The sequence below is a fragment of the Hemiscyllium ocellatum genome, chromosome 6, assembly GCF_020745735.1.
Source record: "Hemiscyllium ocellatum isolate sHemOce1 chromosome 6, sHemOce1.pat.X.cur, whole genome shotgun sequence".
Taxonomy (NCBI): Eukaryota; Metazoa; Chordata; class Chondrichthyes; order Orectolobiformes; family Hemiscylliidae; genus Hemiscyllium; species Hemiscyllium ocellatum.
This window is the reverse complement of record NC_083406.1, coordinates 58,536,854-58,681,032: the sequence shown is the minus strand read 5'-3', so window position 1 is coordinate 58,681,032 and position 144,179 is coordinate 58,536,854. Positions and strand designations below refer to the sequence as shown.

The window sequence follows — 144,179 nt, the reverse complement described above, 5'->3', positions numbered from 1 at the left end:
ATAATCACAGAGATAGATTTCAATATAATCACAGATGCACATATACAGAGAAACCTTGATTATCCAAATGACATCCATTTTGTATTTTGTTCGGATAATCAAATGCCAGATAACGCAGTTTAAAAAGCATCGGGACCTTGCCATCTTGTTCGGATAATCGAAATTAGGATAACTGAATGCTGGATCATCGAAGTTCCTCTGTATAACCCACATACAATGATCATTACAACCTATTAGCTAGAGTGCTAACAGTAGTGATAGCTATAAAACTTTATGTATCTCTAACTTTATGATGGAAGTTAATACTGTGAATCTTATAGCAGAACCAATTGTCTTTTGTAATTCATATATATTTAGGACATTGGGAAAATATGAGGAGTAACAGAATTTGATAGAGGTACCATATGAATACAATAAGCAACAGAATTCATGCAGTCCTTCGAGATAAGCAAGACTGGGATGTGTCTAAATGAGTACAGCCATTAACTTTGGAATGCAAATTAATAGGATTCACAGAAAGATCCCAAGGCTTAGAGATTACAATGTCTGTTAAACACCATGAGATCATGGGAATCTAGGGCTGTCCACAGGACTGTTCATCAGTGATTAGGTGTTTCACCGGATTAGATATCTAGAATAAAGAGTAGATCAGTGATCACATTGTATGTGATTAATGTAACAAACATGTAAAGAAATATTGTATTTCACTCTAAAAACCAAAGCATTATTAACATCTCTTCTGAACTGAGCCAAAGATTAAGAGGATAACTAAGTCCTTATGTTGAGACCATATTCAGGAGAAGTCTTCGTCTTTGGCCCGCTCCCTGCATGATCCAATGACTGCTTGAATATTAACAATAAAGACTGCCTTATGCCTGAATTCTGTTTGCCTTCTGAGTCTTTCTCTTCGGTAGAGTGTTTCGCTCCTACACATCTGCACCACAAAATGTCCAATGATCATCTCTAAAAAGAGACAGAGACAATCTAACCACCACTCCTTAACATTTAACAGTGTTGCCATCACTGAATTCTCCACTATCACCATCTTTGGAGTTACCATTGCCCGGAAACTGAACTGGACTCACCATATAAACACAGTGGCCACAAGAGCAATTTAGAGGATAGGAATACTATGGGAGAAAATAAGGACTGTAGATACTGGAGATCAGAGCTGAAAATGTGTTGCTGGAAAAGCGCAGCAGGTCAGGCAGCATCCAAGGAGCAGAAGAGTCAATGTTTCAGGCATGAGCCCTTCTTCAGGAATAAGGAAAGTGTGTCCAGCAGGCTAAGATAAAAGGTAGGGAGGAAGGACTTGGGGGAGGAGCATTGGAAATGCGATAGGTGGAAGGAGGTCAAGGTGAGGGTGATAGGCCAGAGTGGGGGTGAGGGCGGAGTGGTCAGGAAGAAGATTGCAGGTTAGGAAGGTGGTGCTGAGTTCGAGGGATTTGACTGAGACAAGGTGGGGGGAGGGGAAATGAGGAAACTGGAGAAATCTAGGTCCATCCCTTGTGGTTGGAGGGTTTTGAGGCAGAAGATGAGGCGCTCTTCTTCCAGCCATCATGTTGCTATGGCCTGGCAATGGAGGAGTTCAAGGACCTCTCCACCCCTCTCACCCACTCCAACCTCTCCTCTATATTGGGGAGACAGGCCACCTACTTGCAGAATGTTTCAGGGAACACCTCTGGGACACCCGGACCAACCAACCCAACCACCCCGTGGCTAAACACTTCAACTCCCCCTCCCACTCCACCAAGGACATGCAGGTCCTTGGACTCCTCCATCGCCAGCCCATAGCAACACGACGGCTGGAGGAAGAGCACCTCATCTTCCACCTAGGAACCCTCCAACCACAAGGGATGAACCTAGATTTCTCCAATTTTCTAATTTCCCCTCCCCCCACCTTGTCTCAGTCAAATCCCTCGAACTCAGCACCGCCTTCCTAACCTGCAATCTTCTTCCTGTCCTCTCCGCCTCCACCCCCACACTTGCCTATCACCCTCACCTTGACCTCCTTCCACCTATCGCATTTCCAACGCCCCTCCCCCAAGTCCCTCCTCCCTACCTTTTATCTCAGCCTGCTGGACACACTTTCCTCATTCCTGATGAAGGGCTCATGCCCGAAACATCGAATTTCCTGTTCCTTGGATGCTGCCTGACCTGCTGCGCTTTTCCAGCAACACATTTTCAGATAGGAATACTATGGTGAGCAATTTGCCTTCTGACTCTCCAGGGCCTGTCTGTCTTGTACAAGGTACAAGTCAGGAATGTGATAGAATATTACCCACTGCCATGGATGGCTATAGTACCAACAACATTCAAGAAGCTTGGTACCATCTAGCACAAAACAGCCCATTTGATTGGCAGCATATCAATAAACATCTACTCCCTTCACCACTGATTCAGAGTGCTTACTATCTGAAAGATGCACTTTCCAGCACCGCACTTTTCAACTCTGGTCTCCAGCATCTGCAGTCCTCACTTTCTCCTAAGAAACCTACTTAAGAGCCTAGTATGCAACACTTTAGTGCATGCAGATCAATACAATTGTGTTTCTAAATTAAAATACTTAATTATGTTTATCTTACAAGGTCAGAGTTCAAAATGTAAAACTTAAGGAATGGTATTCCATTCTGGATGTTTTGTTAGAGTTGGATAACTATTGTTATCCTAAAAGCTAAAAGCTAGAAGTTTAAAGCGGATGCTAAATCTCTATTAAAGATATAAATTTTTCCTGTCAGTCACAGAATCAAAACGTTGTGCTTAAGATAAGAATGACTGATTCATTTACATTCCATTTTGGAACATTCCAAACATAGTACCTTACCATGGAGGTGGACTGTTGGAATGATGGTGTTCCTTCATTTTGTTTTGGGGTGGGGGTTGGGGGAGGTGGTGGATGGTGGTTATTTTCTCACAGAGAGCAATTGCATTTTTGCCCTTGTTTAATTTGAACTTTATTGATTCAGGGAGTAAATGAAGATAAATATTACTCAGCTTCCATCTAAATCAGAGAATAATAGCTTTCTTGTTCACCGCTTGGAATATGGGTAGGGATTTGAATTCACTTTGGAATTAATGTAGGGCAAAGAAGCAGGAACATTTGCTGAGCTTGAAACTCTGTTAGCCTTGTAACAGAAAGCAGTCTATTTGAACGATTGGCTTGGAAAAAGCTGGACAGAATCTATGGTAGAAAACCATACAAAGCCATGTCAATGTGTTGAGCTGACCACAGTCATGAGATCTTTTAAAAATAAAATTGGTTTGCTTAGCCAAATACTAATTGAAGCAGCCTAGAAAATAGCTGGAACATTGTGGAGAAAAAGAATTTTGGAGGGCTGTGGCATATTTTTGCAAAGGTTCCAGGAAAAATGAATTAATCTTTTATTATTTTTTGAGATAAGGCAATTGTTGAAAGGAAGTTAAAAGTAGAATTAAGTTTGTAGCGTAAACTTTTATAAATAATAACATCAATTTAGTGGAATTTTTAAAAAATTAAGGTTAATTTTATTAGAAAGCACAACATTTGATGGTGCATTTTCTTTAGTTCATTGCTGGTTTTGAATTTCTTTTTAAATATTAACCATCCTTACCAAGTGCATAAACACAACTGTAAACTCAAATCAATCCATTCAGAAGGGAAGTATTTCCGGAAAGAAAAATAACATGATGATCAAGTGACGAGATCTCTGAACACTTTCACAAAGATTTGATGGAGGGGCGGGGTTCAAGGGCGGAAGTTCAGGAAGTGGAGGAGATGCGGTGGAGAGCATCGTCGACCACGTCAGAGGGGAAATTGCAGTCTTTGAAGAAGGAAGCTATTTCGGTAGTTCGGTAGTGGAATTGGTCCTCCTGGGAGCAGATGTGAGGAGAAAGTGAGGACTACAGATGCTGGAGACCAGAGTTGAAAAGTGTGGTGTTGGAAAAGCTCCTCCAATTGCCACCAGGATAGAACACAACTGGTCCTCACCTTCCACCCCACCAACCTCCAGGTACATCATATCATCCTCCGTCATTTCTGCCACCCCCAACAGACCCCACTACCAAGGATATATTTCCCACCCCTCCCCTATCAGTGTTCCGAAGAGACCACTTCCTCCGCGACTCCCTCGTCAGGTTCACACCCCCCATCAACCCAATTTCTACTCCCGGCACCTTCCCACGCAACCGCAGGAAGTGTAAAACTTGCGCCCACACCTCCCCCCTCACCTCCCTCCAAGGCCCCAAGGGATCCTTCCATATCCGTCGCACACTCACCTGCCCCTCCACACACATCATTTACTGTATCCACTGCACCCGATGTGGTCTCTTCTACATTGGGGAGACAGGCCGCCTACTTGCGGAACATTTCAGGGAACACCTCTGGGACACCCGCACCAACCAACCCAACTGCCCCATGGCTGAACACTTTTACTCCCCCTCCCACTCTGCCAAGGACATGCAGGTCCTTGGCCTCCTCCATCGCCAGACCCTGGCCACACGACACCTGGAGGAAGAGCACCTCATCTTCCGCCAAGCAAACCTCCTACCACACAGGATGAATGTAGATTTCTCCAGCTTCCTCATTTCCCCTCCCCCCACCTTATCTCAGTCCCAACCCCCGAATTCGGCACTGCCCTCGTGACCTGCAATCTTCTTACCAACCTCTCCGCACCCATCCCCACTTTGGCCTATCACCCTCACCCTCACCTCCTTCCACCTATCGTATTCCCAGCGCCCCTCACCCAAACTCCCCCCCACCACCTCCTTTTATCTCAGCCGGCTTTGCACACCAACCTCATTCCTGAAGAAGGGCTTATGCCTGAAACATCGGTTCTCTTGCTCCTCAGATGCTGCCTGGCCTGCTGCGCTTTTCCAGCACCACGCGCTTCAAGTCTTAAGTAGGTTTTCATTTTAACTTGAGCTGAAAATGTGTTGCTGGTTAAAGCGCAGCAGGTCAGGCAGCATCCAAGGAACAGGAAATTCGACGTTTCGGGCATGAGCACTTCATCAGGAATGAGGAAAGTGTGTCCAGCAGGCTAAGATAAAAGGTAGGGAGGAGGGACTTGGGGGAGGGGCGATGGAGATGTGATAGGTGGAAAGAGGTCAAGGTGAGGGTGATAGGCCGGAGTGGGGTGGGGGCGGAGAGGTCAGGAAGAAAATTGCAGGTTAGGAGGGCGGTGCTGAGTTCAAGGGAATCGACTGAGACAAAGTGGGGGGAGGGGAAATGAGGAAACTGGAGAAATCTAGGTTCATCCCTTGTGGTTGGAGGGTTCCCAGGCGGAAGATGAGGCGCTCTTCCTTCAACCGTCGTGTTGTTATGTTCTGGCGACGGAGGAGTCCAAGGACCTGCATGTCCTTGGTGGAGTGGGAGGGAGAGTTAAAGTGTTGAGCCACGGGGTGGTTGGGTTGGTTGGTCCGGGCGTCCCAGAGGTGTTCCCTGAAGCGTTCCGCAAGTAGGCGACCCGTCTCCCCAATATAGAGGAGGCTACATCGGATGCAGCGGATGCAATAGATGAGGTGTGTGGAGGTGCAATTGAATTTGCGGTGGATATGGAAGGATCCCTTGGGGCCTTGGAGAGAGGTAAGGGAGGAGGTGTGGGCGCAAGTTTTGCATTTCCTGTGGTTGCAGGGGAAGGTGCTGGGATTAGAGGTTGGGTTGGTGGGGGGTGTGGACCTGAGGAGGGAGTCACGAAGGGACTGGTCTTTGCGGAACGCTGATAGGGGAGGGGAGGGAAATATATCCCTGGTGGTGGGGTCTGTTTGGAGTTGGCGGAAATGACGGCGGATGATACGCTGTATACGGAGGTTGGTGGGGTGGTAGGTGAGAACCAGTGGGGTTCTGTCCTGGTGGCGGTTGGGGGGGCGGGGCTCAAGGGTGGAGGAGTGGGAAGTGGAGGAGATGCGGTGGAGGGCATCGTCGATCACGTCTGGGGGGAATCTGCGGTCTTTGAAGAAGGAGGCCATCTGGGCTGTACGGTATTGGAGCTGGTCCTCCTGGAGCAGATCCGGCGGAGACAAAGGAATTGGGAATATGGGATGGTGTTTTTACAGGGGGCAAGGTGGGAGGAGGTGTAGTCCAGGTAGCTGTGGGAGTCAGTCGGTTTATAGTAGATGTCTGTGTTGATTCGGTCAAGATAGAAATGGAAAGGTCTAGGAAGGGGAGGGAGGAGTCTGAGACAGTTCAGTTGAATTTGAGGTCGGGATGGAAGGTGTTGGTAAAGTTGATGAACTGTTCAACCTCCTCATGGGAGCACAAGGGAGCGCAGATACAGTCATCGATGTAGCGGAGGAAAAGGTGGGGGGTGGTGCCAGTGTAGTTGCAGAAGATGGACTGTTCCACATATCCTACAAAGAGACAGGCATAGCTGGGGCCCATGCGGGTGCCCATGGCAACTCCTTTAGTTTGGAAGAAGTGGGAGGATTGGAAAGAGAAGTTGTTCAGGGTGAGGTGGAGGAAGTGGGAGGATTGGAACTTACATTTTAACTTACATTTAATGGTTCCACTCAAAATGATTATATTAAAAAATGTAATAATTCTGATCCAGATATTTACAATAATGTTCTCATTGGTGGATATTCAGAAACCTTACTGAAGATAGACAACTGCCATGGACATCAAAACGTTAAAAAAATTAGTAATACCAAATCTACAGATTTCAACTAGAAATGATCTTCCAAAACTTCGATGAATGCGCCACATCTACATGGTCCATGGTCAACATGCAATAGTACGATCTTTGAAATCAGCTACAAGCCAGATGCTAGGATGATTATGGCCGACACACTAAGCTCCCATTACCCAGCTCACACAAAGACCAAGCTGTCCCTCTTAGTTCACATGTTGATGCTCTAGACTATGACGTTGAAGACTTCTCAAAGTTGATTAGTCACTCATTTGCCAGAGTCAGTTTGAACAGTTATGATAGACAACTCCTGAAGATGAACAACTACATTAGCTGCAAGAGACCATTATTCAAGGGTGACCTCATAGGATAAAAAAGATTCTTGAGAACGTTTGTTTCTTCTGGCCAAACAAAGACCACCTTCAGATATCAAATTAAGTCATTTTCAAACTTTAATATCAAAAACATACCGCCACGATATTTTAACTATGTTACACTGGGGACACAGGCTTTGAATGCACAAGATGTCTGGTATGTGAACAATGCACTGGCCAGGGATGAATTAGGAATTCAATGATTTGTAAACACATGTGATATGCCAAACATACAAACCCCAACAGTGACAAAGCATGTATGTTCATGTAATTTTCCATCCCCTACTTGGGTGGAAATAGCAACAGAGCTATTCAGAATGCAGGAAGTTTACATCTTTATGATGGATTACATGATCATCAACTATCAAGCAAAAAAAACCAAAATTTCTGCATTGTTTTGCTACATTTTTGTTAAACACCAGTGGATAAAGTACTACCGTTCCAAGCACAACTTATACTCAGAGGTCAAATGCAAATGACCTTATTGAGCAATCAATTGCCAGCCATTCTGAGACAAAGGTCATTCTTCCTCAGAAACAGTGCAAGATGAAAGAGATTTATTACCATCTAGCAGGTAGAATATTCTATCAACTATGCACTGGACCGAGAGTGAAAGTCAGATATCAAAATTCATAAACTACTACACCAGCAAAAGGTTTCTAGAATATGCCATCAATTCCGGGCAGAAAGAAAGACTTCTGGTCATAGCATTGCATTGTGGAGGAATAGAAGCTAGCTCCGACCAATGTATGACGTGCCAAACATGTACAAAGGAATTCAGGAGGGAAAATTTGATACCAATGATTGTGCAGTGACAATAGGTAACAGCAATCAGCAGCCAGATAACCAAGAGCTACATAGGCGTGCATACAATCACCAGATCAGACGAGTTGTCAAATCTCCAAAGTGCTTTACATTAAAGTTTTCAGGTTAACCTTGTAAATTCTGTCCCTTCTGCTGTCAATTCAATCATTTTACAATATATCTCTTTATACAGCCATGTATACTTATTTGGAGATGTTTATTTTTTAAAAAAAATTCTGTTGTGTATCAAAGTTAGTATGCACTCGAACTTTAAAAGACATGCTCATGATATCATTATTATGTCACAGTATGTGACCTGAGAGCATAAATATCTCAGAGTCCATCTTAACTGGGGCTACATTAAACGTGACATCTTAGTGAAAGTATGCTACTGCTTGTTGCAGAATAGCTTAATTTTAGCCCAGACACTGAAGTGCCTGTAATGTAATATTTGTGATACACCTGGAACTATAATAAACATCTGTTGAATCTTTTAATACCATCATGCTCACACTTAGCTTAGAAAGCAACAAACTCAGCCCGGTCAACCCTGCAAAGTTATCCTTGCTAATATCGAGGGTGTCACATCAAATTAGGGAGCTGTCTCATAAACAACAGCCAAGCAACAGCCTGGCAACATCTTTCACATGGACTTGGACTTGAAAATATCCAAGACAATATTTTCATTATCCCTGTGTATGCTTTGTACATTAGCAGATTTGAGGGTACAATGGCATTTGGTCAGAAGGGAGTGACCCTGGGAATCCTTCATATTGACTCTGGGTCCAATGAAATATCAAGTCAAATATGCACAAAGAAACCTCCTACTGATTACTACATATACCACCACTGTTCCCACGTCTATTCACCTTCCACTACTACCCCCACTTCAGTTGATGAGTAAGTACTCCTCCTTATGATTGCAACTATCAGAGTAGGAGATAAAAAAAACACTTTCAAATTCCAGATTAATGTCAAGTAAGGCTGTGTGACTGATGCCAAACTATTATAATTACCTTGACAGTGGTTAGTCACCTTAAGAAAGGTCAAATACGATCTGGTGTCAGTATTAAGAACTTCATGCCTCCATGCCAAAGCCATCTGACACTATAGAAATACATGGTCTATAGTTTGCAGGTGATCACTGCGTTGTTGCCATTCCCCAATTCATCAATATTACATATACGGGACTTGTCTCAATCAGGAGTTGTGAGCATTACTGACTGAATCGTTTACCCATACCCCATTGCCCAGAGAGCAGTTAATAGTCAAGCACAGGACTGTGGGTTTGGAGTTAGTGAGCAAAATTAGGGCGCATGATATTGGGGGCAAAGTACTGACTTGGACTGAAAATTGGTTGGCTGACAAAAAACAAAGAGTAGTGATAAATGGCTCCATTTCGGAATGGCAGGAGGTGACCAGTGGGGTACCGCAGGGATCAGTGCTGGGACTACAGCTTTTTACAATATATATTGATGATATAGAAGATGGTATTAATAGTAAGATTAGAAAATTTGTTGATGATACAAAGCTGGGAGGCAGGGTGAAATTTGAGGAGGATGTTAAGAGATTACAGGGTGACCTGGACAGGTTAGGTGAGTGGACAGATGCATGACCTGTGCAGTTTAATGTGGATAAATGTATGGTTATCCACTTTGGTGGCAAGAACAGGAAGGCAGATTACTACCTAAATGGAGTCAAGTTAGGCAAAGGGGTAGTACAAAGAGATCTGGGTGTTCTTGTACACCAGTCAATGAAGGCAAGCATACAGGTACAGCAGGTAGTGAAGAAAGCTAATAGCATGCTGGCCTTCATTACAAGAGGGATTGAGTATAGAAGCAAAGAGGTTCTTCTGCAGCTGTACAGGGCTCTGGTGAGACCGCACCTGGAATACTCTGTGCAGTTCTGGTCTCCAAATTTGAGGAAAGACATTCTGGCTTTTGAGGGAGTGCAGCGTAGGTTTGCGAGGTCAATTCCTGGAATGGTGGGACTATCTTATGTTGAAAGATTGGAGCGACTGGCCTTGTATACCCTTGAGTTTAGAAAACTGAGAGGGGATCTGATTGAGACGTATACAATTATTAAAGGATTGGACATTCTGGAGGCAGGAAACATGTTTCCGCTGATGGGTGGGTCCTGAACCAGAGGACACAGCTTAAAAATAAGGGGTAGGCCATTTAGGACAGAGATGAGGAGAAGCTTCTTCACCCAGAGAGTGGTGGGTGTGTGGAATACTCTGCCCCAGAAGGCAGTGGAGCCCCAGTCTCTGGATTCGTTTAAGAAAGAGTTGGATAGAGCTCTCAAGGATAATGGAATCAAGAGTTATGGAGATAAGGCAGGAATAGGATACTGATTGAGGATGATCAGCCATGATCATAATGAATGGTGGTACAGGCTCGAAGGGCAGAATGGCCTACCCCTGCACCTATTGTCTATTGTCTATTGAGTTTCATGTTGGTCAGATTGATTGATTGATTAATTGAATGATTTCCATGTCCACAAAGTACAGTGAAAAACTTTGTTTACTATTTGTACAGGCAGATAATAGGAAGCAAGGATGCACAGATCAGAGGTTAAAAAGACTTGAACAGAGACATAAAGGTTATATTGCACAGGCCATGCACTGGATAAGATCAACATTAACAAGATCAACATTATTTGAGCCAAGAGAGTCCATTCATCAGTCTAATGATGATTGGGAAGAAATTGTTCCTGAACCTACTGGTGTGTGTTCAGGCTTCTGTATCTTCTGCCTGATGGAAAAGGTTTTAGGAGATCATTAAGTTACATTATCTAACTAAAGTTGATTGACAGCTTTTTTAAGCAGAAAAAAGAACTAGCCAACAGCACAGAGGTAGCACTGCTGCCCCACAGTACCAGGGACCTAGGTTCAATTCCAGCCTCGGGTGACTGTGTGGAGTTTGCACATTCTCTCAGTGTCTGTGTGGGTTTCCTCCTGGTGCTCTGGTTTCCTTCCACAGACCAAAGATGTGCAGGTTAGTTGATTTGGCCATGCTAAACTGCCCATAGAATTCTGTGATGAGTAACTTAGGTGCATTAGTCAGGGGACACGTAGAGTAATAGGATAGGGAAATGGGTCTGAGTGGGATACTGCTGTGGACATATTGGGCTAGATGGCCTTTTCCCACATTGTAGGGATCAAGGGGTGCGATGAGTTTTTGATGCTGTTGGCTGCCGTTCTGCAGCAACAAACCATAGAAATGGAGTCCATGAATGGAAGGTTGGCTTCTGTAATGGTCTCAGCTGTGCACCCAACCTAAGGTTGTGGGCAGATTGGTTGCCCATGTCAAGCTGTTATGCACCTGGACAGTATGCATTCAATGTGCATCTGTAGAAGTTGGTGAAGATCCTTACGGACATGCCAAATTTCCTGAGCCACCTGAGGAGGAAGAGGCATTGCTGTCCCTGCTTGACTGTCGCATCTATGTGGGAAGTCCAGGACAAATTGTTGATTATCGTCACGTCAAGGAACTTGATGCTCTCCACTCTCTCAACCTCACTTTCATTGATGGCGATGGGAGCATGTTCTTCTCCTTTCTTTCTGAAGTCAATGATCAGTTCTTTTGTTTTGCTGATGTTGAGAGAGAGGTTGTTGTCATTGCACCACATCCTCAAGCCTTCTATCTCCCTTCTGTATATTGACTCGTCGTTGTTAGATATCTGTCCTTCTATGGTAGTGTCATCAGCGAACTTGTAGATGGCATTCTTTCAGAATTTGGCAACACCTTCGTGGGTGTACAAGGAGTACAGTAGGGGGTTGAGGACACATGCTTGGGGGGCTCCAGTGTTGAGTGTTATTGTGGAGGAAGTGCAGTTATCTATCTTCACTGATTGCGGTTTGTGGGTCAGAAAGCTGAGGATCCAGTTGCAGGGATCAGAACTGAGACCAAGGTCATGGAGTTTTGAGATCAGTCTGGAGGGAATAATGGTGTTGAAGGTGGTGTTTTAGTCAATGAGCAGGAGTCTGATGTAGGTATTCTTAGACCAAGCAAGGAGTGCAGATTTCCCTCCCTAATGGACATTTGTGAATCAAATTGAATTTTGCAATAATTGACATAAGTTATGCCATTCAGCCAGCTTTTTACATTTTTTTATTGGACTCAAATTTTACCAGCTATCACAGTGGGATTCAATCCTAGGTCCCCAGAACTAAAACCTGGGGATATGAATGATTGGTCAGTAACATTACCACAACTCCATTGGTGCTTATACTATTATAACATACACTTCTCACAAATACTATGTCATAAATTACCTCATTTCAGTAATTTAAAAAAAATGCTCTGTCAATGGATTTGTGGTCTGTGTAATTTTACTTATCAGTTAGAAATATATTCATAGAATAAGATGGAACTGCTTTAGGTCCAGTGGGAAGACCAATGCAAGTAGAGATTTTATGGGGCAAGTTATCTGATATCCTCAATGAAATCACCTTTAAGAATTGTTGAACCATCTACTGAGAATTTTAAACCTGGAGAATTTCTGTTTGGTTGATTTAATTACATACTCTTTTTCCATAAGAATTGCTTACATTTTAAAGATTAAACTGCATGTAGACAAAGACAAAGTTTAGCTATTCTCAGTTGTAGTCAAGTTTAAGCAGCCCAAATATAACCTCATTGAGTGGACTTCCCACCTCTAAGTTTGTCACCTCCACAAGCACAAACATCTGTGCCATGTTTCATGGAGTGAATTTCAAAAAAATTTTGCATTAAGCCTTCGCTTCACCCAAGATGATCTCAATAGCCAAACAACACAGGAGGCAGGAATGTACAAAGGCATTTCTATAATCATTTTCAAAAAACGTTTTTGTTGCAAATGAAGGATGAAATATTACTTTGAGTTGTCATATCACTTACGTACTTAAATAACATCAGTGGCTCAAAGACCTTTCCAATGGTTAGATGTCAACTGTCTTTTGTTATTTAGTGCCAGTGTTTACTACATCACTTCTTACAAGGGTATCTTATGACATAATGCAAAATGACAGCGGGCTCAGTATCATTATCTTGTAAAATCTAATAGCTCAAAACTGAACCTTTAGACAGAGATCCTAAAAGATAAATGTCATCTGTGCTTAGATGAGGCATATTTAGGGTCCTTCAGAGCATATTAGATGATGGAACAGATACTCTAAATTATTACCGAACCTTTGAAGCTGGGATACTCACATTAAACTTCAGGAAACCTTGCAAACTAGTAGCATCTTGATGATTGAGTGAGTTTCTGTGCAAAAGGTGAACTGTACCGTTGGTGCAAGAAGCATGGAAACGTGGAAAAATATTGCATTTCTGGGTCTCTGCAGACCCTTTGACAAACTTATATTAAATAATTGGGAGCACCTTCATGGAAACTTACACACCATATCCTTTAGAAGAGAACCATCCATGCAGGAAGAGTGAATGAAATAGGTCAATTACCTTCTGAAAAGCTGATTTGGACTTAATATAAACGTGTTGTTCAGATTTTTGTCAGGTTAGAGAGACTTCCAGCTGTGGTGAAAATGGCCATACAGGTTGGAAACAACAAATTCCACCTCACACATGATATCCGCCATATCATGAGTATTGGTGGGTAGGATTCATCAGGGTGTCAGTTAAATCATTAGCTGCTTCCTGTATGATTTTATGAAGTACACATCTGAAATGCACAGATAGAACAGATAAGTTGTGAATTCATTTAAATAACAAAATTACATTTTGTAAATGTAATATGTCCCATTGGATATGGTCCCAGAATACCTCTGGGGGAGGTAAGCCACCCTTTGCTGGAGGTTATGCATTATCTTGAAGATGTAGAATAACTCTTCAGGAGAAATCAGATGTGTTTTGGGATTACTACAATAAGATACGTTTAAATTTGTTGGAACTGATAAGCTGGCAAAGAGCTGTCAGAGCTATCCAAGATATCAAAGTACTGTCAAAGATATCAAGCTGTAAAAGAGACAGTGGTGACAAATCAAAATGATGTCTCAAGGCAGTCAAAGTGTTTAAGCACAAACTCACCTCAAGTTCAAATATGACACTGAGGTGGTAAATAGACTACTTCAGCTGCAGTGTCCAGGAACAGGGATTGAATCATTGGCTAAGGAATAGAATATGTAGCAGTGATGCAAGACAAGGATTTGGACACCCCCCCAAAAAACTTAATTGGAGGAAATTTCTGGTATCTAGTCCTGGATATTGGATAGTTGGGCCAATATGTTAGCAGCAGGGAGAAGCTGAGAGAAGTGATAAGGTGTATGTGAGCAGTGTCAGCATACAGGTCAAAACTAAAAAACAATTTGAATAATGTTGCCAGGAAAAATGAGTAATCCTGTACTAGATGAATTATGCACTGATTCTAATATATCATGCTCTAATGTAAAGTGTGTGATTGATATACACTTTAAATTTTATTTATTTTGGAGTTTGGATATTAAATAGTGACATGTTAGTTTGGTCTGTGTCCCTATGAAATAGCTAGTGGTTAACTAAGATTTCTGTAGCCATGATGATTTTTAAAAAATAATAGCACAAGAAAGATAGTTCTTGGAGGCTAATGAAAATATGTTCACATTGGGAGAGATTTAGGAGCAAACAAAGTAAATAGTATGGTGCTTAAACTTTCAGTTAGAGGGTTCTAAAACTGTTTTCTTTGACTTAGAGGAAGTAAATCACATCGTTTAAAGAAAATCTTCTTGTTTCAACTTTGTTGAGGTTTTGACTGAAACTGGATATGTAAAACAGGTGCTTCTGAAGTAAGCGGATAAATTTAGAATTGTTGAGACATTGGAAACTTGAAGATGACTTTGAATGTTGAAAATTTTCAGGAAGTGGAAGATATAGCTGAGGTTTATTTGAAATCTTTAACTAAAAGTTTATCTTGAAAGCAAATTTTCAGTTGAGGCAACTGAAGATAAGTTAATGGTAGAAGTAAAAGCAGGATCTCAAAGGATAGGATGGTTTAAATGCTTAGCTAATATTTAGATTGGAAGGAAAGAAAACTGAAGTTTGTATCAGCAGGAGATAATTAAAATGCAGTTAGAATGTTAAAAAAAAACTGACAGAGGGAGCAAGAGAGAAATGAAAAGTTTAGAGTTAGGAGAAAAACAGAGTATTAGAAACTGAGGAAAGAAAAACATTGAAAAAGAGGAAAGATGAAGAGAAAGGAAAGCATACAGTAATAGAAAGGGATATAGAGCATAGAGTTAAGAAAGGAATGGAGGTGGTGTGAAAGAAAATCAAAATGGGATGGAATTAAAAATCTTGAATTCCAAAGTAATAGAGAACTTAGAAATAAGTGATGAAATAATTGCACAGACACTGGTATCCTGTCACCAAATCATCCTTTATTTACTTGTACACAATACACTGGCCATGGCCAGTCGGCTCAGAGTCAGTCCCCTGAACTGAAGACCTGGCTATATTCTCTTTTACTCAAAATTCACGTAAAGTTACAGTGTCACACACACAAGACATAGTATCAATCACTATACAACAAAACAAACCACCAAAAAGCAGAGGTGTTAACATCGCACATCCTTTAGAAAGGCATTTCAGTCTACATAAGGTTACAGTGTCTCACACACAACATATATCAAAGTCACTATACATTCAAGGCAATTTGCAAAAGAGCAGAGATGTTGGCATACAGCATCATACATAAACACATCTCATTTCAAAAAGTAGTCCAAAATACCACAGACAATCATATATCCCCCAGAGCTATTGGAAGGCCTACACCAAGGCTGGGTGGGGTTGTTATTTTTTTATTTAAAAAACACAAAGGCCCAGTTGGGGTCCCACATACTGAAACAATGGCACAGAGGCCAGGTCCCATAACCCAGTCACCTTTTACATTAACAATTACAACAGTACCACTGGCTGTGGCACAGCCAACTCAGAGTTAATTGCCTGAACTGAGAGATTCTAATCTCCTGGTTACATTAGTCAGCAAAGGTTTTAATTGCTTGGTGTTCTTAACCTGGGCCAATTACCTCGTAGTCAACCAGGTCAATCTGGTTCCAGCCACTACATTCCTCCCCCTCAAGTGTGTGGATGCAGGGCTGGTATTTGGCTTGTAGCTTTTCCTGCGACATTTTCACTCCAGGTCCAGTTCTTCTGATTCAGACTCTGACATGGATGGTGTGTATTGGACCATAATCCACCTCTTGTGTCCATCTTAGACTCAGTTTTGCTAAACACTAGACAGAGAGGGTGAGCCTATAGTTTCTGACATGACGTCTGGCTGTTTTGAGGAGCCAGGTATGTTTTGCTCCTGCCCCGTTTCGAGGTAACAGTTTTCAGGTGCTTAGCTAATATTTAGAATTGGAAAGAAAGAAAACTGTACCACCTAACTGAGTTTTGTAAGAGATGGGACTAGACCTCATGTCAACCTCACCTCAAACTCATACAGTGGCATTTCCATTGTTCCAGCACTAAATTTAGTCCCTTAAATTAAAATGTGTCTCTCACTTGGAGGAGGCATGTAGCCAGCATTGGCTTTGCTGCTGCAATTTCACCCTCTCGTCTGGGAATATCAGGTTTAACCTGGTGCAAAGTCTTCTCCCCATCAACAGCTCTGCTGGAGCTATCACATGTAGGGTGGTCCGATAATTGAACAGGAACAAAGATAATTTTGGTATCAATTGACATTATAGGCTGCTTCTTTAAGTCTGCCTTCAATGTTTGGAGCACTCTTTCCGCTAGACCATTGGACAATGGATGAATGAAGTTGTCCTTACATGCTAAATGCCACTTGACTTTAGGAAACGTTCAAATTCCCTGCTGGTGAATGACGTCCCTTTGTCAGTGACCAATACTTCTGGGAGTCTATTTATCATGAACGATGCTTGCAGCTTCTCAATCATCATCCCATGATTTGCCAAACAAACTTTTTTACATGCCCAACCACTTTGAATGGGTGCCCACAATGACCAGGAACTTTAAGCCCAGGAACAGACTGGCATAGTTGACGTGTAACTGTGTCCAATGTCTTGCTGGCTATTCCCACAAATTTAGGGTCACTGCTGGTGGCAGTATGTCATTGTTAGCACTCTGGGTACTATCCCACAGATGCAATTATGTCAGCATCCAACCCCAGAAACCAGACTTAGCTTCTTGCTAATATCTTCCCCTTGAAAACCCCTGGATGACCCTGGTGGGTTTCAGCCAGTATCTAGTGGCAACTTTGACTTGAGACAATTACCCCTGCTCTCCATATGTCATCCTTGATGGTGATCTGCTCTCACTGGGTCCAGAAAGGTTTCTGTCTGAGTTGCAATGACCCTTCTGTTTCCCCCATTAACAGTAACAGTTTTGCTTTCACTAGGACTAAATCTTTTTGTGTCAACAGTCAGATGTTGTCAGTGGTGACTGGAAGGGTGTCCAGGAAGTTCAAAACCAAAACAGACTCTTCCAGGGCAAGTATCACCGGTGGAGGATCTGCCAGTGAGAATGGGCTCAAGGCATCTGCATTGGCCACTTGGCTTCCTGGATGGGGTTCTAACTTACACTTGCACATACTGAGAATAAGAGCCCACCACTGAATTCTACCAGAAATTGTGGACGGCAACATCTGGTCTTCCTTCAGTAGCCCTAGTAGGGGTTATGATTAGTAACTATGATAAATTCCAATCTGAAAAGGGACTGGCGGAACTTCCTCACACCAAAGATGACCAAATTTTCCTTCTCTATCAGGGCAAAAGTCTGTGAAGCACTTTCTAATAGACTTTCCTCTCCATTGGGCCACCAGTGAGCCAAACCTACCCTGATACCGTACAGGGAGGCGTCGCATGTCAGCACTACCTCTTGCTTTGTAGATGACGATAGCTGTTTTCTCACGTCCCAAAAGGCTGCTTCTTGGCTACACAGACATTTCTAAGGCTGACCCTTTTTCAATAGCAGATATAAGGGTGCCAAGATGGAGACCATATTATTTATGTATTTTCTGTAATAATTCACTAACTCAAGTAAAGCTCTGGTACAAATGTGGGAGTCAGGCTCCTTTGATCACCCTCACTTTCTCTTCCAATGGGCATAACCCAGTTTTGTCACCTCTGTAACTCAAGTAGGTCACTTAGGGTGCCTGGAACACACATTTTTCTCCACCCAGGGCATACACTCACCTGGGAAAAAAATTTAAAACACAATGCGCAAGGTCTTTAAGTGCTCTTTAGTGGTTTTCCCTGTTGTTAGTACATCATCCAGATAAATGGCAACCTGGGGTAGTCCTTGTAAAATGTTCTCCATGATCATCTGGAAAAGGGTACAGGTGGATGATACCCTGAAAGATAGTCTTCTACATTGATATAAACCATTATGGGTGTTAACTGTGGCATAATTATGGGACTCCTCATGCACGGCTGCAAATGTGTTGCTGGTCAAAGCACAGCAGGTTAGGCAGCATCTCAGGAATAGAGAATTCGACGTTTCGAGCATAAGCCCTTCATCAGGAATAAGAGAGAGAGAGCCAAGCAGGCTGAGATAAAAGGTAGGGAGGAGGGACTAGGGGGAGGGGCGATGGAGGTGGGATAGGTGGAAGGAGGTCAAGGTGAGGGTGATAGGCCGGAGTGGGGTGGGGGCGGAGAGGTCAGGAAGAGGATTGCAGGTTAGGAGGGCGGTGCTGAGTTGAGGGAACCGACTGAGACAAGGTGGGGGGAGGGGAAATGAGGAAGCTGGAGAAATCTGAATTCATACCTTGTGGTTGGAGGGTTCCCAGGCGGAAGATGAGGCGCTCCTCCTCCAGCCGTCGTGTAGTTGTGTTCTGCCGGTGGAGGAGTCCAAGGACCTGCATGTCCTCGGTGGAGTGGGAGGGGGAGTTAAAGTGTTGAGCCACGGGGTGATTGGGTTGGTTGGTTCGGGCGGCCCAGAGGTGTTCTCTGAAGCGTTCCGCAAGTAAGCGGCCTGTCTCACCAATATAGAGGAGGCCACATCGGGTGCAGCGGATGCAATAGATGATGTGTGTGGAGGTACAGGTGAACTTGTGGCGGATATGGAAGGATCCCTTGGGGCCTTGGAGGGAAGTGAGTGTGGAGGTGTGGGCGCAAGTTTTACATTTCCTGCGGTTGCAGGGGAAGGTGCCGGGGGTGGAGGTTGGGTTGGTGGGGGGTGTGGATCTGACAAGGGAGTCACAAAGGGAGTGGTCCTTGCGGAACGCTGATAGGGGAGGGGAGGGAAATATATCCTTGGTGGTGGGGTCCGTTTGGAGGTGGCGGAAATGGCGGCGGATAATACGTTGTATGCGCAGGTTGGTGGGGTGGTAGGTGAGAACCAGTGGGGTTCTGTCTTGGTGGCGGTTGGAGGAGCGGGGCTCAAGGGCGGAGGAGCGGGAAGTGGAGGAGATGCGGTGGAGGGCATCGTCGATCACGTCTGGGGGGAATCTGCGGTCCTTGAAGAAGGAGGCCATCTGGGCTGTGCGGTGTTGGAATTGGTTCTCCTGGGAGCAGATGCGGCGGAGACGAAGGAATTGGGAATATGGGATGGCGTTTTTACAGGGGGCAGGGTGGGAGGAGGTGTAGTCCAGGTAGCTGTGGGAGTCAGTCGGTTTATAATAGATGTCTGTGTTGAGTCGGTCGCCCGAGATAGAAATGGAAAGGTCTAGGAAGGGGAGGGAGGAGTCTGAGACAGTCCAGGTGAATTTCAGGTCGGGATGGAAGGTGTTAGTAAAGTTGATGAACTGTTCAACCTCCTCGTGGGAGCACGAGGCAGCGCCGATACAGTCATCGATGTAGTGGAGGAAAAGGTGGGGGGTGGTGCCAGTGTAGTTGCGGAAGATGGACTGTTCCACATATCCTACGAAGAGGCAGGCATAGCTGGGGCCCATGCGGGTGCCCATGGCAACTCCTTTAGTTTGGAGGAAGTGGGAGGATTGAAAAGAGAAGTTATATGCAGTCAATTGCAGGTAGACGTGACTTGTATCCAGCTTCATAAAGGATAGCCTCCCTGCCAATTTGGCGTATAAGTCCTCCATGTGATGGATTGGGTATTTATTCAACTGCAAAAATCTGTTTACCATTTGCTTAAAATCCCCACAAAGGTGAACTGAGCTATCAGCTTTCACAATTGGTACAACTGATACTGTCTATTCTGCAAGCTGTCCTTCACTCTTCAGCCTCCTAATTTCTGCCTCTACTTTTGCCTGCAAGGCAACTGGCACCGGGCGTGCCTTGTAAAATTGAAGAATTGTTTCTTGGTCTAAATGTAAAGTGGCTGTGGCCTCTTTGATAGTCCCAGGCCCTTCCTGAAAAACTCCTGGGTATTTCATGAGGACTTCATTGAGGCAGCTATTTTCTAATCTAAAAAAATGTTGAGCTAATCTGGGTGAACCTTTCTCAACCAATTCCACCCAATAGGCTTGGGCCCAAGCCTTTTACTATCAGTGGTAACTGCACCAACCACTTCTCATAGGAGATCAGAACCGAAGTCATACCCTTTACCTGCAACAGTTTCCCAGTGTATGTTCTCAGTTTGGCTGAGGCTTTGTGCAAACGTAAGGGTTGGAGAATCTGGTTAAAGAAAGATCTGCAACCACAGATACACCTGCGCCAGTATCGACTTCCATAGAAACTGGGTGACCATTTAATCAAACATTAAATTTTAATTGGTTCTAATTTGGATTAATTGTTAATTAATTGTTCTAACCCACATGTACCCAGGGTGTGCAGTCTCCTGGGTACCAGCCTATGATTTTTCTTATTCAGCTCAGGCTTTATAGGACACATTTACTGTCTCAATTTTGTATACCAGGAGGAACAACAATAGCTTACTGGCCCAGATCCTGATGAACGTTTTAGCCACTTGGCCACGGCTCGGCTTTGTTATGAGGTTCTGCTGTGGACTCACCTAAGGACCTTCTGTTCAGGATATGCCCTGTGTGAGGCTCTGTGATTGCCTGCACTCAAGTGGTGTTTCTCAAGCTCAGTCAGAGAGAGATGAGGGAGTCCACTTCCATTGGGATGCTCTGTAGTTTCCATGCTCCACTTGCTGCATTTTCTAATGACAAAGCCAGTTTTGCAATGCCTGTTTGAAGTCCAGTTGGGCTTCAGCTAGTAGGTGCTTCGACTTGGTTACATCATTAATCCCACCTATCAAACGGTCTCTCAGTATATTATTCAGTGTTAACCCAAAATCACATGCCTCTGCCAATCATCCGAACCTCATCAAAAAAATCCCAATACAAATTCTCAAACAGCCAAATAAAACCGATAGCGTCTCAGAATTGGAGGAAATTTGGGTCGGAATTTCTTTAACCAGTTCCATTAAATCTTGGAAGGTTTTAGTGTCTGGTGCCTCCGGGAAAGTTAATCCCATTCTAACAGGTCCATAAGCAGCCAGAAGGATTACTTGTCGCTTTTCATCTGTCCCAGCGTCATTTGCCCAGGAAAATATTCTTTCCACATACTGGGCCCAGTCTTTGACAACAGGATCAATTGAGTCAAGCTTCCCAAATAAAGGCATAATGCCAGAAATGCTTACCCCAACTCCAAGGTGATTATAGCAAGCTAATGTTCTCTAGTCACATCCTGTTTTCTCTCATCACCTCTGAAATAACTCCAGAAAGGCCAGTATCCCATTATTATGTCACCATTTATTTACTAATGCACAGTACACTGGCCTCCTACCCGCCCTCGACCTCTTTATAGCCAACTGCCGCCGTGACATCAACCGACTCAACCTGTCCACCCCTCTCACCCACTCCAACCTCTCACCCTCAGAACGTGCAGCCCTCCACTCCCTCCGCTCCAATCCCAACCTCACCATCAAACCCGCAGACAAGGGAGGCGCGGTGGTAGTTTGGCGCACTGACCTGTACACCGCTGAAGCCAAACGCCAGCTCGCGGACGCCTCCTCTTATCGCCCCCTTGACCACGACCCCACCTCCCACCACCAAACCATCATCTCCCAGACCATCCAGGACCTCATCACCTCAGGGGATCTCCCATCCACCGCCTCCAACCTCATAGTCCCACAACCCCGCACCACCCGTTTCTACCTCCTGCCCAAATTCCACAAACCTGCCTGCCCCGGCCGACCCATTGTCTCAGCCTGCTCCTGCCCCACCGAACTCATCTCCCAATACCTCGACACGGTCCTGTCCCCTTTAGTCCAAGAACTCCCCACCTACGTTCGGGACACCACCCACGCCCTCCACCTCCTCCAGGATTTTCGCTTCCCCGGTCCCCAACGCCTTATTTTCACTATGGACATCCAGTCCCTGTACACCTCCATCCCCCATCACGAAGGACTCAAAGCCCTCCGCTTCTTCCTTTCCCGCCGCACCAACCAGTACCCTTCCACTGACACCCTCCTTCGACTGACTGAACTGGTCCTCACCCTGAATAACTTCTCTTTTCAATCCTCCCACTTCCTCCAAACTAAAGGAGTTGCCATGGGCACCCGCATGGGCCCCAGCTATGCCTGCCTCTTCGTAGGATATGTGGAACAGTCCATCTTCCGCAACTACACTGGCACCACCCCCCACCTTTTCCTCCGCTACATCGATGACTGTATCGGCGCTGCCTCGTGCTCCCACGAGGAGGTTGAACAGTTCATCAACTTTACTAACACCTTCCATCCCGACCTGAAATTCACCTGGACTGTCTCAGACTCCTCCCTCCCCTTCCTAGACCTTTCCATTTCTATCTCGGGCGACCGACTTAACACAGACATCTATTATAAACCGACTGACTCCCACAGCTACCTGGACTACACCTCCTCCCACCCTGCCCCCTGTAAAAACGCCATCCCATATTCCCAATTCCTTCGTCTCCGCCGCATCTGCTCCCAGGAGAACCAATTCCAACACCGCACAGCCCAGATGGCCTCCTTCTTCAAGGACCGCAGATTCCCCCCAGACGTGATCGACGATGCCCTCCACCGCATCTCCTCCACTTCCCGCTCCTCCGCCCTTGAGCCCCGCTCCTCCAACCGCCACCAAGACAGAACCCCACTGGTTCTCACCTACCACCCCACCAACCTGCGCATACAACGTATTATCCGCCGCCATTTCCGCCACCTCCAAACGGACCCCACCACCAAGGATATATTTCCCTCCCCTCCCCTATCAGCGTTCTGCAAGGACCACTCCCTTCGTGACTCCCTTGTCAGATCCACACCCCCCACCAACCCAACCTCCACCCCCGGCACCTTCCCCTGCAACCGCAGGAAATGTAAAACTTGCGCCCACACCTCCACACTCACTTCCCTCCAAGGCCCCAAGGGATCCTTCCATATCCGCCACAAGTTCACCTGTACCTCCACACACATCATCTATTGCATCCGCTGCACCCGATGTGGCCTCCTCTATATTGGTGAGACAGGCCGCTTACTTGCGGAACGCTTCAGAGAACACCTCTGGGCCGCCCGAACCAACCAACCCAATCACCCCGTGGCTCAACACTTTAACTCCCCCTCCCACTCCACCGAGGACATGCAGGTCCTTGGACTCCTCCACCGGCAGAACACAACTACACGACGGCTGGAGGAGGAGCGCCTCATCTTCCGCCTGGGAACCCTCCAACCACAAGGTATGAATTCAGATTTCTCCAGCTTCCTCATTTCCCCTCCCCCCACCTTGTCTCAGTCGGTTCCCTCAACTCAGCACCGCCCTCCTAACCTGCAATCCTCTTCCTGACCTCTCCGCCCCCACCCCACTCCGGCCTATCACCCTCACCTTGACCTCCTTCCACCTATCCCACCTCCATCGCCCCTCCCCCTAGTCCCTCCTCCCTACCTTTTATCTCAGCCTGCTTGGCTCTCTCTCTTATTCCTGATGAAGGGCTTATGCTCGAAACGTCGAATTCTCTATTCCTGAGATGCTGCCTAACCTGCTGTGCTTTGACCAGCAACACATTTGCAGCTGTGATCTCCAGCATCTGCAGACCTCATTTTTTACACTGGATGTGGTCAGCTAGCTCAGAGTCAGTCACCTTTTTTTTCTTTATTTTTTGAAACCCTCACACTACCACCTAACTGCAGTAGTGCTTATATTTTCCCCATCACCCATGCTATGTGTGTGCAGGTGTGAGACTCAGTGAGAGACAACAGGTGTACAAATCTTTATTCAATTTCCACCACCAGGAAGAAAGGAAACATCCGAGTGGCCAGTGACAAGCAGTACCCTTCACATCAAAGGGCAAAGCTGTGTGATCAAATAGTGAAGGGGAGGGAAGGGATCAAATCAAAATAGAGTTGGAGGGGAAGGTCACCTATTAATCAGTCAGGGCTTTCCTGATTGGTCCAGGTTAACAACCCGAATCAATCACATCAAGGTGAATGACGTTACCTGGTTTTAATAACTATACATGAATTGGCCCAAGACAAGCTTAAAGTGAAGACAGAAGAAGGTGGGCAGATTGTAGATGAGGATTTGGATTCCACTAAGGGATTTCATTTGTCTAAGAATCTATACTTAATGCTCAGATTTACTGAGGATGAAGCCAAAAAGTATTTTTATTCATTTGTGCAGATAGGAGGACAGATGCAGTAGCGGAAAGAGGTTTGGATGTTAATGATACAGTATTTTGACAGGTACAGCTATGACTTATATATCAGTTTGTCAGAGGACCTTCAAAGAATGAAGCAGTCAAAAAGGCAATATTCAGTACTTATGACCTTATCCACGAAGCTTGTTAATTAAAATTTATGACTACAAGAAAGAAACTTTATCCTTTTTGTGATTTAATTCACTCAAACTAGAGAAAAAGAGAGAAAGTAAGGAGAATTCAGATCATGGAAGAATTCAGAAATAATATTCTTATAAATTAATGAAAACGCTTACTTGGATGAACATCAAGTATTCAAAATCAATGAAGTAGTAGGTCAGGAAGATACTTAGATATTCTCAGAGACAATTACAGGTGGGAAAATAGTTATATGGAAATACAAATGGGAACTGGAGATATAAGAAGTCTGTGAAAGGAAAGGGCATTAGTTTTAGTGGACAGATGGAATCGAGCTAAAGTAATAAAGGAGAAAGGTTACAACCAAAATGTGACCTAAAGAAATTAACATTTCCATTCTAATAAATTTGCACAATCCAAAGCCTTTACTGGAAATTAAATGTGAGACTGATTACTGTGATAAGAATTTCTAAGGAGCGTTCAGAAACTTGGGCATCAAGAAAAGATTTAGGTATTATGATTATGGTGGTAGTACAAAGAGACCACGTTGCCTTAGAATTTACTAAGAAGGGATAGATGACTCAGTATAGTCATACAAACTCTGTTTCTTATATTGACAATGAAAATCAGACTGTGGGAGATTATGTCCAAAGGCATTACATTTCCTTTTGCTTCAAATCAAGGAAGTAAGCCAATAAAGATATTAAAAGATATCTTTAGAACAAGTCAGAAATGTTAATGAAAGAGAAAATATTAGAGGTATACATAGTGGGTACAAATTGTACAGAATTGGGTCAAAGTATGAGTTGGTAAATGTAAATGGTTGCACTGGGTGTAGTGAAACAATTTCCTGTGGAAGAAATTACTCTATTTGGGGAAATGGCCTTGTAGGTTCAAGACTTTTGAGCTCACCAAGGCCAGTAGAACAACCAGAGGAGGTTAAAAAGATGCTGAAATGTTGCAAGAAGAACAACCTGACTGCTTCCTGACTGTGTTGTGACTAGGTCTCAGACCCACAGAATTAGACAGGAAGAAAAGGAATCTATGAAACAGCGAGATAATTTGAAGATGTTGCTTTCAGACACAATTTCTGAAAATTTAATTACAAAGGATGGAGACGAGCACAAAGTAATATAAATGCAGCACGCAAATTTTGAACTGAAAGAATATCCCAATAGCCTGCAGAGAAATTAGATCAGAATCAATACCAAAGTGTTTTACTTTGTCATAATAAGGAACTGAAGACTGCCCCCAATACCAGCCACTGAGGAATGGACAGTGATCTATCAGATGGTAGCTCCAGCCAAGTATCGTAACTATATTTTATGAGTAGGTTACAAAATTCCTGTGTTAGGTCACTCCATTATTTGGAAAGTATAGGTTAAAATAGTAAAAAACATTTTATTGGCCAGGACACCAGAGGTGTCATCAAATTTTGCCAGACATACCAAATATGACAAAACAGAAAGAGGAAATATATCCACTTCTACAAACTAAAGGAAACTTGGGACTTCAGAAAAGGCTCATTAAAAAATATCACGAGGTGGAGAAATCAACGTTTCGGGTGTAACCCTTCTTCAGGACTGAAGGGTTACACCTGAAATGTTGACTTCGCCACTTCCTGATGTGCCTGGCTTGCTGTGTTCTTCCAGCCTCCTGCTTATCTACCTGGAATTCCAGCATCTGCAGTTTTTTTTTGTCTGTAACCTCATTAAAAAATATAGCAGGAATGATATCCCAGAGAACTGACATAAGCCTTTAACTTGCCCACTTTGACATTTAGCTGATCACGTGGCTGCCTCTAATCTGCATCTGGTAACAGTAGACACAAATCCATCATGCGTTCACTGTACTCCTGGATCAAAAATGTGCCTTTTAATCATAGTGCTGGTTTTTCACTTAGGCATCAAGGATTGGGAATCGGAGCTGATTCCGAGTCCCAACACCACACAACATACCCATTGTACTTTTTAAAGCTTCAAACAAATAATATCCAAGGGTGACTTATTATCTTGTCAGGAAAGGTAGCTAGGTTCCTGATGCTGGCAGGTCAGTGCCAGTTAGGTTAGGGGCTGTCAAACTGAACAAGGGAAGTGTGAGAGATGTGTTAAGGTGCAGTATTCTTACTTTCTAAAGAAACTACAGGATAATGCAGAAGGGGCGACCTCTCCAGAAAATGGCCAGTGGCCATTATTGTGGTCTAATGGCCATTATGGGTGTTTGGAAGAGGGAAAGAAAGTCTCTGGATGGGTTTTCATTACTCCACTCCCATCAACACCATCATGAGACCACCATTTTAGGGCAGCATAGAGCATAGAATATTACAGCGCAGTACAAGCCCTGTTAACACTGCTGTCTCACAGCACCAGGGACCTAGGTTCAATTGCACCCACAAGAGTCTGTGTAAAGTTTGCACATCCCCCTGTGTCTGCATGGGGTTCCTTTTGGTGATCCGGTTACCTCCAGTTATAGTCCAAAGATGTGCAGGTTAGATGGTTTGGCTACACTAAACTGCCCCTCCGTGTCTAGGGATGTGCAAGCTAAGTGAATCAGCCTTGGAAAATGCAGGGTCACAGGGATAGGATGGTGGGGGTCTAGTTGGAATGCTCTTTGGAGGGTCAGTGTGGTTTCAATGGGCAAATTGGCCTGCTTCCAAGCTGCAGGGATTCTATGATTGCTCCTAATGTCATCTAGATTAACGTGTTCTGTCTTCTGCATTGCCAACTGGAAATTCCAATTGGCGTAGGAGTGGAATTTAAAATAATTTGGCATCATTGTCTGCCTGCCTCTTGCATTGAGGCTGGAAACAATAAATTGCATTTCTACTGATCTCTGATTCCCACCTCAATGAATTACTGAACTCAGTTCAGGATGTCCATGCTTGTCATGTTTTGGTGAACATAATGGTACACTGATATTATGATTCTAGTAATCATGTGACCTGAGCTAATGTTCAGTGGAAATCATTTCAAACTCCACTATAACAGCTGGTGAAATTCTAGTCCAGTTGATAAATCTGGAAGTGAAGTCTGGTCATAATTTTGATAATTAAACCAGTTTGATATTAATACTTAACTTGTTCGCTAATGTACATGAGGGAAGGAAATCTTCCATCCTAACCCAGTCTGGCCAACATGTGACTCCAGACCAGAGCAATGTGGTTGACTCTTAATTGCCATCTGAAATGACCATGCAATTAATAATCAAGAGCAATTGGTCCACAAGTACTGGCATTAACAGCAAAGCGTGTGTACATGAAAGGACAAAAAGAAAAAAAAAATTCTGTGGAAAATTGAGTTTGCCTAAAACAATGACTGAATTATGCACTCTTGGTCTGGAATTTACTTTCTCTGTCTAGGCAATAGCTGTGAAGGGTTAAATCAATTCTCTCCAACATGAAATTCCGCTTTGCCCTTAACAAATAAATTTAATTTCTTTCTCATCTTTAGTCTCTTCCTGGGTAAACAGGATACATAAATCCACTTGATAGATGTTGAGATTAGGGTTTAACAAGTTAACCAAATACTTATGCTGTTGGAAAATCAATCAGACCATGTAACAACTTTGGAATCATGGTTACAGCACAGAAAGAAGCCAATCAAGCTGTCATGTCTCTCTGTCAGAGCTGTTCAGCTCGTCCCACTTCACTGCTTTTTCCCTGCAGGCTTACTTTTTTTCTCTCCAGATAATTATCTAATTCCCTTTCGAATGTCACAACTGAAAGTTGCTGTGTCAAAATTCTGGAACTCCCTTCTAACAGCACTACGGGTTTACTTGTATTAAATGGACAGCTACAGTTCAAGAAGGCAGCTCACCACTAACTTCTCGAGAGTAATTAGGGATTAACAATAAATGCTGATTCAGTAAGCAAAGCCCACATCCTCTGAATGAATTTTTATAATTGATCCATCTCAAACACACTCTGAAGTAGTGCATTCCGTATCATAACCTTTTCTGCATCAACATAAATTTTCTTCACATTATTTCTGGTATTTTTGCTGATCACTATCATTACATTTTTCTTCTCTGATTTGTGTACCTTCTACCAATGGAAGTAGTTTTTTTCCTGTCTGTCCTAGTTAGACTCCTCAATTTTGGGTACATCTATCACATCTCCTGTCAACCGTTTCTTCTCAAAAGAAATTAGTCCCAGTCCACCAATCTATTCATATAAGTGAAATTTCTCAGCCACAGGATTATTTTCATCAATTTTTCCCACATCTTCTCCATTGTCTTCACATCTTTCATAAAGTGTAGTGCCCAGAATTTGACACATTACTCTAGTTAGTGCTGAGCTAGTGCAATATAAATGTGCACCTTAACTTCCCTGTTTTTGTACTCTATGCCTCAATTCTAAAATTTAGGATCCACTCTGCCAGCTTAACTTGTTTACTGTAATGTATAGTTATTTGCTTAAGTATACCCTCAACGTGGTACCTCTGTTCCACTGCTCCCTTTTGGAGTTATGTTGTATACTGTATTGCATTTCATAGTGCTCCCTAACAAAATATATCAATTCATACTTCTCTGCATTAAGTGTCATCTTCCATTTGTATAATCATGTTTGGAATTTTGCTTGAAAGATATCAAAAATCCAAGTCAGTATTTCACGTGGTCTTTACATTAGAGCAGTATGCGTGTATTGGTGTGCGTGTATTTGTGTGTGTGTTGTAAAACAGAAAACACACATGGAGAATGAGTTCCTATTTCCTAGTGAAGAAACAGAATAAATACAATTTGGGCATTTTCACCATACATTTGAGACATAACCAAGTCTGTAAATACACGTAGGATATGTTCCAGAACTGCACTCATGGAAACATAAATGTTTTGAAATCCAGTTCTGTGATGTGCAATTAGAACTCCTACAGAAGGAATTAATATCCTTCTCTTTCACATCATTTATACGCATTTCATTTTCTCAATGTGGGCAGAGTGGTACACTGGAGAATTGCAGCCTTCAGAAACATCTTTATTTGTCAGTAGATGGTTTCTGCCTCCCCTCCCCACTATATTTTTGCCTTTAACATTGAAAACAGCATGGATTCCATCCCAAAGCGAGAACACCAATGTTTAAGAATCAAGAAAATAGCTTCCTTATTCCCAACGTTATAACTGTTTTATTCTCTTTTTATATTCCAATTCAGCAGAGAGATTGGAATTTAATTTGGAGAACATTCCAAAATGGGCTCTGCAAGTCTGATTTATGAATAATCTGCACCCATTCACTGCATTGCAGGCAGTATGTCAAATTTTGTGCTGCCTGCTGATTTAAATGATTTCTCTGCGCTGCCAGCTAGTGAATTACATGTTGTTCACTGACTGCACATATCATCAGGAGGCCCAATACTGCAAGTGGCTAATACTGCTTAAAGGTGGCCTGCATTCCTTAAAGGGGAGAAGCACAATGGTTAGGAAATTTTTCATAAGTGAACTTATCCTTTGAAAGAATGATGAATAGCTGACCATGGTAAATAGAATAAATCAAAGATTTTCTGATAATGCATTAGATATCTTAGTGGAATAGAGGTAGATGTCAGTATTTGAAGAGTAGCAGGAGATCCATCCTTGATATATGCTAAGAGGTAATGATAAGAAAGAACAGAAGACATCAATGTCAAGAAAACAGATTCTCAAATATGAAGTTGGGAAGGAAGAAGTTTAACAAACTCACAAGTGTTATCAAGGTGAATGTACCACAAGCTACATTTACTGAATAATTCATGACACAGGCATCACTTACCTATCATAATCTCTACAAATCAGTACTCAACCTTTCAATTCATACACTCACTCTCATACGTCACTCCCAGATGTTTAGCACTTTTGTATGTTTCACATCTCACACACACACACACACCTGACAGACAAATTACCAAAACATTTTGCAATCATCTCATATTTTCTTTCTTCCAGGAGAAAGGGTTGCACAACAGGAGGCAGCCTTAAAGAATTAGAAAGGAATAGCCTCCTTGTAAATTAACAGTTCTCTGAAAAGACAATGCTGACTATCTTGGGATGGGCATCAATAATTCCATAGCTACTGGTGGTGCTGAAGTGATTGACAAAGAGATTTCATAATTTTAATCTTCTGTCCTATGTGCAAATTAGGCAGCTCTGAACTTGCATATCTGTCATGCAATATCTTTGTTCACTCTTGTTCTCTGAAATATGTGTCCTATATTTCTGAGAAATTGGATAAGTAATGGCTTGGCAAGGTTGTCCTACTTTTCCTTTGAGATATAATCTGTGCTGCTAATGGTAAGCCGATGAGTGGTGGATGTTGCTCTTAGGTGTGCCACAGCAATATCAAAATCTTGTTTTGTTCCCTGCACTTTATGATGAGTTGTTTGAAAGTGTAACCCTATCATTCAGCAAGACTATTGATCTGGGATAATGTGGTGACCTTGTCACAAGGTTTCTGCCCCATTTTGTCACACATGTCCCTAAAAGGTCTGCCTGCATATGCTGGCCCATCGCCCATTGAGGTGTAATGAACAGCCCAAGCATTGCACTTACTGTACCTGCCACATGCACATTTGAAATCTGACAGTTGTAAGTTTAGAAAAGTGAAGGTTCCCAGGAGAAATCTATCGCTGCATGTAGTAAACAAATCTGTACTTAATTTGGACCAAAGCCTGATGGAATTTCATGAAGGCTTAGAGTTTGGCTGTGTTACTGTAGGTGGTTACTCTGACATGCCTCACGCGTGGTGACTGTTGTGTCAGTTTTGATCCCGGACTAAGACACAATATCCCATACCAGTGCTTTTGTTCACTTTATGTTCATGATCTGCCTATAACAAGGCTTCGTAAAGAATCACTTAGTTCCCTTTATAAATTGTGGATTTTGAGATATTCACTTCATCTTTGCATGGCTAAATGCATTAGAAAGTGTTTGGCCCTTCTTTTATTGTGAAAAGGTGAGGACTGCAGATGCTGAAGAGTCAGATCAAAAATTGGGGCGCTGGAAAAGAACAACTGGTCAGGCAGCATCCAAGGAGCAGGAGAGTCAACATTTCAGGCATAAGCTCTTCATCAGGAATGCCTTCATTTATTGTGTCAATCTATCCTTTTAGGATAACTTCCTATGGCACCTGCAGTTGTGCATCATTGGCTGTTTCTTCCTGAAGTTGGTGTTGACTAAAATTCATCGGATCATCCTTAATCACTCCTTCCACCTTGAATCATAGTCATACAGTCATACAACACAGAAGCAGACCCTTCAGTCCAACCAGTCCATATTGACTATATTTCCAAACTAAACTAGTCGATTCTGTATTCACTTGGCCCATATTCCTCCAAACTTTTCCTATTCATGAACATATCCAAATGCCTTTTAAATATATACCTTATCCGCCACTTCCTCTGGTAGTTCATTTCACACACGACCAACTCTCTGTGTAAAAATGTTGCCCCTTGTGTCCTTTTGAAAAATCTTTCTCCATTCATCTTAAAAATATGACCCCTGGTTCTGTATCCCTTACCCCAGAAAAAAGACCCTTGTCATGTCCCTTACATATAGAACCTAGAACATAGAAAAATACAGCGCAGTACAGGCCCTTTGGCCCTCGATGTTGCGCCGACCCAAGCCCTCCTAACCTACACTAGCCCACTATCCTCCATATGCCTATCCAATGCCCGTTTAAATGCCCATAAAGAGGGAGAGTCCACCACTGTTACTGGCAGGGCATTCCATGAACTCACGACTCGCTGAGTAAAGAATCTACCCCTAACATCTGTCCTATACCTACCTCCCCTTAATTTAAAGCTATGCCCCCTCGTAATAGCTGACTCCACAGTGGAAAAAAGTTCTCATTGTCAACCCTATCTAAACCCCTAATCATCTTGTACACCTCTATCAAGTCACCCCAAACCTTCTTTTCTCCAATGAAAACAGCCCCAAGTGCCTTGGCCTTTCCTCATACGATCTTCCTACTATACCAGGCAACATCCTGGTAAACCTCCTCTGCACCCGTTCCAGTGCCTCCACATCCTTCCTATAGTATGGTGACCAAAACTGCACACAATACTCCAGATGCGGCCGCACCAGATCTTATACAACTGCAACATGACCTCAGGACTCCGGAAATCAATTCCTCTACCAATAAAAGCCAGTACGCCATATGCCTTCTTCACAGCACTATTTACCTGGGTGGCAACTTTCAGAGATCTGTGTACATGGACACCAAGATCCCTCTGCTCATCCACACTAACAAGTATCCAACCATTAGCCCAGTACCCCATCTTCTTGTTACTCTTACCAAAGTGAATCACTTCCCACTTACTGACATTGAACTCCATTTGCCACCTTTCTGCCCAACTCTGCAGCTTATCTATATCCTGCTGTAACCTGCCACATCCTTCCTCACTGTCAACAACACCACCGACTTTCGTATCATCCGCAAACTTGCTCACCCAACCTTCTAGCCCCTCCTCCAGGTCATTTATAAAAATGACAAACAGCAATGGTCCCAAAACAGATCCTTGCGGAACACCACTAGTAACTGCACTCCAAGATGAACCTTTACCATCAACTACTACCCTCTGTCTTCCTCCAGCCAGCCAATTCTTAATCCAAGCCTCTAACGCACCCTCAATGCCATACCTCTGTATTTTTTGCAGTAGCCTATCATGGGGAACCTTATCAAACGCCTTACTAAAATCCATATACACCACATCTACCGCTTTACCCTTGTCCACCTCCTTAGTCACCTTCTCGAAGAATTCAATAAGGTTTGTGAGGCACGACCTGCCCTTCACAAAACCATGCTATGCTTGATTCCTATCCAGATGTTCATAAATCCTATCCCTTACAATTCTCTCTAAAACTTTGCCCACAACAGAAGTGAGACTCACCTGCCTATAGTTACTAGGGTTATCCCTACTCCCCTTCTTGAACAAGGGAACCACCTTTGCTTTCCTCCAGTCTTCTGGCACTATTCCTGTAGACAACGAGGACATAAAAATCAAGGCCAATGGCTCTGCAACCTCCTCCCTTGCTTCCCAGAGAATCCTAGGATAAATGCCATCAGGCCCAGGGGACTTATCTATTTTCACCCTTTCCAGAATTTCCAATACCTCTTCCCTAAATACCTCAAATCCATCCATTCTAATTAATTGTGACTCAATATTCACATCGGCAACAATGTCCTGTTCCTGAGTGAATACTGACGAAAAGTATTCATTCAGTATCTCCCCAATCTCTTCAGCCTCCATGCACAACTTCCCACTACTATCCTTGACTGGACCTATTCCTACCCTAGTCATTCTTTTATTCCTGACATACCTATAGAAAGCCTTTGGGTTTTCCCTTATCCTACCAACCAAGGACTTTTCATGTCCCCTCCTTGCTGCTCTTAGCTCTCTCTTTAGATCCTTCCTGGCTACCTTATAACTCTCAATCACCCTAATTGAACCTTCACGCCTCATCTTTACATAGGCCGCCCTCTTCCCTTTAACAAGGGATTCCAATTCCTAATAAACCATGGCTCCCTCACACGACCTTTCCTCCCTGCCTGACAGGTACATACTTATAAGGACACTCAATCGTTGCTCGTTGAACAAGCTCCACATATCGATTGTGCCCTTCCCTCAAAGCCTACTTTTCCAAGCCACACATTCTAAGTCATGCCTGACCACATCATAATTTCCCCGCCCCAAGCTATAACTCTTGCCCTGCAGTGCACACTTATCCCTCTCCATCACTAGAGTAAAAGTCACCGAATTGTGATCACTGTCCCCAAAGTGCTCACCTACCTCCAGTTCTAACACCTGGCCTGGTTCGTTACCCGGAACCAAATCCAGTATGGCATCACCTCTTGTTGGCCTGTCTACATATTGTGTCAGGAAACCCTCCTGCCCACATTTGACAAACACCGACCCAGATAACGTACTCGAGCTATGGCTTTCCCAGTCAATATCTGGAAAGTTAAAGTCCCCCATAACAACCACCATATTACTTTCACTCTTCTCCTGAATCATCCTCGCAATCCTTTCCTCTACATCTCTAGGACTATTAGGAGGCCTGTAGAAAGCTCCTAACAGGGTGACCTCACCTTTCCTATTTCTAACCTCAGCCCAAACTACCTCAGATGGCGAGTCTTCATCCATCGTCCTTTCCACCGCTGTAATACTATCTTTGACAAGCAATGCCACACCTCCCCCTCTTTTACCCCCACCTCTGACCCTACTAAAACATTTAAACCCTGGAACCTGCAACAGCCATTCCTGTCCCTGCTCTACCCATGTCTCCGTAATAGCCACAACCTCGAAATCCCAGGTACCAATGCACACTGCAAGTTCACCTACCTTATTTTGTATACTTCTCGCATTGAAGTACACACACTTCAAGCCACCTTCCTGTTTACAGGCACCCTCCTTCGAGATTGATGCCATGTTCCTAACCTCCCTATACTCAAGGTCCTGCACCCTAAAGCTACAGTCTGGGTTCCCATGACCCTGCAGAGTTAGTTTAAACCCCCCCAAAGAGCACTAGCAAACCTCCCCCCAAGGATACAGATGCCCCACAGGTTCAGGTGTAGACCATCATGTTTATAGAGGTCCCACCTTCCCCAGAAAGAACCCCAGTTATCCAGATACCGGAATCCCTCCCTCCTGCACCATCCCTGTAGCCATGCATTTAACTGTTCTCTCTCCCTATTCCTCGACTCTTTATCACGTGGCACGGGTAACAAACCAGAGACAACAACTCTGTTTGTTCTAACTCTGAGCGTCCAACCTAGCTCCCTGAAAGCCTGCCTAACATCCTCATCCTTCTTCCTACCTATATGGCCCTCATGATTTTATAAACCTCAATGAGGTCACCCCTCAATCTCCTCTGCTCCAGCCTTTTCCTGCAACATCCTGGTATATTTTTTCTGAACACTCTCCAGTTTAATAATATGGTCCTTAAAACAGGGTGACCAGCACTGTACATAATACTCCAGAAGAGTACTCCATAGCACCCCTCACCAACATCCTATACAACATCAACATGACATTTCAATTCCTGTACTCAATGGTCTGAGCAATAAAGGCAAGCTTACTGAACACCTTCTTAACCACTCTGTTTACCTGGGATGCAAATTTCCAAGAATTATTTCCCTGAACTAATGGAATTTCTGCATTCCAATTTGTTTTACTATGTCTGAGATAACCATTTTTGTCGCAGATTTGTAGCAGGTGTTAAAGTTGTATCCCTGTAACTTTACAAAATTCATTGTGGTCTAGGCTTCGCACTTGCTACTGGTCTGTTGCCAGCCTGCAGCACGCACTTTTTGTGCCTTATTGAAGCTTCTGGCATGCAAGCGCAGTTCATCCTGGGTCTAAAGGAGCGTTCTGAGGCTTGTCAATATGCTAGGAGTATGGGAGTATTCATTTGGTTAAGAAGCCACTTTCAGAGCTACGTTCTAACTGAGAGTTACAGCCTGTCTCTCAGAACCCAACCAAACATTTAGCAGCTTGGCAGCCTTTGCAATATTACTGATAGATGACAGATAATAATTTTATTACAGTCAGATGATCATGCCAAGGTTGGTAAAAAGTTATTATTTATATTGACAAAATGTAAAAAGGCATAAATTAACTAGTTAATGGAATTACTTTACTGACTGTTTCTGGTTTGTCAGTGACCGAGTCACTGCTGTTCCATTTTTGAGAAGATCCTGTGGTGACAAACAGGACATTGGACTTCTGTCTTGTCACTTGCAGAGAAAGTAGCGTATGAGAGAAATCTAGCTAGTAATATAAAACAGATTGTAAGACTTTCTACAAGTATGTAAGTAGGGAAAGAGTAACTAATCCCCATGTTGATCATCTAGGGAACAAATCAGGAAAGTTGACATTGCAAAACAAGGAAATTGTAGAGGTGTTGCACAGGTATATTGTGACTATCTTCAATGCAGAAGACTAAGACAACTTCCCAACTGTACTTGAAAATCAAGAGGTGAATGAGAGAAAGGAAGCTAAGACAATTAACATGGCAAAAAGTGCTGGAAAAGCTATTAAACCTAAAGGCTAATAAATCCTTACAACTAGATAGTCAGCATTAGAATGTTAAAAGAATTTGCTGCATACATAATAGATGTACTGGTTATAATCTTCCAAAAGTCCTTTGATTTTGGAAATGTCACAGCAGCTTATAAAATATTCAGAAATCAAGAAAAGAGGGAAGCAGGAAACATGAATCAAAGGACAATTAACCTAATATTCAGGGAAGCTGCTAACATCCATTATTTTTAAAAAAGCTTGTAGCATGTGATTATAGGATCATCAGACTTTTATAACTTTGTGAAGGTGAATCCTGTTGGGCTCCATCATTCAGTAAGATTTGATTTGATCTGATCTCAGTTTCAAGTATACTTTCCTGCCCGGTCCCCTAAGCCTACAACTTGCTTATATTTCAAAAGTCTGTCTATCTTAGTCTTGCACATTGTCAATTTCTCAGTCTCCATTACTTTCTGAGATAAAGAGTTCCAAAGATTCAAAACCATTATAGATGACACATCTCAACATTTTTATTAGAAATGGCTGGTTTATTCTGAAACTATTCCCTTTAGTTCAAGATACTGTCATAAATGAAAACATTGCTTTATTTTGTTAAGTCTCCTCAGAACCGTTTACATTTTATAGGAGGAAATGTTAAAAGATTTAGCATACTTCGAAGTAGATAAATCACCAGGTCCAGAACTCCAAGTGACTAACGGAGAAAATAATAGAGGCTCTGAGCATTATTGGTAATTGTCTCTAATTATACACATTGATGCTGGAGGACTGTAAACATTTTACTGCCGCTTATAATAGCAGAAATGAACTGACTGAATAATTAAACATAGTCAGGCTATGTTCAGTTTGGGGAAATTATTAAGTCAAAAAACATTATTAAGAAAGGCACAGATTAATCAAAAACAGTCAGCATGGTTTAAAGAAGGGACTGACTGACATGATTTAATTTCTTGAGGAGGTTAATAAGAATATCAATGAATATTGCACATTTGATGTAGCCAGCATGGTTCATAGTTTGGACCAAGATGTGTAGTTCTGATCGTCACAGTACAGGAAGGCCGTGGAGACTTTGGAGAGGGTGCAAAAGATGTTTACCAGGGTGTTACCCAGATTGGAGTAAATTAGCTATAAGGAGAGATCAGACAAATTTGGATTGTTTTTGCTAGAGTGTTAGAGGCTGAGGGGCGACCTGACAGATGAATATAAAATTAGGAGAGGCATGGATAAGGTGAATAATCATAGTCTTTTTTTCCCAGGGTGGAAATATCAAATACTACTAAGTTTGCAGATGACGCCAAAATTGGTGGCATGGTAAACAGTGAAGAATGTTTTCTAATATAACAAAGGGATCTTGATCAAATGGGCCAACAGGTTGAAAAATGGCAGATTGAGTTCAATCTGGATAAATGTAAGGCATTGCATTTTGGTAAAACAAACAAGAGTTGGGCTTATACAATTAATGGTGGAACCTTAGGTAGTGTAGTTGAACAGAGGAACCTAGGGGTGCAGACACATAATTCTTTGAAATTTGCATCACATATAGACAAGGTAGTTAAAAAGGCATTTAGCACACTTGCCTTCATTGCTCAGTCCTTTGAGGAGAGGCATTGGGAAGGCATGTTGAAGTTGTACAGGGCATTGGTCAGGCTTCTTCAGGAGTACTGTGACAAGTTCTGGTCACCCAGTTATAGGAAGAATATTATTAAGCCGGAGAGAGTTCAGAAGAGATTGAGAAGTATGTTGCCCAATATGGAAGGTTTGAGTTATGAAGAAGGACTGGATAGGCTGGGACCTTTTTTTACTGGAACATGTCAGAGTTCGATGTGACCGGATAGGATAATGAGGGGTATAGATGGAGCTAATGGTAATTGTCTTTTCCTGAGGATGGGGGATTTCAAGACTATGGGCACATTTTTAAGATGAGAGATTTAAAAAAGACATGAGAGGCAATTCTTTTACACAGAGGGTGGTTCGCCTGTGGCATGAAATTCCTGAAGAAGTGGTGGATGTGGGTATAATTACAATGTTTAAAAGACATTTGGATAAGTACATGAGTAGAAAAGGTTTGTGGGGTACGGGCCAGAAGCAGGCAGGTGGGACTAGTTTAATTTGAGATTATGTATGGCATGAACTAGTTGGACATTGCTGTATGACTCTATGACTCTGTGACTAGGGGGCACAGGTTTAACAAGAGGAGGGAAAAGTTTAAAGAAGATGTGCAAGAAAAGATTTTTACACAAAGGTGCTTGGAATACACTGCCAGGGGAGATAGTAGAAGCAAATACATGAGCAAAGTTTAAGAAGTACTAAGGCAGATACACAGAAGATGGGGAATAGAAGAATATGGACCATGTGCAGGCAGATGGGATTAGTTTCAAATGGTATCATGGTCAGCACAGATATGGTGAGCTGAATGGCCTGTTCCTGTGCTGTACTGTTCTACATTCTATGTCCCACATGACAAACTGGCCAGTAAATTGAAAATCTGTGGAATTCAAAGGTATGTGCTTCAGTGACAGGAAAAAAAATACATATAATTTGAAGGCTGTTTCTAGTGGATTTCTCAGGTCCCTTCCTTTTTGTTACAGAGGGCAATGAGTCTGACTTAAACATAAGGGACATGATTAGGAAGCTTGTAGATGTTAACAAAATTTACTGTCTGACTGAGAATGAAGAAGAAATCTGTAGGTAACAGCAGAATATTAATGGATTGCTTCGTGGGCAGCAAAGTAGCAAATGGAATTCAGTCTAGAGCACATATGAGCATGACACTCTTGCCCTATGAGTCAGTTTCACTATTCACTAAGAAAATGGCTTATTTAATTTCTCCACGTTCCCATCTATTCCCAATAAGGTTTCACTCCTTTGCTTATCAAGAATCTATCTACCTCTGCATTGTCTTTTGAGGTAGAACATTACAAAGTCTTATAACCCTCTGTGAGAATAAAACTCTCATTTGGTTGAAGCAGGTCTCTCCTGATTTTTAAACAGTTGCCCCTAGTTCTCAATACTCTGACAAGAAAATGCATCCTGTACTGAATGACCCACCAGAGAGATATTAGATTAGTTACAGTGTGGAAACAGGCCCTTCGGCCCAACAAGTCCACACCGACCCGCAACCCACCCAGACCCATTCTCCTACATTTACCCCTTCACCTAACACTATGGGCAATTTAGCATGGCCAATTCATCTAATCTGCACATTTTTGGACTGTGGGAGGAAACCTACACAGACACGGGGAGAATGTGCGAACTCCACACAGTCAGTCACCTGCGGCGGGAATTGAACCCGGGTCTCTGCTGCTGTGAGGCAGCAGTGCTAACCACCGTGCCACCCATAATATGTGCATTGAAGATTTATCATCTGTTCTGTGATGATCTTGGTGAAAAAGTGACTTTGTTGTACCTGAGTTCTGCAGTAGTCAGTTCCAAAAGAAGTTATCAACCATATACGAAAAAGATAGCTCTGTGAATACACCTTAGATTGAGATTTAACAATGCCCTTGACTGACTGTGGTGGTACCTTACAACTGAATGTAATCCCCCATCACTTCTAGACTTTCAGACATGGTCAGCTGTTTGAAGCACATGCAGTGTGTTTGCTGTGTAAGCTGTTGGCACATGCTGGAGGTGTGACATTGACATAGCAGGATGTCCATCCCCTTGTCTGTTTAGTGCTACCATGACAAGTTGTCTGACTTTCTGTCTGTGCTGAGAAAGCAAGTCAAACCAGAGATGTCATGAACCTGTGAGCTCTCATTGTGTGGTCATGTGTGAAAATTTACACGTGGGGGCACCACCACCATGTGCACAGCGGGTACTCATGTGACTCAACCAACATTGTCTATCTCATACCCAGCAAACTGTCCAGCCTTCAGAACACCATCAACCACAACACCACATAATCCTGTTGTGGCAACCATTGCAAGACGTGTCAAGAGTGAAACATGATACTGCCATTACACATGGGGACACTACCCACCACGTGTGCAGCAGGTACTCAAGTGACTTGTCCAATGTTGTCTACCTCATACATTGCAGGCAAGGCCACTCCTAGGCATGCTACATTGGTGAGACCAAGCAGACGCTACCACACCGGATGAATGGACAACATGCAACAATGGCCAGTCGGGGATGTTCCCTCCCAGTTGGAGAACACTTCAGTAGTCAAGGACATTTGGTGTTGGATCTTCAGGTGACTGTCCTCCAAGGCAGACTTCAGGATATACAACAACACAAGAGTCACCGTGCAGAGGCCAATAGCCAAGTTTGGTACCCGTGATGCTGGTCTCAATCAGGGTCTTGGGTCCATGTCACACTACAGGTCACCCCACTATTCTATACACTTCACACATAGACTCAGACACAAGCACACATACACACACTCTCTTACACTCTTACACACTCACACACACCCTCTCTTAAATATACACTCTCTCTCAGACACACAACACATTCCCACACTCAGTCACACATACACCCACTCCCACATACACATACACATACACATACACTCTCCTCTCTCCCACACAGAGGCATACACATTCTCTCGCACTCTCTCTCCCTCACGCACACATATAAACCTATAGGATGAATTTGCATTTGCAGATTTGTATTTGCAGGTCTATTTTATTCTGTTCAAAAAGCACACAATCTGTAAGCAGTCAGTCCATGTGACATTTTACCAATTCCTACTTTGGAAATAGAACCAGTCTGACCCAAGGTTGGAATACAGACAGACTCTAACCTCACAGATTTAATGCATTGTCTGAGTTGAGACGTTGGCTGAAAATGTGTTGCTGGAAAAGCGCAGGTCAGGTAGCATCCAAGGAGCAGGAGAATCGATGTTTCAGGCATGAAGAAGAAGCTCTCTTCCTCCCTCTACAAGGAAGAGGCTCTCTTCCTCCCTCTACAACCTGATCTCCAGCGTCTGCAGACCTCACTTTCTCCTGAGCTGAGATGTATCCTTTTTATTTATACAACCTAAAGTTACGTCGCGAAGGTGACTTGAAAGAAGTTCTGTGATTTACATATTAATGAATTGAAATGTGCAACTTTATTCTTAGTTATTAAACACTTAGCCACAATCTAGGTTTGTTAAATACATCGCATCAGTTGCATGACACTTTTATCATAAATTCTGCATCCTATGATCCTGCCCCACCAGCTACCTGACGAAGGAGCAGCACTCCGAAAGCTTGTACTTGATGTTATGTGATTTTTAACTATGTGTGAAAAGGCAAGGCAAGCCAGAGATTAAAATGCAAAATAAGTGCTAAGAAATCAAGCTAAGATTCATGAAATGTGTTCTGTACAAATGCATAACATAAGTGTATGTTCCTGCATGGAGAATAAAGTGATAAAAGCATTGCAATGTAAGGTGCCTATGAACTCCAAAGTGTAGTAGTGAAGTGCTGAAGTGCATTCTGTATTATGAGCTAGTCCAAGACTGGCCATGATGATTTGCTGAGGCTGGTGTTTTGCTGATGTTGACTTTAATGGATGAAAAGTGGACATGCTTACTGCCCATGGAGCATGCAATGAATGGACCTTAATGGAGGCCCAGAGAACTAATTGGCGATCTATGTCTGCTAGATAGTTGTTCTAATTTCAAGTTGGAAATTGGTGCCATCTAGTTTCTCAGCAGTGTAGGAGAGGATTACAAATTGCATATAAATGGAATAAAGTTAGCAAATAATAATAAGTAGTTACATGGAAATAAGTTAGTTGCCACTTATTAGTAAGATTCAGAAATCCCCATTTAAGGGGAAAATCAGATCATCTTTTTCAATTTTGAGAATCAGCTCCTTTTCCTTCACTCTATACTTTCCCACATTTCTTTTCATTGCCTTTGCTGCTAAAGTCTTAAGGTGAAAATTCAGCTCATTGCTTTTATACAGCATCTTCAGGACTCAGTTATAACCTTTCAGTCTCTTAGCTGGTATTGCTTTTCAGCCCAGGAGAGGCAGGCAGCTTGTCAATTTTCAAAGAACTGAATCGCCAAAAGGGTGGACATGTTGCTGTGCATCACTGTGCTACATTAATCACACACTTGCAGCTGTACCAACAGTTCATGCTGCAACCAAAGGGGGCAATTCCTAATAGGCTGAAGGGAGTCTGCAATCAATTGAGAGATACCAGCACTCTCAGGCAAAGGTTCATCTAATTCCTGTCCAGGGAGCGCTCTACTAGAGTCTGGTGATCCATGTCCATACTGTCTGAAAATTCGGAAACACGTAGAAGAATCATAGAAGTGTCTTGGCACGAAGGCCCATTCCATTCTGTACTAGCTTTCTCAGCATTTAAATTATGCCAATACTTTGGCATAGATCTTTTCTCTGTGCACACTGCATATTATTTCTATTTAGATAATCATCAAATTGTATCTTGAATGCCTCAATTGAAACTGCCTCCATTATACTTCTTGGAGAGGCAATCCATACCTTAACTACTTGCTATGTGGTAAGTTATCTTCTCACCACACATTTGCTATCCTACAGATCAAGTGCAAGTGGGGCTCCTTTTGATATATCAGTTCACAGTATAGGCCAACTTTGTTACAAAATGAAATTCAGTATGATGGAAGAGCAATTACTGGCAATACATGGAGAGTAATAAATTGTCCCCACTGATCGAGCAGAAGGCACAAAGGCCAGACAGAATTAGTAGCTTTGTGGATGAGGTGAGTTAAAACACTTGAAAGGATATGATGTTTGCAGTTCTGTGGTTCATGTGCCTTGGTCAGTTGCCCAATTGAAGAATAAGACAAGAGCCATTGGCATCTTGGATGCCATGAATCTTACTCGACAAAATATTTCAAGTACAAATGGGAGAAATCCCCCCCTAAGTTTTTATATTATTTTAAAAATGTATAGGTTTGGAGGTCCCTATCTATAATCTTCAATGTTTTATTATTAAGGAATCAGAGCTTTGTAAGGCCTTGGCTCTGCTAAGGTAACTCTTTCAAAATTATTCAATCCACAAGCCAATTGCTGCTGTGCAGAGGGACCTGGGTGAATGAATCACAAATATTTGTTTGCTGGTGCAGCAGGTAATTAAGAAAGCAAATGGTAATTAAGAAAGCAAATGGAATATTGCCCTTCATTGCTAGAGGGATGGAGTTTAGAAATAAGGAGATTATGCTGTAGCTGTATAGGGTGCTGGTGAGGCCACACCTGGAATACTGTGTGCAATTTTAGTCTTGAGAAAGGATGTACTGGCACTGGAGGAGGTACAGAGCGGGTTCACTAGGTTGATTCCAGAATTGAGAGGATTGCCCTATGATGAGAGATTGAGTAGACTGGGACTATTTTCCTTAGAATTCAGAAGAATGAGGGGCGATCTTACAGAAACATATAGAATTCTGAAGGGAATAGATAACATAGAAGCAGGTTGTTTCCACTAGCAGGTAAAAACAGAACTGGGGACATAGCCTCAAAATAATGGGGAGGAGATTTCAGACTGAGTTGAGGAGGAACTTCTTCACCCAAAGGGTTGTTGTAGTTATTGAGACAGGTGGACTGTGTTGATTATAAGGTTCTTGATTGAGTTTGTCAACCTGGGCTAATCAGGATAGCCTTGGCTGACCAATATAGCCAGGAGCCTAGAATCTTCTGAGTTGAGGACTGACTCCTAGCTGGCTGGCCACGGTCACTGTATTGCAGACTAGTAAATAAACAGTGACTTGGTGATGGAACCTGGCCTCTGTGCAGTTATTTTGGTTGTGAATCTGTGGAACTTCCTACACAGTGAAACAGTTGAGGCTGCCTCTTTGAATATTTTTAAGGCAAAGACAGATAGATTTTTGAACAGTAAAGAAATTAAGGTTATGGTGAGCAGGCGGGTGAGTGGAGCTGAGGCCATGAAAAGATCAGCCATGATCTTATTGAATGGTGGAGCAGACTTGACCAGCCAGATGGCCTACTCCTGTTCCAATTTCTTATGTTCTTATGACTCCCCCCAAAATAAAAGTTCTGGTAATTTGAGGAACTAAACGTTTCCAAATCTGCACTAAAGGATCACAAATCCAGAGCAGAGTGATTTAGTTTTAGATTCATCTGTCTTTGCATATCAAAAGAGAATAAAGTTGAGATTGCTCCCTATTCTTCTATTGCCGTTATGTGGGTCAGTGATTACTGCTAGAAGCAACAGTCAAAGTGGTGCAGAAAGAAATAAAAAAGGTTCAAATCAAAGGCACAAAACTCTATTTATTTTTGGTTGCTAGTTGCATTGCTTGAAAATTCATCTTGCAGTATCATAAATATTTATACAGCCAGGGAAGGTTAGGAACCCTATTATCAGTCAGTTGCATTTTGAGAAGACATGCTACAGAATACATTGTAGCAAACCAGCAAATACATCTCTCAAAACTTGCTTGATATTTCAGGTTTCACAGCATTGACACCAAGGAAAAGACAATTCTCAACTTATTCACCAAACAACCTGAGGTTCAGAAACAGAAATCAATAATTGTCATTTCTATTCGAAAAAGTAATGATTTCAGCTTATTCATCCACACTTCAAAATTTAACATCATCAGCTAGTATTTGAAGCTTGACATTCATTGAAAGATTGAACAACCCACTACCCTGCACGTTAACTTCTCTAAGTGAGAAAATGGTAGGGACGGATCACGTAGAAGAGATCAAGATTAAAAGGGCCTTGAGAGAGAATATACTGACAGTGTGTGAAGTGAGTTGCAAAGGTGATCAGACAAAAGGAATAGTCTAAGGAATCCAGTACAAGCAAGTTTAATCAATAATTTTTTCAGTTTCAAATGACTGTTGCAATTGTTTTAGCCATTTTACTCTCATAATACTGAAATCAACTGCATAAGGTATAAGATGCTGTAAATAAAACAGCACATAGATTATAGGGACTGTGTGTTTTATAAAATGTTTACAAAGTAGACTAATAGGTTTCACCTTAATATTTGCTATATGCCTTTAATGCAATTGTACCTTTGTTTTTGCTATCAACCCAACTGCAGTTCAGTCCTTGATATATTTCTCAAATTCTATGTACCTGTGTTAATATTCTGACCAGGATTTGGATGTTTTAACAGATGAGAACTGAAAATCATTCTTGGGAAATATAAGGAAGATGTGTTAACTACTCACACAGACATAATTTGGAGATGCCGGTGTTAGACTGGGGTGAACAAAGTTAAAAATCACACAACACCAGGTTATCGTCCAACAGGTTTAATTGGAAGCACACTAGTTTTCGGAGCAAAGCTCCTTCATCAGATGATAGATTAGATTAGATTACTTACAGTGTGGAAACAGGCCCTTCGGCCCAACAAGTCCACACCGACCCACCAAAGCGCAATCCACTCATATCCCTACATATACCCCTTACCTAACACTACGGGCAATTTAGCATGGCCAATTCACCTGACCCGCACATCTTTGGACTGTGGGAGGAAACTGGAGCACCCGGAGGAAACCCACGCAGACACAGGGAGAACGTGCAAACTCCACACAGTCAGTCACCTGAGGCGGGAATTGAACCCAGGTCCCTGGCGCTGTGAGGCAGCAGTGCTAACCACTGGAGGGCTCGATTGTAACACAGAATTTATAGCAAATGTTGGACTATAACCTGGTGTTGTGTGATTTTTAACTTTGCACACAGACATAGTTCAGGATCAGAGCTGAAAATGTGTTGCTGGTTAAAGCGCAGCAGGTCAGGCAGCTTCCAAGGAACAGGAAATTCGACGTTTCGGGCAAAAGCCCTTCTTCAGGAATGAGGAAAGTGTGTCCAGCAGGCTAAGATAAAAGGTAGGGAGGAGGGACTTGGGGGAGGGGTGATGGAGATGTGATAGGTGGGAGGAGGTCAAGGTGAGGGTGATAGGTCGGAGTGGGGTGGGGGCGGAGAGGTCAGGAAGAAGATTGCAGGTTAGGAAGGCGGTGCTGAGTTCGAGGGATTTGACTGAGACAAGGTGGGGTGAGGGGAAATGAGGAAACTGGAGAAATCTGAGTTCATCCCTTGTGGTTGGAGGTTCCTAGGCGGAAGATGAGGCGCTCTTCCTCCAACCATCGTGTTGTTATGGTCTGGCGATGGAGGAGTCCAAGGACCTGCATGTCCTTGGTGGAGTGGGAGGGGGAGTTAAAGTGTTAGGCCACGGGGTGGTTGGGTTGGTTGGTCCGGGCGTCCCAGAGGTGTTCCCTGAAGCGTTCTGCAAGTAGGCGGCCCGTCTCCCCAATATAAAGGAGGCCACATCGGGTACTTCGGATGCAATAGATGATGTGTGTGGAGGTGCAGGTGAATTTGTGGCGGATATGGAAGGATCCCTTGGGGCCTTGGAGAGAGGTAAGGGAGGAGGTGTGGGCGCAAGTTTTGCATTTCCTGCGGTTGCAGGGGAAGGTGCCGGGAGTGGAGGTTGGGTTGGTGGGAGGTGTGGACCTGACGAGGGAGTCACGGAGGGAGTGGTCTTTGCGGAACGCTGATAGGGGAGGGGAGGGAAATATATCCCTGGTGGTGGGGTCCGTTTGGAGGTGGCGGAAATGACGGCGGATGATACGCTGTATACGGAGGTTGGTGGGGTGTTAGGTAAGAACCAGTGGGGTTCTGTCCTGGTGGCGGTTGGGGGGTGGGGCTTAAGGACGGAGGAGCGGGAAGTGGAGGAGATGCGGTGGAGGGCATCGTCGATCACGTCTGGGGGGAATCTGCGGTCTTTGAAGAAGGAGGCCTTCTGGGCTGTATGGTATTGGAACTGGTCCTCCTGGGAGCAGATGCGGCAGAGACGAAGGAATTGGGAATATGGGATGGCGTTTTTACAGGGGGCAAGGTGGGAGGAGGTGTAGTCCAGGTAGCTGTGGGAGTCAGTCGGTTTATAGTAGATGTCTGTGTTGATTCGGTCGCCCGAGATAGAAATGGAAAGGTCTAGGAAGGGGAGGGAGGAGTCTGAGACAGTTCAGGTGAATTTGAGGTCGGGATGGAAGGTGTTGGTAAAGTTGATGAACTGTTCAACCTCCTCGTGGGAGCACGAGGCAGCGCCGATACAGTGATGAACCGTTCAACCTCCTCGTAGTTCAGGATCACTCTATCAGAATCTTCTTTCCTTATGTCCCAGCTCCAAATGACCTGACATCATTGATGGTGCTTCCTAGCTATTAACATACCAGCTATTAACCCCTTCTGCTACAAAATCCTTCACATTTATTAGGTATCTTGGACCTGAAAATCCACAAATAGTTTGATGGTGTTTTATTATAAAATGATGGGACTGATTTATACTAGATCCTGGATACATTGACAGGCTCTCAAGGCCTTTGTTTGAGTGGAATATTCATCTACTCCAAGACAAAGAGTATTTATTTAGAATCATAGAATCCCTACGGTGTGGGAGCAGTTCATTCAGTCCATCAAGTCCACACCAAACCTCCAAAAAGCATCCCATCCAAGTCCACCCTCCTACCATATGCAGATGACCCTGCATTTCCTATTACTAACCTGTCCTGCACATACCTTGACATCATGAACAATTTAGCATGGCCAATCCACCTAATCTGGACATCTTTGAACGGCAGAAGGAAACCTGAGCACCTTGGAGGAAATCCATGCCGACACAAGGAGAATGTGAAAACTTCACACAGAAAATTGCCGGAGGGTGGAATCGAACCTTGTCGCTGTTGCTGTGAGGCAGCAGTGCTAACTACTAAGTCATTGGGCTGAGAATGTAATATGTGATATGAGAAAATAGTGAGAATGTATGAAGCTGTAAATTGAGGAAATACCTTTTAATCAATCCACTTAGTTTAGCTTGCTCTCTGGATGTCTACAAGCAATGTGGCAAACAATGAGATATTGGCTGGATCTTGAAAACTGATGGAAGAAAGCCAAGGTAATAACATGTAAATAATTCAAAAGTAGTGAGTTGAAGTAACAACTCCATATTTAGACAAACATTTGCAAAGAAATCTGTTCCAAATATCAGTGTCATTTTTAAAAATTGAAGAGGGACAATAGAACAGTTAGTACTTTCCAGTCAGTAGAAAGAGAAAGGTGCTACAATGTGCTACTTCAGGCTATTTCTAACTTTTGAGTTTACAGAGACAACTGAAGGATAGTGTGAATTACATTTCATGCCTATCTTACCTGAGCTAAGGTATATCCTTTGCAAATCGTGTTAAAAGCAACTTGCAGTGTCAGATCAGCAAGGTTGCATTAATTATGGTTGGGGAGTGTGGAAGACTACATTAAATGTGTGGGTGATGATGTCAACAAATTAATGGGACAACTACTACCTATTCTTGTTTCCTTGTCCCTGCCTGACAAACATTAGGCAGGTTATCTCCAGTGTCACATTGTGTATAGAGTTAAAAATCACACAACACCAGGTTATAATCCAACCAGATTATTTGAAAGTACAAGCTTTTGGAGCACTACTCCTTCATCAGGTAGTTGGTGGGGCCAAATCACAGGACTTGGAACTTATAGTAAAAAATCAAGTTTTCATACAACTGATGTGCTGTATTGAACAAACCTAGATTGCTGTTATTGTTCAATAAACATTTACATTGACATTCTTAAGCAGAAGAGAACAGCCCAATGCAGCAAAACAGTTGCTCAATAGAATTGATTTCCTTTGAATTTTCTTGCCTCAATCATAGTTCTGTGAGATGAAGCAAAAACAATTCAATTAATCTTCGACTGCAAATTTTTTTAAAAAATGGAGTTTTATATTTACTGTTATAAACATTTCAGTCACTCTCTTGAAACTTTTCCATCTCTGTGTTAACATCATATCTTGAACTAAAAACAGAAACGAGAGGAGAGATCAGAAGATTGTTTAATGTTTAATTTATGAGATGCATTCAGAATTAAATAAGCAACTCTGTTCTCAAGGTGCTAATTTGCCTGTTTTCTCAAAACATGAATCTTTCTCTTTCAGGCATATAGCTTTTCATCACCATGGTGACCTGTAGTCAAGAACAAAATACTGTAAATACCAACAGATTTATTACCCAGTGAAATATAAATGCAGTCAGCAAACTGAAAACGCTTAAAATTGCAGCTGGCTATTTCACAAACAAAATATTATCATTAAACTGCTGAAAACTTAGACCGTGCTCAGGGTTAAAGAACTGTTGAAGACCTGAAGTAATTCCTGCTTTGTAAATGCACAAAAATATAAATTTGCAACAATATGGCTCATATGGATGTAAACGCAAATTAGCTGATTTATGAGAAAGCATTTGTCAATTTATTTACTGGTTTAACATTTATTTTCCTGAAAACATTTTGGACTTTTCACATTTTTTGGATATCTTGACTAATATATAAACTGTTATATGTGTATTTAAAATTCATTCTTTGGTCATTGTATTTGACCAGAAATTTGGCTGGCATCTTAACTCAGTTCATTATTAGCATTAGTACATAAATGACTACAAGGAGATCTCACAAGTAGACAGGAATTCATTAGAGTGGTGCTGAAAATGCACAGCAGGTCAAGCAGCATCTGAGGAACTAGAAAATTGACATTTCAGGCAGGAGCCCTTCATCAGGAATGAGGCATGGAAGCCTCGGAAGAAGGCAGCTGGGAGTGTAATAGGTGAATGGAGAAAGGGGTAAAGGTGATAGGTCGGAGGGGAGGGTGGAATGGATAGGTGGGATGATTGACAAGTGGGACAGGTCATGGAGATGGAGTTGAGCAGGAAGTTTGGAACTGGGGTAAGGTGGGGGAAGAAGATATGAGGAAATCCTTCACCAGTTTCCTCATTTCCTCATTTCCCTCCATCCCACCTATCTGCTCCACTCTCCCCTCTGACCTATCATCTTTATCCTTTCCTCCATTCACCTATTGCACTCCCAGCTCCATCTCCCATCCCCACCCCCTCCCATTTATCTCTCCGCCAAGGAGGCTTCCAGCCTCACTCCTAATGAAGGACTCCTGCCAGAAATGTTGATTTTCCTGCTCCTCGGATGCTGCCTGACCTGCTGTGCATTTCCACCACCACTCTAATCTTGACTCTCCAGCATCTGCAGTCCTCACTTCCATCTAGGAATTCATTAGACTCTACTCCTCCACCCCACCCCACCTCCCCAGTAGCCTAATCAACAATCACTACCCTTTAATGTAATATGGTCTTAGCCCCTTTTCAGTCCCTCTCTCTCAAGGAAATCTCTGTACACTGATTAGTATCACCTATTGCTGCCCCAGACTAGATGTCTGTACACTGCAACTTAAGCTGTTTTGGTCCTTCTCTCTCTTGAAGAGATATCTGTACACTGACTGTGTGATCTTTCTGACTGAGCTAACCCTGTCTTATGAAATGTGCTTTGTTCAGGGCATGGGGATATTTGTGATTCTTGACACACAAGACTCTTAATCAATCATTCTGTAAAAAGAGGCAATACCTATGGTGGTTTGAATATTCAGTTTAAAAAAAGATATTTCAAATAGAAGTCTGACACTGTTGACCATAAGAGCTGTCAGGTTGTCATAAAACTGAAATTATTTATTAATATTCTTTCACAAGGAATACCTGATTTTTTTCAGGTCTAATATGTGAGTTTATTAACTAACTTATGTGGTTAGTTGTTACTACCACTGATCTTACAAAACATTGAGTACAATCACATTGTTAGAAAGTAGGCCAACTACCATCTGCTCAAGAATAGTTTTGTGCTTGGTTGAAAAACATGACAATCAGCTTGCCCTCAGCCAGATCTTACAAACAACAAATATAATAAATAAATAACTTATCTTTGTGGTCAAATATGTATTGGTCAGAACTTCAGAACTGTCTGCCAGTGAGGGAAGTGGAATAATGTTAATGTTATTGCAATGCATAACCTCCTTATTGGAGGTGTGCTAGGCATTGCATATGATTCCCAGTTCAGATTTGAAACTTTAGTCCAATGACTGTTAAAATAAGCATAGTTAAATTTCCATCCTTCTTGCACTGTAATTTGCTTTGAAGTGCAAAACTGGTGATAAGAAGAGTTGTGCTTTTGATTCCAAAAAAGGAACTGTTACATATTTAGATTAGTTTGAGTTACTTACTTTGCCACTGAAGTTTCTATTGTGAGCTATTATATTGTGTAAAGAATTTGGAAACTCAATGGTCTATCTACATAGACTATCTGGTTAAGCAAATAACTTCTTTTCTCACAAAATATGTCAACAGTTCTCAATGATTGAATACTGTGTCAAAGTTACTCCAAAGAAAAATGATGTGTATGACTAAAGAAAATCTACCAAAGACAAGTAAAACAAAAAAAGTTTATTTTTCTACATTTGGAAAAAAAATTCTCCATTTAACACAATTGGTCAAAATTTGTAGATGGATCTACACAAAGAACATTGTTTTAGCATGTATTAATAGGACCAACAGAAGCTGGACTTGAATCTGAACCAGGCAATCAGGTTGTGGATAACTTTTACATATCGCTCAACACTTTTTACAGCTAGTCAGTAGCAATTGTGGAGAGAGAAACTAACATAACATTTCAGGTCGTTATGTCTTAATGAAACACTTTTGGGCTTTTTTGTTGTTGCTACTTTCACAATACCCATACCACAAAATCCTACATCTAACTATATTTTGATACTGTCCAGCAAGCCATTCTTCAGCACAAATGTATGAAGAACACTGGGACAGATATAGCATTATCCCTCACAATAATGGTGCTTGAAGAGGTATATTCCCAGGTACCATTTCACATAGTTAGCATGTTATCTACCTAAACCGTTAACATAGTTTCTTTCTCTACAATTTTACCTGACATGAGTCTTTCCAACATTTCTGTCTGGATTTCAGATTTCAAGTATCCAATGTTATTTTTGTAAAGGTACCAAAGAATTCTTGAAACAATGTGGTGAGAGATTCATTTCCGGTGATCTGCACAAACACCTGACATGAGAATGTGCAAATATTTATTTGCTTGTACTTGCAAGTCTCATTTGTTTATCAACACACAAAAAAAGTGTTCAGTGAACGAAGTCATTTCAAAAACTCTTTTAATCTCAGTCCAGTGATCTGTCATAGTTTGTGAACAGAAATACAGAAAATTATAAAAAGTACACAACACTTTGAAATGGTGCATGCCACAAATTATGCTTGTTAATCTCTTTATCCTTTAATATTTTTATCTTTGAAAGAGTAGTTAAGAAAAATATAATGGATGTTTGAATCTTTATTTCAAAGTCTGAAAAACCAGCCTCCTGGGAAGTAGAGGTAATCCTGTATAACTGCATATGATTAATTTTGACTAATTGAATTGGGTAGGGAAAAAAGGCCAGAAATTTATTTCACATGGATTATTATGTATTCATAATATAGTTTAAATGATAAATTCACAGAACTTCATTTGTACATGAAGGGTTTTATTTTTTAAAAGAATTAATCAGCACACACACTATTGCAAGTTATCTAAGTTTTTAAATTAAGTTTACATGTTACAGTAAAAAATTGTTAACTTTCAAAATTGCATCTCTTCCACTCCATTAATCATTTGAATACCAATTTGTTTTGGGTTGGATCTTGGATCATAATCTGAGCATTTCACCATAAAAAGTAATTTGCATCATGCTTACTTTTTTGAAGCCTGGTTAGTTTTAAGAGCATTCTTCTCCCTCCTGCTTCTTAAATGTAAGAGGGTTCAAAACAAAATGATTATTAAAAAGTAAAATGATGCCCAAAAAGCAGCAGATGTTTTCATTAGCTTTGCCAGTCATTGTGATTGGAGTAATCCACAAACAAATTGTAGATAAATCCACAAATTGTAGATATGTGTGGATACATCTTTTCAAACACCAATAACTGGGAGGACAAATGCCATATCCGCTCAACTGCTCTTGTGCTGAAGCATTGGCATGGCAACATTATGGATTTTTCCATTCTTCAGGCATCAAATGAGGATTGTGAGGAGTTGCAACAACTAAGACATCCCCAAAATCCTTCATCAAGGTAAAATAAACTGAAGAACCAAAGAATATATAAGCTGGATAGAAGAATGTGTAATGGAAAAGCAGAGCCGGTCAGATCACATCCGAGCAGCAGGAGAATCGATGTTTCACGCGTAAACTCTTCATGAGGAATTATTGATGTTTTGAGTATAAGCCCTTGATCAGGAAAGCCACATTCTGAGGCAGACTCGTTACCACAGCCACATCTTCCTCAGTGCCTGCCTAAGAACCAATTGATCCTGCATGGACTCCAGACTACATTCACACTGTCACAGTTTGGAACAGGTCATCTCCTCTGCCCTGAAGCACTTCAGCCACATCCTGAAGCAGTACCACTACCACAGCCACATCTCCTTCCTCAGCGCCTGCCTATGGAACTGACTGTTCCCGCATCCAGAATGGACTGCAAATTCCATTCAGACCAACACAATTTGAACCTCACCAGGACGATCATAACTATAACAAATCCAAACCCTCCAAATCCTCTGCTTCATGCTTGAAGCCATGGCTACCACCTACTCTCTCTGCATTCAGCCATGCTCCAGCTCAGGGCGACACTCTCCCAGACCTGCAAAGGACCTCTGCTGTTCCTCATCCTTCTAAGAATCAACTTGGATTCTGCCTGACTGGCTGATCTTTTCCAGCACCACACTTTTTGACTGATCTCCTGCATCTTCAGTCCTCACTTTCTCCCAGTATATTAGCTGGGGTAATTATCGTTTATTCAGAAATGTGGATTTTCAAGGTGGTCTGAAGGAAATGGATGTAAATGGTGAATTTAACTATTAAGGAAGGAAATTTCAGAATGCAAAATCTAGACATCAAAGGTATAACCAGAAACGTTGGTGAAAGACTAGGTCAGGAATATACAAATAGCTGGAAGGTGTTGAAGCAGGTTTTTATAATAATGATGGATGTTGTAGATAGCATTTACCGAGGTTATACAAGTATTTAATCACAAGGTTAAAAATGTTGAACATGCGACATTAGGAAGCCAGTGACCAGTGTAGTTCACTTAGAACAAAAGTGAGGGATGTTTGGCATGGGGTATGATGTAGCGCAATTATGAATGAGTGAAAGTGTAAGGGAGGCAAACTAGGAGAACATTGAAAAGTCAAATCAGGAATTTTAAAAAATAGATGAATAACAGTTTCAGTAACAGATGGGCTGAGGGAGAGGTTGTTATGGAAGTGATCTTTATGATAGAAAGGATTTGGGTTAAAAAGCTCAGCTCAGGTTTGAATAAAAAACTGAGGTTGAAAATAGTCTGCTTCAGTACCACACCATGATCATGAGGGAGATTGGACCTCTGAAAACACAGGTCAACTGTGCTTATCTTAACTTGAATTAAATGTTTAACTGGCAGAGGTTGCAGCTCATACAAGGCTAGTTGTAGAGCAAGCAGTCTGACAACACAGAGCATGGAGGCATCAAAAGCATAAATGAAGACGTAGAACCATCAGATTGAACCTAGTTTACCAGCAGACAGGATCTTCCAGAGGGTCCACGCCCCAAGTAGAGATGGATTAGTTCCAAAGCATTCATGTTAAAAGGCTCTCTACTATTCCCAAAAAAATCTCTATATTTGTTTCTTATACCAAATGGCAAAAAGAAATTAGTTTCCTCTGGTGCCTGGCATCTTTAAGTGGTAACTTTTATTAATTATTTATTTGAATAATCAAATCGCTTATTTGGATTTGTTTTTAAGAAATTGATGTTAAAAGTTGCAACAAATCTTATCTTTCTGAAATCGGCTCACCATCCTGAGTTTACTAAAATTTAAAATGCCCCCATTCAGAACTGCTCTATTTTTCATTCATTATGAGCCTCCAACAGCTTCCTACACCCCATCCATTTCGATTCATGTCCGCTATGTATTCTGTGGCCCCTTAGAGCCCTAAATGCCAACTTAAGACCAACATATTGCAACTCATGCCAACCCACCAGTATCTTTTGCCCTTATACCTTGCCAATATCTAATGGTCAGAGCCTGAGTCATGTAATGAAATAAAGTTCTACATGTTTATTATAGTTTTCACTACAATAAAATAACGTCCAATTTTCAAGAACCCATTCAAAACATTTAAATTCCTTTAAGTACTTCATTCCTTATAAAACAAAAATTAATAAGATCACATAATCCTTTAATAATCTTTAAATAATCAAACAGTGAACACAGTCTTCCAGATGAAATTATTATAGATTGTGGAAAGAAAACAAATATTAATAATGACATGTTGACAGCTCTTAAAGGAACATCAACAATTATTGTAATTGCTGGACCAGAATTATTTTTAAAAATATAACACAGGCAGCGTAATTTTGTTATTTATGAAGGGCTGAAAAATTAAATAACTTCACAACTTGACACATCTGCAAACCTTCTCTAGCCTTTAACAGCGATTACAGCTACTCCAAAAAATTGTGACTCCTGCTTTGCAGGTTAAGGCCCGTGTTGTAACAAAAATGGACTCTGTTTCATCTCAGCACTGATTAAAATGAGCTATCTGAGTTTAGATTTACTTCATTAATACTCTCTACCCTTTCCCTGACTGGAAAAAAGATCAGTCTGAAATATGGGAAATCCGTCTACATCTGGGTCCTGCTGCCATTTTGGAAGTTTCATAGGTTCACTGTGACTCTGCAAACATCTGAGCCTTGAAAATAACCAAGTCTTGGAAGCCCACACATTGCCCTAATTTTTAATCAGTCCTACCTTCAATTAGTCTTGATTCATATTTAAAAACTAAATACATTGACTGCATGGCTAAATTTAGAAGAAATCCATGAAGAGAGAAAAGGGATAACATTTAAGATCACAAAATGGTGTTTGAGCCAGAGTGTCCTTTATTCTTAACATATCAAGAAAATACAAAGTTTTCTTAAATAGGAACAAATCTTATGACGGCTCTACAACAGCAGTGAATACGCATTTGCCAGGTTTGTACTTTACATACAATTTAAATTGTGGAGTGAAAGTGTAACTTACTAATTAAAAGGTATTTGTCAATGAAAATTACAATGTACTTAAATTTGCCATTACTGAAAGTTTTGGATAAAGATAAATTGTCCTTAAACAAAAGTAAACTCCAATTTTCCTTTACAACAAATGATAAGATTGTGAATATACATTACCAACCTTCGCTCTTTGAATTGATTCATTTGTTTATACTGAAAAGATGAACTTGATATTTTGTGACATGATTAATAAAAATTTAAATTTATCTTTTAGACTGCTTTATATATTGTGTTAAACCTTTGGACATCACTGCACACATACAACTGAAAAGGAAAGGGCCTGCATTATTGAGTGGAAATGATATATTTTCAACATGGGTTCTTTTAGGGAACAGAGCTGAAAAATGTGTTGCTGGAAAAGCGCAGCAGGTCAGGCAGCATCCAAGGAACAGGAGAATCGACGTTTCGGACATAAGCCCTTCTTATGCCCGAAACGTCGAATCTCCTGCTCCTTGGATGCTGCCTGACCTGCTGCGCTTTTCCAGCAACACATTTTTCAGCTCTGATCTCCAGCATCTGCAGTCCTCACTTTCTCCTCTTTTAGTGAACAGTCAATACTTAGAATAACAATTGTATATAATGGATCCCATTCTCCCAGCTCACTGCTGGACAAAGGCAAGTGCATTATTCAGTTGACTTATTGGAAGATATATTTTGTTAGATATTGCCTTGACCATTTTTCAGAGTTGTTAACAACATCATAGGTATCTTAAGTTTTGTTTCAATGCTTATTTTAGTTATCTTTTAAGGAGGTGAGTGAAAGCCTTATAGTGCCATCAATAACAATCAGCCTGAAGGCATGTATTAACAACAAACCAGAAAACCAATGTGCCATTTTGCAGCATGGAGTGGCCTCTAAATGTGTCCTTGTTTTACCATTGCAATAATCATAAGCAAAAAAATGTATTGCTGCAATAGGGCACTGTACTATTCCCATTTAAATATTCACCACAAAACTACCATATTTTCTCATTCAATTTTCTCAGCATTAGAGTTATACATTTAGTTACAAGCCAACAACTAACCCAATTTTATAATACTATATTAAACACAGCTGATTTTAAGTTCATCTGCCCTGTGAAAATGTATTGGTAGCAATGGGAAAACTACAGTGCACCACTCTCCCTACACTCACATATTTCTGACTTACTGCCCTTTTACCATCAGGAATCTCAATGACTGTTAAGTTGTTGGTTTCAGGTGGGAATTTCCTGAAATCATTCGAACAGTTATTGCACATGAGGACAACAATGCAAATTTAACGTGTGGACTTGGCATGTGCTGCAGATGTTCTTCTCAGTACAGTTTTATGAACATATGAAAAGTTCTGAAATATAATGATTAAAATTATTGCTCTATGTCCAGGAGAAGCAGAAATGGTTCTCTCTGTGCTCTACAAGAGTAACTGGAACCTGCTCCTCTCCTTAGTATCTCCAATGATTGCAATCTGTCCAGGTTTACTTTCTCCTGTTAGGATAGCCTCTGGGAATTTCTCACCAGATAATATATTAATGAGGCCAGACTGTCAAAATGTGCTTGGCCTTCTCCCAGAGGGATTTCATGCTTCAGTAATGTATCCTAGCAGCTGGTTACCTGCAAGTTAAAATACTCTCAATCTGTCTCTTCATTCTTTCAGGGTTTTTATCAATGTTAGCCTGATGTGCCTCATAAGTTTGTTTAACTTGGGTGTTAATTGTCACTTTTTTCCTTCTCCTGGAAAAATATCGTCTAAATTTCAATGAACAGGCAAAGTGGAGATACATGAAACCCTGGACTGAATTCTCCTATTGCTGCCTATAGTGGGATATAAAAAGGAATGTGTTCTTAAATACTAATAGTTAAGGGCAACTGATCTAACTCCTGCAAATTGTATCAAAGCATCATAGTAATCCCTCCTATTTCCTTCCATCTGATAATACTCCCTCCATTATATGGTCAGAACTTGGGATATTTACCAATGGTTGCATAATGCTTAGCACCATTCATGACTCCTCAGATACTGAAGCAGTCCATGTTCAAGCGTAACAAGATCTGGAAGTATCTAGGCTTAGGCTGGCAAGTGGCAAGTAACATTTGCACGATACACATGCCAGGCAATGACCATCTCCAATAAGAGACAATCTAACTGCCATCGTTTGTTGCACAATAGTGTTACCTTCACTGAATGCCCCACTATTAACAGTCTTGGGATTACCATTGACCAGAAACGCAACCGAACTTACCACATAAACACAGTAGCTACAAGAACATGTTAGAGGCTGCGAATACTGTCGTGAGGCACTCACTTTCTGAGATCCCAAAGCCAGTCCATCATTTCCAAGGCACAAATCGGGAATGTGATTGAATACTCCTCATTTGCTGAATGGGTGCAGATTCAAAAACACTCAAGAAGCTTGACACCATTCAAAGCAGCCTGCTTGACTGGCATTATTTCAATGAAAACATCCACTCCTTCCACCATCAATGCTCAGTCACAGCAGTGTGTACTATCTAGAAGATGCACTGTAGAAATTCATGTAAGATCCTTAGACATCACCTTCCAAACCCATCTAGAAATTACTTTCATCTAGAAGAACAACAGCAGCAGATACATGGAAACACCACAACCTACAAGTCCCCTCCAAGCCACTCACCATCCTGATTTGGAAGAATGTGGCTACTCCTCATAGTCACTGGTCAAAATCCGGGAATTTGCTCCATCATGGCATTGTGGTTTAACCTTCAACTGGTGGACTGCAGCTGATCAAGAAAGCAGCTCACCACCACCTTCTCAAGCACAACTAAGGATGGGCAATATCTGCCAGCCAGCCAGTGATGTCATGCATCCGATGAATAACTTTTAAAAATTACTTTAGGAAAACAGCATTTTTCCATGAAGGTGACAACTGTTTTGAACTTCTTTTCAGTTGTAGCCTTCCAGACAGTACTAAGTGACCTTTGCCACATTAGTCTGGTGGAACTTCATCCTAAGTCAAAAACACCAATGCACCCATTCACAAAGCCAATCCATTTGCTTCCCAATTAAGCTAAGGATAATGCAAGAACTACCTAATTGCACAATTTATTTCATTCTAACAGGTGAGTCACAAGTGATATTGTCTTGTGGGGTAACATATTCAGTTTTATAAATAGATCTATTTAAGTATAGTCATTTGTGGTCTCAATCACTGTCTCCTGCACAAAATGTCAGATACTCAGGAAGTTGTCAGGAAAGTAACAATCCAGTCCTCATAATTGCCAGGCTCAGCAAAGATAACCTACTCCTAATTTAAGTACTTTTTAGTAAAATGTGCTAAAGTGTTAGCTGAATGTCAAGTGACTATTCACTATTGCTGCTCAGACTAGAACTATGTTAAAAATCACACAACACCAGGTTAGAGTCAAACAGGTTTATTTGGAAATACAAGTGTTTGGAACACTGCTCCTTCCTCAGGTAGCTAGTGGGGCAGAATCATTGGACACAAAATTTATAGTAAAAGATCAAAGTATCATACAACTGATGCGAAGTATTGAACAAACCTACATTGCTGTTAAGCCTTTAACCAGCCATTGACAAGTCAGGCTATATTTTGACAGAACATATGAGGGAACAATCCTTCACATGTTTAACAACCAATTGACTGTGGAAGTAAGAAAGCAACTAATTTATTCCCACCAGCAACAACAGCACATCTCTTTCTGCCAAGACTAATTGTAATTTCATTTGAAAATTCAGAGACATCCAACCTTCATTCACCTTCAATAAATCATATAAGAGGGTCACCATCCAAGCCTGACTAAGTTAATCTAAGATAACCAATTTCAACACATAGGTTATGAATGGAATAACAAGACAATAAACTAAGTACAGGTATCATCTGTAAAACTCATCTTTCCTTTTCTGTGCTTGAGTATGTGAGTATTTCGTTCTGTTTAGATTCTAGGTGTCGAGTGAATAAACATTTATATTTTCCTCTGATTTAAAATGGACAGAAGCAAATTTGTGTCTACTATTAAAAAGTCACAATGTCCAAAAGGTTTAAAAATAGTCTTTTGCAAAATATACAATGGAAAAGTTATCCCACGACCAGCTCTTCCAATCCCATAATTAATTGCGGAACCACGGAGTCATTAAAGGTCAAAACTATCTCTGCAATTATGAATTACATCTCTAAAATTGATCAAGCTAGATTAATTTTGATGCTGCTATACACGGTGGTTTAGTGGTTCATACTTCTGCCTCACAACACCAAGGACTGGGGTTCGATTCCAGCCTCGAGTGACTGTGTGCAGTTTGCACGTTCTCCCGTTTGCAACAGAGTTCCCTCCAGTTGCTTTCTTTCCTCCCACAGTTCAAAAATGTGCAGGCTACATGGATTGGCCATAAATTTCCTGTGGTGTCCAGGTTGTGTAGGTTAGCCATGGGAAATGCAGGTTTATGGGGATAGGTTCGGGGGCGAAGTGGATTTGGATGGGATGCTCTTTGGAGGGTCAGTGAGGACCCAATGGGCTGAATGGCTTGCTTTTGTTCTGTAGGGAATCTATGAATACAGCCCAACTAATGCCCTGAGAATGACTGCAGGGAGCTGCCTACTGCAAAACACTTCAATGAGTAAAGGGTTTGCTCTTCAATGAGTAAAGGGTTTGCTAAAATTTATCATGAGAAAAGGTTGAAAGAAGTCCTCTCCTCAGAGCATGTGGAGTGGTCATGAGAGGTGAAAATCTTGGCAGGATATAGTGAAACCAGACAAAGGAGAGAACACACAAGTGTTTTTAATAATAATAATGAGTGGAGATGCTTCACATTTATCTGTTCTCCCTCACAACAGTGACAGGGTTTTTTTTACTTCTTTCTATATAACCCTAACTTGCTTCCTAAGTTTCACTTCTAGCAATGATGTTGAGGTGCTGGTGTTGGGCTGGGACAGGCAAAGTCAGAAGTCACATGACAAAATTATAGTCTGGCAGGTTTATTCAAAATTACAAGCTTCGGAGCTTTGCTCCTTGGTCAGATGACACTTCACCTGATGAAGGAGCAGTGTTCCAAAAGCTTGTGATTTCAAATAAACCTGCTGGACTATAACCCGGTGTTGCGTGACTTCTGACTTTGTCACTTCTAGCAAACCACCAATCCCTTCTCACTGCCATCCCCTGGGAATGGTTCAGAAGATCTGGAAGCTCTTTCACCTATAGTCACCCTGTAGCTGTTTCATACTTACACATTCTATCCATTGCTATCTGCTATTCTGGAGAGAGGCCCATGAACATTTAAATTGCAGCAGTAATTTACATTCCTTCCACAGGGACAAAATCTGCTTGGGTTTTATTACTACTGTCCTAAAACCAGTCTGAACAGAGAGTTAGTAGAGAAATTACAAGAATACATATTTCACTGCTCCACAACTAATTTGCCAGAGAACAGTTCATCAAATCAACACGTAATCCTATTATTAAATGGGGTCACTAGATTGACTAGTCACAGCCGAAAAAGCAAGCTTATGAGATTACTAATATTGTGAAATTGAAAGTCTTTTTTTTAATATTGTGTTGGCCAATATACCAGTGTCAGTGTAGAATGCCAAATGTCACATTTACAATTCCCAAAAAGATTTGCATTTTTCCATTTGTGAGATTTGACAGGAATGCGACCACAGAATTTGTAAAGTTAGTCCCCATGCCACTTAATAAACAATGTTGGATGCATTATTGTGCAGATGGTTACCACATATCAGCAACACCAAAACAGTTTCTATTAGCCATTGGTGTCTCTTGGCAATTTGCTCACTTCTTAAGTTTGCAATACTTCTACTAGTTTGCGATGACTAGGGAGTGCAAGGGAAAACAGAACTTTTAATCTTTCAGTAAAAAAAAGTTTTATTGGCAGTCTTTTGGTGTAGTGGGTAGCACTTCTCCATGAAAGTCAAAAGATTTGTATCAAGTCCCACTCTAAGGTTTGGCAATAGCAGGCGATAAGAATGTGAAATCCTCTTGGTCAGGTATGTTTGATGTGGACTAATGCAGATCACGATATGGTCTCTGATAACCTGTTCTAGGGGAAAAAAAAACGTATCAATGGAAACAAATGTGAGCTTGTGTATTTGTCTGTTGTATGCATCAACAGAAATAGGGAGCTTCTAATTCTAAAAAAAAGCTTCACATTATAGAAAATGTACAGATTACATGATCTGAGGTTATTTGGTATGGTTCCTAGAATCGTGCAATTATTGGAATATTTTCCTTCTTACATGGAAATGCATAAGAAGTGTCCAATACATGTATATTAACATCCATTGTGACAAAATGATCATCAGCAAAATAAAATAAAAATTAAGAGCCAGCAATTTAAAAATCTGTGATTAATGTTGTCAAGTTTGCACTATTTTTCTAATCAACCTGTTCAGAGATGATAATACAAACTCTGGAGCAGGTGGGATTTGAACCCAGGTCACATAGTCCAGGGGTAGGGATACTGCCACTGCACTATAAGAGAGTCCTTGTTGTCTGTTTGCATTAAAAAGAATAACCTACTTTTCTCATCAACCTGTATAGAGATGTTATTGAACACCTCTGGAACCGGTGGGACTTGAACCCAGGCCTCCCAGTTCAGGGGCAGAGACATTTTATTGAGCCACAAGAGGGCCCCCTTGTAAGGATTTTAGCCGTGGATGGTCTTTTGAAAAAACCTATTTCTCCAATCAACCTGTTCAGAAACATTTGTACACATCTTTGCAGCAGGTGGGACTTGAACACAGGCCTCTTAGTCTAAAGATAGGGACATTATCACTGTACCTCAAGAGGGTCCCTGTTGCCTGTTTGCAAGCAGCTACGAATACTTGGATTCACCAACCAGATTAGTTAATGAGTATTACTATGATTCAGTCCCAGATTATTCATTACCAATTTAACAATTCAGGTTGAAGCCTTTCTGTGTAAAAGAGATACTAGTCAAATTCTAAACTGTTGAGATTTGAACATCAAATTTAATAGGGGTCATTTATGTTTCCATTTTCAAGTCTTGTGGTTGTTTTTGAATTGTTCCAATACAGACAGACCTTTCAACATTGACATTGTTCTTTGTCTCTGCTGCACAGAACAACTCAAAACTCCTTCATGCAGAAGGTATAAAAATGCAAATCAACCACTCTGTTATGCAGGAGTTCAGTGTCATAGCTGAAACAGAACGGAGATTGAGCAGCACTCAGAGTGGTATTCGAATATGCCAAGACTCTTTCCCTGAACATAACAGCTAACAAAAATATTTCTGTTAGAACTGTTTGCTATTTATGTAACCCAATTTTCTATTCTAAATTGAGAAAGAGCAGCATGCTTTATTCTATTAAAATCAATATCTCAACTGAGACAAAAGATATGACTCAAATACTAGAGCCAGGCATTTCCAGCTTCTTTCCAAAGAAATGAATCATACCAATCATTAGTATCACAAGGTAACAGATATCAACAGTTCTCTCTCTGAACTTTCATTTAAATCACTGCAACACTAGCTTCCCAAGGTTAGAATAAGAGGTGAAATGAAAGCTGGAAGGAACACACTCTGTGTTTGAAAGCAATAATTTAGTCTCTTTTGCACATCATGAATATTTTGCACATGTCAGCGTGGGATAATCTCATCAAAGCTTCTATTCCCATTACTTTCACAGAAGAGAACATGATTTATACTTATAAGTAAGTTTCCATCAAACTTATGGTGACAAACTCAGAAGTTCCAAAAAAATCTCCCCTCAAAGAATAATAGTAATCTGTACACTGGAGTACAATAGCACAAAGGTAATTAATATGAATTTTTCCCATGTTTGACTTAGGTAAAATTCTGTTTTTGTTATTTTGATGAATAGTTAAGAATTAAATACTGTTGTACTTAACAGACTTGTAACTAAATTAAATTTTTGATTTACCACTCAGCTGCAGCTAGTGAAAAAGCACATCTCATTAGGGAAGGGGAATCTGGATAGATCACCTTGGTTCAAGAATATCTGAATCATTTTGACAGGCTCTCTGACCTGGTAGTAGGGTAAATGACAGGATCTAAGACAGTTTGTAGATGACACTTAGAAAATCGTAACATAATTAGGCAGAATGAAAAATTTTATGAAATGGAAATTGTGTTTTACAAATCTCTTTTGAGAATGTGCTCTGAAGGGAAAATGAAAGAAAACCAATGGAGATCAGATATTTGGGTTTTCAGAAGGCATTTCAAAAATGTTACATAAGAAGTTGTAAAAAGAGGATTAAGATTGAAGGGATTTGGGGTAGCACTGTGCTCAATATCATCTTCCTCCTCTTGCCTCATAGATGCACCAGTTCTCATGGCTTAATTTTTTTAAATAAATAGAATGGCAAGTAAGATGGCAGTGGCTATCACAAAACGTCCAGCAAACATTCATGAAATCATAAAATGCTGCCAAACATATGTGATTATATTTTGATTCGCACCACTGGCAGATAAAAATTACATTGGAAATGAAATTTACGTCTGGCTGGGGTACAGAATGGGCAGGGGTAGATCAGTTGCTGATATATATCCTACTAGCATTCCTTTCCATTGGAATAACTCATCTGCTATAGGCCCTTTTCTGCCCCTGTCAAAGTTGAATTTTATCCTCTTCTTCTTTTGAATGCACAATGTAAAGACAGTGCCTGGCCCAAAATTAGTCATTTGTGTGACACAAAACTTCTTTTGTGTCGTAAAACTGCCTTTCCTTTCCTAATCCTGTGAAGCACTGTGGAATGATTTTTCTGTTAGACAGGAGATACATCATTGCAAGTTATTGTAACTGAAATTTCAATTCTTTCACATTTTTCTAAATTCCACCACCATTCAGATTCCAGTTAATAATGTTCTTATTTCAAATACAAATGTAAGTGTGGAAGTTGTAATAGGCCTGTTACAACAAGATCCCAATCTAAGACTTAAAACAAGATGAGCAGCTGCTGTTGCTTCTGAAGGAATTGAGTGCGGGGGTGACAACATCAGACTCAACAGACTGTGCAAGATCATTTTCACTATCCATGATGTGTTTGACCAAACACCGAGCCGCTTCATCAATGTTGACATTTTCCTGTGGATGAGAACAGAAGTTAAATATTAATTTGTTAACATAAGGAAAAATACATGCTACTTTAGATCCTGTACTGTGATACAGCGGTCATAATTGTATTTGTATAGTAGATCATGTCATGAAGGTGAAGTTGTGAACTGTACCTTTAAGAGAGAGTGACTGCTGTTTTGAACTAACAGCGGACAAGCACCTGTATATGTTACTAGATGGCAGTCCCAGAATGTACTGGAAAATTGAAAATATGTAACATTTGGCTGTGAAGTGAATACTTGAGTTTTGGTTGCTGTTTTGACAATAATTTGAATTTAACCAATCAGTTTAAATTATGCCCCAGGATACTAAAACCCAATCGAGCTTAAATTTATTGTTTTGCCAACATTGAACCAATGAGATGATCCAACATTGTGGGCATATAAAATGTGAACATTTTAAAAATTGCTCAGAGAGCAACTGCTGTCGAGACAGAAATGTCTGGAGTGCTAACATCTTGCTGTCCAAGAAATTAGGAAACACTCTCTCTATCAAAGGAATCTTTTCATATGAAACATACTCGCAGTAAAAATAAAGACAACAACCCAGGCAGATCTTCAGCTGGAAAAGGAAAGGCACAAAAGATGACAGTGACTGTGTGGTTTTGAAATTAAGTTGATATAAGTTTAATAAGGTCTTATTGGGATAGCATATTGTTATAGATTTAGAGGCAGATAATCAGCATTTAAGAGAAAGGGGTGTTTAGAGTTGTGAATGGTTGCTTAATATTCACTTTTAGAGTTGAATAAATAAATTTATTTTTTTAAATAGTGGAATTGGGGAGTTCTGAGTCACTCATATTTTAACAGATTACAAGGTGAGGCAAGCTTGGTGTTTGGTTTAATTAACAGAGAGGTTCATCTCCGGGTCATAGCAGTTTGGGGGCTCGGGTCCAAGATTTGGATGGATTTAGACAGATCCACTCTGAGATTTGGACAGATTTGAACAAATTTGGGGTACAAATGATCCCAGCAGTTTTAAACATTTGCCGATTAGTGTCCTAGATCTTTAAGTAAAACATAGGTGAGAAAAGTATTTTTTTTTAAATTTCAGTTACTTGAGATTGGTTCACTTAAAAGTGAGGGAAATTGCTCTTAAGATTGCAAAAGAGGTTCTGGGGTTTGAAGAGGCTTCCCAAATTTGCCAAGAAAGCTTAGAAAGACAGAGGAAGGACATACTTTTAGATTTAGCGAATAGGTTAGGATTGGGTTTAACCAGAGACAAAAAGAAAGCGAAAATTCTAATGGAGTTGGTCAAGCACTTAGGTGTATCAGAAAAACAAACAAGTAGAGTTAGAAAACTTAAATTGCATTTGAGGCAAATGGAGTTAGAAGATAAAGAAAGGGAAAGATGAGCCATGTCAGAGGAAAAACAAAGAGAGAGAGAGGGAAAAGAAAGAGAGAGAAAAGGGTAAAGAAAGGGAGAGATGGTTCTTACCTGTACAAAAAGAAAGAGAATTAAATGTCAGAAGTTGCAAATTAGTCAGGAAAATCAAGTTAACAGGATGGCCATGAAGAAAGAAGATAATGATGTATACAACCATGTTAAAACATTACCACATTTTGATGAGAAAGTTGTCAAAGCCTTTTTTATTTAATTTGAAAAACTGGCTTGGCAGGTGAAGTGGCCAGAGAACTTGTGGGTAGTGCTAGTTCAGGCTAAACTGGTAGCAGAGCCATGAGATATTTGCAGCGCTGTCAGATGAGGGTTCAAGAGATTACGTAGATGTCAAAAAGCTATTTTGAATGCTTATGAATTAGTACCAGAAGTGAATAGGCAGTGGTTCAGAAGCATAAAGAAGGAACCAGGTCAGACTTATGTGGAGTTCAAAAGAATTAAACATAGTAATTTTGATAGATGGGTGTCTAAGAGGTTCTAAGATAGATTATTTTGCTGGAGGAGTGTAAAAGCTCACTTCCAGAGATGTTCAGGTGGATGAACAGAAAGTTCAAGAAGTGAAAAGAGCAGCAGAGATGGCAGATGAATATGCATTGGTACATAATATGAAGTATAGCTTCCGACAGGAATTTCATCCTGTGAGAGATAGAAATTGGGAGAATTGTGAAAATCCTTCACTACAAAACAAAAATGTAGAGCACACTGGTAATAGTTTACCACAAGTAAAAAAGGAAACTCAAGAGGGTGGAAAGGAGGTGAAAGGCCTCAGGTGTTTTCATTGTAGTGGAGTGGGACATACAAAATTACAGTGCTGATGGTTTAAGAGGGGTACTGGATAAAGATGTTTTCACTGCCAGAAGGTGGGAACACGTAAAATCAGTGCTGGTGGTGGAAGTAAGGCACTGTAGAAAAAGATGCGGTAAAAGAGGCGAAGCCAGTGATACTAGTGAAAGTCGTAAAGGAAACCCCAAGAAAAATCAACGAGCTGCAGTACAGTGAACAAACTAGGCACAGGGTGGATATTGAGTTAGCCCGATCTCTTATCGAAACTTCACCTTGTCTGTAAATTTGAAGAAGAACATGAAGAGAAGGGAAAGAAATTATGATTTTGAGAGATACAGGAGCTAATCAGTTTCCAATAGTAACAGATGAATATATTTACACTCTTCCTGACATTCCTGAGAGAGTGGTAATTTGTGGAATAGATGGACAGGTGGACATTCCCTTGTTTAAGATCAGGGTGAATAGTGGGAGTGATTGACAGGGTGTCAGTTCCAGGAATACAGTTTGTTCTTGGGAACGATTGAACAGGATCCAAGGTGGGATTGACACCCCTTGCTGTGGAGAAGCCAAAGAAAGACCAGGGAACTGAGGAGTTAAAGAAAAATCCCCTGGAATTTTTCCAGACTGTGTAGTAACAAGATCCCACTATCTTAAGTCACAGCATGAAACAAAAACTAAAGAGAAAGATGAAGGAGTTGAGGTTCAGTTAACAGACACCCTGTTTGATGTGATGGTGCAGGAAAAACCTGAATAGGTGCAAAGTGTTTATTCCTGGAAGGCTAGTAGACTTACAATAGAAATAGGTGACAATAAAAAAAAATATTGATGCATACTCAGAAAAGGAATCAGAATGTATTCCTGAGAGTTATTATCTTAAAGGTAGAATCCTAAGATGAAAATGGAGACCATGACAGGTTAGTGCAGAGGAGAAATGGGTAGAAGTGCACCAGATTGTGTTGCCAGGCCAGTACCATACAGGCAGGAGATATTCTGGGGAGCACAAGAATTACCAGCAGGATGTCACCTAGGGGTGAGGAAGACTCAGGTTAAGGTTCAAAAGCATTTCTATTGGCCTGAACTGCACATGGATGTGGTTGAATTTTGCTGTACATGTCATATATGCCAAATGGTAGGTAAGCCACAGGCAGTAATAAAACAGCACCTTTGTTGCCAATTCCCACATTTAAAAAACCTTTTACATGAGTTATGATTGATTGTGTAGATCTCCTCCCGAAAAGTAAAAGTGGGAACCAGTATTTGCTAACCATAATGGATGGGTCTACCAGATTTCCATAGGCAATTCCATTACAGAGTGTTAAGGCAAAAAGGGTGGTGGAAGAGTTAGTAGCTCTCTTTACCCAGTATGAGCTACCAGAGAGATTAGTCAGACCAAGGGTCTAATTTTATTACTAGGCTGTTTACAGAAGTCATGGATAGCTTAGGCAAACAGCACTTAATATCAAGTGCATACCACCCTAAATCCCTGGCAGCCTTGGAAAGGTGGCATCAGACCCTGAAGAATGTAAGAGCAAACTGTCAGGATTACATGATTGTTTGGGATAAAGGTATCCCATTTGTATCGTTTGTCATTAGAGATGCCCCAAATGAATCTACTCAGTTTACTTCCTTTGTGTTAATATTCAGACATAAAGTGAGAAGGCCTTTGAAATTAATTTAAGAAAAATTGAAGGATGAAAGTCAGAGATCTCACAATTGGAATATGTATGGGAGGTGAGGGAGGGATTAAATCGGTTAGGTGAGTTAACTAAACAGCACTTGAAAAGGGCATAGTATAGAATGAAGATGGTGGCAGATTAAAAAAAACTCTAAAATTCAGCTGTTTTCCTGTGAGAATGACATATTAGCATTGTTGCCAATGGTAGGAGATCCCTTCAAAGCCAGGTCTAGTGGTCCCTATCAAACTGAGAAAAATTTAAGCCAGTTAAACTATCTGGTAAAGATGCTGGATAGAAATAAAACTGTATCGGGTATGTCATGTGAATATGTTGAAAACTTACTGTAATAGAGATAGGGAACTAGAGAAACGGGTGTTAGTTACTGCCCTGCAGAGTGAGGAGTCAAATCCAGATGTTGTGGAGTTTGATGTGCCTCAAAGTATGTAAATAATGAGTAAGTCCTTGAAGAATGGGATAGCTTAGTGAACTATCTGTCTTAGGAGTAAAGAGCCCAGCTGTAAGGTTTGTTGCAGCAGTATGAGGACATATACAGGAATAAGATGGGGAGGACGAGTATTATTGTGCATGAGGTGGAAATAGGGAATGCTGTTCTGATAAAACAACACCCTTACAGACTTAATCTTTTCAAATCTAGGTACAGAAGGATGTGGATGTGATGCTCAATGAAGACATCATCGAACTAAATCAGAGTAAATGGAGTTTGCCAATCATGTTAGTTCCCAAACCTGATGGGACACAACAATTTTGTGTGAAGTATTAGAAGAACAATGCCATAACAAAATTGGACTCTTATCCAATACCAAGATTGGATGGCTGCTTAGAGAAAGTTAGACAAGCCACTTACATCACAAAATTGGACTTACTGCATGGTTATTGGCAGGTACTTTTCAGGGAAAGCAGAAGAGGTTTCTGCATTCGTAACCCCAAATGAACTGTATCAATTCAAAGTGATGCCCTTTGGAATGAAGAATGCACGCGCAACATTCCAAAGACTCGTGAACAGAGTTGTGGCTGGATTAACAAACTGTGCAGTTTATCAGGATGATGTAGTGATCTTTAGCGAGTTATGGAAAGATCACATGGTTCAGTTGGCAGAGCTCCTTGAACGATTACGAGAAGCAAAACTGGTAATAAACTTAAAGAAAACAGAATCTGCAAAGGCAGAGGTGATGTTCTTGGGACATGAGATCGGTCATGGAAGGTTAACCCCAAGGATTATGAAGATGAAGGCCATCAAGAAATTTCCATGACCATTCTCGAAGAAAGGAGTACTTTGATTTTTGTGACTAAACGGATTCTACTGGAAGCTTGTTTTTTCAGCAGCAGAGTGACTTTGCTAACAGATTTACTAAAGAAGAATATAAAATTTCAGTAGACAGAACAATGCCAGGAGGCGTTTGACAATTCAAAAGCAGTATTAACCACCGCACCTGTTTTAGCTACACCAAATGTTTTGAAACCCTTCAAAACTGTAATCGATGCTAGTGATATAGGAGTTGCAGCTGTACTGCTACAGGAAGATGATGGAATTGAATGACCAATTAGCTACTTTTCAAAGAATCTCAACACCCATCAAAGAAAATACTGTACCAGCGATAAAGGATTATTGAGTTTGGTACTGGCCTTACAATATTTTAACATTTATGTGACGGAGAATGTGTCAGGTAATGGTTCTATATATGGACCACAATCCTAAGAAAGATTTAAAGACAAAAATATGAGACTATTTCATTGGAGTCTTATGTTACAGACTTTTAATTTACAAATTTTACATATTGCGGGTACTAAAAATGTGGTAGCAAATGTGTTATCGTGGATTTAAAGGAACAAGTGTAGATATGCCCCGAGCTCTAGAATGCTCAACCTGTAGAAATAGTTTATCTTTCCATCTGGTCCTTTCCTGTTAATATCTTGAAGACTTTGATCAAATCGCCTTGTAACCTTCTGAACTCGAGAGAAAACAGGCCAAATTTGTACAATCTCTCCTCATAACGTAACCCTTGAAGTCCAAGTATCATTCTTGTAAACTTGTATTGTACTCCTTCCACGTCCAATATAAATTTCCCAAGGTGTGGTGCCCAGATCTGCCCACTGTAATCTTTAGATTAGATTCCCTACAATGTGCAAATAGGCCCTTTGGCCCAACAAGTCCAAACTGACCCTCCGAAGAGTAACCCACACAGATTCATTTCCCTACATTTACCCCGACTAATGCACCTAACACTACGGGCAATTTAGCATTGCCAATTCATCTGACCTGCATATCTTTTTTTGGAAATGTGGGAGGAAACATGAGCACCAGGAGGAAACCCCACAGACACGGGGAAAGTGCATGGGATTGAGGGTGATTTTAGCAGTTTAGATCAGAAACTGGCAAGCTGAAAGAAGACAGAGGGTAGTGATTGATAGGAGATGTTCTTCCTGGAGTTCAGTTACTAGTGGTGTACCACAAGGATCTGTTTTGGGGCCACTGCTGCTTGTAATTTTTATAAATGATGTGGATGAGGGCATACATGGATGGGTGAGTAAATTTGCAGATGGTAGTGCCAAAGGATGTTGCAGGTTACAGATGGACATAGATAAGCTGCGGAGCTGGGCTGAGAGGTGACAAATGGAATTTAATGCAGAAAAATGTGGGGTGATTCACTTTTGAAGGAGCAACAAAAATACAGAGTACTGGGCTAATGGTGAGATTCTTGGTAGTGTAGATGAGCAGAGATATCTTGGTGTCCATGTGCATAGATGCCTGAAAGTTGCCACTCAGGTCGATAGGGTTGTTAAGAAGGCATATGATCTATTGGCTTTTATTGGTAGAGAGACTGAGTTTCAGAGGCATGAGGTCATGTTGCAGCTATATAAAACTCTGGTGTGGTTGCACTTGGAGTATTGCGTACAGTTCTAGTCACCACATTATAGGAAGGGTGTGGAAGCTTTGGGAAGAGTTCAAAGGAGATATACTAGGATGTTGCATGGAGTGAAGGTCTTATGAGGAAAGGCTGAGGGAATTGTTTTCATTAGAGAGAAGGAGGTTGAAAGTTGACTTAAGTGAGACATATAAGATAATCAGAGGGTTAGATAGGTTGGACAGTGAGAGCCTTTTTCCTCAGACAGTGATGGCTAGCCGGGGCGGGGGGGAAGCATAGCTTTAAATTGAGGGGTAATAGATATAGGGCAGATGTCAGAGATAGTTTTTTTACTCACAGAGTAGTGGGACGTGATGCAACAGTGACAGACTGTCCAACTTTAAGGGCATTTAAATGGTCTTTGGATAAACATATGGATGAAATGGAATAGTTTAGGGGGTGGGCTTCAGATGGTTTCACAGATCGACGCAACAGCAAGGGCTGAAGGGTCTGTAATAAGCTGTAATGTTCTATGTTCTACTGGAATGCTACATTTACATTTTGGCACTAGTATTGGTCGCACATGTGGCTTTTAACATATTCCTGTCACCATGCAGATATGGGCTATGCTTTCTTCCTGAATTTCAGGTGCACATCGCTGTCAGCAGTAACTATAAACAATGTTGTCATCAATATTGAATATTAATGAGCAGAGAATAAAACACTATTGGCCCTTTATTGGTACTATTGCTTGCAGCCTACTCTACAGTGGAAAAACACAAGACCACTGGTAACTAAGACGAATGGCACCTATGATTTAGTTGATTAGGACATGATCTAAATTAGCTGAGGCATCGCCTCCTCAAGGTGTGTCACATGCCCTGCGAAAATGTTACACAATGCAATATTAAGTACTGTTATGATCCCAGGTGACATTATTACTTGGCATTATTAATTAGATTCCAGACTGAAATTTATCTTCACAGATCACATTGTGTTTTGATGGTTTCTCACTGAAACACAAGCATGCAATGTTGTAGATTTGGTTTTAACAAGAAAATGGAAGTTTACCTTCACTTTTTTTTTGTAATAAATATAATAAATAAATGGCTTACATGCAACAGAATTTGAAAGGATTTTGCAATGCATGGTACAATACAGTCTCATCAGTCCCAATTCTCATAATAGTATTCAAACACCAGACAGAATTCCCTTCTCTATCACATCTATTGGATTGCCTTAACTTTTTCTTCCCCCAGTTATTAGTCTTACAAGTTTAACAGCTTTATCTTAGATTATTCACACAACTAAACTTTGAGTTGCTCAACTTACACCTGTGCAAATCATTGGTCAGACCAGATTTGGAATTGGGCGTTCTGATCTGGGCACTTTGTTTAAGGAAGGATGTTAAGGCCCTGATAGAGTGCAAAGAAGATTTATTAGAATAATACCAGGAATGAAGGATTTTAGATACATGGAAAGATTAGAGAAATTGCGCTTGTTCTCCTTAAAGCTGAGAAGTTTAAGAGGTGACTTTATTGAGGCGCTCAAAATTATGAATTGTTTTGACAGGACAACAAAGAATATCTGTTTCCATTAGTTGGTGCGTTAGTAACTAGGGGTCACAATTTCAAGATTGTCAGCAAGGAGCTGGGAGTGAAGTGAGGAGAAACTTCTTTACTGAGCATTGTCAAGATCTGGAATATGCTGCTTGGAAGAATAGTGGAGGCTGATCCAAAGTAGGGTTCTAAAGAGAGTTGGATATATTGTTGGAAATGATGAATTTATAGGGTTACAGAGACAGGGATGGAAAATGTGACTAAGCTGGGTAGCTCTTTCAGGCACTGGTACAAATATATTAGCCCAAATGGTCTCCTTCTGCACTGTAAAATTCCATGATTCTATGAGTTTGTAACTTCAAACAACCCCTTGCAGGCTTCTAACTAAACACTTTGAGTGAAGCTTTCAACTAAAACCTTTACACTGGAGGAACCCCTTTCTTAACTTTTCAGAACTCCTTTCTCTAAGAGAAACAATTTCATATATCTAACTTCAAACAAGATTTCTGTGAGCTAAAACAAAAAGTTTTAGGAGCACAGAACAGTAGGAGGTCATTCAGCCCCATGAGCTTGTTACATCATTCAATTAGATCATTGCTGACTAATTCAATATATCGGTCTTTTACCCATATTCCTTAAATTATTGGTTAACAAAACTTTATATATCGCAGATTTAACTACAGGTTTCCAAGCTAACAAAAATCCTGATTCTAACTGAAAATAAGCTACTGTTCCTCAATGATTACAATATTTGTCTTTAAATAAGCCCAACATAAGCATTAAATAAGCCCAACACGAAACAGAACTCTCTCATAAAGGGAAGAGTGGATATTGAACTGCCAGAAAATGAAGCTGAAGTGGTAGTAATCAGGAACAAAGAAATGGCAGAGGAACTGGATAGGTATTTTGAATCAGTCATCACATACATAGAAGTGGGTTTCCTCCGGGTGCTCCAGTTTCCTCCCAAAGTCCAAAGATGTGCAGGTTAGGTGAATTAGCCATGCTAAATTGCCCGTAGTGTTAGGTAAAGGGGTAAGTGTAGGAGAATGGGTGGGTTGCGCTTCGGCGGGTCGGTTTGGACTTGTTGGCCCGAAGGGCCTGTTTCCACACTGTAAGTAATCTAATCTAATCTAATCTAAACTTCGAGACAGTCAGGGGACAGAGGTGAGTGTAGTGACCATCATTAAGGAGATGATGCTGGGGAAGCTGAAAGGCAGATAAATCACCCAGACTGGAGAGACTGCTGAGGAGATTGTGGAGGCATTGGTTGTGATTTTTTCAGGAATAACTAGAGTCAGGGAGAGTCCAAGAGGACTGGAAAATGGCTAATGGAATAGCTCTGTTAAGGGAAGGAAGCAGATGCTGGAAATTAAAGGCTAGTTTGCCTGACCTCAGTCATTGGTAAGATTTTAAAGTCCAATTTTAAGAATGAGATTGCAGAGTATTTGGAAGTGCGTGGTAAAATACAGCTAAATCAGCTCAGCTTCATCAAGGGAGGTCATGCCTGACAAATCTGTTAGAATATTTTCAGAAGGTAAAGAGAAAGTTAGACAAAGTAGAGCAGAGCCCATGCTGTTAGAATAAAGATACTGTATTGGATAGAGGATTGACTGACTGGCAGGAGGTAAAGAGTGGGGATAAAGGGGTCTTTTTCAGGATTTCAGCTGGTGAATAGTGGAATTATACAAGGCTCTGTGATGGGACGACAACTATTCATGTTAGACATTAACAATCTGGATTAAGAACTGAGGGCATTGTTGCAAAGTTTGCAGTTGACCCAGATTTTGGTGGAGGGGCAGGTAGTATTGAGGGGATACAGAGGCTGCAGAAGGAATTGGACATGTGAGGAGATTGGGAAAGTAGTGGTAGATGGAATACAATGAGAAAGTGTGAGGTTATGTAATTTCTTAAGAAGAATCAAGGCATACACTATTTTCTAAACAGGAAAAGGTTTCAGAAATCTGAAGCACAAAGGGATTTGGGAGTCCTAGTTCAGGATTATCTGAAGATTAATGTGCAGATTCAGTTGGCAATTTGGAAGGCAAATGCAGTGTTACCATTCATTTCGAGAGGGCTAGAATGTAACAACAGGATGTTCTGCTGAGGCTGTACAAGGCTCTGATCAATCCACATTTAGAATATTTAGTGCCTGCATCAAATGAAGAATGTGCTGGCTTAGAAGGAGTCAGGAGGAGACTGACAACAATGATCTTGAGATGAAGGATTGTTCAATGAAGAGTGGTTGAAGCCTCTGGATCTGTACTTGTAGTTTATGAGGAGGGGGGAGATTTGACTGAAACTTACAAAATACTGAGACGCCTGGATAGAATGGATGTGGAGGTGATGTTTCCAGTAGCAGGAGAGATTAAGACCCAAAGGCACAGCCTCAGAGTGGACGGAATGTTGGATAAAACTGAAGATATGGGAATTTATTTGAGATTTTGAATCATAGAATCCCTACTATGGAAGCAGCCATCGAGTAAACAACGACCCTCTGAAGAGTATCCCACCCAAAGACCCACCCACCCATGTAACCCTGCATTTCCCATGGCTAATCCACTTAGCCTGCCCACCATAGGCAATTTAGCAAGGCCAATCCACCCAATCGGCACATCTTTGGAATGTGGGAGGAAACCGGAGTTTCCAAAGGAAACCAACACAGACACGGAGAGAACATGCAAACTCCAAACAGTCACCTGAGGCTAGGTCCCGGGTGTTGTGAGGCAGAAGTGCTAATCTCTGAGTGACCGTACAATGTACTGGAACAAGTTAACTGTAAGCCAGACAGAAGAAAATGTAGAAAGCAGTTCTCGATAAAGATAAATAGGTTAACACACCCAAGTTCCAGTTGCAGTTAAAAAGAATGAAAAGAACAACAGTGTAATTTGTAGTGATTTGGCGCACTGACATCTACACCGCTGAAGCCAGGTGCAAACTCGAAGACACCTCCTCCTACTGCCCCCTCGAGCATGACCTCACACCCCCATCACCAAACAATCATCTCCCAGACCAAACACAACCTCATCACCTCAGGGGATCTCCCACCCACAGCTTCCAACGTCACAGTTTGGGAATCCCGCACTGCCCGATTCTACCTCCTCACAAGATCTATCAGCCTGACTATCCCGGCAGACCTATCGTCACAGCCTGTTCCTGCCCCACCGAACTCATCTCCACCTACCTTGATACGGTCCTATCCCCTAGGTCCAGGAACTCCTACATATATTCAGAACCCACGCCCTCCACCTCCTCCAAGACTTCTAGCTCCCTGGTCCCCAACGCCTCATCTTCACCATGGATATCCAGTCCCTCTACACTTTATCCCCCATGACGAGGGCTTCCGGCTCTTCATTTGTTCCTCTTCCGACATCCCCACTTGTACTTTTCCATTGATGCTCTTATTCGTTTGGCTGATCTGGTCCTCACCCTCAACAACTTCTCCTTCTAATCCTCCCACTTCCTCTAGATGAAAGGGGCAGCCAAGGGCTCCCGCATGGGCCCCAGCTATGCCTGTCTCTTTGTTGGCTACGTAAAACAGTCCATCTTCCGTAGTTACGCCGGCACCACTCCCGACCTCTTCCTCTGCTACATTGATGACAGCATCGGTGCCACCCCATGCTCCCACGAGGAGGTCGAACAGTTCATCAACTTCAGCAACACATTCCACCCTGACCTTAAATTGCCCTGGACCATCTTTGACACCTCCCTCCCCTTCCGAGACCTCTATATCTCCATCCACGAGGACCGACTCAACACTGACATTTTTTACAAACCCGATTCCCACAGCTACCTGGAATACACCTCTTCCCATCTACCTCCTGCAAAAAATGCTATCCCGTTTTCCCAATTCCTCGGCCTCCACCACATCTGCTCCCAGGAGGACCAGTTCCACCACAGAACACACCAGATGGCCTCCTTCTTTAAAGACCATAATTTCCCTTACCACATGGTTGAAGATGCCCACCAACACATCTCATCCACATTCCGCACCTCCGCCCTCAAACCCCAATCCTCCAACCACAACAAGGACAGAACCCCCTGGTCCAACCCACCAACCTCCGCATAAATTACATCAACCACTGACATTTCCACCACCTATAAATGGACCCCACCACCAGGGATATATTTCCCTCCCTACCCCTATCTGCTTTCTGCAAAGGCTGTTCCCTCCATGACTACTTAGTTAGGTCCACGCCCCCAACAAACCTCCTGGCACCTTCCCCTGCCACCGCAGGAATTGCAAAACCTGCAACCACACCTCCCCCCTCACCTCCATCCAAGGCCCCAAAGGAGCCTTCCACATCCATCAAAGTTTCACCTGCACTTCCACAATGTCATTTACTGTATCCGTTGCACCCGATGCAGTCTCATCTACATTGGGGGAACTGGACGTCTTCTCACAGAGCGCTTTAGAGAACATCTCTAGGACACCCACATCAATCAACCCCACCATCCGGTGGCTGAACATTTCAATTCCCCCTCCCACTCTGCCGAGGACATGCAGGTCCTGGGCATCCTCCATTGCACTCCTTTACCACCCGACGCCTGGAGGAAGAATGCCTCATCTTCCACCTTGGGACCCTTCAACCCATGGCATCAATGTGCACTTCACCAGTTTCCTCATTTCTCCTGCCCCCACTTTACCCCAATTCAAACCTTCAGCTCAGCACCGCCCTCATGATCTGTCCCACCTGTCAATCTTCCTTCCCACCTGTCTGCTCCACCCTCCTCTCTGACCTATCACCTTTACCCCACCTTCATCCACCTATTGCACTCTCAGCTACTTCTTCCCAGTCCCACCCCCTCCCATATATCTCTCCACCCCTGATGCTCCCAACCTCATTCCTGATGAAGGGCTCCAGCCCAAAACGTTGATTTTCCTGCTCCTCGGATGCTGCCTGACCTGCTGTGCTTTGCCAGCAACACACTCAAAACAGAATAACATTCCAGCTACAGTGAAGATCAACCAAGAGGCTAAGTTACAGTTGAGACCATGAAAGATTTGCACAAACCAAAGGATTTCGACAGGTTAGATTAGATCTCCTACAGTGTGGAAACGGGCCCTTTGGCCCAACTAGTCCACACCGGCCCTCTGAAGAGTAACCCACCCAGACCCATTCCCCATATTTACATCTGGCTAATGCACCTAACTCCATGGGCAATTTAGAACAGTCAATTCACTTAACTTGAACATCTTTGGACTGTGGGAGGAAACCGGAGCACCTGGAGGAAACCCACGCAGACATGGGGCGAATGTGCAAACTCCACACAGACAGTCGCTCGAGGCTGCAATTGAACCCAGGTTTCTGGTGCTGTGAGACACCAGTGCTAGCCATTGAGCCACCATGCCACCCTAGTTACTTGCTCTGTATGGTAAAATCATTTGGAATTGGACAAGCTTTACAAAGTATTCCAAATAAGGAAACTGGCAATTCTGATTCATAGAAAAAGCAGCCCAAGAATGCCTGATTTTAACAGTCACTCTGAAACTAATCAGCGAAGAAGAGGTACCCCACACCAGAAGTCTTGGTGAAGAAGCTGAGAAGAGCTCCAGCCTGGCCGGCTGCCAACTCACTGGGTAATAATGTTTGGGGCTTGTTGCAAAACCCAAGGTAGGAAAAACAGTAGCTGAGATAGCTCTAGTCATTAAAGATATATCTTTTTACTAAGTACTTGATAAATTAACTTGTTTTATAGATCTTGTGTGCCTCCACTGTTTCAGAGAAATGGGTAACAGGACAATCCTTAGAACTGAGAAGAGGAGGGTTTTTTTCAGCCAGCAGTTGGTGAATTGGTGGAACTCATTGCCAATAGAAGGCTTGGAAGGCCAAGTAATTGAGAGTGTATTTAAGACAGAGATAGGTAGGTTCTTCCTTGGCAAGGGGATCAAAGGTTACAGTGAGATGAAAAGAGAATGGGGTTGAGAAACAAATCAGCCATAGTCAGATTTGATGGGCCTACTAGCATAATTCTGCTCCTCTACCTTATGGTTTTATGATCATGTTTGTTTAAAAAACAATAATGCCTCCAGCAATTCTGACGAGTTAATCATTACGTCCCTTCATACACACAGACCGAAATCCAAGTGCCACCAGTTCAAAATCTAAACTCTGAAACAACTGACATTAAAATAATTATAAATCACATACCTTGCATCACAATATTTAGAATAAATCTTTGAATTCAATGTGAGAAATGCTATATGACTAGGAAGCCTGCTAGATCTCATAAGTCCTTATGTCTTATAGATGACAGGTGAAGGATACGAAGCAAAATTAAGTACATTTTACCCAACATTGATCTCCCCTGGGATTGCAGTTAGGACCTGTAATAAAGTGTCACTATTAATTACACTATCAGAATTTCACAGTGACTGTTTCCTGACAAAAAGAACCTTGAGAACTGTGCTTAAGATTTTGATTGCAAAAGATGGATCACTATGCATAATTAGCTGATGATAAATTTGAAATGCAAATAGCATCACTAGTGCAGCAATCATTTCTAAGGTTTCGCTGTGTTTATGATGGTGTTAAAAGATATCTGTCATATTTGAATAATAACAGAATGCAGATTTGGGTTTTTCTTATTATCTTAATTTTTTTTCCTATTATCTTAAAACTTTACTGGTTTGAAACTAGGATAGTGACAACTTAACAATAACTTTGATTTATGTGGCTTTCTTTTAAACATAATTAAACATCCTGGGGTGCTGTTCAGAGATATTATAAATAAATAAATAAAGGCAGATGATTTAAAGCTCTTGAAAATAAGGCAAGAAAGCAGATATGTAGAGATGTTTAGAAAAGGGATTTCAGAACTTGGGACGCAGGCAGCTGAATGGTGATCAGTATAACAATTAATTTTGCTACCTTTCCTTCATTAATGGTGGAGTGTTTAACAGAAAGTGAGTAGGTCAGTACATACAAGCAGAACAGCTGAACAGATGATTGAGGACAAGGACAGTAGAGTTTTGGATGATCTTAGACGTATGGAGGATACAATGTGAAAGGCTGGTCATATGTGCTTCAGAATAGCCTATATAGGTAAGAAATACATACATGATGGTTTCAGTGTAATGTTACAAAAGTAATCACCAACAAATCTTTGATTTCCTTTACCAATTAACTTCATAAACATTCATATCAAATAAGTAACAGTTGTTAGATGAGCAATGTAAAAATCACATTGATGTAAATGTGTTAACTTGAAGTATTTAAATTGCTATTCTCTGCATTCTGCCCATATAAGTTATCCCATTCTTGCATTCAATTTCTAAATGTAATCTATAGCTTTGAGGACACAATGAGGAGAAAGTCATCAACACAAAATGAGCAAACTCCTGAGCTTGCGAAGAGAGACAGAAACCATATGGGAATTCATGCCACATGAGTAAAAACAATATGCTCCCAGCACATCCACTATTTAATGGCCAGGTGGAAGGAGATCAAGGATCCTTAAACCCAAATATTACACTTTCCTTTTTGGTCATAAGTCTTAGAATTTCCTTAGGTTGAGTTGCACAACTGCTACCTTGTGAGGAGAGATAGTTATATGCAGCTTTCTGGAATATGCTTGCATTCTCATTGACAGGCAAGAGGATTGTACTCAGCCCTTTCATTTTTCGCTAATACATTTGCTGCATATTTTCATTGTATAGATGCTGAATTGGATTATGCTGACACCATCTGGACTTTGAAGGCATCAGAACATGGAACCAAGCCAGAGACGAACACAAAACATTGTTGATTCAAATTCCTGAGCCCTTGGAAAGGAAATCATAGACCAGGATGATTTCCCCTAGTCATCCAAAATACTGGCACTTACTGCCAAGTCCATCACCCTCAGACAGGCAGAGGAGGACTTCAAAACTTGAACAACTTCACCTGAGCTGACATTCTCACCTATTCTTTCTTGAACATTCTGGGTGCACACAATCTTCACCCTTTTACTTCCACAGTAATTCTTCATAATATATTCTGGTTAAACACAGTTTAACTTAGAACCTTTCACTTTTCTATCGAACTCACCTCATAGCAATTGCAGCCAACTCTTTTAATCTTCCTTCCTCCTGTTAACAGCCTCCTTCCCCATGTCATGTGGCATTCATCCTAATCTAGTAGAACTGTAAGCTCATTTACTCAACTTCCTTCAGGAAAAACTAAATGCTTGCCAAAGGAACACCCCAGCTATAAAACCATTCATCCATTCAAAGGAAGGTCACTCAGTTTACAAGAACCCATCCATCTCTCAGTATAGAAGATAATGTAGAATTATATACAGTTGCATTGAAGAGTGACTTAGTAATTGGAGAATTTGCATTTGGAGTATTACATTAAATCCGTGCAAAAGGAAAAGGTAATGATTTCATGAGAACGGTCTGGCTAGTTCAAATATATTAGAATCACGAAGGGTGATAGAACAACCAGTGGAATTCTAAAAATGTTACAGACAGAACATTCTAGTTATTTTCTAACTGTAATATGACTAGGTCTTGGGCCAATAACACTAGACAGGAAGAGCAAGATTCTACGCAAAAGGGAGAGAATGTACCACTTCAATTATCTGACACTATATTTGAAAATTTAAGTTGAAGGAGAAAGTTAAAAACTTAGGCTTTAAGGTCTTTAACTTACTGTCTTTCATGGAAATGCAACAAATGGATTCTGAGTTCAGAAAGCTGTATTAAATAGCCCAAATCAAAAACTGAGTAAGAACCAATACTTCAGTGTTACTATTTAAAAGACATGTTGCTATTGAGGAAATAGAGACTACCTCAAATACTAGCTGATGGAAAAAGTTGTCCAAGAGTGGAATTACATTTGGAATTTGTAACAAAATACAATGAATGGATAACAAAATTATAATAGTGGATCACTTACATATGAAAAACTGTAGGCCAACATACTATAAGTCCTTCTGCAGCCTCTTCACTTCCTCAATACTACTGATCCCTCCACCTATTGCTGTGTCTTCTACAAACTTTGCAACAATGCCCTCTGATCGTTCATGTATGATGTTGCCCTTCGTCCAGATTGTTCATGTATGATGTTGAATAGTTGTGATACCAACACTGAATACCACAGAACTCTATTAGTCACTGGCTGCCATTTTAAAAAGGACCCATTTATCCCTACTCTCTGCCAGTTAGCTAATCCTGTATCTATGCCAGTACCTTTCTCCTAATGCCATGATCTCTTATCTTATTTTACAGCCTCTCATGTGCAACCTTGTCAAGGGCTTTCTAGAAATCCAAATAGATCACAACCACTGGCTATCCCTTGTCTAACTTGCTTGTTGCATCTTCAAATAATTCTAATAGATTTGTCAGGTATGACCTCATGTTGACGAAGCTGCAGTGATTTTGCCCTATTTTACTATGCATTTCCAAATATTCTTCAACCACATCTTTAATAATGGACCCTGAAATCTTTACCAATGACCAGAGATCAGGCTAACCAGCCTATTGTCCTTTGTCTTCTGCCTCCTTTTCTTTTTAAACAGGGGTGTTACATTAGCCATTTCCTGGGATTCTCCATGACTCCAATCATTCCTAAAAGATCACCACCAATGCATCTACAATCTCCTCAACTATCTTCTTCAGAAGTATGGGGTGTAGTCTATCCAGTCTGGATGATTTATCTGCCTTCAGACTTCTCACCTTCCCTAGCATCTTCTCCTTAGTGATGGTCAATACACTCATCTCTGCTCCGACTCTCTTGAAGTTCTGGTATGTTACTGGTATCTTCCACTGAAAACTGATGCAAAGTACCTATTCAGTTCCTCCGCCATTTCTTTATTCCTATTACTACTTCTCCAGTCTCATTTTGCAGCAATCAAATATCCACGCTTGCTTTTCCCTTACCTTTCCGATATCTAAAAAATACTCTTGCAATCTTCTTTTATATTCCTAGCTAGCTTGCTCTCATATTTGATCTTCTCTCCCTAACGCTTTTTTAGTCATCTTCTAATGGTTTTTAAATTTCCAATTTTGAGGCTTCCCATTATTGTTCACCACAATGTATGCTTTCTTTTTTGCTTTATGCCATCCCTCAATTCCCTTGTCAGCCACAGTTGTGTCATCCACTCCTTAGTATGTTTTTTCTTTCCTGGGATGGATTTCTGCTGTGCCTCCTGAATTATCCTAGAAATTCTTGCCCTTGCTGCTCTAACCTGCTAGACTTCACTTTCCAATCAACACTGACCAGCAACTCTATGTCTTTGCAATTATCTTTACTCAATTGTAATACTGTAACATCTGATTCGATCTTCTCCCTCTCAAACTGCAGGGTGAGTTCTATCATATTATGGTCACTGTCCCCTAGAGGTCCCTTCACTTCCAGCTCCCTAATCACATTCCTGTTCCCTAGTGGGCTATATCACAAGCTGCTCCAAATAAAATCTCAGATTTTCATGAATTATTTTTGTTGCGATCTACTACCAACTTGATTTTCCCAGTCCACCTGCATATTGAAGTTCCCCATGCTTATTTTGATAGTGCCTTTCTTACGTGCCTTTTCTACCTCCTGATTCATTTTCTAAAACATTTCAATAACATTTTTATTGGCAGGATAAAGATGTTGTTAAATTAATTGTGCAGGACACCTATCTAAAATCAACATCTTTTAATAAGTATGAATGTTCCAGCAAGATGTCCTGAGGCAGTGTCTTTGGGGAGATTGCATTAAAAGCCGTAGCTGAGAAATTAGTTCAAATTTTTTTTTGACAAGATATAATTACACAAGGAAATAAAATTTAAATCTTGATCTGATTGTATATCACAAATATTAAAAAAAAGAATAATTTGGAATAAAACATGACTTGGAGATGCCAGTGTTGGATTGGGGTGTACAAAGTTAAAAATCACACAACACCAGGTTATAGTCCAACAGGTTTAATTGGAAGCATTAGCTTTCGGAGCGCCGCTCCTTCATCAGGTGATTGTGGAGGACACAATTGTAAGGCACAGAATTTATAGCAAAAATTTACAGTGTGATGTAACTAAAATTATACATTGAAAAATACCTTGATTGTTTGGTGAGTCTTTCATCTGTTAGAATACCATGATAGTTTCACTTCTTTTTTTAAAAGAAAGTTACATTCTCAGATTAACTGTAACAGTTGGTGTCAGTCAGATAATATGTTGAAGGTGTTAGCCCCCTGTGTTCCCTGTCTGTGCCATAATATTTAGACTGATTCTATTCTAAAAAAGTGAGTTAACAGAGTCTTACATGGATTCATGTAGTTTTTGAGCAAAGTACAATGTAACTCTGCAAGTACAAGTTCACCCCACAAACGTATATGTATATGTGTGCATGTGGGTTTGTGTATATAAATACAATACCTACTTTGATGCCCAAACTTATTGTATACCAAATCCCATTCACTCATCATCCCTGTGTGTTCAACTCAAACAACAGATTCAACTCTATCTTTATCAGAAACATCCTTACGGTCTTCAGTTCTCTGTGCTTTGCATTCTTCCAGTTCTAGTCTCTTTCTATCCCTGTTTCATGGTTGATATCTTGCATGTGGCTCTCCAAGTCTGAAGTTTTGGAATTACTCCATAAATGTATTCACTTCTTTACTCCTTTTTAAGATCTGCCTTCTCCAACAACCCTCTTAATATCTGCTTTGGATCAGTGCCACTTTCTGCCTGACTGCATCCTGTGCACCTTGAGATATTTTCCGACAGTAAAAGCTCTATGTTGTTGCCATTGTTATTTTTGAATTATTAAAATAGTGCAGTTTTGTTTTTGTTTGCATTCCCAACTTTTGCTGTTTTTCCTCTTTGCTTTGGTCATCAACCAACTTTGCAATAAGCAACAAATTCTAAATCTACATTACATACACATAAATATACCAGAGAAATTCAATTCCCTAACTTTGGGTTAAACAGGCACTTACATGTAAATCTATTGTACATATTGAAAGACTGCAGGAATACAACAAATTCCACCTGTGATGGGACTGAACTTTACACAAGTCTGTTTGCAAATATCTGCAAATGTGACCTACAGTCTGATGCATCTGCCTCTATCCACTGTTGTTTGGTTTTGACCCTCTTTGCTATTATTACTTTAACAAGCACTCTAGTGGTATCAATGCTGTGGAATCTCACATAATGGTTACAACCAGAAGGCAGATCTATTATTCAGCAGTTTTACTTACAAATTTTCAAATTAATCATTTGCAATTCTGCCTTGTTTTTGTACTTTTCAATTATTTACCAACCAATTCTATCAAGCTGAATGAACTGCCAAATGTAAAACGTACTGAAACTCTATTGTGGTGTGATATAATATTGTGGCATGAGTTGAAATGTTCTGCTCATTTCTCAGTGAATCCTGGCTATTTATTGTTAGTGTTTCATGCTTCTACAATGGCTGTGAAAAGACCCTGAGTTAGCACCTTGTATCAAAATTCCCTGTGCTTTGACATGATGAAATGCTGCTCCAGTGAAACCATAAATGGAGTGTATTTGTCAGTGCCCACCAGTCGCATTGCTTTTGACAAATAAACCATGGCCTGTCATTCAAGTCAAATTGGATCTGGATCTACCCTAATATTGTATCCTCTTATCCAGTATAGTCCCATAAGTCAAAACTTCATTCTAATCTTGCACGAATGAGGCCCACCATTCAGCCTGAATCTTCCATGCGGTCTCTTCTCCACTTCGACCTACAAAATTATCCTGAAGATTGCTGTTCTGCTTTTCTATGTACTTTGCTAGTATTTTAATTTTATAGGTTTGTTGCAACTGCAGGTTGAGAATTAATTTTACCTTTGCTGAAGTTTCAAAGCAGCTGACAAATCCATGATCCTTGCAGAACTGTTCCATCTTTCCAGGATTGGCAGCTAAGAACTCACTCCCTTGATCACATTTGTTTGCCAATAGGACAACTGAGACAGGTTTGCCATTAGGTAGAGTTAATTTTGAGTCTAAGTCATCCTTCCATTTGGACACTGCTTCGAATGTTGTGGCTCGCGTAACATCAAAGACAATAAATGCTCCAAAGGCCTCTCTGTAGTATACTCTTGTCATGTTCCCAAATCGTTCTTGACCTAGGGAAATAAGAGACACCAAGATTTATATGAAAAGAAAAGAAACCTGTGACACATCTATAGATCTGCCCTCTTGTTAAAATCAGAACACGTGTAAAAATATCCTTAATTTGCATTAATAACATAGTTCCCATTCTTTTTATGTATATTCTGAGCATTGCAATATGGATAACAGATAACACTTTATATAATATCATTGAGAAAATGTTTACAATCCATATAGAGCAAAACACACATTTGACAAAGAGAGTGTCAGATTAAAATAAATGGGCCAAGTGTAAAGATATTTTAAATAAAGGCAAAACACTGTGGATGCTGGAAATCTGAAATCAACATACAGAATGTGGAGAAACTCAGCAGATCTAGCAGCATCTGTTCTCAAGAAGTCATACACCTCTGCTGTGTCTAGCTAATTACCCCCAACCGCCCTACTCTTGCCATTTCAATACACTATCTTGCTCTCAGGCTAATGTGGCAGGGGGATGGGAACCAAATGAGGAAGTTAGTGGACAGTAGTAACTAAAGCCTGTAAGGAACTAGATAATGCAGTCAATGTGACTAAGGGGAATAGTAGGCAGGGAACAGATGATGAACACAAAGGAACAGGTGGTCTGAGGTGCATTTGTTTTAATGCAAGAAGTGTAGTAGGTAAGGCAGATGAACTTAGGGCTTGGATTACTTGCTGGGAGTATGATGCTATTGCTAGTATTGAGACTTGGTTGAGGGAAGGGCAAGATTGGCTACAAAATATTCAGGTTATAGATCCTTCAGGTGGAATAGAGAGGGAGGTAAAAGGGATGGAGTTGCATTACTGCTCAGGGAGGATATCACAGCTATGGCACTATGGAGGACTTGAGCAGTGAGGCAATATGGGCAGAGCTCAGAAATAGGAAGGATGTGGTAACAATTTTGGCGCTGTAACACAGGCCTTTCAGCAGCAAACATGAGATCAAAGTACAAATACGTAAACAGATTGTGGAAAGATGTTGGAGCAGCCAAGGTAGTGGTGATAGGAGATTTTAATTCCCAACATTGACCGGGATTAGAGTCAGAGATGTACAGCATGAAAACAGACCCTTCGATCACCCGTCCATGCTGGCCAGATATCCCAACCCAATCTAGCCCCACATGCCAGCACCGGCCCATAAGCCTCCAAACCCTTCTTATTCATATACCCATCCAAATGCCTTCTAAATGTTGCAATTGTACCAGCCTCTACCACCTCCTCTGGCAGCTGCCACTTAGGTCTCTTTTAAATCTTTCCACCTCTCACCCTAAACCTATGCCCTCTAGTTCTGGACTCCCCCACCCCAGGGAAAAGACTTTGTCTATTTATCTTATCCCTGCCCCTCATAATTTTGTAAACCTAGAGGTTTAGGTGGAGGAGAATTCGAAAGGGCCATCCAGGAGGGTTTTCTAGAGCAGTATGTAAATAATCCAAATTGGGAAGGGGCCATATTGGACCTGGTGTTGGAATGAGCCTGGCAAGGTAGTTGAAGTTTCAGTAGGGGATTACTTTGGGAATAGTGGTCACAATTCTGTAAGTTTTAGAATACTCATTGACAAAGATGAGAGTAGTCCTAAAGGAAGAGTATTAAATTGAGGAAGGCCAACTGTACCAAAATTTGTCAGGAGCTGGGGAATGTAGATTGGGAGCAGCTGTTTGAAGGTAAATCCACATTTGATACATGGGAGGCTTTTAAAGGGAGGTTAATTTGAGTACAGGACAGACATGCCCCTGTGAAAATGAGGGATAGAAATGGCAAGCTTAGGGAACCATGGATGGCAGGTGAAATTGTGAGACTAGCTAAGAGGAATAGGAAGCATATATAAGGTCTAGGTGATTGAAAACAGACGAAGCTTCGGGAAAGTAGAACCAATCTGAAAAGGGGAATTAAGAGGGCTAAAAGGGATCATGAAATATCTTTAACAAACAGAGTTAAGGAAAACCCAAAGCCTTTTATTTGCATATAAGGAGCAAGAGGGTAACTAGAGAAAGGATAAAGGAGGGAAGTTATGCATGGACTTAGAGAAAATGGGTGATATTCTTAATAAGTACTTTGCATCAGTATTCACCGATGAGAGGCACATGAAGGATATTGAGGTTTGGGCTAAAAGTTTGATTTCTCTAGGTCAAGTCAGCATGAAGGAGGAAATGTTGCGCATTCTAAAAGGAATTAAAGTGGACAAGTCTCCCGGTCCAGATGGGATCTATTTCAGGTTATTGAGGGAAGCAATAGAGGAAATAACGGGAGCCTTAACAGATATCTTTGCAATGTCTTTGATCATGGTTGAGATCTTGGAGGACTGGAAAATTGCAATGTCGTCCCCTTGTTTAAGGATAGCAAGGATAATCAAGGTAATTATAGACTGGTGAGCTGATGTCAGTGGTAGGGATGCTGCTGGAGAAGATACTGAAGGATAGAATCTATTTACATTTGGAAGAAAATGGGTTTATCAGTGATAGGCGGCATGGTTTTGCCAGGGAAGGTAGTTTCTTACCAACTTAATACAATTTTTTGGGGAAATGACAAGTTGATTGATGAGGGAAGGGCTGTATATATTATATACATGGACTTCAGAAAGGCATTTGATAAGGTTCCCCATGGTAAGTTAATGGCGAAAATGAAGTTGCATGGGGTCCAGGGGGTACTAGCTAGATAAATAGAGAGCTGGCTGGGCAACAGGAGACAAAGAGTAGTAGTGGAAGGGAGTTCCTCAAAATGAAGAATTGTGACCAATAGTGTTCCACAGGGATCCATGCTGGGACTACTGTTGTTTGTAATGTACATAAATGATCTGGAGGAAGGTATATGTGGTCTGATTAGCAAGTTTGCAGATGACACTAAGATTGATGGAGTAGCAGGTAGTGAAGGGGACTGTCTGAGAATGCAGCAGAATATAGATAGATTAGAGAGCTTGGTGGAGAAAGGGCAGGTGGAGTTCAATCTGGGCAAATGCGAGGGGCTGCATTTTGGTAGATGGAATTCAAGAGCGAACTATGCAGTAAATCGAAAATCCCTGAGGAAAATTGATGTGCAGAGAGATCTGGGTGTTCAAGTCCATTGTACCCAGAAGGTGGCAATGCAGGTTGATAGAGTGATCAAGAAGGCATACTGCATACTTTCCTTCATCGGACAGGATATTGAGTACAAGAGTCGGCAGGTCATGTAACAGTTATATTAGGCATTGGTTCAGCCACATTTGGAATACTACATACAGTTCTGGTCACCATATCACCAAAAGAATGTGAATTCTTTGGAGAGAGCAGATTCATCAGGATGTTGCCTAGTACAGAGGGTGCTTGTTATGAAGAAAGGTTGAGTAGATTAGGAGGTTGAGAGGAGAGGTCTACAAAATCATGAGAGGTATGGACAGGGTGGATAGCAAGATGCTTTTCCCCCCAAGAGTAGGAGACTCAATTACTAGAGATCACACATTCAAGGTGAGAGGGGAAAAATTTAAGGGAGACATGCGTGGAAAGTTCTTTACGCAGAGGATGGTGGGTGCCTGGGATGTGTTGCCGGCGGAGGTGGTAATGATAGCATCATTTAGGATGCATCTAGAGACAGATCCATGAATGGGCAGGGAGCAGAGGGATACAGATCCTTAGAAAATAGGCAACAGGTTTGGATAGAGGATCTATATTGGTGCAGGCATGGAGGGGTGAAGGGCTTGTTCCTGTGCTGTAATTTTCTTTGTACTTTGTTCTTGTTTTAACATTTCTGTTCCAGGTGTACTGCAGTGTTCCGATGAAGCTCAATGCAAGCTAGAGGGACAGCACCTTAGGAGAGCTGACATGTGTTCTGGCATTAACACTTATCATTAACAGCTTCTTTTCACATATATTTTCCTTTTACTGTCATTAGTACTTCTTCTGCTTTATAGCATTTTGCCAGTTTTCCCACTTATTCCTCTTCCCCCTTTTTCCCAAAAAACAGCATAAAAGGTATCACTTTTTCCAATCCCATTCAGTTCCAAAGAAAAGTCATATTAGACTCAAATCATAAACTTTTCTTTTCATCACAGATGTTGTCAGACCTGCTACGTTTCTCCATTACTCTCTGTTTGGTTTCATAGGAATCAATGTTAAAACAGGAGTTAGGTTCCGCAGGGCTTCCCTGAGAAAATCAAAAATCAAAATATTATTCCTTTGCTTGCTAAGTTGAAATATAGTCCTTTAAATGACTAAGCTCTATTGGTTAATAGAATAATTTACAAGTATCTGCATAAAGGAAAATTGCAACTTTTACTTTCAGCACCTCATAGAACACTACAGCATAGTACAGGCCCTTCGGCTCTCGATGTTGCAGCAACCTGTGGAACCAATCAGAAGCTTATCTAACTTGCACTATTCCATTTTCACCCCTATGTATATCCAATGACCACTTAAATGCCCGTAAAGTTGGCGAGTCTCCTACTGTTGCAGGCAGTGCGTTCCACACCCCTACTACTCTGAATAAAGAAACTACCTCTGACATCTGTCCTATATCGATCACCCAAGTTAAAGCTATGTCCCCTCATGCTTGCCATCACCATCCGAGGAAAAAGGCTCTCACAATCCACCCTATCTAACCCTCTGATTATTTTATATGTCTCAATTAAGTCACCTCTCAACCTTCTTCTCTCTAAACGAAAACAGTCTCAAGTTCCTCAGCCTTTCCTCATAATACCTTCCCTCCATACTAGGCAACATCCTAGCAAATCTCCTCTGAACCTTTCCAAAGCTTCCACATCCTTCCTATAATGCAGTGACCAGAACTATACACAGTACTCCAACTGCTACAGCTCCAGTGTTTGGTATAATTGCAGCATGACTTCGTGGCTCTGAAACTCAATCCCTTTGCCAATAAGAGTTAACACACCGTATGCCTTCTTAACAACCCCATCAACTTGGATAGCAACTTTCAGGAATTGATGTACATAGACACTGAGATCTCTCTGCTCATCTACACTACCAAGATTCTGCATTCCTGTTGCTCCTTCCAAAGTGAATCGCCTCACACTTTCCAGCATTAAACTCCATTTGGCACCTCTCAGCCCAGTTCTGCAGCTTATCCATGTCCCTCTGTAACCTGCAACCTCCTGTTGTCATCTTCCAAGAATGGTGCTGGGAGCAGGGTCTAGGGTGGGGGCTACTGCCTGGATAGCCTTTGCTCATGGGCCTACAGGCTGCTTGCTGGAACTGTCAGCAGTTTCTGGACAGGTGGCAATGCAAGGTGCTGCCTTTTGAGGGGGAGAGGGGTTGGCTCTCGGTGGTGGCTGTGGCAGCCTCCGGAGTCTGCAAGGCCCTTTGTCTTCTCCAGCTGCCTGGACATGGCTAGGTACAGTGTCTTTTCATTGTCTCTGCGGGGGTGTGGACCATGCTGCAGCTGGTGGAGCAACACAGGCAAGCTGCAGGATTCTGTCCTTGCTGGGAGGCGGAGACAGTAAAGGCCACTCTGGCCCAGAAGGACTTTGACAGCTCTCCCATGCTGTTCTGCCCCATGTGGGCCACAGTCTGGCAGTTTCCTCAGTTGGTTGAGGTGGGGCTAGGGTATTTGAGTCTGTTTATAGCTGGTTCTTAAGGGCAAGGATGCTGTCAGAAAGCGCCTGTGGTGTAACAAGTGTTGGCTGGCAGCTCCTGCAGCTGGTCTAGGGCCAAGTAGGTGAGGGCTGTGTGCTGCAGGCCTCAAGCAGCACTGCAGCACTGGGGGGATGTCCACAAGTCTGAGAGAAAGAGAAGTCACACCAAAATGACATCAATCAGCTCAGGTAATGTATTACCCTAAGCAAAGTTGTAACAAGTCTTGTAATAGTCAACAAGCTTTTCAGTCTGAACAACTCACTGGCATCAAGATGAAACAATGCTAAATGGGGCCATTTTAAACATAGAATATGCAAACATTCATTGACATTTTCCTGGTCATTTCTTGGAAAATTAGACATGATCTACACTTTACAAATCCATGCCGATCCTCTTTATGTAATTCAGAATTCTTACATGCTGAGTTAGAACATAGAGCATTGAACATAGAACTGTAAAGGCTGTTCGGTCCTTGATATTTTGCCCATGTTATCCTACTCTAAGATCAAACTAACCTACATACCCCACTTTTTTCTTTCATCCGTGTGCCTATCCAAGAGTAGCTTAAATGTTCCTACTGTATCTGATTCTACTACCACTGCTGACAGTTCCCCGGACCCATCACTCCTTGTGTAAAGAACCGACATCTGACATCTCCTCTAAACCTTCCTCCAACCACTTTAAAATTGTGCCCCCTCATGATAGCTATTTCTGCCCTGGGAAAAAGTCTCTGGCTATCCACTCTACCGATGCTCCTCATCATCTTGTACATCTCTATCAAGTCACCTCTCACCCTCCTTCGCTCCAATGAGAGAAGCCTTAGCTCCCCCCAACCTTTCTTCATTAGACATGCCCTCCAGTCCAGGCAGCATCCTGGCAAATCTCCTCTGCACCCTCTCTAAAACTTCCACATCTTTCCTATAATGAGGCAACCAGAACTGAATACAATATTCCAAGAGGCTCTATAGAGCTGCAGCATAACCTCGCGGCTCTTAAACCCAATCCTCCTGCGAATGAAAGCCAACACATCATACGCCTTCTTAACAACCCCATCAACCTGGGTGGCAATTTTGAGGGATCAATGAACATGAACCCCAAGATCCCTCTGTTCCTCCACACTGCCAAGAATCCCACTTTACCCTTTAGTCTGCATTCAAATTTGACCTTCCAAAATGAATCAATTCACACTTTTCCAGGTTGAACTCCATATGTTGCTTCTCAGCCCAGCTTTGTATCCTGTCAATGTCCCATCGCAGCCTACAGCAGTCCTCCGCACTATCCACAACTCCACCAACCCTTACGTCATCGGCAAACTTACCAACTCACCCTTCCACTTCCTCATCCAAGTCATTTTTTTAAAAAATCACAAAGAGCAGATATCCCGGAACAGATCCCTGCAGAACACTATTGCTCACCAAGATCCAGGCTGAATATTTTCCATCTACTACAACCCTCTGTCTTCCATAGGCCAGCCAATTCTGTATCTAGACAGACAAATTTCCCTATTTCCTATGTCTCCTTACTTGTGAATGAGCCTACCATGGGAACCTTATCAAACACTTTGCTAAAGTCCATATGCACTACATCCACTGCTCCACCTTCATCAATATGTTTTGTCACATTCTCAAAGAATTCAATAACGCTTGTGAGGCATGACCTGCCCCTCATAAAGCCATGGAGAAAGTATGGAATGCAGATGCTGGAGATCAGAGTCAAAAATCGTGCTGCTGGAAAAGCACAGCCAGTCAGGCAGCATCCGAGAGGCAGGAGAGTTGACGTTTCGAGTATAAGCTCTTCTAAAAAAGATCCTTTCCTCACAAAGCCATGCTGATTATCTCTAATTAAGTTATGTTTTTCTAATTAATCATAAATCCTGTCTCACAGAATCGTCTCTAATAATTTGCCCAGCACTGATATAAGACTGACTAGTCAAAATTCCCAGGGTTATCCCTATTCCGTTTCTTGAACAAGGGGGAATAACATTTGCCAACCTCCAATCATCTGGCACTGCTCCAGTGCACAGTGAGGATGCAAAGACCATTAGCAAAGGAGCAGAAATCTCTTCCCTTGCTTACCATAGTAAGCTTGGGTATATCCTGTCTAGCCCAGGGGACTTACCTATCATCACGTTTTTCAAAAATTTCAGCACATCCTCCTTCTTAACATCAACCTGTTTGAGCATATCAGCCTGTTTCATGCTGTCATCACAAATGACAAGGGCCCTCTCAGTAGTGAATACTGAAGCAGTGCGTTCATTAAGGACCTCCCCCGACTCCGGGCACAAGCTGCCCCCACTATCCCCGATCAGCCCTATCATCACTCTGGCCATCCTCTTGTTCCTCATATAAGTGTTGAAGGCTTTAGGGTTTTCCTTAATCCTACCCACCAAGGCTTTTTCATGCACCCACCCCCCCTCGAGCTCTCTTAAGTCCATTCTTCAGTTCCTTCCCAGTTACCTGGTAATCCTTTAGTGAGGGAGTTAGAAAGCCACAAAGGGATCAGTTCCATGTTTCACTTCTCTTTCAAGGCATACTGAGAACTCAGGGGTTAAACATTCCACTACCAAAGACAATCAATGCAGTATAAATTGTATGTCTGTCTGCTTATAGAATAGACAGAATATCTCAGGAAGGAGGAGGCTGACTGAATCTTAGAGAAGGAACCCATTGAAGCTACACATGTGGATTCCTCTGCAGCCTCAAGCAAAGGTATTTGTCCTCCCCAGACAAGACTGATAGCCTTGGCCACAACCCTGTTAAACTGCCTCCTGCTCCCATTATCTTGCTTCCCGTCCATATTAGCAATGAATCCCTCATTGAGAGTAGGCAAAACCCTTCTGTTTTAATCTCTTCCCATCAACATATGATCATGAAGGATGCAAGAATCAGTCATAGAGATGTACAGCATGGAAACAGACCCTTCGGTCCAACCCGTCCATGCGGACCAGATATCCCAACCCAATCTAGCCCCACGTGTCAGCACCGGCCCATATCCCTCCAAACCCTTCCTAATCATATACCCATCCAAATGCTTCTTAAATGTTGCAATTGTACCAGCCTCCACCACATCCTCTGGCAGCTCATTCCATACACGTACCACCCTCTGCGTGAAAAAGTTGTCCCTCAGGTCTCTTTTATATCTTTCCCCTCTCACCCTAAACCTAAGCCCTCTAGTTCTGGACTCCCCAACCCCAGGGAAAAGACTTTGTCTATTTATCCTATCCATGCCCCTCATAATTTTGTAAACCCCTATACGTACCTCTAATCAATTCACTCATTAACACAGGACATTGACATTCACTAGGCCTTGTAAAATTATAATTGCCCATCTTAAACAATGTAACGACAATCAACCATATGACTTACAGACCTTTTGTATTATTCCTATAAAACATGCTGCCTTTATGTGTAGAGCAGAAATTCGTGGAGAAGTGTCACCGCAAGTAGATACACAACTACTTTTGGGGACATTGAGAGTCTCTCACCAACTGTCCAATAATGAAGCTTCTACTGTTGTACAGAAACTTGTGTCATCTGGATTCTTGGGACAAAACATATATTAACATTTGGTGCAGTGACTCGGACCTCAACATAGGGAATGTCTCACTGGGCTAAGTAAGTGACATGAATGTCTGAATTGAACGGAACAGAGTGGTAAGGGCACCCTGGGGTATTTTACACCAGACTGCTCCTTGTGTTCAGCCAGACAATTTGTCTCTTACCCAGTGGAACTGGTACCTTGAAGAGGTCAAACGAACCACCCAGGCCCAGCTTGTAAGGGAGGTATGTTTTGTCAGATTACTCTAAATTACTGCGGGGTGATATTGGCTACTCTGTATTGTTCCCGTAGGAAAAAGGTCGGGACTGGGGACCCCGGTCAAGAAAGTGTTCACTACCTGACGGATTCAGTTTTGGGAGCTACCTGTTTCAGATATGGCCGGTGGAAATTAATATATAATATGGAAAGAGAGCAGGCTCGGGAAATTTCTCACCCTGAAGCATTGATATGGCTGGTGGAAATTGTTTATGGCAGAGCAAGGAGTCATAAGGTTAAAATGGGACAGCCCCTTGATGTAGTTGGGAAGGGGGATAATCTGTGAGAAAGTACCTGATTAGGAAAATGGTTACAGGGGTTGTAGGTCCCTCAGAGAGATTGGTTATTTTGGTAAATTGCTATATACAAATAAAAGGATATCCAGTTTAAAATTTTTGAGTGATTGTGATGGTATGTGTGGTGAAAGCTTTCATCTGAATGGTGAATTGATTCCAAAACTATGACTTAGCATTAAAACAATTGACCAGGGTGCCAGTGTTTAGTTCTGTCTGTGTGAGTTTTGCGTTGTTGTTTGTTCTTCGTTTCTTGTCTGTTTGCTTACAGAATGCTGGGCTGAACTCTAAAATGCCAGAGAAAGTAAGTCTTGTCTCACTGAGAATGGTGGTCAAGCATCGATCTGCCATCTCATGGAGGACACAGGAGTGCCCCGTTGCAAGAGTAAGGTGGGGTGAGATGAAATATAGAGGGTGGATGCGGAGACCCTTTGTAGGAAGGATTCATGTGATCTAACGCCTGGATGTATTTGGGAAGGTGGCTGGGGGCCATCAGTCCCCTAAAATTAAAGAGATCATAGACAGCAGCCCGAGGGGTCTTTCAGGAGGCCCTCCCACCATTGCGTCGCCCTATTCCCCCCAGTACCCCCAAAGTTATCATCAGTGCAGAGCAATCTGACCATTGGGTGGATGAGGTCGCTGCTTTGGTCCCTCTCCACGCAGAAGAAGGCTGTTACAATTCTCAGTGCTGGGCTATAAGTTACTCGTGTCAGTACACAACAGGGTCCTAGTATCCAGACAGAAAGTGCTGGTGATTTGTGAAGCTTACTGCTCATTTCTTAAAACAATCTAAACCTAACATTGAGGAGAATCATCTCAGACTTTAACATTTGTTCATTAAGTGGAGGAATCACAGTGAACTTTATATATTTTAACTAAAAAATTGTAAAACAGAGTGCAAAGGTAAATTTGGATTTCCCAAACCAACAATATGGTTTCCAGAAAATGACACTGGTTGAATTAATTCTTTGTTTTGGACTCGTTTACCTCCACTTAATTTTATGATTACTGCGTCTCCTTTGTCAGTATGGAGTGCCAGTTGTATGTCAATTTCCCTTCCTCACTGAGAACTGAAGGGTCAGTTCAACATTATCTTGCAAAAGAAATCACGTAACAAAGGGTAAAATACTGTTGTAAATATTGGTGTCTTTGAATTAGTCATTATTTGTGCATACGAAGCATCTTGACAAGACTTTTACTAATGCTGCCACAGTCATTTCACAGCCTAGAACATTATAAATGAGTAATGGCTGATTAGAACTGCTTGAAAAAAAAAACAAATTGGGAACTTAAATTGAAAGACTAGAACCAGTTAATTATAATGGAGTTCAAAGTTGGAAACCGTGCACATTCTACATTATAGCACTGGATTTTGATTAAATAAATTTCCAGTTTATATTGAAGACTCTTAACAAAACTCCCACTCAATATGAAAAACTTGTGATTTGGTCAGCTGAGTGGGATATGCATGTAATTGAAAATTCCTACTACAATTTCATATATACAACACTAAGCAGATTTGAATCATTTCTGTGACTTTGAAATCTGTTTGTTCATTCTTATTACTTCACAGTGCGATTTCCCGTCACTTGTTCAGTTTCCATCTCTCATTATTGTAAAACAATTTGTACTATTCTGAACTTCATCATCACAGTTAATTAATTAATTGATTGGCAAGGCTTTATACCTTTCCACATTGACAGTGATCAGTGTCATTACCTCATGGTGACTTTAAAGCATGGCTGCACTGATTAATGTTCAATTGGCAACAGAAGTTATGGTAATATGAGGAAACATGTAGGTAGCAGAGCAAGTGAGCAACCATCAAGGTAAAGTGAGACTTTGAGTTCCTCATGCAAAGCACTGGCACTGAAACAAGGTTGAATAACCTTCTGTAGCCACTTTTATTTTTACTTGATAAGCTTGCCTAGGAGTAGGACAAATCTAATTGATGGGGTTCTTTACACTACTATTTCTGGACAGTATGGAGGCAATACCTCTCTTCAATGTTGAAATTGGATGTATTAATGAGATGTTAAAAAGAAAGAAAACAGGTGAAACAACATAAAAGGAGCTAAAGCTGAATAAGATAAACAAGAGGGGCTAAAACAACAAAGCTATAGGGAGAACCTAAGCATTTTTTGGGTTCGGGCAGCACGGTGGCTCAGTGGTTAGCACTGCTGCCTCACAGCACCAGGGACCAGGGTTCAATTCCCACCTCGGGCAACTGTCTGTGTAGAGTTTGCACATTCTCCCCGTGTCTGTGTGGGTTTCTTCCGGGTGCTCTGGTTTCCTCCCACAGTCCAAAGATTTGCAGGTTAGGTGAATTGGCCAAGTTAAATTGCCCATAGTGTTAGGTGTATTAGTTAGGAGTAAATGTTGGGGAATGGTTCTGGGTGGGTTGCACTTCGGAGGGTCAGTGTGGACTTGTTGGGCTGAAGGGCCTGTTTCCACACTGTATGGAATCTAATCTAAAAAAAGGTCTGGCACACCAATCCTGTTTGAGGAGGGAGGGAATGATACCGAGGTAGAGGGGGAATGGGGAGGTTACCCTAGTGCGCGGTGTCTCCCGCTGAGCTATGTATGACTCTGTCCCCACCGCTGTACCCAAGTCCCAAGAAAACCTGTATAGTTGATCGGTATACAACTATTACCTTTGCACTGGAGTTCACCATCTCCATGTTACCCCCCAAAATTATGCTCCCCATAAGACAACTACTGAATCCCAAGGCAGATGAGGAAGATGAGCCACCAATTATCGGGGTCTGTGTCCCTTGGAAACCCCAAGGAGATGATCATGATAATGAATCAGGCTCCAGATCGTAAAGATAAATTGCTCAATTCATCCAATACATCCAGTGCATAATTCAGATGTACAATGCAACACCCTGGGATCTGTTTGCCCTCTGTTGTATGATCTTGTTATCAGGAGAAGTTACTAAGTTGCAGGAACAAATGGCGAGGGTGACGGAAAGGGGCCAGTCCACACTTGCGATGATTTAAATGACAGATTCAAAGAGGACACCGAGTGTCGTGGACATGATACGTACAAAGAACATGGATTGGTCTGAGAACACCAGTACACAGATGAGGAGAGCCCTTATTTACTATTGGGATGGCCAGAACGATCCCAAGTCATGCTCTAACGGTCATACAAAAACTGAGTATTTTTCAGCTGCCTCAAGATCACAACACACCTTCTCTTTAGCCAGTACTGATGAATTTTATTGGGACCAGAATACCATAGACCTTCCACTTGAACATGCAGACTTCACTTTTTGTATGTTGATGGCAGCTCCTTTATTTCATCTACAGATCAGCAGTGCTCCAGATATGCAATTGCTATGGATTCTGAAGTGATTGAATGTGCAGGCTTTGAGAGTCCACTGTCAGCACAGAAGGCTGAATTATTTGCCCTCACTCAGGCTTACATCCTGGCGGAAGAGAGTTCGGCCAACATTTAAATAGACTCTCGCTATGCTTTCGGCATTGCCCACGACTATGGCACCTAATGGGAAAATAGGGAATTTTAACCTCCATGGGGCAACCCATTAATAACACTGTTTTTGTACATAATCTTTTGCAGGCCTCACAGTTACCGTCCAGCCTAGCAGTGATCAAATGTTCAGCTCACAGTGGGGCCGCTGACAGAATCTCCAAGGGCAACTCACAAGTAGCTGCCGCATTACACCTCACTTTCCTGGTTCCATTGGGCTCACAGCAACACCTCATTACAAAAAACATAAGGATGGGTATGCCAGACCTGGGTGACTTACGTCACTTACATGGGGATGCCCCTGCAGAGGAACACAGACTGTGGGTCACAGATGGGGTACTCCCTTGATGTTCATACCAAACTGTGGGACAGATCTGTGTTCTTTCTTTACTTTTACCAATCTTGGTGGATTATACTTCTTCAACCAGGATTCTCTCCAACCATCTGGCGACTCCTTCTCCCGCCTCCAACACACCCCATCCACCTGGACACCCCGTGCTGGCCTCTTACCTGCCCTCGATCTCTTCATAGCCAACTGCCACCACGACATTAACCGCCTCAACCTCTCCACCCCTCTCACCCACTCCAAACTCTCACCCTTGGAACATGAAGCCCTCCACTCCCTCCATTCCAACACCAACCTCACTATCAAACTGGCAGACAAGGGAAGCATGGTAGTAGTTTGGTGCACCAATCTTTACACTATTGAGGCTAAACACCAGCTCACGAACACCTCCTCCTACTGCCCCCTTGACCATGACCCCACCTCCCACCACCAAACCATCATCAACCTCATCACCTCAGGGGATCTCCCAACCACCGCCTCCAACCTCATAGTCCCACAACCCCGCACCGCCCATTTCTACCTCCTGCCCAAAATCCACAAACCTGACTGCCCCGGCCGACCCATTGTCTCAGCCTGGTCCTGCCCCACCGAACTCATTTCTGCATACCTCGACATGGTCCTGTCCCCCTTAGTCCAAGAACTCCCCACCTACGTTCGGGACACCACCCACGCCCTCCACCGCCTCCACAATTTTCGCTTCCACGGTCCCCAACGCCTTATCTTCACCATGGACATCCAGTCCCTGTACACCTCCAGCCCCCATCACAAAGGATTCAAAGCCCTCCGTTTCTTCCTTTCCTGAAGTACCAACCAGTCCCCTTCCACTGACACCCTCCTTTGACTGACTGAACTGGTCCTCTGGAACAATGATTAGATTAGACTTACAGTGTGGAAACAGGCCCTTCGGCCCAACAAGTCCACACCAACCCGCCGAAGCGCAACCCACCCATACCCCTACATTTACCCCTTACCTAACACTACGGGCAATTTAGCTTGGCCAATTCACCTGACCCGCACATCTTTGGACTGTGGGAGGAAACCGGAGCACCCGGAGGAAACCCACGCAGACACGGGGAGAACGTGCAAACTCCACACAGTCAGTCGCCTGAGTCGGGAATTGAACCCGGGTCTACAGGCGCTGTGAAGCAGCAGTGCTAACCACTGTGCCACCGTGGTCCTCACCCTGAACAACTTCTCTTTCCAATCCTCCCACTTCCTCCAAACCAAAGGAGTTGCTATGGGCACCCGCATGGCCTCCAGCTATGCCTGTCTCTTTGTAGGATATGTGGAACAGTCCATCTTCCGCAGCTACACTGGCACCACCCCCCACCTTTTCCTCCGCTACATCGATGACTGTATCGGCGCTGCCTCGTGCTCCCACGAGGAGGTTGAACAGTCCATCCACTTTACCAACACCTTCCACCCTGACCTCAAATTTACCTGGACCGTCTCAGACTCCTCCCTCCTCTTCCTAGACCTTTCCATTTCTATCTCGGGCAACCGAATCAACACGGACATTTACTATAAACCGACCGACACCCACAGCTACCTAAACTACACCTCCTCCCACCCTGCCCCCTGTAAAAACGCCATCCCATATTCCCAATTCCTTCGTCTCTGCCGCATCTGCTCCCAGGAGGACCAGTTCCAATACCGTACAACCCAGATGGCCTCCTTCTTCAAAGACCGCAATTTCCCCCAGACATGATCGACGATGCCCTCCACCACATCTCTTCCACTTCCCACTCCTCCGCACTTGAGCCCCGCCCCTCCAATCGCCACCAGGACAGAACCCCACTGGTCCTCACCTACCACCCCTCCATATACATCGTATCATCCGTCGTCATTTCCGCCACCTCCAAACGGACCCCACCACCAGAGATATATTTCCCTCCCCTCCCCTATTAGCATTCCGAAAAGACCACTCCCTCCGTGACTCCCTCGTCAGGTCCACACCCCCCACCAACACAACCTCCACTCCCAGCACCTTCCCCTGCAACCGCAAGAAATGCAAAACTTGCATCCACACCTCCACCTTTACTTCCCTCCAAGGCCCCAAGGGATCCTTCCATATCCGCCACAAATTCACCTGCACCTCCATACACATCATTTACTGCATCCGCTGCACCCAATGTGGCCTCCTCTATACTGGGGAGACAGGCCGCCTACTTGCGGAACGTTTCAGAGAACACCGCTGGGACACCTGGACCAACCAACCCAACCACCCTGTGGCTCAACACTTCAACTCCCCCTCCCACTCCACCAAGGACATGCAGGCCCTTGGACTCCTCCATCGCCAGACCATAGCAACACGACGGCTGGAGGAAGAGCACCTCATCTTCCACCTTGGAACCCTCCACCCACAAGGGATGAATTCAGATTTCTCCAGTTTCCTCATTCCCCCCCCCCCACCTTGTCTCAGTCCCAGCCCTTGAACTCAGCACCATCTTCCTAACCTGCAATCTTCTTCCTGACCTCTCCACCCCCACCCCCACTCCGGCCTATCACCCTCACCTTGACCTCCTTCCACCTATTGCATTTCCAACGTCCCTCCCCCAAGTCCCTCCTCCCTACCTTTCATCTTAGCCTTCTGGACACACTTTCCTCATTCCTGAAGAAGAGTTCATGCCTGAAATGTTGACTGTCCTGCTCCTTGGACGCTGCCTGACCTGCTGCGCTTTTCCAGCAACACATTTTCAGCTCTGATCTCCAGCATCTGCAGTCCTCACTTTCTCCTAGGATTATATACATAACTGTATACATCTAGGCAAGGATGGAATGGTCAGCACTTTGCTACAAACTTGGTGGCACTCTGATTCCCAGAACAATGGCTGAGAAACGAGCCAAAGCATGCTTGATCCACAAATGCTGGAAAAGGGATGCCTTGTGGTGCTGGGACTACTCCCTTGCCTGGTGGGCCTTTCAAATGTCTACAACTAGATTTTATGCAGTCTACCCAGGGTAGAATGCTCTAAGTATTGTTTGGTAATAGATGTCTTCACCAGATGGATTGAGGCAATCCCAACAAGGGACAACACGGTTGCAACTGTGGTTAAAATATTGTTGAGGGAAATAATTCCCCGCTATGGGCTCCCAGAGACAATAAGCTCAGTCAATGGGCCACACTTTGTGGTTAAAATTAACCAGGGGATCTGCAGGGAACTAGCAATAAAACAACAATTCCATTGCATTCACCACTGAAAAGCAGCTGGAGTGGTGGAACAAGTAAATGGCACTTAAAAAAAAAATGTTGGCAAAGCTAAAGTAAGAAACAGGCCTGAACTGGTTGAAGCTCCTACCTTTGGCTCTGATCCATATGAGGGTTACCCCTTCAAGCAAAACAGGTCTGTCTCCTGCTGAGGTGGTTATGGGAAGCCCATGAGGACCTGGGATAGTACAACTCCCCCCTCCCTGAGAGACTAGATATGAATACCCTGGGAGAGGGGGTGGGGGTGTACCTGCAGAGGCTAACCAAAACTCCCCAAAGTTTGCAAATAGCAGGTACGCCAGGCTTACCAGTCAACCTGAAGGAGACTATCCCACTGCTGAGCCAGGGGATTTCACCCTGATAAAGGACTGGGAACGAAAGAAACTGGGACCAAGATAGAAAGGACTGTTTCGGGTGCTGCTGACCACCCCCACGGCTGCGAAGGTACAAGGGCAGCCCCAGTGGTACACAAAGCTGACTGCAAAAGAATCAGCATGGAAACCAACACCAGCTAAGGACAGAGATGTGCAATGGGGAGAGACACCTGCTGCTGGGTATGTGCCCACATGCACTTATGTGGAAATGAGTAAGTGCTGTTTTGCTAAACCCTGGGTCGAACCTATTCAGGATTTAATAGAATATGGCTACTCTGAATGTGATTGGTCTACTGTCCCAAACAGAACATCAGGCTGCCTCTGGAATAACCCTGCTCCCAGGCAGGGTGTGTGTGTGTGTGTGTTTGTTTGTGTGTGTGTGTGTATCTGTGTGAGTGTGTGTGTGTGTGTATGTGTGTAGTTTCCACATTAACAGGTAACAGCTTACAATGACACATATTTTATTTGCAGGTAGAAGGCTTACCCCTGGCTTCCCTCTGAGGGGGTCACGTGACATGGGGTATGTTGTATCCCACATTCGCGTTTTGGACAACTTACCCTCACCCCTGAGACCCAGAAGGTCCCACACTTCACCTCCAACAGCAATCTATTTACATGCTCAAACAAGTAGTAAGTTCAGGGCTATATGGGAAATGATACAGCTAGTGTCTTAACTGAAATTAACGCTGAGCTACTTGCACTTAGGACTGCGACCTTCTAGAATCATTTGGCCCTGGACTTTCTGCTAGCTAAAAAGGGTGGTACCTGTGCGATTGTTGGGGCACAGTGCTGTACCTATGTCCCTGACAAGTCCACTAACATCACTGACATCTTTAAACACATCATAAGGAAATCCAGACTCTTCAAACTATTGACAATAGGTTTAGCAACGGCATGGAGCAGTGGCCACTCGGGGCATTTTTGGAGGACTGGGAGGCCTGCTGGTACATATCAGAATTACAGTACTCATTGTAATCGCCTGCATTCTAGTGCTCCAGTGCTTACGGCCATTGTTATCCGAGTGTTTTCTGAGGGGACCTGGTTGATCATCGAATGATCAATAGGAGGGAATGAGGGAGTTAGAAAGCCACAAAGTGATCAGGTCCATGTTTCACTTCTCTTTCAAGGCATACTGGGAACTCAGGGGTTAAACATTCCACTACCAAGGAGACTCAATGCATTATCAATTGCATTCTGAATTAGTGATGCTGGAAGAGCACAGCAATTCAGGCAGTATCCAAAGTGCAGCGAAATCAATGTTTTGGGCAAAAGCCCTTTATCAGGAATAAAGCAGGATGAAGGGCTTTTGCCCAAAACATCGATTTCACTGCACTTTGGATGTTGCCTGAACTGCTGTGCTCTTCCAGCACCACTAATCCAGAATCTGGTTTCCAGCATCTGCAGTCATTGTTTTTACCTAGTATCAATTGCATGTCTGTTCTTTTATAGAATAGACAGTACATCTCAGTAAGGAGAAGGCTGACTGAATCTTACAGAAGGGATCCATTGCAGCCACACATGTGGATTCCTCTGCAGTCTCAGGCAAAGGTATTTGTCCTCCTCAGACAAGACTGATAGCCTTGGCCACAACCCTGTTAAACTGCCTCCTGCTCCCATTATCTTGCTTCCCCTCCATATTAACATAGGTATGTGAATCCCTCATTGAGAACAGACAAAACCCTTCTGTTTTAATCTCTTCCCATCACCACATGATTATGAAGAATACGACAATCAGTTCCTCGAATCCATTCACTCATCATCACAGGACATTGACATTCACCGGGCCTTGTAAAATTATAATTGCCTATCTTAAACAATATAACAACAATCAACTAAGTGATTTATAGACCTTTAGTATTATTCCTATAAAAAGTACTGGCTTTATGTGTAGAGCAGAGATTCATGGAGAAGTGTCACCACAAGTAGATGCATGACTACTTTTGGGGACATTGAGAATCTCTCGCCGGCTGTCCGATAATAAAGCATCTACCATTGTACTGAAACTGGTGTCATCTGGATTTGTGGAACAAAATATACATCAACACTAGAACCATGTCTGATCTTTGCTTCCTAAATTTTAAGTAAGCGTCCTTCTTCCTCTTGACTAGATGTTCCACATCTCTTGTTATCTAACATTCCTTCACCCTACTATTGCTTCCTTGCCTCAGTGGGATAAATCTATCCAGCGCTAGCAGCAAGTGTTCCCTAAACAACCTCCACATTCTGTCATGCATTTCTATGAGTTGGTTTGCTTTAAATTACAGATTTCAGTAGCTTTTCCCAATATACTGTTGCAATTGAATGAATACACATCCTTACCTTAACAAGTTGTTGATTATAAATTAACAAATGGTTTACTTAACTCGAATAAACAAACAGTAAACAATATCACACATTAACCACTGAATAACTCCAATGTTCAAATGGCTCACTTTGCTCCTATAGGTTGGATTAGAATCACTCGGGCAGTCTATCAGATAGAAATATGGAAAATAGGAGGAGGATTAGGCCATTTGTGGCTTCAATCTTGCTCTACCATTCACTGCGCTCATGGCTGATTATCCAACTCAACCACTTTTCCTCCATACAGTAGAATCATAGAGTTGCAGAGATATACAACATGGAAACAGACCCTTCGGTCCAACTTGTCCATGCTGACCAGATATCCTAACCTAATCTAGTTCCATTTGCCAGCACTTGGTCTACATCCCTTTAAACCCTTCCTTTTCATATACCCATCCAGATGCATTTTAAATGGAGTGATTGTACCAGCCTCTACCACTTCCTCTGGCAGTTCATTCCATACATACACCACCCTTAGGTCCCTTTTACACTTTTCCCCTCTCATGTTAAATCTATGCCCTCTATCTCTGAATTCCTCCGTCCCAGGGAAAAGACCTTGTCTATTTACCCTATCCATGCCCTTCACAAATTTATAAACCTTTATAAGGTCACCCCTCAGCCTCCAAGGCTCCAGGAAAAACAGCCCCAGCCTGTTCAGCCTCTCCCAGTAGCTCAAACCCTCCAACCCTGGCAACATCTTTCTAACTCTTTTCTGAATCCTTTCAAGTTTCACAACATTCTTCCGATAGGAGGGAAAATAGAATTGCACACAATATGGATCCCTTCAGCCCCAAGTACTATATCTAACTCATTTTGAAATCATACAATGTTTTTGCCTCAACTGCTTTCTGTAGTAGCAAATTCCACAAGCTCACCACTCTCTGGGTGAAGAGATGTATAGTTTACCCTATGTCCTTGTAATGTACATTTGCCCACTCACTCAGCTTGTCTAAATCACACTGGATTATCTCTGCATCCTCCTCACAGTTCACCCTCCCACTTAGCTGTCTATCATCTGCAAGTTTGGAGATATTACATTTAGCTTCCTTCTCCGAATCATTTACATATATTGTGAATAGCTGAAGTCTTAGCACAGCTTGGTGTCGTACCCCAACAGTCACGGACTCCCAGTCAGAAAAAGACCAGTCTATTTTCCTACTTTGTTTCCTGACTACGAACCCACTCTCTGTCCAGGACACAATCCCTACTCTCACCTGCTTCAATTTTACTTGCTAATCTCATGTGTGAGATTATATTGAAAGCCTCTATAAGTCCAAGTAAACCACATCTACCGAGTCTATTTACATACTTGAAGAATTCCAGTAAATTGTTCAAGCCTTTCATAAATCTGTGCTGACTCTGTCTGATCCTGTCACTGTTTTCCAAATGTTCAGCCATTAAATCTTCTCTAATTGCCTAGATCAACTATCCTTAACAGAAGGTAAGATTTTCATCCTATTAATGTTATGGTTCAGTAGCAACAATTTGAAAAGTATTCCAGCTTCACTGCTGGGTGGTGTAACTGTCAAACAAAAACATCTGTTCGGAAAAATAACTCCCTCTGGTAAAACCAACTTGAATTTGTGCTAAGCAATAACAATAAGTGGACAACTGTAAGTCTCACTAATGCATTAATTCTTCAAACGGCTGCATTTTTGTTTGCAATATTATGGACTGTTTCCCCTGATTTGATTTTTAATAACTGGAACTTTAAGTTCTCCCAGTGACTTAGATCATTGTTTCATAATTAAACAGTCTGCAACCAATGGGCTGAATCTTAGCGTATTTTGGCTGAATTCTCTGGAGAGTCATATACCAGAGGCCTAGAAGTTCTTATACCAGAGCTCACCAAACCTGCTTCATTAATGACTTAATAATTCTTATCAGACAAATGCAAACATGAGCTTTTCTAAGTTAGAGATGGCAAAAGGCAACACAAACAAGAGTCAAAGGGTTCACCAGGATAGTGCAACAGATTTCAGTAAAATGAGCAGAGAATATTTCCCAACCCATGATGACTTGCTGCACCCAGCTGCCTTCTGTTAGAAGTGTGTATCAACGATGTGCTGTCCAGTTGACAGCGCTTGAAGCAGCTGAGCTCTGTCAGGGACAGCATCCTCCTCCCTAATGTCCCTGTCCTGTTCCTTTGGGAGACTGCTCTCATTCCCTAGTTCATTATTCCGCCCATCACCTTGCTGCCTGTTCCAATTGTACAGAACACAGCACACCTGGATGAATCAGTACACTCTGCCTGGGCTATACTGGGTCCTCCCAAATCCAAAGACCAGTCCAAGCAGTGGAGGCTTGCTTTCAATAGCCCAATACTCTGCTTTTTCCAGGAACCTGGTCAAGGCTTGTACAGCTCTGCATCAGCATTGTGCAATCGTGTTATAAACCATACTTTCAGTGGATATCCCTTGTCCCCCAGCCTTGTAAGGCACCTGGAACCTCAAATCCACCATGTAAATGACAGTATTCTAGTTTGTAGAAGCCAGTAGCTGTCAGAGTAGTGGGCACACACTTCCAGGAATTGGTAAAAGTGATTAGACATCACCAGAACATTTAAAAATTGGAACCCCTTCATGTTAATGAATTCAACTGTGATCTAGCCCTCTCAATGTCACGTTTGTGCAGTCAATGGCATCCTGTACCTGTGGGGCCATCAGCAATGTTCCTGAATCCTACAACTCAGACTGCAGTACTGACTTCATAATGGGGAAAATCCGTGAGCACAGGTTAGCTGTTGCTCCCTGGAAGCAGCTAGCTGCATAGAGGTTTAGTGCCACAGTGACCTTCATTACATCTATGAGAAGATGGCCTCCCACTTCCGCAATCCTCCATTCCAGGTCCAGCATCCAGCTCAGCTCTGTCACAACGACCTGGGACATATAGAGCTTGGATGGCACTGCACCTCATTCATTTCTGTGAAATGGAATTAGGACTAGAAATCTCTGGGCCGGCTGTGCACTCGGTGCATCCTGAGGGATTCTGCAGCTGTGACCCCTCCCTGAGGTGTTGCCCCTCATTTTCTGTGGTGGCCTGCCTTTGCTCCAGGCCGTTGTCAGCCCTAGACCTCTTGCACAGGCCTTTGCCTTCTTAGGAAGTCAGCCACAGCAACCAACATCTCACCAGTGGCTGGCCCCTCACTTTGGTGGAACAGAATTAAAAAGGGGAGAAAGGAAGAAAATAATTTCTTAGATCTCAGAACAGCCATAGGTGGCATACCCTGCTGGTGAGGGTTGAGCCACTCCTCAATCCTCACTGTTGATCGTGAGGATCCAGGATGCATTTACAGGTAGATGTTTCTACATTCTCATAATGTTCCAAAGTGCCTGCATCAAGGGAAAAGCCCTTTATTTCCAATCTTAGTCCAAAACTTACCTGTTTAAAGCCCTTCGAAGAAATATCAGTTTTAGTCTTCAGGTTATCTTTACTCATTTTAAAGGATGGTCTGTAGCAGCAGTGGTGGGGTATCACTACTGCAAGGTTTGGGGAATCCCAGCTCATGGAGGGAAGCAGAGGCAGTTGTATAGCTTGGGATTAGGATATGACAGGAGGGAATCTCAAAGTGGACAAAGATATGTGTAATAGCATTGGAGGGCATGGTAAGCTTTGGGAAGGACTATCATTCACAGTGACCTCTTCAGGTAGTGAGTAGAGGACCAGGGTGGATATAATCAGAATGGAGTGCTGGGGCACAGGGGAACAGGACTGGAGGAGGAGTTCAGTGTGGTGGGTCACCATCTTTGAGAGGAGTTGATTGAACCTCAGATTACAACAGGATCTTGATCAGGTGGGCCAATGGGCTGAGAAGTAGCAGATGGAGTTTAATTTGGATAAATGTGAGGTGCTGCATTTTTGGAAAGCAAATCTTAGCAGGACTTATGTCCTAGGTAGTGTTGCTGAACAGAAGACGTTGGAATGCAGGTTAATTGCTCCTTGAAAGTAGAGTCTCAGGTAGATAGAATAGTGAAGAAGGCATTTGGTATGCTTTTCTTTTTTGGTCAGAGTATTGAGTACAGAAGTTGGGAGGTCATGTTGAGTCTGTACAGGACATTGGTTAGGCCACTTTTGGAATATTGCATGCAGTTCTGGTTTCCTTCCAATCGGAAGGATGTTGTGAAATGTGAAAGAGTTCAGAAAAGATTTACAAAGATGTTGGAGGATTTGAGCTATAAAGAGAGGTTGAATAGGTTGGGCTGTTTTCCTTGGAGCACCGGAGGCTGAGGGATGACCTTCTGGAGGTTTATGAAATCATGAGGGGCATGGATAAGATAAATAGACAAGGTGGGGGAGTTCAGAACTAGAGGCATAGGTTTAGGGTGAGAGGGGAAAGATATGAAAGAGACTTAATGGGCAACTTTTTTTATGCAGAGGGTGGTATGTGTATGAAATGAGCTGCCAGATGAAGTGGTGGAGGCTAGTACAATTGCAAAATTTAAAAGGCATCTGGATGGATATATGAATAGGAAGGGTTTGGAGGGATATGGGCCGGATGCTGGCAGGTGGGACTGGATTGGGTTGGGATATCTGGTCAGCATAGACGAGTTGGACTGAAGGGACTGTTTCCATGCTGTACATCTCTATGACTTTATGACTCTAACTATGCTGTCGAGTAAGTGTGAGTTAATAGGAGATGGAAATATAAGGAGGGCTAGGTGCTGACTATGTCCACTGTGAACCGTGATCTCCATCATCACTTTCTCTTCATTGGATACCAAGTGCTACTATAAAATGGGCCGGACAATATCCAGGGTGGGTGGAGTCCATGTCAGTTCGATGATTGATAGTATGGAACCTACATTTCCTGGACACTTGAGTAACAAACACTTGAAGCAACTACTTGCAAAGTCGCGAGTGTGGTACTAGAAAAGCACAGCAGGTCAGGCAGCATCCAAAGAGCAGGAGAATTGACATTTCAGACGTAATCCCTTCTTATGTGCACAAGGTTGATTCTGCTGCTCCTCGGATGCTGCCTGACCTGTACTTTTCCAGTATCACACTCTCGACTCTGATCTCCAGTCCACACTTTCAACTATTTGCAAACCCTAGCTATGTTTAACCTGCAATTAATTTTATCACTCATTTGCTGTTTAAGCACAATGAATGTGCTTATTGGTCTGATGCAGGTGAAAAATGAGTTGCAACATGCCATTGGTGCTTATACATTGGATATTGGCATCTCAATGAATAAGAAGTTAGTAGCAATGACATTATAAAAGGTCATAGCTGGCTGAAGGACAAACATTTAATGATCAGCTTCCAAGGGTCTTGTGAGAGGCATACAACATCTCTTCTTCATCTGTCATGTAAGTAGAATGATGGTCTGTGCTTTTGAGCAATTCATGCAGAACTGCGGTTAGGAGATGTATCAGAGTACTGCAGGCACTACTTACTCAATGGTCTGTGACACTCACTCAACTGGCATAGCACTTTTGCCAAGTTGCTGCACTGGCTGAGCTTAGAGGTAGATGGATAATGGAAATAACTCTCTCATTATCAGGATGCAGCATGTCTCAATGTATCGAGGAGTGGCTCAACCCTCACCAGCAGGGTATGCCACCTATGGCTGTTCTGAGATCTAAGAAATTATTTTCTTCCTTTCTCCCCTTTTTAATTCTGTTCCACCAAAGTGAGGGATATTAGAGAAATCCTGTTTTTCTGCTATTTTGACGATGATGCTTCACAATTGTGTGTGGGTTCTAATAATCCTTTGAATTGAACAATAACTCTTGAGTCAAATAAATTTACAAATATTTGTTTGATCATACAGAATCTGAATTTTGTTGAAAAACTGTGTTCTTTCTATTTAAGAGTTAACCACATTGCAGTGGGTCTGGAGTCATGTTGTTCTGCTATAACGTACATTTCGTTAACACGATTTCACTGTAATACAATTGACACATTGCAGAAATTGTTTCTAAAGCGTAAATGTTTAAAATGTGTATTTGCTGTAACACGATTACATCGCCAACACTTTAAGTACTATTTCTAAAGCACGATTTTTCTATAATGCGGGTTGAAGAAGAACACAACTATCACATTCGAGAAGAATTGTAAAAACTCCTGAAGAGTGCAAGATGAAAAGCTTCAACAATGTCTTTTATCAGCAAAACTCAAGTTAAGTAAGTTTTATGATTCTTTAAGTGCTTAGTTACCTCTTAAATTAAAAGGAAAGAGTTAACAATATGGGACCAATAACCACTTTTTTTGTTCAGAAGTGGATAAATAATTGCTTCCTCCATTGTGACTAATGAACAGTTAATTTTAGTGGAAAGTAAGTACCAGTGATGAAAATGATGTTCCACTCATTAAGCTTGACATAACCAGTGACTCTCAAAGAATATCATAAGCAAATTTTTGGCTCTTTGACAACAACTCTCAAAAATACAATAGAGGATGTCAGTGCACGAATTGATGATAACGACTCGAAAAAAACCTTACAGGAAGTGAAAAAAAAGAGGTTGTTTGATCTGAAATTAGCCAGAATTGTGAAGTGTGGAAATTGTAAAAAGTAGTCTTCTAAGGATGAATAATGACCTCTGAAAATCAAAAGAAATGTCTTACATTCAGTCCAGGTATTGTCACCTCACTTTTGTACTGCAATGAAACTTAGCAGCAACATATAAAATCACGACAGAAATTTTGTCTGACAGCCTCTGTTGCACCCTTGGATTTTACAGATGACTCTTGAACAAATACTAATGTCTTTCTTGAAGCCAGATCCACAAGCATTCAGATAAATTTCCCACAATAGTAGCTATAATGGACTGGATACTGCTCCCAGGTGACTGAAAAGTACCTCCCTGCCAACATTGCAGAGGAGAATAAAGAAAATATTACAAAAACAGTCGAAAGCTCTCCATGAACCATGACAGCGTTGATATTAATGACTGCAAGGAGCTTGCCACTAGTCACTCAAAAATGGCAAATACTTGTCCATCAAGCTGAACCATACTGTGATCCCAAATGATTTAATGATGAGGCAGAGCATGGCAAAGGAAAGAACAGAAATCAAATCCTGCAATATCCTTACTAGTTGGAATAATTGTTATTTATTTTCAGTGGATCACCACTCATGCTTAAAGTAGGAGTGGCTGAGACACACATACTCCAGGCACAGGACTGTACCAGGTAGCTGTGCTGCTGGATATAAGGAATTGGCTGGTCCAGGTTGAGTAACAGCATAATCTTGAATTGCACTGAAAAGTCAGTGAAGTAGAAGGTGGTAATGACCCAGCCCTTTACTAAAGAGCTGTTTGCTTCTTTGCAAATGACAGTGGGATCGAGTTTCCATTAAGAAGATGAATTAAGTATTCAGTGTATAAGGATCTGCTGCAGATCAATAAAAGCAGAAAACGCTGGGCATCTGACAGCATCTCCATGGAGAGAAGTAGAATTAATGTTTTGAGTCAGACACAAACTTCACAAAGTTTTCTGCTTTCATTTTAGATTTCCAGCATCTGCAGTATTTTGCTTTTAGTACAGAACAATGGCTGTTTGCAGTGTTGTAACATTGCACTGCTCAAAGTTCAAGTTCACTTTTCATCTACCTTATTGTGACTGAACAGTTTCATATACATCAAACATTGCATGACATTATCTATACTTAATGTATGCACTAGCACTGTTGCAGGCAGTTTGGGAGAAGTAGGTACTAAAGAGAAGCAGGCTTACAGATCTTTTTCATTCAGTCATTTTGTGGGATGTGGCCATTGCTGGCTGGCCTGCATTTATTGTCCGTCCCCAGTTGCCCTTGAGAAGGTGGCAGTGAGTCACCTTCTTGTTTCGCTACAGTCCACCTGCTGAAATTTGACCCACAATGCCATTTAGGAGGGAAGTCCAGGATTTTGACCCAGCGACAGTGAAGGAACAATATATTTCTAAGACAGGGTGGTCACTGACTTGGAGGGGAACTTGAATGTGTTTGTGTTCCCATAAATCTGCTGCCCTTCTCCTTCTGGATGGAAGTGGTCATGGTTATGGAGAAATCACAGTGATATTTAATTGCGTCAACAAGTGAGCACCCATCCTAAGATGTACAAGGCCAGACATTTTGTATTTCAAATAGTGACTGAACAAAATTGTGGAGAAATTTGTAAATAAGAGAAAAAAATGCCAAACTTCAAAATGCAATTTCTTCTCTGTTTGGAGAAATGCCTGGCTATTATTTTTGCTCAAGAGCATTTTAAACAATACCTGTTTGGGAGAGACAAGGTGACAATGGAGTCCAACCATGTCACTTCAACAAACTGCTTCTAGTTGCCTTAAACTATCCTTAAAAATATTATGTTGCTTGCAGATCTGGACATGGAATACACCATGGGGGGTCTATATACATTGCCAACATGCTGTCAAGAGCAGCACTCCCCATGAAGAAAGTGAAGCTTTTAAAACCGTGTGAAATCTTCCATATTCAATGAGAAGATCATGTTGCAGCTGTACAGGACATTGGTTAGGCCACGTTTCAAATAATGTGTGCAATTCCAGTCTCTCTACTATAGGAGGAATGCTGTGAAACTTGAAAGGATTTACAAGTATGTTGCCAGGGTTGGAAGGTTTGAGCTATAGGGCGAGGCTGAGTAGGCTGGGGCCACTTTTCCTGGAGTGTTTCAGGCTGAGGGGTGACCTTACAGAGGTTTATAAAACCATGAGGAACATGGATTGGGTAAATAGACAAGGTCTTTTCCCCGGGGTGGGGTGAGACCAAAACTAGAGAGTATGCTTTTAATGTAAGAAGGGGATAATTAAAAAGAGATCTATGGGGCAACCTTTTCAAGCAGTGAGTGGTATGTATATGGAATGAGCTGCCAGAGGAAGTGATGGAGGCTGGTACAAGTACTCCATTTAAAAGGCATCTGGATAGGTTCATTAATAGGAAGGGTTTAGAGGAATATGGGCCAAGTGCTGACAAATTAGACTAGATTAGCTTGTGTTTCTGGTTGGCATGGATAAGGGAAGAAAGTGAGGACTGCAGATGCTGGAGGTCAGAGCTGAAAATGTGTTGCTGGAAAAGCGCAGCAGGTCAGGCAGCATCCAAGGAGCAGGAGAATTGACGTTTCGGGCAGGAGCCCTTCTAGGAAGAGAGCTTCTTCTAGGAAGGCATCCTTGCAAGAGGATTCACTAGGAAGAGAACTTCTTCAAGGAAGAAGCATGGATAAGGTAGACCACAGGGTCTGTTTCCGTGATGTACATCTCTATGACTAAACTGCTCAATCTGATATAGAAGTTGTCAACCCAATAGTATCTAAAAGGCAAGTGTCAGGCTCAAATCAAGTGAACTGCCCAACAAAATGCAAATTGCCAAGTGCTGCAGGAAGTAGTAATGAATGGATGACCTGAAAGCATCAAGGACCTACCTATTGCTTTAGTCATGAATTGCGTATACAGATTAGAACTGATAGCCAGATGAGCACTGCAGTGTCAGAGTGCAAATGTTCAACACTCCCTGCAAGATTCAGTGTGAAAAGTAAACTGGAAAGTTCGGTTGGAAGACCCACTAGTTTTCAGATCTGAAGCCCCAAAGAGATTTTCATGTATGTTACACTTCAATTCACAAAGCTCTCCTTTTTCCGTTCAATTATTTACCTATCTTCCAATTAAAAGTTACCATTGCATCTGCTTCTGCTAATCTTTTCAGTTAGCACTTTCCAGATTACTGTAACCTGTTATGTTTCCACAAAGAAAAGGTCTACTTACATCGCCTTTGGTTCTTCTACCAATATAACCTAAGTCTATGTCTACAGGTAATCAGTTTCTATTTCATTGCTTTACTAAAAAAAAATTTGTAATATATCTAACAAATCCTTTGTCACCTTCTCTATGTAAGGATAACACCCTCAGCTATTCTTCAGATAGCTAAGGCCCCTCAACCCTAGTAGCTTTCAGCAAATCTGAAGGGTGAAAGTACAATGGATGAAAATCTAAAAGCTAAATTTAGCAAAAATTTAATTGCACATTAAATTGTGAGAGTAGGAAAGGGAGACAGCTTCAGATTAGTAAAATGTAAGATAATGTTAGGACATTTAGTACTGGGCTTGAAATAGTCTTCTAAAGACAGAAAGGAAAATATAAACCCTAGGTTTACTTAAAGAACATTTAAAGATCATTTAAGGTGTGAATGCACTATCAGGAGAGATTGAGGAAACCGGGTCAGCATTCTCCAGGGTTTCAAAGAATGAGAAATGATTTCATACTAAATTCTTACAGGGTTTGGCAGGAATGATGCAGGAAATTTGTTTCAGATGGCTGGAGACACAATTTTAGAATAAAAGAGAGGTCAAATAGGACTGAAGTGAGGGGGAATTTCTTTACTCAGAGGATGGTGAAAATCTTTGGAATTCTCTGCGCCATAGGCTGACGGAAATGCAAATAACTTGCTGACATCACACACAAATGTGACCATTCACTGTAAAATAAATAGCTCAACTCCTGACCCTTAAAACCTCCTCCACAAAATACAACATTCAAGCTAAAGTTACAACAGAATTCCTACCATTTCTGAATGAGGTCACAATAACATTCATTAGTTTTGATACCATTCAGGGTACCATTCTCAATCAGAATCCCTTCCATCGCTCTTAATATCCACCCTTTCATAACTGACATGCTTTGGTGGCAACATTTACAATCTACAAAACATTTTACAGCAACTCAACAAGTTATTTTGGTAGCATCTGGCCAACACTCTCTACTCTTAAGATGTACAATAGCAGCAATGACCTGGTGATGCAATCTGTCATGATCCCAATCCTAACGAAGTGAACAGATATTATTGACCCTAAATCATTGCCAGATTGCAATCTTCAAATTCTTTGCCTCATATTATCAAGAGGAAACCAAAGATCAGACTTAAAAATGATAAGCTAGCATGAGAAGTTTCCCGATGTCCTACCCAACTAACAACTAGGTATATAACTACTCCTTTAATTGCCCTAGCAGTAAAAGTGCACCTGTACAATGAGTATAAGAAAGTTAATGATACAGAAAAAGGGGAATACATCAAAAATCATTAAAAATTCAAAATACCATGCAATTCACTTACATAAGTATCATGTGTTTAAAAAAAAGCAATTTACTCTTGCACTGGCCTTGAGAAATCAGGACTAAGAGTCAATCAAACTGATCATTCCAACCTCACATTGTTCTATGTATTTTCTTAGGCCCCATGATTTAGTTGTGAGATTTTGTCAGCTGAGTGACTTGGTCACATGCTAATCAATATCCCTTTGTTTCCAATCAAAACTAGGATGAAACTCTTAATTTAATGTCAGGCAATTATTAAAAATCTAGTTATAGGTCAACCAGAATGCAAACTTTTAATGTTATAAAGTTTATAAAAACACAGAAGACAAAGTTATCACTGTTAGAAATTATAAAAAAGTTGTGTTCACTGCAGCTGATTGTACTTAAGTACGAGAAAGAATCCATTGTTTTAACTCTCCACTTTCGTATAGAGCATGTCCAATACATTGTAAAATTGTGGAAACTATACCCTATGTTTCCTCAAGGCTATATAAACGTCTGTAAATATTTAATGAAGGTAATAGCATCTTGCCTACTGATGAGGCCAACAAGAGTCCTACATAGCTTCTTTTGGGAAGGCTAGTCCAATTAAGTGTCGCAAAACAGCAGCAGACTACTCAGATTGGGGCCTAAGATCTAATCCTCTGAGAACTGCTAGTCATGCAGAGATTAGCAGCTCTCCCATACTCAGCACTGCCAGCAGGAAGGCTGTTACCACATCCACCCAAGGTCCACGATCGCCAGATACAGGTGAGAGATAGCAAAAGGTGGGTTGTGAGGCACAGGGTGGGGTAGGTATTGTGTGGTTGGCAGGAAGTGGTGGGGGAGTGGGTTCCTGTGGGCCTCTTCTGCTTAATAATGATTTCCTTAATCAATGCCTTTGAATAAGTGACCTGCTTCAGTCCTATTCCAGATGCCCGCAAGAACCCGTGGCAGTACGCTATTTCTTTGGGATTCTCACACGGCACTAATCCTGGCACCAGTATGTGAATACTTGGGTGATGATATGATTAATTGAAAATGAGTCTGACTGGTTGAGCATTAAATTATATTCTTGGTGCTGAACTTGAAATTCCCAACTGGAGCAGATTTTATGTTTGCAATTCCAGCCACAAACAATAAAGGACTCCCAATAAATTTAATAAAAGGGCACTTCAACATTTTTAACTAGTCCCTGATTATTTTGTCATCTTTTTTTATATTGCATATAGCAATAATGTTTTTTGTGTAAAATGGCATGTGTGTGTGTATTTAATACTAGATTAAGGAGTTGAAATGATGGCAGTAGCTTCCCAATCCCTTTACTTAAACAAATACTTTAAATAGAATAATACTGCTACCTCACAGCACCAGGGTCCCAGGTTCAATTCCAGCCTCGGGCGACTGTCTGTGTGCAGTTTGCACATTCTCCCCCTGTCTGCAAGGGTTTCCTCTGGGTGCTCCGGTTTCCTCCCACAATCCAAAGATGTCCAAGTTAGATGAATTGGCCATGCTAAATTGTCCATTGTGTTAGGTGCATTAGTCAGAGGGAAAATGGGTCTGGGTGGGTTACTCTTCGGAGGGTTGGTGTGGACTGGTTGGGCTGAAGGGCCTGTTTCCACACTGTAGGGAATCTAATCTAATATTCAGAAACCTCTAAAAATACTTAATATTCAAAATAATATGAAATTATATTTTAGTACCCTTTGAATATATCTCATTTTCATTCTTAAAAGGAACTATATTTAAAAGGAAACACATTTATAAGTTCTTCCCTATCTTTGACAAGCTTCACAAACTAAACACCCATCACAAGAATTGATAACTGAAGTTCTACTCAACCAACATTTTGATGCTCTCAGCATTTCTCCATTTACTCTCCATAAGGAACTCAACTCTTGGTGCGTTTAGGAGCAACCCATCTTGTTTGTACAGTTCCCTTTCCACTCGAGCAAGTCCCAAAAATCTAAAGCCCTCTCCAACACAAATTTTCCAAATGTGCATTCATCTGCAGTAGCCTCTTATTTCTCTCGTCAGGCTAAAGTTAAAGGTGAGAAGTTTTTTTTTAATTTTAAAGGTTAGACCAATTGTTAATTTTCATATTCTGCAAGACTACACATACAAGGCTCTAATCGTGTCATGGTCATGATCAGATATAGAAACTGAAATCATAATATTTAAAACTTGACTAAAGCATCTGAATCAAGAGCTTTTCAACCACACCAAAAAAAGATCTGTCCAACAAAATGATTAAATTGTACCCCAAATTCATTTGATCTTCCACAATAATATTAAAAGCATAAGAATAGTTGTGGGTCCCCACTGCTTACTATATTTCCAAGTTGTGTGTCATCAATAACCTTTGGGATTCTACAAAATGTAAGTCTTTAACATCCATCAAATATGCCAGTAGTCCTAATATCAACACCTTGTATGCCTTAAATGTCAGGTTTTTTTTAAATGTCTCTTCATTTTTTTTGATGGTGCTCTTAAACTTTTGCACTCAAATTACTGACTCACCAATTATTGCAAACAAAGCTCTTCTTACCTCATCAAAACACGGATCATTTTGAATATCTTTGTTAAATGTCTTCTCCCTTCATATCGAGAGGAAAAGACCCAATTATTCTACATCATCTTCACTGGTATCAATGTAGTGGGTTGAACCTTTATTCAGAGGCGGGGTGGATTGAGGTTGAAAAATTCATGATGTGTTTCCCTCAGATCCTGCTGAATTCCAACAGAGGGAAATTATAATAGCAAAAATAAAAAAAACTAGAAATCACAGCAGGTCAGGCAGGATCCGTAGAGAGAGGAAGCTAACGTTTCGAGTCTAGATAAAGAGTTATTTAGACTTGAAACATTAGCTTGCTTTTCCTCCACGGATACTGCTTGACCCGCTATGATTTCCAGCATTTTGTTTTCAAAACAATTTCAGCAGCTGCAGTAATTTGCTCTGAAATTATAATATTCCTGGTCTCATTGTACTGCTAACAAATATTTATATTGTGTGCTAAGGTGAATCTTAGCCAAAAAAAGTAAAAGCTGCTTTTGGAGAATTTCTCACTCTGAGGCCTAGCGAGATTTCATGCCATAGCTTACTAAACTTGCTGTATGAACTACCTTAGTCACCCTATAGTGTCCTTCATGTTTGATTCTATTCCCATCTACCATGCAACCCTCCCATAGCAACAAGCCACACACTGAAGATCCACCGAAAGGCCAGCATCCCTGGGGTTTATGCCATATTAGTATGGATGTTGTGTACCCAGACAAGCACTAGCATTCTGAAGCTGCCTGCAGATCGACAGAGAAATGGAAAATGTTGCAGTGATTCTCTAGCAGGGAGCTGGAGGTCCTCATGGGCGATGCAGAAGAGTGATTTCCTCAACCTGGAGGACCAGCAGAGGACGCCACAACAGCAGACCCTGGCAGCCTGGTCAAAGTTGCCACCGAAGTCAGTACGGTTTCCATGGTGTGAAGAAACAGCTAGCAATGTTGTAAGAAGATCAATTACTTTCTCTGCCATAACAGGATAACTGCCTACTCTTCTCTGTGCAATTTTACACTCATTCCATTTCTGCTACTGTACCCCTAACCTACCATGGCTCATTCTTTTCCACTTTCACTATTGCCGCAGCATCTATCCTCACTCGTCCTTATTTCACTCCAACCTCCCACATTACCGATCCCGCATGGCCTCTGCACTGTCCACCCACTTCCTCTGAACATCTTGCTACTTCTTCCCATGTCTGCACCACTTTCTTTCAGCTTATGCTCAGCTCTTCCTTTATCTCATTACAGGAGAAAATAGACCAAACTAGGGCAGAATAAGTGCAGAGTGGTAGAAGAATGTCTGAAATTTGACTTCTTATCCCTTACGAGAATCCCAACCCTGGCAATTGAAGACTGGAAATGCTGAGACATCCATGTCCTTCCAACTGAGTAAGTATCTCTCTGTTTGACTGCAACTCTCACAGTAATCCTGCTAACAATCTATATCATTGCACACTATTTCTAATCAATGATTATACTGCTCTTCTCTCTTTTCTTTTGTCTTGCAGGTGGAGGAAAGGCTAACTCCACCCAAAACTACCTTCTCGATCTCTGAGGATGACAGTACCAAGGTCTCAGAGGAAGCATTGGCAAGGATACCTCTTGCACCTCTCTCTTGCCCAGATACTGACACCATGGTGTAAACCTTAGCCTTGGTTTGTTTGGGAGCAAATCACCATAACTGTTCAAAGGACAAATGATCCAGGCTGCTTGTATTTGGAGAACTGCCATGGACAAGGCATTTGCTCAGCCCCAGACAGGATTGCTGGCTAGTGTCTTGTAGATGGTGAAGGAATGTTTCCCCTCAGAGAGCCTAGGAGCAGATGATATAGTTTCTGAATTAAGACATGCAAATTTAAGTCTGAAATGAGGAGAAATTTCTTCTCTCAGAAGGTTGAGAGTTTTTGGAATACTTGGCTACAGGCGCATGCGAAGGTAGAGTCCCTATATATAGTTTCTTGATCAGTAGGGACTCAAGGCTTAGAGAGAAATAGCAAGAAAGTGGACATGAGGAGTGCTGGATCAACAATGACCTATTGAATAGCAGAACAGGCTCACGGGACCTAAAAGCCTATTCCAGTTCTTATTTCTTAGGATCAATGATCATACCTTCTGGTTAAATTCACTTGATGTGTTGCTTTTTTTTTACATAAATAACCATGACAGCATATTCCACTTCATAAAACTATTTGTAGCTAGTATAGAAATGGTTGACTAGATGTATTTTAATTAAAACAATGCAACAGCAATCAGACTGAATATTACTGTGTGTGACTGCAGCAACCCATCTCAACTAAGTTTGTGCTACAACATGGTGTGTACTCCAAACCAATTTTAATCCACAGTAAACAAAAAAAACCAAAAGTTACCAGAAATCTTAGCAGGTCTGGCAACGTCTGTGAGGAGAAATCGAAGTAAACATTTTGGGTTTAGTGACACTTTCAGGATCTACGTTGATTAATTAAAAAAGAAAATCACAAAATATGAATTAGGAACAGGAATCATTCAGCCCATGAATCTGCTCTATCGTTAAGATCTGACTGCAATTTTAAACTCAGCTTCTCATCTATTCCTGACAACCTTTCAATCCTTGCTTAACAAGAGTCTATCTACCTCAGCCATAAAAATATTCAAGGACTCTGCTTCAACTACATTTTCAGGAACAGAGTTTGAAAGAAATCATAATCCTCAGTAAACAAAAATGGCATAATCTTTGCTTTAAATAGGCAACCCCTGAGTTATTAAACAATGACTCCCACATCCAGATTCTCCCAAAAGAGGAAACATCCTCTCCGCTTCCATCCTGCCGAGACTTCTCAAGATTCCATATGTTTTGACCAAGTCACCTCCTACACTGAACTCCAGTAAGGTACGAGCCCAGCCTATCTTCTCTGTTTTTTGAATAAAGAGTTACAATCATTATCTTCCAATCTAATGGGTCTGTCTTTGAATGAATGGAACTTCAGATAATTAAAACGAAAACATCTTTCTCACATCACTCCTTGATACATTCATTTGATTATCTAATCTGGTTAACCCATTTGGCAGGAGGGTCAGCTAACAGTCCAAAGGAAATTACTTTTGGTATCCTGCTCTATGGTGATGGTTGCCGACCAACATTTTCTGGAATGTTTTCCGTTTCACAAACCTGGTGTGTGTGAAGGAAGAAAACATCCAAAGCTGCAGTAAGGCTGCAAGTCTTTCTCTCCCTCTCTTGGTTGAAATAATTGGGAAGCTAATAATGTTTCTACACCTCACTATTACGACTGCCTTGGAAACTCTGAAAAACTCAAATGTGACCACTATCTGGACTTGGACTTATAAAAGACTTGGACACAGTTTATTTTCCATCAAAACTGAAGCCTGGTTTGAAGAATCTTCAGTTGTTTTACAATCATTGCTACTATTAAACAAATAATCTAATTTATAAGAAGTCATGAGAGTTCCATTCCAATGCTTCCAAAAAGGAATGCAATTTAATTCAAGTTCATCAACAAAAAAGAACAGATTGGTCAGAATGCATTAAATTCGATATTTTGTTTTTCATCATTGGCCAATAAGAGTGTTTTCTGCTCGTTAGCTCTTTTTGAAATAGTATCTCTGCGGAGTCACTGTTATCTTTCATGCCACGTAAGTATATAGTTCTGAAACGGGCACACTAAGAAACGGGTGTTCATCAGTCAGGGTACTGAGTATTGAAGTTGAGAAGTTATGTTGCAGTTGTACAGGACATTGGTGAGGATGCACCTGGAGTATTGTGTTCAGTTTTGGTCATATTGCTATAGGAAGGATGTTACTAAACTAGAAAGAGTGCAGAAAAAAAATTACAGGAATGTTGCCAGGACTCAACAGTCTGAGTTATAGGGAGAGGTTGGACAAGCTAGGACTGTTTTCTTTAGAGCATAGGAGACTGAGCGGGGATCTTAAAGAAGTATATAGGATAATGAGAGGCATGTACAGGGTGAATACACTCAGTTTTCTTTTCCCAGGGTTGGGTATTCAAGGACTAGAGGCATCAGTTCAAGATTAGAGGGAAAAGAATAAAAGGGAAACTGAGGGGCAACCTTTTTTACACAGAGGGTGGGAAGCATATGGAATGAGCTGACAGTGGATGTGGTTGAGGCGGGTACATTAACAACATTTAAAAGGCATTTGGACAAATATATGGCTAGGAAAGGTTTAGAATTTGGACATTTTGGTTGGTATGGACCAGTTTGGGTCAAAGGGCCTGTCTCCGTGCTGTAGGATTCTATGACTCTATATAACTTAGATGTTAACTAGTTTTATAGTTTAATTGTAGAAATCAGTTTTAGATTACATTAGGTTCCATTCCCTACAGTATGGAAGCAAACACTTTGGCCCAACAAATCCACACTGAGCCTCCAAACAGTAACTTACCCAGACCCACTTCCTCTCTCAGATATTTACCTCTGACCCAATAGGCAACTTAGCATGGTCAATTCACCTGACCTGCACATCTTTGGATTGTGGGAGGAAACTGGAGCACCCAAAGGAAACCCACATGGATACGGGAAGAATGAGCAAATTCCACACAGACAATGATCCGAGGCAGGAATCAAATCCAGATCCCTGGTGCTGTGAAGCAGCAGTGCTAACCACTGAGCCACCATGTCACAAATAAGTTGCTGTGAGTTCATTTAAAAATCTGGTGGAAGTACAAAAGAAAAACAATTGGCCATGTTGGTGATTGAATCAGAACATTTATACTAATGGTGTGAATCAGAGTCGTGGAACTTGATTTCCAATGCATTCCTTCCATCCCAGTCAGAAAATATATCACAAACTGCTGGTAAATTTCACTGACGGTAGATGTCAAAAATACTTAGGCTGGTAAATGGGCTACCAAAGGAAATGAATAGCATCATCTTGGATGGTGTCAAACCTCTTCATTAATGTTGAAGCTGCATTCAGAAGAATAAGATAAATTCACTTGTATCTTGTATATGATGAAAGGATCCAAGGAGTTAGGAGTGAGTCCAGTGAGTCATTCATTGATGATCACACAGTTTTTGACTTACCTTGTGCCCATTGTGTTCATCAGAAAGGTGACAATTATGAGCATACTAATGGTGATATATTTCCAAGTCAAGATAGTGAGTCACTTGGAAGGGAACTTGCTGGTGGTGGTGTTTCCACGTAGCTGCTACCCTTGTCCTTCTAGCTGGAAGTGGTCATGGGTTTTGAAGATATTGTCCAAACAGCCTTGATGAATTCCTAGTGCAACTTGTAGATGGTACATATTGCTGCTTTGGTGGTGGAGAGAGTGGAACATCAAGTTCCCCTTCAATCTACATGCCATCCTGACTCGGAATTATATCAGTGCTCCTTCAGTGTTGCCAAGTCAAAATCCTGAAACTCCCTCCCCAACATAATGGTGGATGTACTTGAGCAACAGTTCATGAAGATACTTCACCATCTTTTCAAGAGTAAATATGGATAGATAACATGCTTAGTCAGAGATACCCAAATTTTGTGAAAAAAATAAGAAAAATACAGAAACTTTTGATACATACACAGGAGAACATTCTTGATTAATATGTCTCTAATCTAACAGACAGGAAGCAGTGTTGGGTATGGATGTTGGAAATTAAATAGTTCAAGTGAAATATGTTATGGCAGGAGATCTTCTAACAATATAGTTTAAGCTCATAATGAAATAAGACCCCAAAATGTCAAACATATAAGTACAGAACTAGGGAGAAGCTAATATTGATGATATAAGAAAAGGCCTAGTATGAGTAGACAATATATGTAGGGATTCCATGATATCTATGATCTCCTTCTAGTCTTTTGCCCCTTACCTTAAATCTATGCCTCCACACCATTGATCATTCCACCAAGAGGAACTACTTGTTCCTCTCTATTCCGTCTCTGACCCTCATAATTTCATACATTTCAACCATAACCACTCTCAATCTCTTCTGCTCTAAGGAAAATAACCCCAGTCTGTCCAATCTCTTCATAACTAAAACAGTCCAGATTAGGCAACATCCTGGTAAATTTGCACTGCACCTTCTCCAGTGCAATCAAAACCTTCTTATAATGTGGATTCTAGAACTGCACACAATACTCTAGTTGTGGCCTAACTAACATTTTGTAAGTTCCAGCAAAATCTCCCTGCTCTTAAAATCTCTGGCTCAACTAATAAACAAAGAAGAACACAGAAGAAAGGACAATACTGCACAGGAACGGGCCTTCGGCCCTCCAAGTCTGCACTGACACCTTCCATACTAAAACCATACTAAAACGGTTTTCACTTACAGGATCCATATATCTCTATTCCCTTCCTATTCATTGGTCCAGGTGTTTCTTGAATGCTGCAACTGTGTCTCTTAAACCACTTCCTCTGGCAGCACCTTTGAGGCACTCACCATTCTTTGTGTGAAAAACTTGCCTCTCACATCGCTTTTAATTATCACTCCCACACATTAAACCTGTGTTGCCTAGTAAAAGATGCCTTCATCCTAGGAAAAAGCCTCACACATTCCACTCTATCCAATCTTATAAACTTCTATCAGGTCACTCCTCAATCTCCTGCATTCCAGTGAAAACAAACCTAGTCTATCCAACCTTTCTTCATAGCTAAAATACCCCATACCAAGCATCTTTCTGACAAACCTTTCTGAACCCTCTCCAAAGCATCCACTTCCTTCTGGTAATGTGTTGATTAGAATGCAATATTCCAAGTGCACCCTAAGTAAAGTTCTATAAAGCTGCAACTCCTTGTTTATCCTGATGCTTAATGCCCCTTCCATTGAAGGCAAGCATGCTATAGGCCTTTGTTACAACCTTATCGATCTGCGCTGCCACCTTCAGTGATCTGTGGACCTGCACACCCAGATCCCTCTGCAGATCAATACTCTTAAGGATTCTGCCATTCACTGTTCCCTTCACAGGTAACCTGATGAAGGGTTTCTGCACAAAACATTGATTCTCCTGCTCCTCACATGCTGCCTGAAGTGCTATGCTTTTCCAGCACCACACTCTCAACACTGTATAATGGCCACCTGTATTTGAATTTCCAAAATGCACCACCTCACATTTGTCTGGATTAAACTCCATCCCATTTTTCTGCCCAGGCTCCAACTGATCTATATGCTACTGTATCCTCTGACAATCCTTCTCATTATCCACAACTCCACCAATCTTTGTATCATCTGCAAACTTGCTAATTAGACCAGCCACTTTTTCCTCCAAATGATTTATGTAGACTATGAACAGCAGAGGTCCCAGCACTGATCTCTGTGGGACACTACTAGTCACAACGCTTCACTCCGAAAAGCATTCTTCCACTTCTACCCTGTCTTCTATCACAAAGCCAGTTCTTGCCAGCTCACCCCGATACGATTTGACTTCACTTTTTGTACCAGTCTACCATGTGAGACCTTGTCAAAGGCTTTACTGAAGTCCATGTAGACAACATCAACTGACTTTCCTATCTGAATCATCTTTGTCATCTCCACAAAAAACTTGATCAGATTAGTTAGACACAACCTCTCCAGCACAAATCCATGCTGTCTATTTTTAATAAGTCCATTTACTTCTAAATGTGTACAGATCTTGCCCCCTAGAATCTTTTCCAATAATTTCCCTCCCTACGTGAGGTTTACGGGCCTGTAATTTCATAGATTATCTCTGCTACCCTTCTTAAACAATGGGACAACACAGGCTATTCTTCAGTTCTCTAGGACCTCACCTGTGTCTAAAGAGGATACAAAGATATCTGTCAATGTCCCAGCAATTTGTTCTCTTGCCTCCTCAATATTCTGGGATAGATACCATCAGGACCTGGGGACTTATTATCTTTATACTTTTAAGGTGCCCTTTTTAATAGCAACACAGCCTTGAAATTTGAAACTCCCTTTCCTGAGATCATCCTCTGATTCCTTTTCTTTGGTGAATACTGACACAAAGTATTCATTTAGGACCTCACCGACCTCTTCTGGCTACACACATAGATTCCCTTCCTTATCCTTCAGTGGGCCAACCGTTTCCTGGCTACCCTCTTGCTTTTTATATATGTATAAAAAACCTTGGGATTCTCATTAATCCTGTTTATTAATGAGTTTTCATTACCCCTTTAGCTCTTCTAATTCCTTGTTTAAGTTCTTTCCAACATTCCTTATATACTTCAAGGGCTTTGTCAATTCCCATGGTCCCAGACCTTACTTTTGCTCCTTTTTCCTTTTTGACCAAGGTCATAACATCCCTGGTCATTCAAGGTTCACGTAACTTGCCATACCTATCCTTCATTCTCATAGGAATGTGTCACTCCTGAACTCATATCAAATATTCCCACATGTCCGATGTGGATTTACCCTGAAAAAAACACCTCCAATCAAAATTCTCCATTTTCTGTCTAATGTTGTTGTCGTTCATCTTTCCCCAATTTAACACCTTCACCCAAGGTTTCTGTTATCCCTATCCATGACCAACTTGAAGCTCATGGTATTATGGTCACATCTCCTAAAATGCTCCCCCACTGAAACTTCACTCACCTGGTTGGGCTCATTTCCCAAAACCAGATCCAGTATAAACTCTTCCCTGGTTGGGCTTTTTACATATTGTGTCAAGACACCCTCCTGAATGGTCCTTTCAAATTCTGCCTCATCCAAGCTCCTAGCATGAAATGAGTCTCAGTCAATACAGAAGTTAAAATCACCCACAGCAATGCTGCTGGTTTTACATCTTTCCTAAATCTGTCTAAACATTCTCTCCTCTATCTCCTGCTGGCTATTGTGAGGTTATGTAGCATAGCCCCAGCATTGTGAGTTCACCTTTCCTATTCCTGAGTTCTACCTATTTTGTCTCATTGCACGAGTCCGCTGATATACTATCCCTCAGTTCAGCTGTGAGATGCTAATTTACCAGTAAATGCAACTCTCCCATTCTTTTCTATCACACCTGAAACATCTAAAACCTGGGCTGTCTGTCCTGTCCATCTTTCAGCCAAGTTTCCAAAATCGCAATAATGTCTTAGTTCCAAGTACTCCAAATCTCTAAGTTCATCTACCTTGCCTATTACACCTCTCATATATTTCAGACAATCTCCACTGTTTTTTTCAGCAGCATTTCCCTGCCTGTTCTTGTTCTTAGTCCTGTTTGCATTGATTCTACCTCTTCCTCAATTCCTGCATTTACTGCCCTACTTTTCTGGTTCCCATCTTACTAGTTTAAATCCTGCCAAACCACTCTAACGAGTACCTCCCCAAGGACATCAGTCCTGGTCCTGGTCAGGTGTAACCTGTCCACTTTGTACAGATCCTATCTCCCCCAGAACCAGTCCCAATGCCCCATGAATCTGAAATCCTCCCTCTCACACCATCTTTTCAGCCATGTGTTTATCCTATATAACCTGCTGTTTCTACTCTGATTAGTTCATGACACTAGTGGTAATTCTGAGATAACTATCTTTGAGGTCTTATACTTGAATTTTCTTCCTAGTTCTGTATATTCTGCTTTTAGGACCTCATCCTTTTTTCTTACCTATGTTGCTAGTACTGACGTGTACCACAACCACTGGGTGTTTGCGTTCCCCCTCGAGAATGACCTGCAACCCTCTGAGACATCCAGGACTGTAGCACAAGGGAGGCAATGCATCATTCTGGACACTTGTTTCCTACCACACACATGCCTATCTATTCCCCTTATGATTGAATCCCCTATTAGTATCACATTTCTATTCCTACTTCTCCCTCCCTCTGCAGCAGAGCCAACCATGGTGCTATGAATTTGGCTACTACTGTCATCCCCTGAGAGGCCATTCCCCTCGACAGTATCCAAAATGGTATATCTTTTTGCAGGGGAATAGCCACAGGAGATTCCTGCCCTGCCTGCTTAGCCGTCTTGCTCTGCCTGGTGGTCACCCATTCCCTTCCTGCCTATGAAGTCTGAGTCTGTGGTGTGACCACCTCTCTATATCTGCTATCCACAATACTCTCCACTTCACGAATGTGCCACAGTATCCTTAATAAAGGCAAGTATACCATTTGAAAAGAAAACTAAGAATGCTGGAAATCAGAAACAAAAACAGAAATTGCTGGCAAAACTCAGCAGATCTGGCAGCATCTGTGGAGAGAAAGCAGAATTAGCGTGAGCCTTCTCAGAACTGATTGCAGTTGGGGAAAGGTTAGTATATATGCTAAAGAAGGGGTGAGGAGGAGATGGGAGGAGTAAACAATAGGTGGAACTGGAGCTCAGAGAGACAGAAAAAAGTCAGGCAGACAACAAAATGGGTGAAGGTCACCCTGGGAGAATGAATAGCTGCTAATGGGGCCTATAGGTGGCTGATAATGGGTTGTTTGTGATAGCAGCCAATGTGATGACAGGGCCTGATGTGTGGGTTGGGCTAAGGACATGGGAAAAAGGTGCTCAAGCCCTGAAATTGCTAAACTCTATATTGAGTCCAAAAGACTGCAGGGTTTCCAAGCAGACAATGAGGTGGTGCTTTTCCAGCTTGCACTGAGCTGTACTGGAGCACTGCAGCAAGTCTGCCATAGAGATGTTGGTTAGGAAACAAAGTGAAAGTGTGTTGCTGGAAAAGCGCAGCAGGTCAGGCAGCATCCAAGGAACAGGAAATTCGATGTTTCGGGCATAAGGAAGACCTCACTTTCTCCCCTAGGAAACACGGTGGTCTGTTGAGACAACAAGCGACTGGAAGCTCAGGGTCATTTTTGCAGATAGAACATAAGTGTTGTACAAAGCATTCGCCCTGTCTGCGCTTCATCTTCCCAGTGTAAAGAAGACCACATTGCGAGCAGCGAATACAGTAGGCTAGGTTCAGTGAAGAGCAACTAAATCGTTGCTTCACCTGGAAGGTATGTCTGGGGCTTTATATAGTCAAGAGGGAGGAAGTAAGTGGGCAGGTGTTACACATTCTGCAAATCATGGAAAGTGCTGGAGCGGTGTGGGGAGATGTTGGAAGTGGAGGAGAAGTGGTCCACAGTGTCCCAGAGAGAATAGTCCTTGCAGAAGGTTGACAAAGGAGGGAAGAGGAATGTGTGTTTGGTGGTTGCATTCCACTGGAGATAACAGTAATGGCAGCTAATGATTCTTTGGATGTGGACGATGGTGGGATGGTAGGTGAGGGTGAGGGGGACAGAAGAGAGGGGTTGAAGACCAAACTGCAGGAGGTAATTTGGACATGTCTGAGAGCTCTATCAAACACAGTGTGGGGAGTCCTTGGTTGAGGAAGAAGGTGGACATTTCGGAATGCCAACTTCAACAAGGGGTCTTATTGGAACAGATATGACAGAGACTGAGAAACTGGGAGAATGGAATAGAGTCTTTACGGGAAGCAGGATATGAGGGTGTATAGTCAAGGTAACTGTGGGAGTCAGTGAGCATATAGTGGATATTGGGTGGACAGCCTGTCCTCAGAAATGGAAACAGAAGTTAAGGAAATGCCCCCATGGTAGGCTAATGCTAAAACTTCGGAGGTATGGCATTGAGGATACATTAGAGGTTTGGATTAGGAATTGGCTGGCTGGAAGGAGACAGAGGGTAGTAGTTGATGGATTATGTTCATCTTGGAGCGCAGTTACTAGCGGTGTACCACAAGGATCTGTTTTGGGACCATTGCTTTTTGTTATCTTTATAAATGATCTAGAGGAAGGACTTGAAAGCTGGGTAAGCAAGTTTGCGGATGACACAAAAGTCGGTGGAGTTGTGGATAGTGAGGAAGGAAGTGGTAGGTTACAGCGGGATATAGGTAAGTTGCAGAGCTGGGCGGAAATATGGCAAATGGAATTCAATGTAGCTAAGTGCGAAGTCGTTCACTTTGGTAGGAATAACAAGATGATGGATTACTGGGCTAATGGTAGGCTACTTGGTAGTGTGGATGAGCAGAGGGATCTTGGTGTCCATGTACACAGATCTCTGAAAGTTGCCACCCAGGTAAATAGTGCTGTGAGGAAGGCATATGGTGTACTGGGCTTTATTGGCAGAGGAATTGAGTTCCGGAGTCCTGAGGTCATGTTGCAGTTGTATAAGACTCTGGTGCGGCCTCATCTGGAGTATTGTGTGCAGTTTTGGTCGCCATACTATAGGAAGGATGTGGAAGCTTTAGAACGAGTGCAGAGGAGGTTTACCAGGATGTTGCCTGGAATGGTAGGAAAATCTTATGAGGAAAGGCTGAGGCACTTGGGGCTGTTCTCATTGGAGAAGAGAAGGTTTAGGGGAGATCTGATAGAAGTGTATAAGATGATTAGGGGTTTAGATAGGGTAGATACTAAGAACCTTTTACCGCTAATGGAGTCAGGTGTTACTAGGGGACATAGCTTTAAATTAAGGGGTGGTAGGTATAGGACAGATGTTAGGGGTAGATTCTTCACACAGCGGGTTGTGAGTTCATGGAATGCCCTGCCCGTATCAGTGGTGAACTCTCCTTCTTTATGGTCATTTAAGCGGGCATTGGATAGGCATTTGGAAGTTATTGGGCTAGTATAGGTTAGGTAGGATTCGGTCGGCGCAACATCGAGGGCCGAAGGGCCTGTACTGCGCTGTATCCTTCTATGTTCTATGTTCTATGAAGAGTCAGAAATGGACCAGGTGAAGGACTCAGCAGGGTGGATATTGGGAGCAATATTGATAAACGTTTCCAATTCTGGACGAGAGAGGGAAGTAGCACCAATGATGTTATTGATGTACTGGAGGAATGGTTTGAATGGGAGCTACAGTATGACTAGAACAAAGAATGTTCCTTGCACGCAACAAAGCAACAGGCGTTACTGGGGCCCATGTGGATACCCATGGTCACCCTTTTGACCTGAAGAAAATAGGAAGAGTTAAAGGATAATTTGTTCAAAGTGAGGATAAGCTTAGCTGGACAGAGTATAACATGTTCGAGGAGAAAGTGAGGTTTGCAGATGCTGGAGATCAGAGCTGAAAATGTGTTGCTGAAAAAGAGCAGCAGGTCAGGCAGCATCCAGGGAACAGGAGATTCGACGTTTCGGGCATAAGCCCTTCTTCAGGAATGAGGAAAGTGTGTCCAGCAGACTAAGATAAAAGGTAGGGAGGAGGGACTTGGGGGAGGGGTGATGGAGATGTGATAGGTGGAAGGAGGTCAAGGTGAGGGTGATAGGCTGGAGTGGGGTGGGGGCGGAGAGGTCAGGAAGAAGATTGCAGGTTAGGAAGGCGATGCTGAGTTCGAGGGATTTGACTGAGACAAGGTGGGGGGAGGGGAAATGAGGAAACTAGAGAAATCTGAGTTCATCCCTTGTGGTTGGGGGGTTCTGAGGCGGAAGATGAGGCGCTCTTCCTCCAACCATCGTGTTGTTATGGTCTGGCGATGGAGGAGTCCAAGGACCTGCATTTCCTTGATGGAGTGGGAGGGGGAGTTAAAGTGTTGAGCCACGGGGTGGTTGGGTTGGTTGATCCGGGTGTCCCAGAGGTGTTCTCTGAAATGTTCTGCAAGTAGGCGGCCTGTCTCCCCAATATAGAGGAGGCCACATCGGGTGCAGCGGATGCAATAGATGATGTGTGTAGAGGTGCAGGTGAATTTGGGAAGTAAGGGAGGAGGTGTGGGCGCAAGTTTTGCATTCCTTGAGGTTGCAGGGGAAGGTGCCGGGAGTGGAGGTTGGGTTGGTGGGGGGTGTGGACCTGACGAGGGAGTCACGGAGGGAGTGGTCTTTTCGGAATGCTGATAGGGAAGGGGAGGGAAATGTATCCCTAGTGGTGGGGTCCGTTTGGAGGTGGCAGAAATGACAGCGGTTGATACGCTGTATATGGAGGTTGGTGGGGTGGTAGGTGGGAACCAGTGGGGTTCTGTCCTGGTGGCGGTTGGAGGGGCGGGGCTCAAGGGCGGAGGAGCGGGAAGTGGAGGAAATGCGGTGGAGGGCATCGTCGATCACGTCTGGGGGAATCTGCGGTCCTTGAAGAAGGAGGCCATCTGGACTGTACGGTATTGGAACTGGTCCTCCTGGGAGCAGATGCGGCAGAGACGAAGGAATTGAGAATATGGGATGGCGTTTTTACAGGGGGCAGGGTGGAAGGAGGTGTAGTTTAGGTAGCTGTGGGAGTTAGTCGGTTTATAGTAAATGTCCGTGTTGATTCAGTCGCCAGAGATAGAAATGGAAAGGTCTAGGAAGGGGAGGGAGGAGTCTGAGATGGTCCAGGTGAATTTGAGGTCGGGGTGGAAGTTGTTGGTAAAGTGGATGAACTGTTTAACCTCCTCATGGGAGCACGAGGCAGCCCCGATACAGTCATCGATGTAGCATAGGAGAAGGTGGGGGGTGGTGCCAGTGTAGTTGCGGAAGATGGACTGTTCCGCATATCCTACAAAGAGGCAGGCATAGCTGGGGCCCATGCGGGTGCCCATGGCTACTCCCTTGGTTTGGAGGAAGTGGGAGGATTGGAAAGAGAAGTTGTTCAGGGTGAGGATCAGTCCAGTCAGTCGAAGGAGGGTGTCAGTGGAAGGGTACTGGTTGGTGCGGCGGGAAAGGAAGAAGCAGAGGGCTTTGAGTCCTTCGTGATGGGGGATGGAGGTGTACTGGATGTCTATGGTGAAGATAAGGTGTTGGGGACTGGGGAAGTGAAAATCATGGAGGAGGTGGAGGGTGTGGGTGGTGTCCCGAATGTAGGTGGGGAGTTCTTGGACTAAGGGGGACAGGACTGTGTCAAGTTATGTGGAGATGAGTTCGGTGGGGCAGGAGTAGGCTGAGACAATGGGTTGGCTGGGGCAGTCAGGTTTGTGGATTTTGGGCAGGAGGTAGAAATGGGCGGTGCGGGGTTGTGGGACTATGAGGTTGGAGGCAGTGGATGGAAGATCCCCTGAGGTGATGAGGTTATGGATGGTCTGGGAGATGATGGTTTGGTGGTGGGAGGTGGGGTCATGGATGATGGTTTGGTGGTGGGAGGTGGGGTCATGGGATGATGGTATGGTGGTGGGAGGTGGGGTCATAGGATGATGGTATGGTGGTGGGAGATGGGGTCATGGGATGATGGTTTGGTGGTGGTGGGAGGTACACCGCTGAGGCTAAACGCCAGCTCACGGACATATATACAAAGTATAACATGTGCCTTCTTAACTATTTTATCCAGTCATCCTGCTTCCTTAAAGGATCATTGTACATACACACCACAGTCCTTGTGATCCTCACTGCTTCCCAGGGTCTGACTGCTTATCATGTACTTCCTTGCTATGTTTGTTTTGTCCAGGAGCATCTTCTCACATTTATCAGAATTTAATTCCATTCATCACTGATCAGCCAATCTGACCAACCTCTTGTTGCCCTCTCATTCTATCCCTCTCATTCTTCACAATCCCACCTTTTTCATATTGTCTGCAAACTTGGTGATCAACCCTCCTGCATTCAAATCTAAATGATCTATGTAAACCACAAACTGTAAGGCCCCAACACCAACCCCTGTGGGAGCCCACTGGACACAGACTTCCAGTCGGAAAAACACCCCTCAGCCATGTCCCTCTACTTCCCACCACTCAACCAATTGCAGATCCAATTTGCCAAATATTCTGGGATTTCATGGGCTCTTTGCTTTCAATCACTGGTTAAATTGCAGATGGAACTGTAGCTGTTGGTCACAGCATGCTCAATCTCTGCATCACTTAATGTCTGACATGAGACTTCCTTCTGAAATTGGTCTTTGCCCCTACTTTACTTTATGCAAGTGGCCTAATGCTTATTGCCAGTAACATAGAAACATTTGGCACATCATGTTAACTGATATGATGTTTGCAGCATTTCAGGCACCCTGGAGGCAGGGCCAGAGCCTTCAAAATTGAATGTTGTCTTGAAGTATTACATTGGGAAAATGGCAGAATTAGGTCCGTGTTTATTTTTGTGGTTCAAAAGACTAAAGTTCACCTGCTCCTCAGAAAATAATGCATTCAAACCAGAACACCACACCAATCTGAAAAGATGTGGACAATGCAGCAAGATGAAACTCCCACATCTTTAAACAGATTTCCTCAAATTCTGGAAATGTTGAAATCATTTCACTTCCCTGAATGCTTACAATTAAAGATCACATTTCTCCAAGTTCATTTTTTTTTGTTGGAATTGTACGCGATTCAAAAAAAAAAGTCATTTGGTATGTTGGTCCAGATTTGAATCATATGATTTGGCAACACATGACTTCCACACACCACTTCTTACTGAGGACAGAACTGCGCCCTTGTTTGTCTTTAGAAGTAGTAAAATGTGTCTTGATCATATCGATTGACCCTGCTTTACTTAACAGAACACGTAACGAGAAAGACATCGGACCGTCATGTTAGTGGAACATTAAGTTTACACCAATACCCTGGTCAAATACAAAATTTCACATTTGCATGTCCACATTACATACAGTTTCTCAAGTTTAGATCGATTAGCATAACTATAACTTAGTGAGTTGTTCAGATGGCTCCACAATCCTAATTTTATCCTAATTTTAAATCCACCAGAGAAGAACCGTCCTCTCCACTCGTGATTATCTGCACGTACTGCAGATTTATTTCTAGTCTCTTTTCTCGCTCTCTGGAAGAATTGAGAGCCGCTAAAGTAGTCTCTCCAAACAGTTAAGGCAAATTGACTTTTAACTAACTAATGACTGCAATGTGCAATGTCCAAGTGAAATTTCGGTCCAAACAATAGTGTAAAAATAGTTGCCTCACGCTACTTTGAATTCACGCATTAACATTCCGAATACATGTCTGTGCAGCTGCAAACCCATTGTGCAACCACACACGAGATTGTTTCTTAGCAACTATTACTCTGTAGTTTCTTCACTCGAAACAACAGCCTGTTGAGAATGACTAACAAAATCTTACCCGCTATGTCCCATAACTGCAGTCGAACTACAGTCTCCGAGTCCCAGTTGAGTACTTTAAGTGCGAAATCCACGCCAATCGTAGCTCGATAATGTTGGGAAAAGGTTTGATGTACGTAGCGCTTGATAATACTGGTCTTTCCTACACCCAGATCACCGATGACTAATATTTTATAGAGGTGCTCGGTCTGGCTTTTCTGCATTTTCGAAGTTGCTGGTTCATAACCCGTCCTGTACTGTCCTTTCAATGAGGCTATTGCAGCCGTGCCAAGATAGCAACGCCCCTTGCCCAGGCTGACAGCACGATGGGGAATGTTCGGCGAGTGTGTGAATACGTGCCATCCCACTGACAAAGTCTCCCACTACTAGCCCCCCGGCCGCATCGACACTCATATGCAACTGCTAACAAAGTGAACACACAGCAGTGGTATAAGATACTTTTATTACATTCAAACCTTTCTCTCTTACTTTCCGGTATTCCACAATGGATGTTTCCCCCAGCTGTCAGAAAATCTAAGGGTTATGACCCAAAGCATGTGATTTAATAAGTTTATTATAAGTTGGCACTGCAAGCAACAGAAACAATGCTAGAAGGAATGTGTTTAAGATCAAGGAATGTAAGACCAAGAGAATGTTGGGATTGGGAAAGAGTCTTCAGTCCACTGGCAGTTCTGAAAATTTCTTGTGCATCTAATGCTGACTCTTTAAGCTTAGACGAAAATGGGTACTGCAGATGCTGGAGTCAAGATTAGAGTGGTGCTGGAAAAGCACAGCAAGTCAGGTAGCATCCCAGGACCAGGAAAATTGATGTTTCAGGCAAAAGCTCTTCATCAGGAATGGTGATGAAGGGCTTTGGCCCGAAACGTCAATTTTCCTGGTCCTGGGATGCTGCCTGACTTGCACTTTAAAAGGCTTGTTCAAATTATCTGAAATACTTCTGACAATTTCTGTCTTCAATGCCTCACTCCATAGTGTGACACTTTAGGCCACCATCTTCTACACCGATACATAAATTTGATACAGGACGTTCATCTAAATTGGTGCATATTTTAATGTTTACTTCACATTCATCTCCTGCCTCCTGAGTTACATGCTCTTCTTAACTCCCTTATGTATTTTATTTGCTTGCCCTCAAGTGCAATAATGTGATTCTGTCAATGATTCCTTGTGATAGTAAATGACACATCCTAATTAGAAATTGCTGAAGAAGACAAGATGTCCAAGGTTTTTGACTACAGAAGTCAACTAATAGTGAAAGTAGGAAACTGAGGCTTGCAAGTATGAGCTGGTTGAGTGCAATCAGCATGCTGACAATGGTCAATGGGATAGATTTTGGTCCACCATTGATCGGCATTTAAGGCATTACACAGGCCTGAAGCTTATGTCACATTACTCATTAGCATGATAGAGACAGCCATTTGGCTTGGCAACAGTGTATTTTAAGTGGTGAAAACCACCTCTGAGTTACTGCAAAGTAGTATGAGACATCTAGCTTAAGATTTCATTCAAGGTTTCAGGAACTCCTTTCCTTTCCATGATAATCTGAGGTAGACTGTTCCATTCTGGAACAACAGTAGTGGATATAGGTCCTTTCTTGAGTTTTTGCAGATATAGTATATGGAGTCATTAAGATATACAGCACAAAAACATACCCTTCAGCCCAACTCGTCCATGCCGGCCAGCTATCCCACCCCAATCTAGTCCCACCTGCCAGCACCCAGCCCATATCCCTCCAAACCCTTCCTATTTATATACCCATCCAGATGTCTTTTAAATGTTGTAATTGCACTAGCCTCCACCACTTCCTGTGGCAGCTCATTCCATACATACACCACTCTCTGTGTGAAAATGGTGCCCCTTACGCGTCTTTTCTATCTCTCTCCTCTCACTCTAAACCTATGCCCTCTAGTTCTGGACTCTCCTACTGTACCTCAGGATTCCCTCCAACAACTTGCCCCCCACTGGCATCAGGCTCACTACGTTATCCAACCTCCAGTCTTCGAGCACCTCACCTGTGACTATCGATGATACAAATATCTCAGCAAGAGGCCCAGCAATCACTTCCCTAGATTCCCACAGAGATCAAGGGTACACCTGATCAGGTCTTGGGGATTTATCCACTTTTATGCATTTCAAGACATCGAACACTTCCTCCTCTGTAATATGGACATTTTTCAAAATGTCACCATGTATTTCCTACATTCTATATCTTCCATGTCCTTTTCCATATAAACACGGATGCAAAATACTTATTTAGTTTCTCCCCATCTCCTGCGGCTCCACACAAAGGCCGCCTTGCTGATCTTTGAGGGGCCCTATTCTCTTCCTAGTTACTCTTTTGTCCTCAATGCATTTGTAAAAACCCTTTGGATTCTCCTTAACCCTATTTGCCAAAGCTATATCATGTCCCCTTTTGCCCTCCTGAATTCTTAAATACACTGCTACTGCCTTTATACTCTAAGGATTCATTCAATCTATCCTGTCTATACCTGACATATGCTTCCTTCTTTTTCTTAACCAAATCCTCAATTTCTCTAGTCATCTAGCATTCCTGACATCTACCATCCTTTCCTTTCACCTTAACTGGAATATATTGTCTCTGGACTATCTCATTTCTGAAGGCTTCCCATTTTTCAGCCATCCCTTTACCTGCGAACGTCTGCCCTCAATCAGGTTTTGAGATATCTTGCCTGATACCATCAAAATTGGCCTTCCTCCAACTTAGAACTTCAACTTTTACATCTAGTCTATCTTTTTCCATCACTATTTTATAACTAATAGAATTGTGCTCCCCCACTGACAACTCAGAGACGCCCTGCTTTATTTCCCAAGAGCAGGTTAGGTTTAGCACTTTCTCTAGTAGGTACATCAACAAACTGAATCAGAAAATTTTCTTGTGCACACTTAACAAGTTCCTCTACATGTAAACCCTCAACACTATGGCAGTTGCAGTCTATGTTTGGAAAGTTAAAATCCCCTACCATAACCACCCTATCATTCTTATAGATAACTGGAATCTTCTCCCAAATTTGTTTCTCAGTTTCCCACTGACTATTGGGGAGAGTCTATAATACAATCCCAATAAGGTAATCATCCCTTTCTTATTTCTCAGTTCAACCCCAAATAACTTCCCTGGATGTATTTCTGGGAATATCCTCCATCAGTACAGCTGTAATACTATCCTTTATCAAAAACACCACGCCCCCTCCTCTCTTGCTTCCCTTTCTATCCTTCCTGTAGCATTTGTATCTTGGAACATTTAGCTACCAGTCCTGTCCATCCCTGAGCCACATTTCTGTAATTGCTATGATATCCCAGTCCCATTCTCCTAACCGTGTCCGGCGTTTATCTGCCTTCCTTGTTGGGCCTCTTGCATTGAAATAAATGCAGTTGAATTTATCAGTCCTACCTTGTTCTCTACTTTGTCCCTGTCTGTCCTGATTGTTTGACTCGCCTTTGTACTCTACTGTACCAGTCTCAGATTGAAATCTTTCCTCACTATTTCACTGTGGAAAACAATGAAATTTGAATTAAACAAAATATGGAATTAGAAGTTTGTATGATGATGACCATTATCATAAAAGCTCAGCTGGTTCCCTAAGGTCCTTTAGGCAAAGCAAACTGTTGTTCTCACGAGGTATGGACTCCAGATACATTGCAATATGGTTGATTTTTTTACTGGTCTGTGAAATGGCCCAGCAAGTCATTCAGTTGCATCAATCTCTGGAGAGGTAAAAAGGGAATGAAACCAGACAGACTACCAGGCATTAACCTAGGCACCAGAAACAACAACAGCAAACCTAGATCTCTTGAACCTGCAAAGATGTTCTTACTAGCATTTTGCATGTGTGTACATTAAAATCCCTTCTGAAAAGTATTAATGGACTAGTGCCAAAACTGGGAGAGCTGTCCCACAGACTGATCAAGCAACAACCTGGCAAAGTCCTATTCATTCAATCATTTCAATATTCCAGACAACACTATAATTATTCCTTGGTATTTTGTGCCTCACTGACAGCACTAGCAGAAGTGGCAGCAGAGTGTTATGCAGTGACAAGGTAGGTGCCCTGGGAATTCTCAAAATTGACTCTGGACTCCATGAAGTCTCACGACATCAGATCCAGCAAGGGCAAAGAAACCTCTTGATGATAACCAAATACATTCTCCCCATTGGCTGCTGACTCACTGCTCCTTCATGTTGATCACTTGGAGGAAGCACTCAGGGTGGCAAAGTTGCAGGAAGTACTCCAGATAGACTACCTCAATGTCAATTTAAAAAACAATAGTGGCTTGGTAGCACTACTGTTGACTAAACTAGCCAAGCCCTGATGAACATAACTGCTAACCTAGGTCTGCAATAGGAAGTGAGGGAATAACGAAAGGGTAAAGCTTGACCTCATCCTCACCAATCCACCTTTTACAAATGTATGTATTCATGACAGTAGGTGTAGAAGTGAGCACAGCACAGATCTTGTGGAGAACAAGACCCATCCTCATATTGAGGATACCCTTCATTGTGCTGTTTGGCTCTGCAGCCATGCTGAAAAGGACAGAATTCAAACATACCAAGCAACTTAAGAAGGCCAAGCATGAGACATTGCAGGCAATACACAACAGCAGAATTGAATTCCCCAACAATCTGTAACTTTATGGTCTGCCATATTCCCCACTCTGTAAGTAAGCAAGGAAGTATGTAAGTTAGTTCGCTGAGCTGGAAGGTTTGTTTTCAGACGTTTAGTCACCGTCAGCAGTAACATCACGAGGGAGTCTCCGGTGAAGTGCTGGTGGCATGTCCTGTCTCTCTATTTAAAGGTCTTGGTTTTTTAAGGTGGGTCATTTCTGGTTCCTTTTTTCAAGGGAAGGGAGATGAGATCTAAGTCGATGTGTTTATTGATGGAGTTCTGGTTAGAATGCCACGTCTCTAAGAATTCTTGTGCATGTCTTTATTTCACCTGCCCTAGGATGTGTGTGTTGCCCCAGTCAAAGTGGTGTCCTTCTTTGTCTGTATGTATGGAAACTAGAGGCGGAACATACTACCAGCGCTTCTCCGGAGATTTTCACCAATGATGTTACCTAGTCATGCTGACAAAGCATCTGAAAACAGACTTTTCAGCTCAGTGAGCTAACTTACATTCTTATCATCAACCTGACCTACAAATCTTCTCAAAAATTGATAAACAAGGAAATCAACCTTCATCCAATGAAGAGTGTGGGATTGGGGGTGGGGGAGGGTAGGTATTCTAGAAGCACCACCAGACAACCTAAAAAAAATGATGTCAATCTGGTGGAGCTATATCACAGGCTGACTTGCATTGCCAAACAATAGAAGCAGCATATAATAACAGGGCTAAGCAATTTTGAGATCAAATCTAAGCTTTGCAGTCCTGCTACATCTGGCCATGAATGGTGGTGAACAGTTAGACAGCTAATAGAAGAATAAAGCTCCATTAATATCCCTATCCAACAAAGATGGGGGAGTCCAACACAGTACAAAAGACACTGAAGCATTTGATGCATCTGCAACCAGAAGTGCCAAATTAATGATACATCATGGTTTCCTCCTAAGGTCCCCAGCAATACACATGTCAAATGTCAGCAATTCAATTCACTCCATTTAATATCAAGAAGTGAATGAAGGCACTGGACTGTGAAAACATTCCAGCATTAGTCCTGAAGACTGGTGGTCCAGAACTAGCTTTGCCCCATGTCAAACAACACCAGGCTATAGTCCAACAGGTTTATTTGAAAGCACTAGCCTTCGGATTGCTGCTCCTTCATCAGGTGGTTGTCCAGAGCAGTGCTCCAAAAGCTAGTACTTCCAATTAAACCTGTTGCACTATAACTTGGCGTTGTGTGATTTTTAACTTTGTGCACCCCAGTTCAACACTGGCACCTCCAAATCATGCCTAGTCGAACAGTTTCAGTATAGCTACAACATTGGCATTTACCCCATAATGTGGAAAATTGCTGAGTGATGTCCTGTGCACAAAAAGCAGCACCCATCCCCTGGGTAAATTCACAGAAGAGGCCATCTACAGTGCTAATGCCTTGCAAAGGAATAACGTGCTCAATGCCACACAGTTTGGGTTCCTCCAGGGCAACTCACCTTCTGATCTTAGTACAGTTGAAATCCAGAGGTGAACTGAGAGTGATTGGCTGAGTCTAACATCAAGGAGTCCTATCAAAACCAGAATCAATTGAAATTGGGGGGGAATAGCTCTCTGCTAGCTAGAGTCATACATGACATAAAGGAAGACAGTTGTGCCTGCTAAAGATCAATTATCTCAATCCAAGGACATCTTTGCAGAAGTACCTTAAGGTAGTGTCTGCAGCTCAGCCATCTCCAGTTGTTTCTTCAATTACCTTCCCTCCATTCTAAAGTCAGAATTGGGATGTTCACTGGTGATTTCACAATGGTCAGTACAATTCAGGTCTCGTCGGATACTACAGCAGTCTATGTAAATCAAAAGCAAGAGCTGGATAACATACAGGGTAGACAAGCATGAGGCTGGAAGAACACAGAAAGCCAGGCAGCATCAGGAAATGGAGAATTCAACGTTTCAGGTGTAACCTCCTGATGCTGCCTGGCTTGCTACGTTCTTTAAGCTTCCTGTCTGTCTACCTTGGATTCCAGCATCTGCAGTTTTGTTTTTATCTCTGGACAATATACAGGCAGCAAGTAATATTTACACTACACAAGCCTCATTCCTGATGAAGGGCTTCTTGGAAGCTGCCTGACTGGCTGTGCTTTTCCAGCACCACACTTTTTGGTGCTATACAAGTATCAGGCAATAACCATCTCTAACAGGAAAAAATTTACTCATTAACCCTTGATGTTCAATGGCATTATTACTCCACATTATCAACATCCTGGGAGTTACCATTGACTAGAAACTGAATTGGACTAGCCAGTTAAATATTGCAGCTACAAAAGCAGATCAGAAGCTAAGAATGTCACAGCAAGTGATTCACCTCCTGACTCCAAAAAGCCTGTTCACCATCTGCAAGGTACAAGTTAGAATACTACCCACTTGTTGGGATGAATACAACTTCAACAATATTCCATCCCATCCAAGATAAAGCTCTCACTCAGTTGGCACCACATCCATCATCTTCAACATTCTATTGCTTCTGTACTGATGCATAATGATCAGATAGTAGGCAGGAATTCCAGTTCTCGTCCTGATGATGGATGTAGGTAAGAAAGTTTAGAGTGTGCAGACATGGATATAATGTTGTCAAGACAGCTCCAGTTATGGGCACTACCCCGGAGGAATATTTCAGGGCTGATGTGAAATTCTATCCAAATGAAGCAAATCACATGTTGAACTGCCTCAATGCTTTCCCTCAGGGTTAAGTGCCATTGCTTTAGGTAATCAATGGCTTTTGCTGCAAACTGGACATTAACAGCCACACACCTGGCAAAGTCTTGTAACACCATCCAGCTTGTTCCTCCACCATCCAACACATATCGAAGCCCAGCTACACCAGCTGACCAAAGGTTCTCCTCCACCAACCGCCTAAAACCATTTAGGGTGGCACAATGGTTCTGTGGTTAGCACTGCTGCCTCATAGCACCATGGACCAGAATTAAATTCCAGCTCTGAGAGACTGTC

At 42.1% G+C, this 144,179-nt stretch overlaps 1 protein-coding gene across 1 annotated transcript; it reads right to left on the bottom strand.

The window, feature by feature from the left end:
- Positions 1–65,245: 65,245 nt before the first annotated feature.
- Positions 65,246–136,818, bottom strand: rab38a (RAB38a, member RAS oncogene family). Its single transcript, XM_060826599.1, has 3 exons — positions 136,565–136,818; positions 86,493–86,773; positions 65,246–65,401 (listed from the first exon to the last, which is right to left on the bottom strand). The coding sequence occupies exons 1-3, from the start codon at positions 136,764–136,766 to the stop codon at positions 65,246–65,248; spliced, it is 639 nt and encodes a 212-aa protein (XP_060682582.1). The 5' UTR covers positions 136,767–136,818.
- Between the last annotated feature and the right edge of the window lie 7,361 nt (positions 136,819–144,179).

What these genes read in the sequence shown, in the direction of transcription:
- rab38a (XM_060826599.1), bottom strand. Translation starts at nt 136,766, where the DNA reads ATGCAGAAAAGCCAGACCGAGCACCTCTATAAAATATTAGTCATCGGT. An exon ending in GCAGTTATGGGACATAGCGG is followed by an intron (nt 86,774 to 136,564) that starts GTAAGATTTTGT and finishes TTATTTCCCTAG; the next exon opens with GTCAAGAACGATTTGGGAAC. An exon ending in GCTTTGAAACTTCAGCAAAG is followed by an intron (nt 65,402 to 86,492) that starts GTAAAATTAATT and finishes TCTCATCCACAG; the next exon opens with GAAAATGTCAACATTGATGA.